The 108171-nt window shown below is 27.8% G+C and overlaps 9 protein-coding genes and 1 long non-coding RNA gene across 13 annotated transcripts; 4 read left to right on the plus strand and 6 right to left on the minus strand.

Annotated features, from left to right (window-relative positions):
- Window positions 1–6850: 6850 nt before the first annotated feature.
- Window positions 6851–7606, minus strand: LOC132928395 (uncharacterized). The gene is made up of 2 exons (XR_009662023.1): window positions 7422–7606; window positions 6851–7154 (listed from the first exon to the last, which is right to left on the minus strand). It is a non-coding gene; the product is annotated as an uncharacterized LOC132928395 (long non-coding RNA).
- Window positions 7607–11155: 3549 nt separating this feature from the next.
- On the minus strand, window positions 11156–62498 carry LOC132928315 (protein PALS1). Of its 3 annotated transcripts, XM_060992896.1 has the most exons (17): window positions 62021–62498; window positions 58264–58518; window positions 57502–57611; window positions 57367–57418; window positions 44085–44239; window positions 40243–40493; window positions 28686–28929; window positions 25108–25275; window positions 16466–16709; window positions 14742–14968; window positions 14391–14639; window positions 14065–14319; window positions 13251–13611; window positions 13003–13167; window positions 12740–12871; window positions 12489–12670; window positions 11156–12411 (listed from the first exon to the last, which is right to left on the minus strand). In XM_060992896.1, the coding sequence occupies exons 2-17, from the start codon at window positions 58325–58327 to the stop codon at window positions 12226–12228; spliced, it is 3045 nt and encodes a 1014-aa protein (XP_060848879.1). In that variant the 5' UTR covers window positions 58328–58518; window positions 62021–62498; the 3' UTR covers window positions 11156–12225. The 3 variants fall into 3 exon arrangements, with proteins under 3 accessions (XP_060848879.1, XP_060848880.1, XP_060848881.1); XM_060992897.1 differs by lacking the exons at window positions 57367–57418; window positions 57502–57611; window positions 58264–58518; window positions 62021–62498 and adding an exon at window positions 56283–56460; XM_060992898.1 differs by lacking the exons at window positions 40243–40493; window positions 44085–44239; window positions 57367–57418; ... (1 more) ...; window positions 58264–58518; window positions 62021–62498 and adding an exon at window positions 34403–34650.
- Window positions 62499–72683: 10185 nt separating this feature from the next.
- LOC132929208 (acid phosphatase type 7) lies at window positions 72684–76409 on the minus strand. The gene is made up of 10 exons (XM_060994389.1): window positions 76264–76409; window positions 75995–76113; window positions 75348–75542; window positions 75068–75276; window positions 74042–74139; window positions 73788–73965; window positions 73554–73696; window positions 73304–73475; window positions 73089–73226; window positions 72684–72954 (listed from the first exon to the last, which is right to left on the minus strand). Exons 2-10 carry the CDS (start codon window positions 76095–76097, stop codon window positions 72880–72882), a joined length of 1311 nt encoding a protein of 436 aa, XP_060850372.1. The 5' UTR covers window positions 76098–76113; window positions 76264–76409; the 3' UTR covers window positions 72684–72879.
- Window positions 76410–76540: 131 nt separating this feature from the next.
- On the plus strand, window positions 76541–78435 carry LOC132929206 (probable 26S proteasome non-ATPase regulatory subunit 3). The gene is made up of 2 exons (XM_060994386.1): window positions 76541–76688; window positions 76756–78435. Exon 2 carries the CDS (start codon window positions 76758–76760, stop codon window positions 78222–78224), a length of 1467 nt encoding a protein of 488 aa, XP_060850369.1. The 5' UTR covers window positions 76541–76688; window positions 76756–76757; the 3' UTR covers window positions 78225–78435.
- Window positions 78244–81077, minus strand: LOC132929207 (histone acetyltransferase Tip60). Its single transcript, XM_060994387.1, has 9 exons — window positions 80820–81077; window positions 80702–80759; window positions 80562–80630; window positions 80229–80500; window positions 80020–80169; window positions 79356–79439; window positions 78971–79295; window positions 78746–78908; window positions 78244–78661 (listed from the first exon to the last, which is right to left on the minus strand). Exons 1-9 carry the CDS (start codon window positions 80853–80855, stop codon window positions 78445–78447), a joined length of 1374 nt encoding a protein of 457 aa, XP_060850370.1. The 5' UTR covers window positions 80856–81077; the 3' UTR covers window positions 78244–78444.
- Window positions 81078–81230: 153 nt separating this feature from the next.
- On the plus strand, window positions 81231–83176 carry LOC132929205 (U3 small nucleolar RNA-associated protein 25 homolog). Its single transcript, XM_060994385.1, has one exon. It carries the CDS (start codon window positions 81406–81408, stop codon window positions 83095–83097), a length of 1692 nt encoding a protein of 563 aa, XP_060850368.1. The 5' UTR covers window positions 81231–81405; the 3' UTR covers window positions 83098–83176.
- A 73-nt stretch (window positions 83177–83249) lies between these two features.
- LOC132929211 (large ribosomal subunit protein bL17m) lies at window positions 83250–84637 on the minus strand. The gene is made up of 4 exons (XM_060994393.1): window positions 84218–84637; window positions 83902–84129; window positions 83551–83761; window positions 83250–83475 (listed from the first exon to the last, which is right to left on the minus strand). Exons 2-4 carry the CDS (start codon window positions 84097–84099, stop codon window positions 83330–83332), a joined length of 555 nt encoding a protein of 184 aa, XP_060850376.1. The 5' UTR covers window positions 84100–84129; window positions 84218–84637; the 3' UTR covers window positions 83250–83329.
- A 3445-nt stretch (window positions 84638–88082) lies between these two features.
- Window positions 88083–90495, plus strand: LOC132929210 (uncharacterized). The gene is made up of 2 exons (XM_060994392.1): window positions 88083–89106; window positions 90118–90495. Exons 1-2 carry the CDS (start codon window positions 88534–88536, stop codon window positions 90163–90165), a joined length of 621 nt encoding a protein of 206 aa, XP_060850375.1. The 5' UTR covers window positions 88083–88533; the 3' UTR covers window positions 90166–90495.
- Window positions 90496–91407: 912 nt separating this feature from the next.
- Window positions 91408–95859, plus strand: LOC132929203 (BRCA1-associated protein). Its single transcript, XM_060994384.1, has 10 exons — window positions 91408–91889; window positions 92171–92471; window positions 92610–92802; window positions 92862–93130; window positions 93202–93345; window positions 93406–93553; window positions 93622–93747; window positions 94918–95094; window positions 95242–95397; window positions 95515–95859. Exons 1-10 carry the CDS (start codon window positions 91796–91798, stop codon window positions 95683–95685), a joined length of 1779 nt encoding a protein of 592 aa, XP_060850367.1. The 5' UTR covers window positions 91408–91795; the 3' UTR covers window positions 95686–95859.
- Window positions 95860–99604: 3745 nt separating this feature from the next.
- Window positions 99605–107246, minus strand: LOC132929209 (acetylcholine receptor subunit alpha-like 1). 2 transcript variants are annotated; one of them, XM_060994390.1, is made up of 9 exons: window positions 107059–107246; window positions 105766–105920; window positions 105643–105687; window positions 104635–104744; window positions 104342–104555; window positions 103515–103686; window positions 101161–101316; window positions 100345–100499; window positions 99605–100227 (listed from the first exon to the last, which is right to left on the minus strand). In XM_060994390.1, exons 1-9 carry the CDS (start codon window positions 107132–107134, stop codon window positions 100066–100068), a joined length of 1245 nt encoding a protein of 414 aa, XP_060850373.1. In that variant the 5' UTR covers window positions 107135–107246; the 3' UTR covers window positions 99605–100065. The 2 variants fall into 2 exon arrangements, with proteins under 2 accessions (XP_060850373.1, XP_060850374.1); XM_060994391.1 differs by having other exon boundaries at window positions 105766–105915; window positions 107059–107205.
- Between the last annotated feature and the right edge of the window lie 925 nt (window positions 107247–108171).

The following is a 108171-nucleotide window of genomic DNA, read 5'->3' on the forward strand; positions in this document are numbered from 1 at the left end:
TTTAGTTGAGACTTTTTTATTTTTTTTATTATAATAAATGGTTACGAATTTAGTCATTTACCTTTAATATTATTGTTATTAATAATCTGGTATTATTACTACGTATAAACTGGAGCTATGAAATGTTTTTAAATTACAAGAGGTGCTACGCGTGAAATTATTAAAATATAAACGTAAAAATTGATAATTAATCAATGATTTATTTACTATACGTATATAACACAATATTATTATTGTACTGTTTTAATTGTATTAAATGTAAAATTAAGAACGTTTATCAAATAAAAATCATTCTAAAACCATACAGGAATAAATGACATGTAGATATGAAGTATCCCGCAATACGATATATTGCAGGTTGAATAATTTCAGAGAACACACATTCAGTAAATCCTAGTGTCCTAGCTATAGTCCTTTGATTTTTTTTTCAATTCGAACACAGTTTAAATGTGTGGTTATCAATTTCGAATATTTTTATTTCGTTGTTTATTATATCTTATAATTTTTATAAGCATTCGTAATAGTGGTGCAATATGCTTATTATCAAGGACTTGCGATTTTTAAAGCCTTCGCTATGGTAATAATTCGCGAATACCTACATTTAATAATTTTTACTGTCGTAGAAATAGTAAATAAATAGCATAATAAAGTCAATATTTATTCACCTAACATAACTTTCAATTTTCATTACTGGTTTATTGGTCGTAAAATTATTTCTCTTACTCACTAACTCACTTGGTTTATTTTTTTAAAAACATTTTATATTATATGATGTATGCGTGAATATATAGGATGTTTGGCCAAGCATGCTTAGGTACTTCTTTTTATTTATAATAATATATTCCTATTGAAATTTTGAGTGTTGAATTTCTTAAACACGCGTTTAAGAACATATTTACGAATATAACAATACTTAGATATTATTATGTAAGTTAAGTGTGTATGTAAAATCGCGAGAAGTAGGTACCAGCTAAATGTATTGCCATAGAACACCCCTTAAATGTATATGTATATAATAAAAGTATTCGAAAATGTGGTCTTTACTCTTTAAGTACAATTAAAAATTATAAAAATCTGACAATAGATAAATGAATTACATTTCTTGGACAAAAAACTGAAGTATATCATTAACACAGCGTTTCTTGCTGTTACACTATAACATCTTTTATGTTAGTCATTTTGGCTGTTCATGTATTATTGGGTGAGAGGAGGTACGTTTCCCTGGCACCACAAAGTTAAAAGATCCACTTTTTCTTCTTCTGGAGATTCTATATTTTGTAGGCTTAACTTTTAGTTTCACATAGTATATTGTGAATTTAATCGTCACTGTTTGTTATTTAATAATGGCCTAAGCCCCGAGGTCATCATAAACTAATCAGTGGGCTTTTTGTTTGGTTATGTAAAATTACGTTTATAATATTTTGGGCTATAAATCACTTTGGTCTATTTCCTATATTATGAAATTGACCGATGTTGTATAATGTATAGGATTTAAATTTCTGATGACAATTTGATGAGGTGTAGGATAAATTTACTCTTTATTTTTCTAAATTTGTGTTACTATATAAAAAAAAAAACAAGTAAAATGAATGTGTGTTCGAAATTATGACAGTAATTTGACAGTAAATTTAGACAGCTATATGTATATAGTCACTACTCACTATATACATATATCTACGTATAAAGTTATCAAAATTGCAAGTTTTTATCGCATCATTCGTTTTAGGTTTTAAATTTTTTAGTTACTGGAAATTATATGTATTGTAGTTGATTTCACGATTTCACCTCAGTCTATTTTCCTGTTTCGAACTATTATCGTTATTCGGCGGTATAAATTGTACGTTTATTAGAATTTAAGACTTTTCGGACCTTTGTTTATTAGTCTATAATTTTTAAGTAACGCCGTGTGTGCATTGCTTATTTAACCAGCTAACAGTCACTATGTCATGACAATATTTCGATGGACTACGGCAGCGGTAACAGTTGATACAATGTCTAGTATGAGATTTGACAGTTGTCATAGATATTACATTTTACATATTACGAGTATAAGTAATTATTAGTTAAGGCATTATTTGATCGTTCTTAAAAATTTAACGTACCTCTTAAAGGATGAGCGTGATTCATTATTTTAAATAGAGCAGAATTAGCTGAGCCTAACAATGTACAAAAGTACACATTTCGTGTGCAGGTTGAATGATTATTAAAGGTAAACATAACTATAGTCTGCAGTGAACATGTTTACAAGTGATTCATTTTGTATAAAAATCGAGTATGATAATATAGTGTACTATTCAATGATAACATAAATAAAATTCATGCAGAAATTCTCGGGCGAATGGCGAAAGCAGAGAATACTAATTTACTAAACAAACTTGCTATATGTGATATAATAATTGATCATTATTTATTGGAACTGATTCAAGTTTTTATTTCTAAAAAGAATAAATTTCTAAATGTATTAATATGTTAAGTAATTAAAAAATCATAATCACGCCACTGTATGATTGAATTAATACCTGATATCTCTGGTACAGAATCAATTAAATTTGTCATTTGTACTACTAGAGAATATGACTGCAGTAAGTTTTTAAGAAATTTTAGCTGGATTACATCAAAATATAATATATTAAATATATGAAACTATTTTTTATCACTACGCATGTTTGCATGACTATTTTCCAATTGAGTGTTACGAATACACAACAAGCAATGATTGACATAATAAGATTTTTTTTATTAATTTGAGAAAACGTGCATTATAAATGCTGATGGGGCAGAGCGATAATACGTCGCTTTTTTACAAAATAATTGTAAACACATGTTATTTCTGTGAATTTTATTTAAAATATATTTAAATTAAATTTGATGAACTATAGTATAGTATATCATAAAATAAATTGACATTATGATATATTTAATGCGAACAAATTATTTGTTTTAATCGTTCATAAGTACCTAGTTGTTACTATAAAACTAGCATATTATATTATTTTGTTTGAGGTTTAATTTGGATTTATATCTCCTTCCTAGTTAAATTAAGTTCAATCATTTCGAGGGACTCTATTTTTTTTAAGTTTAACAAACCTCTTCCTATTATTTTTCTAATTCGAGCATTGATAGCACTAGATATATTATGTACCTATTATAAATAGGTACCCAATACCGTACTTGTATCCAATACATATAATATATATGTGTGTGTGTGTGTGTGTGTGTGCGTGTGTATAAATAGATATAATATCCTTGAGGACCTGTTAATTGAAGTCGGATGTACAACTAAAATAAAATATGATATTTATATACATATAATTTCACAACAATAATTTTAAATTTAATATAAATACAAATTTTCGTCTACTATTATAACGACCTTATAATGTATTATTTGTGAGTACCTACTTCTTAACGTAGAATTGTTGCGTAATTAATTTGGATAATGTATTAATATTTAATGTATATATAATTACTAATTATTAATTACTACTATGTTGGCAAGGTAACCATAGTCAATGAAAAAATGTCTTTATATTTATTTACTAAAAAATAGATAATTTTAAGCAAAAAACGTACGAGTTAGCGAAAATAAAATTGTTTATATTATAATCATAAGTAAATCCCATATTTAGTCGATTCATCGACGACCTCCGTGAAGGCTACGCAAATAAAATATAATATTATGTTTCTTGTTCACATGGTAGGTATCATTTATTATATATATATATATATGTTTAAGTCTACACATTATTGTTGTATGCACAGATTATACATTCTGCTATTGAAGCAATATTTATGTAAAAAAAATTAAATTAATAAAGGTCGATACATAAATTATAATAATTTTTACTGGATATTGTACGAGTATTAATTAGTATAAATATTTCGTTTATATAAACATTTGTTCTCATAATAATTTAGCGGACATGGCTGTTCGACAATACAATTAAATTTAAGAGTATGCATAAATTAATATAGTAGATTTTTAATACCAAGATGGATCCAAGGGCGACATTGTAAACAATAACCTAATTCATAGCCTTTATATAATAAGCACTTGCAAACACATCGGTTTAGTACAAGAAAATTTAAGATCAAGTTTATAAATCATTGCTTTTTTCGATGATATAATTTATTTGATTTATTGAAAATAAAAGTTAAACAGCAATTTCAGTAATATGCAATATTACTAATATTAGTACCTACCTTCACTAACATACAATCATGAAATAAAATAGTATGCAAAGTATGATATTGAAATGTGATAAGAGACTCTATATCGAATACCTACGGATAAAAGTGATATATTTTAAAGTGCAGTTATTTCCTTTCTTAGAAAATCCAATATGTATCTTTCGTCAATAATATACAAGTGCATTAAATGTACACTGAATACAACGTATAATGTATATATACTAAATACAATAATGGTGGTACATATCGACAGAGAAAATTGTTGGTACAAATTCTAATTTCTAATACAGTACTATAACTGTACGGATAAGTTCGAACAACGGAAAAACAAATTTGAAATAATCAAATTGTGTGAATCCGCGGATGCTGAGAAACTGTTTTATTATAATGGACTAACGGTAAATTGGTTTATCTCTGGGAATTGTTTTGGTACAAATTGTAAAATTAATAATACAAATAATGGTAAGTACTAATAAACTTTTATATTACCTATTTATACTACCAATACTATAAAATTTCTAAATATCGGAAATTTTTAATGACTGAAATTGTACCTTTTACTCGGAGGTGTCCACTATTTAGACAGCTCATTTTATAGAAAGTTTGTGGTTTGTTCCCGATAAACTTTAATTATATGTAAGTGTCCGCTATGTAGAGGTGTCCATTAGGAGATATTTCACTGTATATATTAATGACGAATCGTAATATAGTGAAATTTGAATATACTGTGGTACCAGAGAAAATCAACTAATATAGTTGATTATATATTTATTAATTATAATATGGTAGTTTTAAACACGTAAAAATCTTGATTATATTTGAATGGTAGGTACCTAGAAGGAATAATTAAAGTTTATCAAAATTATTCGACGGGAAATAAGGATAATTATATTATTATGAAATAAATAAAATTAATTTTTACCAAAAAAAAATAATTTAACAATTGTAAGTACGGTTGTTCAAGACATGAAAAAATTAGGTTTCGAAAAACAATTTATAATTACACAACATTTGAGAAATTAAGAGCATCAAATGTAATTATAACGATGAAAATTGCGGACGAATGTCTTACACTGCAGATTATTAGAAGGTTGTTTTATGGTTAATTTTAATATGTAAATTTCATTATATTTCTACGCTATAATGATTTTATTTAATTAATGATAAAAATCTAATACATGCAGTAATTAGTAATTACCTTTAATGTCCTTGAATTATACTTACTTAAATCAGTAGATATATTATAATGATTCATGGACCTACAAATTTGAACAAAAAATCGTCAACAGATCAATAAAATATTTTCAAGTTTTTTTATAACCTAGTCTTGGACATCGTAGGTATCGTTGTTTGTAATTACAATTATTAAATTATTATTTACTATATAGGATCCTCGTATTACTAGATATGTAATGGCTATATAATTATATATTGTAAAATTTAAAGAATAACAAAATATAGTTAGTTATTAGAACACTGAAACTTACTTTGTGGTAATAGATTTTGTTAAATACAATAATAGATAAAACCCTAAAGAAGTGGTTACCTGTAAAAATGTCGTATCATTTGGTTCGATGGAATGATTTTTTTAAACTTATCCAATTTGATCGGTACTCAACTGCATTCGAATATTTAGCGTGCGATTCTCCAGTTGGTAATTTGAGTCTCAATAATTAGGTACGTATTATTAACTACCGGTGAAGTGAACTGAATCTGAAAAACATTAACGTGTTACAGTTGCGCAACAACGGGGGTGCTTGGGGGTGCTGAAGCACCTCCAGCTTTACTTTACGCGCCCTGAAGTTCCACGTCTTTGTAATTTCAAATATCTATAGTTTTAACAACACGACGTATTAAATAAACCGAGTCTGTTATAATATATAGGTAATTTAATTTTTTTTTAAATAATGATAATCTTGCTTTCTATATACAATTAATATACGTATATGTACGAGATGAGGCTTACTGTACACTTGGAAACTATTGAACTAATAGCACAAAAATTCGCACACGCATTTCTTGAGACTTGGGTAGTGTTTTTTGCTTCGTTTTTAACCCCATTTGATTGGTATAGTGTGGCTCACAGATAAATTTCAGTTTAGCTCGCGAATATTAAGTTTTTGTATTATTTAAGAGTATTCTCCTAATACCAACTTTTTTTTTTCAAATGAAAATAGCTCTTTTTCTGTAAATAGTTAATCAGATGACAATTATGTACTTAAATCTAAATTAAAACGAGTAGATTTTTAGTTAATTAAATTTGTATGTTAAGGATAATATAGGTATATGGCTAATAGGTTTAGAAGCTATAGACAATGATGATTAGAAAGTTAAAACAATCATAATATTTAAAATCTATTTGCTTTAAATTTGTAAACATTTCTTTTTGATTTATAATAAAACAAAATAATATTAATCTATTAACATTTTATAATTTGTAAAAATGTCCGAATATATAATTAATAGATACTAAATTAAATTTTGCATCTTTTTATATTATTGTAAAACCATTTTTAAGGACTAATGTTGTAATATCTATAGAAAATACATTTGAATAAAGCAAAACTACTCCTTCAAATTATGATTTAAAAATTCTTTAAGTTGTATAAAAATGCTAAAGATTTGAAAATATGGCCATTGCCTTGCTATTTGTACTTACTTAAGTATACTTAAAAACTCCAAAAATGCTTGATGGATCATTCTGTGTTATACAAGTAGCATTAATAAAAATACGAGAAACTTATTTTTGTATAAATAATGTACTTGTCACTCGTGTATATCAATTTAAAATGTCTATATCTACTTCTGCGCAGCCACGCGGGATCTAGTCCAGTTTTATGTGCCACACCATTCAATGGCCAAAGTTAGAATCACCATCTACATAGGATACATTCGTTGTCAGTAATTTTATATTGTGTACGCTTTTTGTAAATCAACTGACAGCTCTTTGAATGCCTTTTCACCTATTAACATGATACTTTGTTTTAATTTCAATTATTTTCTAATATACTCGTCAAAAGTTTGTTATATATCATTATTTCATGTAATTCTGTCAATAATTGCCGTTTGGAATAAAATACATAAATAAAATTATCACGTAAGTACCTAATATCAATAGATATTGTAACGTAATAATATCAGCATAATTAATTTAAGTAAACACTTATCGATATAACTGCTGACTAGTTAATGGCATAAGTATTTCATTATTTTTAAAACCTTGTACCTACCTATACAAGTATTGCATAATTTATTAGTCTAAAAACCTATTTCTGGACCACTGGATCGTCTGAACCGATTAAAATCAATACTATAAGGGCTGCCCGTGGTATTATTGGTATTAATATCTGGTTACACTAGTACTCTTCTAATAGCGTCACTTAAGTAATTATTGATAATTTTTTGCCGAGCCGTCATAATCTGAAAAATGTATAACATTTATAATCTATAACCAAAGAATGTAATGAAAACAATATCAAACGAAAAAATGAATTCACTGTAAAAAAATAAATAAAATAAAATAATAATATTCTTGTCTACCACACTTATTATTGGTAGTAAGTAGGTGACTCCTACACCAGTGTTGATGGATATTTTATTCATTGATATGACTAATTTATAATTACATTTAATGTTATCTTTTTATCCGATTCAGTATATGATTAGTGTGTACCTATGACTCGTGATGTCAATTGAAATAAAAATGATAGTAACAATTCGTTCACTTACAGTATAGAACGTGGCATTACGTAAAAATAAATAGTTGATTGTCATATATTATATTTTAATCATGATGGGCGAATTTTTGTTTATTTGGCGAGCGAAGCAAAGCAGCAATGTGGATAACTATTATCGTGTACCAATACGGTTAACGCCCATACACTATAATAATGTCTTTCCCTACCTTAGTATTTATCATAAAAAATATTATGAAGTCACTATCGGACTATGTAACATTAATGGTATATATCATGTATGTATATTATCATTATCGATAATTCGTTTATTTTTTCATTTATTTTATGTACAATAGTAATTAATAATAGTGTCACATTCGAAGTAATAGAGATTTTATAGGGCTCAGATTTAAATGCAAATTGAATTTTTTTTCTGAAAAAAACATTGCTGCTTTTTGTAAGCACTAAATTAAATTTATACATTAGATAAATAAAAAATAATCACTAAAAAAATTAAATCTGTAAGATTTATTTTGTTTTGTCGCTTTTATTACATATCATATATTTATGTAGTGTACTTACTATTTATGTCTTATAAATGTACCAAACAAGTAAATGACAAACTAAATGTTCCAGGCGAATATTATGCTAGATACGAGTATATACTATAGTTGGGCTGTATTTTGTACAACTTATATCAATCACGATAACAAATTAGAGCGTAAATTTAAATAAAATTAATCGATTATTATATATTATCATTTTTATTTATAATTGATGAGTTATCTTCAAGTAAAATAACCTTTGAGGGGTTTTAAATATCAATTTATATAAATATTGTTTCAAAACAATTCAATATTCATTTAAATATTTTAATTCAATGTATTAAACATTAAGTAGCTATATAATTTAAAATTTTACCAAAGACGAAAGGTATTATTTTTTTATTATTTAAAACCAAAAACATTTGGAATACTTTTATAATATTTTAAATATTCAAAATACTACTTGATATAATTAAGTATTTGATTTTTTTATTCCAAATACTTTCATAAAGTATTATACTCAAGTATGATCGTTAAACTAGGTAACGGCATTTGAACGGTTATAAATGTATAATTTTATTGGCCTAAAACGTATTTTGGTAAGTACATAAATCTTTGCTTAAGAGGACGTCGCACCCGCATTTGTTTGTCTTCGTCTTACACACGTACGACATAGTAAATTTTCATTTACCAATTTCAATAGCGTGCTTTTAGTTTTGATATTAGAGTGTATTGACCTATTATCAAACTTTTAGGTAAAAACATTATCTGTGTTCTCTCGTTGATTTTTTACGATATTTTAATTTTTAAGTGAATTATGAGCGCTTTCAAATATTTGTCGTACGTGTGTATAAGACGGAGAAAACACATGCGGGTGCGACGTCCTCTTAAGAACGATAAAAATGAATAATTATATTTATGGTTTTAATCCGCAAACAATTGAAACGTATAAGTGCATAACATTTTATCACTTTTTAAATAATATTACACATTATAACCTTTTTATACTTGATCTAAATGATATTTTCAATTTGAAATATTAAGGTGATTAAAACACAGTAGGCAAGTACTCCATAAAATAAAACGACTCGTTAAGACAAGTACTTAATTCAGTTATAATTGTCTATTCTCGCCATAGGCGCAACTAGGGGGGATCTTAGGTGGGCTAAGCCCTCCTAGTTTTATATGTTATCAATACTAGTAATGTAGGGGCAAAGCCCCCACGGGTTGCTGATATCAATTTAGCCTACCCAGAAATAGAGCTCTAGTTGCGCCTGATTCTCGCGAAACTATTACTTGATTATTCAATTAATAATATAATATATAAAAGAAATTAACAATAAAAATCGGGTTCTAGATATTATAATAATATTGAATTAAACGTTTAAACGTAATAATACAATAGAGGTATGGGGTATATCATGACATATTTTTTAGTAAAACTTAATCTCGTTTTTTCTTGAACAGCATAATAAAATAAACCATCGACAATATTTTATCATTGAATAACAACATTATTTTACGGTACTACCTATAAAATAAAATAAATTACATATGATTAACTGCAATATTGTAATTGTAATACTATAGTCTTATTATAATATTACATTGCAATGTTTATCAACCATGACCCACTAACACGCATAATTTAAGTTAGTATTTTTATAATTTCTTTTATTAATACAAATCACCATTTAAACGATTGTAGTAATACCGATTATATGAAATAATATAAATCAAAAATAATAATAATTGTGATTTGTGTAACTGATTCTGTATTGTTGACGGTAATAAATGGTACTTACCCATAAAATATCTGAAGCTATAGGATTTACAAAGTGTTTCACTGAACACACGAACTTATTCATCACTTATTTTTCTTTTTATCTTTAAACAACAAATTTATTCAAATCTTAAATTTTTGGAATCCTTAAATATACTTAATAAGAACTACATTTTCAAATAATCACAACTCCTTTTTATTTTGAGTTGTTGATCATATTTTTTGTTTTGCAAATTATGAATTTCTAATGATTGATTTCTGTGTTAAATGTTTATGGTACTAAGTACTAAGCAATAACTAGTACGGAAAATAGTCCTAATTATATTTAAAATATATAAATAATCGATATTATATTATAATAATATAGTTTTTTTTTTAATAATAGTATAATTATTAAAAATTATACAATGGTATAGATTAATTATTGATACATAAATCCTTATAATATAGTAACTATATTATCATGATTCATGGACAATAGCTAATTATCCTATACAAATTATAATATCTACTTGTTCAAATTTTGATTTAGACAGATTCTAAATTGTTGTTACATACGAGTTACAATAATATGTTCCGATATGTAGTCTATGTAGATGAATGGCTTTTGGCATATTAAGTCATCTTACTGCATTTTAATATTTATTACCTCGTCCTATTAGTCAATATCATTACGTAAATATATTGATAGTATAACTTTACGTTTAATTCCTTTGAATTTTTCACAACTGAGCTACATTATCAAATCGACTGTTAGGAGAGGTCGTTACGAAGAGGAATATCTTCCGAGTAAAATATTTCATCTAATATTGAGCTGAATTTATTAATAGATTCTAAAATAATAATGATAATAATAATTGTGTATACAAATAATAAATAACTTACATTAATTTATATATATATATAGGTACACCCCTATATGTATTTAGATCAATATTAAAAAAAAAAAAACAACAAAATAATAAATAAAAATATAATGCTTGGGCGAGTTAGATTTTATACAAATAAAAAAATAATAATAATAATACAATAAAGGTATTATCGAGTTTAACATTTGTGCACATACTGAAATACTGAATTTTCGACATAGTAAAATTGTAATGTTTTAAATAATAGTTTTAATAAAAAATAAAAAGAATCGTTTGATTGGTTAAAAAAAGTAAAGTATAATACCCGCCTGAGTAGTCTAGGCACGCATAAGGCGTGCAAATTCAGGATTTAAAAATGGTTATTTAATATCCTAACATACCCGTTGTCTACTCGATCACTAATTGGCTGCATATTACACCGTACGGTAATTTATTTAATAAATAAAATATTTTAAATAGTTATTTCATTTTATTTTGTATACACACGTGTGAGTGGGTGTATTTTCGAATGCGGTTCGTTGGTAGTAGTTATTGTAATGCAATAATAATTACAATAATAATATTATGATTTGTGTACACCTCGTGTACAGAGAAACAATAAAACAATATAATTCTAAACATTCACAATCACAAAAATAATTGAACAAGTATTGACAATACATTATTGTATACTTACATATTACATTAGGGGTTCGTACAAGAGTGGGGCTCAGTCATTTTATAAAAATTTACGAGAAGTTTCCGAATAGCTTGTGTGTTGTATTATATTATAATATATAGTCAACGTTTTGACGGGGAATCAACGGAAAACATTCATTTGAGAGGGCTATATTATAGTTATACATACTAAAATGGCAAAGTTGATGGCTTTTTATTGGTCATCGTTTACATATAACACTGTACTATACTATAGTTAAGGTAATATTATATCACATTACTTTTTTTTCCATTATTCAATCTGTACAAACATAACACATAATATTATTTTAACTTAAACGTACAGTTTTTTGTATGCCTATACCGAACGCATGACAACCATTCGACTTGTTCGGTAAGCACCGTTTTTTTTCTGTTCATCAGTCATCATGAACTTTTTACAATGTAACAATGATAATAATAATAATAATAATAATAATAATAATAATATCCATCGTCTAACGCTATGACGCGGTTTTTACCCAAGTAACTGGCACCCATTGAGGTTCTCTTTCTAGACTATTTATTTCATTTAATAGTTGGTGATACGCTCTCTCGGTGTCGTTATTGATGATGATCATATCGAAGTAATGGCCAAATTTATCTTCCATTTCTCTTGCCTTCTCTATGATTTCTTTCAGTTCTTCCTCCTACAAATTAATATTATTGATAAAATAACCGAGATACAAATTTAATATAGTTTGTTAAATACTACAACAATACATACTTTGTAAGGTTCACCGTTCTTTAACCTCTTTTGACGAAGTTTTTCTAAAGGAGGTGGCGCCACAAACACAACAAAGGGCTTCAAATCGGAACTCCGGAGAATTTTCAACGACTGAGGGTGTAGGTTTAAGACGCATATCTTACTGTAGTTAACCACCGACCGGATGGCATCGAGCGACGTACCTGTAAATTTATGATTTTTATTTATTAGTATATATCTTATAAGAATTAGTCTTTTTTTATAATTATTACCGTAATAAGCCTTCTCGTATTCACCGTGTTCAACAAACTTCCTCGACAAAATGTCTGATTCAAATTGAACCCTGGTGATAAAATGATAATCTTGACCATCAATTTCTCCATCTTTTTTCGCTCTGCTAGTATCTAAAAAACACGATATGACAAATTAAAAAACAATACTATTATGAAGGAAAATTCTATATAAAAACAATAAAAAAATTAATCAGACTAACACGTGTATTTAATAATAAAACTATGATTATATTAACACTTACGAGGAATAGCAGCTGCAAACCTATCACGGTCTTCCATTAATCTTTGTCTTAGTTCATGTCGACCAATGTTAGGTGGGCCAATCAACACAATTGGCCTTTTATGGTTTGCCCGTGGATAATATAATGCCACTTCTTCATAAGTCAGTATCTCTTCGGCTTCATATTCTATACGATTATAATTATGAAGTGTTACAAAAATTATTTTAATAAACTAGATAAATATTAAAAATATTTTTTTTTTATTTTACCATCGGAGTTTGAAGAATAAATAGGATAACCTCCATCTTGATACAGTGACTTCTTTTTTCTTTTTTTCAGGTTCTTTTTGCCACAAAGAAGCGTATTTTGTTTTTTGGGTTTATCTTTACCAGGCTTGTCGCCAGTTATGGTTTGTTTTAATGCTTCACGTTGGTGTTGAAAAGATTTGCTTGGTATAAGACCAGCCAATGTTTGATCTTCTTCACCTTCTCTGAACGCTTGCCACCAGTTCGCGTCTTCTTGAGATATAACATGTAAGATTTCGCCCTTTTGGAAACTGATACCCAGCTCTCTGCATGGGATGTAACCATCATCTTCGGGATCATAATCAAAGTGAGCTTTCATATGCATCTGTAATGGTACATAAGAAATATTAATGCATTAACACATTAAAAAATGCTAACATTATTCATACTTATAGAACATATTACAGACATATTGTATTTATTTTTTATTTATTCAATAATATGATTATTTCACTATATTAATAAATTACTTACATTTTTTATTATTTTAGAATATATTTTATTAAAACGTAATAATTTCTAATTTATGAATTATGGGTAGGTATTTAAAAGTAACAGTACAATATTTAATATTTTGTTGACTATACGATTAGCATACCTATAAAATAGGTACCTATGTAACAAGATTAGATAAATTATGTTTTAAATATTATTAGTATTTATAAGGTTAAAAATAGATAATTTTAAGAAGTAGAATTTTAATTTAAATTTAAAAAGAACTATCGAGTTCAAGTGCCAATGAAATACCAAACAATAAACAGATGAAAAAAAAACTTACAATGAAATTTTCTCTGTTCCCATTTGTGTTCTGATATGTAACCCGATTAGCACTCGGCACAATCATGAACGTTAAAGGTCCAGTCATCACGGACAGGATATCACAGACATCATTTATGGACTTGCCACGCATTTCTACACCATTCACCTCCAACACTTCATCGCCCTCGTGGAGTAGTCCACTTTTTTCTGCAGCGCCACCTCTGACTATTCGACCGATAATCACCGCATCGCCGTCATTTCGAACAGTGGCACCCTGTACACAAGACACGAGTTTTATAATTTATTGTTTGAATGGATAAAAAAAGAAATGTTAAAATAACGCACCAATGGTTCGTTAGTTTTTTCTATGTTGATAATTGTGATGTTGGGAGGATGTTGGTCCGTGTTGTACATCGATGAATCGTTTGCGGGCAGCGTGACTGTTACTTCAGTAGTAGCCTCGTCGTCTTGCGGCAACACGTCCTGAGCTATAGTGTCGTGGGCCCAGAGCACGCCTTCGATTTCATACTGGGACAATAATTTAGCGAGTTCCGATGCTTCAGGCAAATCACTGTTCTGAATGCTCTCGAGACACTGTTTTATCATTAACAGTAATAATAGTAAAAAATTAAAAATGGCATCTTGGTGGAAACACGAAATCGAAAAAAAAACAATAACATAACAGCATAGACTTACGTCTCGGACCAAATTTTGAGCTTCCGGAGTCACCGGCCTCTTCGTCGTGGTAGGAGGCCACAACTGCTGCACCTTGTTGTGCACAGACAGCACGCGGACGAATTCCGGGTTCAACAACAGGCATTGGATCACAGAAACGTCCGGATCTGACTTGTTACCTATATAGATCCCGTTCTTTTTCAGCTGCAAATGTATCCTCTGGAGCGCGGCTATCAGTTCGCCATACCCTGTAAAACAACAACGACGAGAATGATGAAAATGCGACGAAACGTCTAACGACCGACTAAGTGTGCGACACGACTGACGTAAAGTTTAAATCTATTATAATGTGTACGTACATCGTACACGTATGTGTATGGTACATACTACATATGCCACGCCACCGCACACACACTGTATAGTAATAATAATAATAATAATAATATTGTCGTCACGAGTGTTGGTGACAGGTTGTTATGCACAGGGCGTGCTCGTGGTGGCCGACTGCAAGTACCTATGTAGTGGAATACTATAGAACGACGTGACCTGAATGCCTGACGACATCATAACATCATATAGCATTCCATTACGGTGTTTCCGACCGGAACACAATGAGGATAACTCTCGTAGTTTTCCCCTTCCCACCAAGGCATAGAAACCTACCTCGTTTTTTTCCCCCGATGGTATACGACGTATACGAGAATAGCGTCTCGTGCTAAAATGGATATTATAAATTCGTCCAGTGACACATCTTGAGAAGATAAAAATAAATCTGTGCGAATCAGACTTTTTATAAATACCTAATCGACATGGTACTTAGCGCCAGAGCTGTATTAAGAAGAACGACAAAGGGGGCACTTTTCCGGGGTGGTTTATTAGTTTTTGTAATAATATTAAAAAAATGTCATGATAAATTACACATTACCTTTAATTTTAATCTTTACATTGTAATGGTTGAATATATACACATTATTCGTTATTAATATTTTTAATACAACGTTCATTTGTTTATTGGATTATGATGTTATAATCGTAATATTATTATTATTATTATTATTATATAAATATCTATTAAAATTGATAGATGTGCTTTAACATATAAATTGCTGTTGTAGTTGTCACTTGTCAATATTATACATAAACATTATACATTACATTTTAATTGGTATATTAATATTTAAGTATAATATTATGTTATATCAAAAACTGGTTTAAAATCGCACTAATAAATATTTATCACCTAATAATCGCAGGTGCATTTAATTCTAAAGCCGTATTTATTATTTATATTTAAAGTTTCTACCTTAAAAAGTCAGTAGCACCAATAGCAAGTGAGGAGAGTGGGAACGAACTAATGTGGCGCCAATACAATATACGTACACTCTGGTATTCACCATATCAATTCGTCTTATGTAAACGCTCTTACAACAGTTACAGCTCTATATTACCAGTTATGAGTTATTACTTAAATATTATATACTATCATTATACTTCATTATTATTGCAATTATTATCTTACATAAACTTGTATGTGTTATTTGTATTAATTATTTAAATTGTAAATTGTATTAACGTTTTAAATTGTTGTATTGATATATAATGTAGTCTGCGGCTTTGCTTATATATATAGTTAATTACTAATTATGCAAATACTTTTCATGAAAAACTTAATGGGACCCGAGTTTCTTTTCGGGTTATGAAGCAAAAACAAGAAAAAACTAAAAAACTGAAATCGTATCACTTACCCACAACCCTGTATATCGGTTCATACGGATCCTGCGATTCTTCTTCAGAATAGTCCACAGCACCGATGGTGGTACGATTGTTGTCCTCGTCTTGTTCCGACGAAAACCCGTCGTTGACGATTCCCGTTTCCGGTGGTTCGTGTTCGAGCTCCCGAAGTTTTTTCGACCCTCTCAACGACCGATTGAGAAATTCGTTTTGTTGAGCGACCCTGTCCTCTTCTTCTTTTCGCTTCCGCAACGCATCCTATGCACATGTAAAACAATCGCGTCGTTATTACAGTATAATATTATCATATATATAGTACTATATATACGTGACATATTATTATTAATTTCGGTGAAATAATATCGGGCATATTATGATATACGTGCAACTAGGTAGGTAGATTTAGGTACCGAATCCAAAATCATCGTCCGACGGTGGTGAAGTTCCATCACCGGAGTACGTGAAATCATAATATTGACCGTCATTCGAATTGCGGACGTATTATACAATACACAGCATCACATTAGATATAGCCACCCGCGTGTCACTCGGACGTGCGTACGAGGTAGTCTGAGTACGTTAAAAATGTATACATAAATCCCGGCATTATATTATTATTAGGTATTATTGTTATTATGTTTACGGTCCGGAGGACGACCGGATAAAGCTGCCGCGCGCGTATTCCTACTGCACATCCGATTGGGAGGAGTAATGCACGCGCGTCGCGGCATATACCTCGATAACGATATTTTATTATTGTGGGTACCTATATGGTTTTTTTTCGTTTGTTTTTGTTTCCTACAAATTACAATTATTATCGGATGACCACAAAATATATTGCAGTTGGTACGAAACAACGACAAAGTGATTATATTACACGATATCGGCTGTATAGTATAGAAACTTTAGGTCGTATACGACTCGAAAAATTATACATGAGGACGAGAGAGGTCATCGTTGTCGAGCAAAAGAAATCTGCACGAATTTTCTACGAAAAACAAAAATAGATACTTTTATATCATTATTTCATTCGGTTTGCTTATATGCGTTATGAGAATATAGTAATAATAATAATAATAATATAGTGGCCGTAAAAATTCGTAAGCATTGTATATGTTTGTATCGCGTTGCACGTATTTTTTACAATAATATTATACCTTGCATAGAGACACTCGTCGTGTTCTCGGCTTAGACGTTTATTGATAAATATTATCTTGGTGTATATATTACATTATTGTTATTCGTGTTTTATATATGTACAGGTGTCTTAGTGTTATGATACATTGATAATATATTCGAGATAAGACGAACTTTTTTTAACTAACTTATTTTATTATTATGGCATCAAATCGACACTTGCATGTACCGTAGGCTTTACCTACCAATATATTATAATTTCTGGGGTACTTAATGTTTGAGTAATTTAAATTGAAAAGTGTGTTAAACAGGAATTGCAAAATTTAATTATTTGAATAAAGCTGCAAATAACTATTTAACGCTAATAATATTATTATTATTATTGCACAATGTATACATTTTCTTGGTTTGTTACCTCACAAAATACGTCACTGCTGCAGATAAGATTAAAATTAATGAAGTATTCTCTTGTTCTGTCGACATTATTATAACTTATAAGCACGAAACAATATGATTCAATCAGGTCGACTCCGAATTGAATAGAAATCATTGTTCTACCGCACACCTACATGGCTATATGGCAATATGTATGAAAAGATTCTACCATTTCTTAAATAGGTATAAGAATACGCTTTATACTGTTTTAGTCTAATATTATGTATATTGTGATTATAATTTAATATATGCTAACAGTTTGTTTGATTGACTCATAAAATTTGAATTGAGTGTGTCGACATGAAAAGTAGATACAATTTACCAAATCGGGTTCGTTATTTTCGAGGAATATACCTATATGGAAAATTATAATTTTCTAAACATAAAACATAACATGGATAAACATAATATAGTATTTCCTATATAGGTACAGGTAAAATGTTGATACAAAATGTTGGTTATTCTTACACAATTTTAAAATCTAAAATGTTAGTTCCTATACACACAACTATACAGTTTTTCTAAGTTTCAGGACTAACAACTTGTGGTTTTTTTGTGAGATTAATATTTGTTTCTTTTTATATTTTACTAAATAGTTTATTATATCTATGTACAAAATTATAATCGAAACCATTATGATTATATTAATATAATCAAAAAATTTCAAAGTAGTCTTTTTTAATCACGTCAAAATTACTTTGAGTTTTCGATTCTAAATCTGCTCAGAGAAATAAATTTATTTAATTTTATGTAGGGGCAACTATAATTATTTTAACAATACTAGTAATAGCATTACGAAAATAAATTATATTTCGTACATTTTATAATAATAATTATTATCATATTTATTGTTCTACATTCAAATTGAATCACACAATACCATCTATATAATTAAATTCGTTACATTTTGCAACATTGTGTTATGAATTAAATATCATTGAAATATGAAATTGTTTTCTACTCTTAGTACAAAATATTTAAACCCTAATAAATAATATGTATTTATAATTTTAACGATTTTTGAGGTAAACTTAAATTCGAGATCGGAGCGAACACTTTTTATGAAATCGGAGATTAATTATTAAAACATGATTTTCTGAGTTGATAACAGTAGTATTATATACTAACAGCTAGTTCACAAAATCAATTTGTCAGCTTAGGTTTTATCTTTTATATAAAATATACACGATTCGTAAACATTAAATTAATATCAAATACGTTAATATGTGTATTAGGTATCCTACTTAACTGATTTGATAAAAAAGAAAATGATTAAGTAAAACGTTTTTAATGTTTAATGATATACATATATCTAGGAAATAATGTTGTAGGTATACCTACGTATCGCAACTGAAGAGTCAGCCAGATGCCTATTATGATATAGAAATATACGATTAATGAAAATTTGAGGCTATGAATTTGACCACGGAAATGTGAAACTATGTATTTGCTTAAAAACATTAATTTTAAATTTAAAACGGAAAATAAAACCATAATTACCAATCCAATACGAGCCATCGCATCTAAAGGTAGGCGTACGCGCTGCGGTGCACAATCGCTTAGACGTACGACAAAACCCGTAATGAGCGAAAGCCCATTAAAATACTAATTTTTTTTTTTATCTCTTCGACAACGCACGTAATCTCGAGTACTGGTGAAATGAAATGTGTACATATTGCACGAAAACTACAGTGCACGTAAACCACATATACGGGCCAATGTTTTGTACACACAATTACTATACACACATATCGTGTTTTTTGTTTTGTATATATAATATTTACTACTATCTAAGTACTACTGCAGAGATGGCCAATAACATTTAACACGACTCAGAGTTTTAAAAAACACACCACTGCTAACTGTTAAACAGTAATCATTGTAAAGTGGTTTATAACATTATAGAAGCTTCGCGACTATAATCACTACAACAATGCACATTATTCGATCGTCGCTGCAGATATATTTTGAAAATATAATATTATTTTGCATTTTATTAATGTTTTTTATCACTGGCCGGAGTTATGCAATAATGAAACAATATGCGAGACACCTGTTATGTAACTACCGTGATGGACACCTGTAAATGTATCAAAAATTCTCATGTGAAAAATATCGGTACGCTTACCTACATATAGGTACAATGCATAATAACTGCACCTGCTCCTCAGACACAAGACCCTGTATATAATAACATTTTTTCATTTTATAATAATAAATAATATTATACAGGATGATTCGTCAAACGTGCTCACCCTCCTTTATCCCTTATTCTATGGATTTTTCCTTTTTTACTATAAATTATTACACAGATAATATTTTGAAAATGTATATTGTACAAAAAGGATAATGGGTATCCTTTAATAATGGTTTGGTTAGGTTTTAAAATTTAAAATAAATCATATACTAAGTCTAGTACTTATTGTATTAGGTAAATTTTAAATAGTATATCAATGGTCTTCAACCAGTGGTTCGTAATCCATTTTTGGGTCGTGTAAGCTTTAAAATTGGTTTGCGATAAGTCTTCTTTTTAAAATAAAAATTAAGTTTAATAGATTAAGTAAATGTCAAATAAATGAAAATACCGTTTATATAATTTATATTCTATAATATAACGGATATCAAATCACAATATAAATTAGTACTGCAATAAAACATTAAGGAATTTTAGCTTTATTTTTGTTTTTCTACAAAACTTACATGGGTCGCGAAAAATATAGGACTAAAATAGAGAGTTGCGAGTCTATAAAAAGGTCGAAGACCACTGTACTATATGATATTTATAGATTAATATAAATTACTATAAATTTCATATCATTATACCACCATACCTTTCAACCCTATGATCATTAGTATCATCTTCAAAATCACTAATTAAAATATTGATTTAGATACATCGACATTTAAAGCTAACCCATTTTCTAATAATTTACAGTCGAAAGGATCTTATGAGGGGAGGGGAGAAAGAAGTTTATTATCACCACTATAAAAAACATTTTCCAAATGTTATGATAATTTAAAAATTTTAAAATATAGTTCTTAGGTAGATATTTACCTAAGAACACCATTAATCAAAATTTGAATGAATTCATTATAAAAAAAAAATTTTGGTGAAGATGCTTCGTGAATCACTCTGTATACATATTACCTCCCCTGTCCCTATAGCATTTTATTCAGCACTCTAAATCGTTTGTGTGATATTATCGCATAATATAATATTATATACCGACCTGAAGGGCGACGTGGACGCATATAGTGAAAAAAAATACATGTTATCATTTTCTAAATCGTATATTTTGCATCACACGCGCGCACACACGCGGCGATGAGAAAAATGTGCGTATGATGCAGTACCGCGAATCGACATTTTGAATGAGAGAAAAAATATATTTTTTTTCGTAATACTTCATTTGGAAAGCATCTTATGTTTCACCTGGAATGTTTATTTCTGCGTGAATCGTAAAATACGACGAGAAAAAAATTATTGAGAATACAGACGGCGAGAATGACAAATAATAAACTAAATATTAAGTAACGTAATATTTTTCCCCCAAAGAAATCTGATCAGTCAAATACTATTATATATAATACGATGTAAAATATTATATTATATGGAATGATCAATTTATATGGCTACACTCTCTAATTTTCAGTCAATATTTCAAAATTTAATAACAATTATTTAGCATATTACTTTGAAGTAATTATAACAAGAATTACATTTTTTATGGAATCAATAGTATAGCTTGCAATTAAAACTTCTATAAAAACCACTTCGGTGATAAAAATTAGTACATCTTGTAAAAATATTGTAGTGTTGTAAGAACGCAACAATCACGTGAGAAAATTAAATTATAATAATAGTCATCGTGTAAACGGATCACCCTGTACACATGTCTGCTTGCTATCATCGTTTAAGTTCGATGACGAAGGAGGGTTTCCCGAATAGTTTATGCCATACGAACATTGATACAGACCTGTAAGTAAGTATAGTTCGTTTGCCCGTAAAACGCCATCATCACAACGATTCAATGACTCTGTTGCGGCGGGTAAAGTATATTCTGGAACGCCGACCATTATTATTACCGGGGAGCGACCGACCAATATAATATTATATATACTAGTGCAGATCGCCATCTATTTCCCACGTTCGAGAAATTCGTGAGACCTGTTTGTCATTGATATGTATGTATTGTATATATTTAGTTGACCGCGTTGAACACTTTTTTCCGAACTTAAACGATAATTTTCATTGACTTCGTGCATCGCCGTTATTACGGGAAAACTGAATATTATAAGTCAGTATTATAAAATATCACCACCGCCGCATCATCATCGATGATTCGACATCAACGATCTACCGTGTTGTTAACTAAAATCGTTGAGTCAGAATGTTTATGAAATAAAAAATTGATCAGTCATATGATAAAACCAGTATTATTACTAAACATACTATAGAAATATCAACTGATATACTATCAAAGTATTGTATCATCATACTACTTGCATATAATAATATGGAAAATACAAACAAATATTTTTCATTATTTTTAAACAGTTGCAGCAACAATCGTGATATTTTCTTCTCCTCATCCGTATTATTTTAAGAGTATTGTCGAATCGCGTACACAATTTTTTTGTTCTAGACTCATAAATACGGCGCCTTATTCAAAACGTAATATATTGTTAAGTTTTTTGTTTTTTTTTTTTAAAAAAAAAATGAACGCGCGAACCTGTATACTAAAGTATATATTGTATTTCTCGTGCCTAATCCAGTATTCACGAAGGAACAAACGCCGTATAATATAATAAACAGCAGGTACAGGAAGGTACACGCGTTCTTGCCCTTGAATACAATATTTTTTGCGTGAAATATCGACAATTTTCAATGGTATAAAATTCGTCAACATGTAGAATACAGCTATTATTATAACGAACGGACAAAACATTATATTATAATGCGAATGTTTACATTGCAGCGAGGACAAAATATTATTCTAGTGTCATTAGATCTGCATTATTATTTGATGACAAAAAAATAATAAAAAATATGCATAAATCTTCGGGAAAATGAATAATTTTATATTATATGATAACTACTCTCGTAATTATATATATTTATAAATATATAAATATATAGGTGTTGAAGAATGTTCGCGTTGAATGTGTACAAATATAACGTATATGTATGCGATCATCAACTGCAGTAGGCATACACATATTTATATATATATATATATATATATGTATGTGTGTGTATTTGAGTATGTGCGTATAGGTATCGTTTATTATATAGCCCCTACCCACCCCCACCGGTAACGGTTTGGTGTAGATATACGGTGGAATGCGAAGGTCATACGAGAGATACCTGCAGTATACACCGTCGTGCAGGTACCTATATACATGCTGCACAATGCCAGTAGTTGTATATAGGTACTGTACCTACGGTGTTCCCGAAAAAAAAAACAGTATATTCTAATATTATAATCAATCTGTCCGTGTCATTCGTATCGTTCCGGAACAATTAACCGACGCGAATTTTACGGGATCGCGAAGCATCGCGAGGAGAGTATAATACACCGCGTACGTGAGCGATAATAATGCATAATAATATCATCGTCGTCGGGGTAACTCGGAAAACCGCATAAAAAACAACAAATAAAATGATGTACGAATTACAAATTGAATAATATTAACAACGGATGGCCGGAAGTAATAACGAAAAGCTACAAAACACGTACATGAAACTACGATCTACACGATGAAAAATGGAAATCTAAATTCTGATCAAAAATTAAATATTTAAATATACATATTAAAGAACTTACCAGTGTATGACACTCCATTAGATATACTTTAAAATTTAGGGAATATTTTTAAGTTGTAAACAGAAAATATGTATGTTAGGTTTATTTTTTTTATTTTTAAATTTCATCCTAGAATTCGGAAATTTAAAATTATACTCGCAGAATACGCTTTCTATTTTGTTTTACAAGTACCATAATTAATTTTTTTTTTGTGGGGAGGTTGCATTTTACACTATTTACCATTTTAATATCTGCGCTCAGTAGTTTGAAAAAATTCATGATGGGCCGTCATACGGTGGTTAATTATTTAATGTTTTTCAGTTCATATAATATCGATTGATTTAATGGTGTTAAAATATACCCTCTTCGTTTCTCTTGATAATAACTATCGATTAACGTATTATATACATTATTTTAAACTATGGTTTCATTATTTACTTAACGTTAATACTTTGTTAGTCATCGCATATTTATGCTTTATTATAGGCAGTATTGATTTTTCTACATTTTATTTTCGCATACATTCAAGTTTATTGGTAGTTGTTAATTTTTAGCTGCTTGTTCGGCCTAAATATAAAATGTATTTAAATGTGATCGAGAATTTAGTATGAAAATATAAAGACATTTTTTTTTGTTTTTGAACTATTAGTTGAATACAACAGAATATATGTACAGCAGATCCAGAGGCCATAATAATATTAATAATATAAAATAAAATATTATGAACAAAATACTACTATATGACTTATATAGTGTGAAAAATGTGATGTTGAACATGGAAATATGAAATAATCGGAAAGAAAACAATTTCTAGGGCAAGTCGAAACTTCGCCTTCGTCGAGCAGAACTTGAAATAACGACACTGAGTTATGAAAATTGATGCAATATTTAAATAACTGGCGCAGTTAAGTTTAATTAGATTTTCTCATATAATTAATAACTACTGCCAAAATCAGGACTTAGTGCTAATATTTTAGTGCAATTTTTTTAGTATATTATACAACTAGTTTTTAATGTAATAAGATTATGTCATGTACGTGTATTGTAATTTCAAAATAATTTGTCCGAAATCGAATCAGGATCGCTTCGCGTCGAACTTTTATCGAATCGGTAATAATAGCAGTGTGATCGGGAGAGAGAGTCGTGGGAGAGGGTGTCGTTCATAGACATAGGGTGTCTCCGTTAATATATATCATCGCCTCATACATCATATATTGTATATTCAAGTGGGTCATATTAAAACCCAAGTGGTTATCTTATAAAGTCATAACATTTACCTGGTATTTCTTGATGCTCTCCAACTGTTCCTTAGTAGGCTCCGTGGACGATATGGTAACAATCGTGTTATTGTTGATGCTGGCGTGTTGAAGCTGCTGTTTGATTACGTCGGACCGGGGCGGCGGAGGTGGCGGAGCCGAGTGTCTCTCCGGTACCACAGAACCGTTCTAAAAAAATATTAATTCAATATTATAATATGTTTTGCGAGAATAAAATTTGTTTAAAACGTGTATGGTGTATAGATCATGTTAATATAATATAAAGGGAAAAATATTACCCATCAAACAGAAATTCCAGAAAATAAAATGAAAACATAAAGTCGAGAAAGTGAATTCAGTTGAATACTATGAACATTATATATTATATTATGAATTAATGGTCATTGTAACCTATGGGGTTTGACCTGTAGGAATCGATCTGGAGAAAGGCACGACTTATGAGATACTTTATAGCGTCGTTGGTACAACGAACCATAATACAACGTCTTGCATCAAACCCATTACACAGTTACATAATTAATTATAATAATTATTATTATAAGCAAATGAAATGAACAATTGAAAATTCGAAAAATATTTACTTGGCGACATTATTGACAACGAACTTAACCCTACAAGAACTAACGTATGAGATTATTACAATATTTATATATATCGTTGTATTATTATATAATGTTATTGAATTAATTTGTTGTAACTTTATAATAATAAAATCATTACGTGATACTCAAGTAAAATAAAATTAACGACAATTTTATTATACCGAATTTTTGGTTCTTTTACAAATAAAAACAATTTATAATAAAAATCGAATGTATACTAATTTTATTTAAGAATATAACATTAAATCATTTATGAAATGTTTTCAAATACTTCGAATACTGTAACAAGTAAAAACACAGACACAATTTAAACAGATAGGTACAAACTGAACACCAAAATAAAAATACCATCAAGATGGTAATGTTTTATGTTTATGACCGTAACTTAAGTAACTTAAGTATCTAATGATATATTGTTTTACAGTTCCCAAATACTTGTCTCAAATTTGAAAAAATAATAATATGTATAGAAGTAAAATCGTCAGTGTTGATGTATTATGTATACTGCCTGCATAAGGCATAACTGTGTATTTTCATATAAAATGACAGAAAATAATCTCAATTTAGTGCATTTAAGATTTATTTGCTTTAGTTATGTACAAGATATATAATATTGTATACACATTGTATTACACTATTACTGACATAGATATACAAATCTAAAATCTAAAATCATTTAATACTGCGATTTATATTAATTATTCATGAATAATAACAAATAATAATAATAATAATAAAAATATGTGTGTGTACCAACTTATATAATGTACAAATATTAATATAATATTATGTATTCAAACTTATAGAATTTGTTAAATATTTAAAACTTTCAGTAGCTCTGTCTAGAAAAAGTATTGTTCCGGAACATGATCAAAATACTATAATGAAGTATAACAACTTGAAATCTCATACTTCGCATTTTTTTAATTACAAAAATGTGACGAAAAACGAATGAAAAAAATGCAATTTACACAAAGCTCACTTAAAAAAACATTACATAATGTAGGTACCTACACTCGAATTTAATATGAACATTAATTTTTATATTAGGCGAATAATTGAAATAGGTATTCAACGTGTATGCTGCATATTAGTTAACTAAAAGTCTAAAAAGTATTAAGAATTTTAAAATAATTTATACTTAATGTTTACATAATAATAACATAATTCTAAGATTTAAGACATAAGTGAATATGTATTCAAATGTACTAGATAAATTTATCTGTGTTATCTTACAATTATATATTACTAATAAAAATATGAAATCATATAATTTGAAAAAAAAGAATAATAGTATAATATTATAGAAGAACGTCGTTTAAAAATTAGTGTAAACATAATAAATTTAGATATTATTACATTAATCTACTACCACCTACTAAGATTATAGGATGTAAAGTAAAACACTAAAAATTAAGAGCTAAATTTGCTCCATATAGTTTGGATGTCTAAAATAAAAAAAATAAATTGTGAAGTAAAGACAATAACTAATAAGTATATTTTTTCATAATAATAAAATATTCATATCGATATAATTATATAGTAAATACTAAACAGTGCATGTTTCGTTAATGCTATTGGCTTGTGTTGTTTAGATATTAAAATTATTTAAAAAAATATAAGGCTCGATAATAAGGTATGATATAAGGTAATCATTTAATATTTAAAATACAAATAAGAATTACATGTGTGAAATTTAAACTCATCTTATATAAAAGGTACTCATCATTTCATCGAATGAAAAAGATGGTTTTTATATTTACATTAATTTCGATGAAAAATACGTCTTACCTACATAATATATATTTACTGTCTGCGTGCATACTGCATACGTTAAATAGAATATTATACCTTAGTCCTTAATGCGTTTATTATTAAAAATACTGCAAACTGACAAAAAAAAGACGTGTCTGGGGAAAATACAATTGTATTATTCGGATGAAAACTAAATGAACTAAATTTCCTTCATTGACATCATATTTTTAAATAACAATAATTACAATAACGATTTAGCAAATATGTTTGAGAACGATTATTTATCATTTCAATATTATATGGCATTAAATAATAATACTCGTCAAACGTGAAACTTTTTTTTTTTTGGGAACTATTTGAGCGATTAAATTCTCCTCCTCGCCAATCACTGTTTGTGGGGCTGATGAATTTCGTATTAGTCCGAAACGTATGAACAGCTGTAACGACAGTGTAAGAATGTGATGTTTCGTTCGGACGCCTTAAACCATTAAATATCAATTTACTGTGACTGCGGCGAACGGATAATAAAAATAACTACGAATAATGATAATCATTATACATTGAAAGAAATATGGTCGTGAGTATGCTATGTACCTAGTATCTATGTAATTAACAATGTCTGGTACATTATTCATATTTTGCATATTTTGTTCGGAAGGTAGGAGAAATCTGATTGCAAATTGGTTTCGGATTTCAAATTTGAAAATGTTTAACATATTTCAATGTATTTTACTAGAAATGTGCATTTCTATTAAATTGTAAATATAATTGTAGGTTTTTATTGGATATTTTAAAACATTTATTTTTTAATATCTATTATAGTTCACAAGAAAGATCAAATTTTTATATACAATATGAACAAATAACATTTTTATTTATACTTGACACTATATAAATAAACATAAAAAAACATTCAATATTATGAACATTTTGTTTAAAAATTATCTATTCAAGTAACGATACACGCGTTATTTTCTTTAAATTTAAAACTATACTTTTCTGTTTGTCAAAAAAAAAGCCACATTAAAATGCCTTTTTCCACCCATATTATTGCACGTTTCACATTTTTGTTCCTATATTACCTATATTAGCTATATTAGACTCTTGAACGCATTAAGCCCCGAGCCCAGAATTTATAGCAAATTACAATAAGACGATAATCTAATGTGGTCAGAGTGACGGATAGGTGGGTCGTAGTTGTCTATAATATATATATTATACCTGTGTTCCAGTGGTACGATTCGTCCTGGACGGCGGCGGGTACCTCGGCGGCGTCTTGTTGCGGCCGATAAACGAATCCGGAACATCAACGGCCCTCTCGCGATGAGGCCCATTGTCCAGCGTACTCATTATGACCGTCATACCATCAGTATCGCCTGTCACGTCTTCAACGGCTCTCTTTTTTTCCAGCGTACCAACTTCGCTACCCACGCGAACCAATCCTCCGCCACTTCTACGACGAGACCTGCGAATCAAACACGTACGATTTAGCTTATAGTAGTATACAAAGGCGGGTAAGCTATAATGAGAACAATTATTAATTTGAGTCCAAAACTAAGCAACAACAATACATTTAACTCTAAAAGTTTTAGGTTAATAACGAGAAAAATAAAAACTGAATTTAGCGGAGTTGAGATTTGTTTACGAAATTAAGTTAATTAATTGTTTTTAATCATTTCATAGGATAAACTTTTAACACACTGGGTAGTTCAACTTTTGATTTTTTATAATCATAACAAAATATTTCCTAGAAAAAGTATTTTATTCTTTTTTTCTTATTGCACATGGGGTTTAATGGTTTAGGAAATTGCACGTTTGTGTCAACTATAAATTATTTTAAAATAAAGAACTAAAGGAGTGATGTGAAATAAATCTAAATTAAGAACATTTATATTATTTAAAGTCATTGCGGATATACAATGAGTCAATAAAAAAATATCAATTATATAGATTAATTATATTCATAATTACACCTAATTTATAATTTATAATCATATATACGTATAAACATTATTTAACTTGACATATTATTTTTTCAAATTAACTGGTAAAAACAAAGTTAGTTGTTACAATAAATTCGTAAATTAGTTACGTTATTAAGTTATTTAGACTATTTATTAACTAGTTACTATTAAATTAAATTGTTTAAAAAATTAGATTTTTTAAATTAGAACTTTTAACTAAAAGTTGGTAATGTATATTATTGATATTATGCATAACATAATATATCATATACCACCATCAACGCAAATTCAGTGCATTCCCCTACAAAAGATGATTAAATGACATAACGTTATATTATTAATATATATGCATGGTACACATCATAATTCATAATACATGATTTTAATATATTATAATCAATAAAAAATAATATAATATGTATTGTAATAATGAAATAACTATTATTATTATTATTGTTATTATATAGAGCTATATCGTCATATAGAGTTTAATAATATATTTTATTAAAATCGATGTACGAGTACTATTGGTATTAAGGCATAAGAGATGCATTGCATGATAATCATAAAATTAAATATGTTAGATTAGTAAAGTTATGTTAAGTAATGTTAAAAATAAATCTGGTTTTATAAAAGCTTTCTCTTAGACATTGTTCTCTACGAGTGAGTACGTTTATTGACATATTTTTGATTAAGGGCAACAGGGACATTCATTTTCCCCTTACAAGACAATTTTTGTTATTAGTTTACATTACATTATTATATTTTAATAATCATATAGCTAATTACAACTAATAATTATTTAAAGTACCAACCTGCACACGTAGTACGATAACATTTTACAATTGAGAAGTGTTTGATTAATAGGATACATTTTTAAAGTAATTTTTTTCTTTTGATTGATATCATTATGCTAAAATTGTACTTAGATAGGCCACTGTGGCATTGCGTGAAGACCATTAAAATGTCAACGCGGTTATAACGATAACTGCAATCAAACTACGTCAATATACGAACTACATTATAGAAAACCAATGAGAAAATGTTGTTGGAATTCGAATGGATTCGATAAAAAAGAAATACGTTGTCGAGAAAATAATAAAACCCTAATTACGAGTACGATGACAAGGTTGGAGATAATTCGCCGTCTGCTGACAACTGCCACAGTGAAGTGCTTACCGATAGGGGCCTCGAACGTTTGCGGTTGTGGACTTCTAAAATATTATTTTCTCTTAATATTATAGATATCTACAATATAATAATATTATTATAGTTTGAGAAATTTTCGGTTTGGTTGGTGTTGTTCATTGTTTTTTTAGAATAAATTTATAAAATACAGTAAAATAACAACTGCATGTTAAGTTTGTAGTTACGATTCCTCTTTTAACATTAGAAGATATCATAGTTGATCATGTACAGAAGAATTGTGAGTAAAAATTTAACCTTCGTGAACAAATTTTTTTTTAATATGTTCAATGCGAATACACGATGCGGAATTTTCATACGTTCTTATATATTATAAAACTGTAGTGTTATATGAAGTCGCACTAATAATTAGTAAAATGAAACGTTATTAAAACTTAATTATTGTTCTACGGTGTTACACAGTTACTAACGGAAACATTGTATTATGATATTATAAGACTTCCAAATTGTGAGAAAAACAAAAATAAAGTAAATAGTCTCGGGATTAAAACGGTATGCGGTAAGAATTTTTGTTTAAAATAAATTAAAACATTAAAAATACAATGTATAATTTACAACATATTTGGTCATGATTATGCTTAGATGTGTTACTGTAAAATGCACGTCATTGACAGGACATGTAATATCTCTGTAAGTCAATTGTAATTTTGGTTGCCTACACACTCGGTGTTCTGGGCGCATGACAAACCAATTATTATTTTAGACAAGGTAGGTAATTGTGAAAAAAAAATAATACATTTTTCCTTGAACTCGGTAAAAAAATAATTAGGCGTGTCGGTAAATTTGAAAAAAAAAATAATAATAAACAACAACAGCCACAACATGACCAGTACTATAGATCGACTACGTTATATTTAAATACGATAATTCGAGATTTTATCGTTTAGTTACGCTTATGCATGTGCTTATAATATGCAACGGCAATATATAATAATAATAATAACGATGATATATAGGTGGTTTGGCAACGGAGCAAAATGGTTAATACGCCGCTTAAATCCCTTGTGCAGAAACCATACATGAAATCGAACGTAACATATCAATCAATCACTGTATAAGCCAATAACAGGTTACCCAGCTATATAGTAAGCTATACCCCGAATGTGCAATACCGTTTGGATATAATAAAGTATCGTATTAACGGTATAATAATAATAATACTAATACTAAAATGTTTTCAATAAGTATGTTATATAAAGATGAGTTTAATAGTGTAATGCGGCAATATATAATAATGTTATTCATTATCGTTATTATATGTGTATTGTAAATTAGTCGTATAGACAATACGAGTACACGATTTAACTACATCTATATCTAGCTTTGGGGAAGTAACAAAATATTCAAATGGCAGAAAGCTCGTATTTCAAAATTCTATGATAATTATGTGTTTGTAAAATATTTCTGAGTTCAGTTATTTCTCGATCTTAAATACAATAATAATAATAACTATTGTAAATAATATAATAGTCGCTGCTATAATTTAGCATTAATTAAATAGGTTGGCTATCGTTCATATTGAAAAAAATCGATACTGAAAAGTGATTAAAAATAGCTTAGTAAAAGCTAAATGGATAATTAAATCAGTAAGGTAGAACATTCATTGAATTCTAACCCGAGTTTAGTTTACTTTGTTTACAAACACATAATAGTACCTATATTATATTTTTACTACGGTTATATGGAAAACAAATTCGGCCAGAATAATAAATAAATTTAAATAAAAATGTATTAGTTGTTTACATATGGGATATCACTGATATCAGTAAATGATTAAATTTGTTGTTTTAGTTGCAAACACTATACATGCAATGTTTCCAGCGATGAACACGATTTGCACAGAAATTTATGCAATTTCTCAATAATTTAACATATGTATAATCAATAATGTATACTAAATATCTTAATCTAACTATAAAAATAATCACACTATAAAATATAGATATTGTTTCATATTTGTCGGTGATGTGTTTTGACTTAATATTTATTACATCGACATCGAAATTAAAATGTAACCATATAAATGTATAATAAATTATATTTGTAATATCTAATTTTCTGTTACTTTGTGAATAAATACATATCGATACGTAGTAACATAGTAAGTTATAGTACAACCAGTTATTACGTGACCAGACCATTACGATTTACGAGTAGGTACTACGAACACAATATTGTTCCTCAACATATTGAAACTAAAAGTCATAATTAGGAAGCCCCATAGCCTCGAGTATTATTTAGTCCAATCGTGATCAAACGTAAAGGACTTCACTTCTTAACATTGAAATTTTACGTAAAAAACGGAACAAAAAGTATTAACGATGACTCTACAACAATACGCATATATGACTAGTGACAAATTAGATTATTTTCATAAGTTATTACTTATTAAACTCGATAACCTTATAGGTGCTGTTTAGTCACATACAATAGTTACGTAATATACTATTATACATATAAACATATAATGTAAGATTAAGAATCAAAACGAAAAATTATCAGTACTTGACTCATACTTAGGGAGGAAATTTAGAGCTATCTAATATTCATAATTTGTTTGAGTAAAATATGATATGTTTTCCGACAAATAGATATAATATTTGTATTTCAAAAATAATAAACCTATTTATTATTTATATATATTGTTGGATTTGAAAAAAAATTCAAAAATGAAATTCCTATATATAACGTCGAATGTGTTGCTTTAAATATACATTTTCCGGTACTTTGACCCCTTCTTTGTAATTTAAAAGACAATATATGACCGATTTTTGTTGTTGAAGAAGCGAAACAAATTACAGCTTCTACATGCAAAAATGTTCTTTTGTCTGTTTGCGCATGTGATTAGATTAGATATACCTACACGGCTATACCCATTGAGGAGGCTTATAATAAAACTGCGAACATGTTAGACTACGTTAACGTTGTATTCATGTGATGCTGTGGTATCGGGAAATAATCGTCAAAACCGTATAGGTAGGTAATATACAACAATAAAATACCGTATTGAGTATTCCTAATAATTGTTTAGGTATATCGGCCAACTTTTTTTTATTTAAACGTTATTTCGTGTTTGAACAGAAACGAATTCTTCTACATACATGCAGTATAGGTACCTATAATATAATAGTGCAGAATTATTTTGAAATAATTTGACTGCCTACACCTTAATACCTATAATGACAATGATAATAATATTATAAATAAAAACGGTCATGGTTGTGTATCGTATTTATATATCGATTAATAGTGAACAAATTATTATTTTATTTAGACTATTTAGAGTAATAATAACGTTCAAAACGTTCCATTTAGCACTGTACACAGTTATTAGCAAATGCAGAAGGTAGACTGGTTGTAGTATAGTATGCAGTAAAGGTATACCTATTATACTAACTAGGTACCGATATTAAAATACCAACAGCATGACGATACAGTCGGAAACGTTTTTAATAATAATAATATTATTTTTCCGCAAATGTCGCTCGTCCATAAAAACATAATACCGTGCGAGAACCAATTTTCCTCCGAATACACTATGCCGAAGACGTAACGACCGGCGCGCGAAGGTATAACAATATAACAGTAACCAATGGCAGATATTATAATATAATTAAAACAATATTGTTTTGTTGCGAAGATAGACTCGGAATCGACAGCCGGCGTTATTTGTACGACGATAATATAATAAGATAATAATCATTATTGTTTTTATATCGCATAATCATTGTTATAAAATGTAATAATATTATAATATAGATCACTCACCACGTGTGCCAGTAGTACGGTAATAGCTTCATCGCGGACGAATATTGTTAATTAATTATAATTATTATTGGACCGCGTTTAAAATGATACGATATTATTGCAGAGCGGGAATCCGACAGGTGGGTGCCGTGCGACGGCGGCAAGCGGTAACTCGCGAACGGCAGCACTCACTTTTACGACTGGAGACGGACGAACGAACTGCAACGAGCATAGCGCGGACCGTACGCAAACGACGCGAACACCGAACTGCCGCGCGCGTCAATTGTTCGTAGGTAATAATAATAATAATAATAGTGTATACATATATATATATACGTGTGCGTGCGTCGGGGAACGCGCACCGCACCGGGAGAGAACCGGACCGACGGTGGTGGGGCGGCAGAGGGGTGGCGGGGGATCGGTACGTCCATTATAATATTACTATTATTCTTAATTCTACTTCTTCTTATATTATTATTATTACTATTATATACCTGTGCGGCGCGTTTTCTTCCACCGAACCGCGCCGCCGGGGGATAGCGTACAGTCCGTGTCTCCGTCCGGTGTGCGAGCGGTCCGGGTGCGTTTGTTTGTGTTTGTGGGTGGGTGTGTGTGTGTGTGTGTGTGTGTGTGTGTGTACGCGCGCGTTTTGTTGTACCCAACCCTCGGCACACAATGGGACGCTGGCTTACAGTGGTGGGGCCGAGGACGTACCTGCACCGGCTGTACCTGCTGGCTGCAGCACATATACGACGTAGTTACCTGCCGTGGAATTTTTGACCCTTGGTATAGTGACAAGTCACACGCACGAATATAATATTGTGTATAGCGTACACGTTATATTATATACCATTATACAGCACGTCGTCTGCACGCCCGAATAAAATCCTATATTTTATTATTATTGCTCTTGTAAGTTGTAGATAGTGTGTGTGTGTGTGTGTGTATCTGTGTCTGTGGACATGGGTTTAGAGTTGCTATGCGCCCCTACCACAACGTTTTAGTAATGGCAGTGGTTACATCGCCTGTCAGAGAGACTATACACATCGCTTTTCCACCCTTACGTAGTTGTTCGTTATATTATACGACCATATAGGTACTTTCACTTTCGTACGACGACAATAATATTCTTTCCTTTTTGGATTTCATTTATATGCGTAGTAGTAATTGTCGAACCCGAAACGTATACAAATAGTGTCAATAGTAAACAGTGCATTTAATTCCCCACGTTTACATTTCACTGTTAAAACGGTGCGAGATCTTTATGGATTCCCTCTTCTTGTTTATTCCGGGTAACAATAATGGATGTATACGAAAAACGATTCTGGTCAGCCTCTGTTACATTTATAATGTGTTGATATTACGTAATATTATTTTATTTTTCTATTAGTAATAGGTACTATAAGTTGAAATATTTTTTTCCGACGACATCACAACACCGAATTTAGTAATTCATTACATATCTTAGAATGATGTGAATAGATATGTGGTATAAAAATAGTCAAGAATTAGTCAAAATATTTTTCAAATTTCATTAGGTATGTATAGAACATTTTGATATGGGTACTACGTAATGATGAACATTTTCAAGACTGGTGGAAATCCAAAAAGATGAACTTAACCTAACCATATATTCCAAATGTTTATTATACATTATACCTGTTAATCTCGTACATTTTTGATTATCAAAGTTTTACCAAAACTTTTTTTTTAATATTTATGTTAATAGTTTAGTATTGCAATGATGTTACTGTCAGTCACATATTATTAAATTTATCTTTGTCTTTTTTATACATATAATAATATAATAACTAGCTTAATAAAAAAATCATGGATATGTTCAATTATTGTTGAATCAAAAAACAGGGAAGTATATTTTTTATACGTCTGTACTCCTCCGCAGCATCCCTGGCCAATGTCCTCCCACTGGATCCGTCCCTGGGGCCATATATGTATTTTACTGAGTTACTATTTAATTTATAGTAGGTTTTAAACTCCATAAAGCAAATTGAAAAAATAGTAATTAGAGGATATTACATTTATGGTTTTTTTTTAATTATATAGCAAGCATGATGTCCAAATCATTTTAGAGGCTTCTTAAACCCAATCATATAAAAAATCATACGTTTTGTAAAGAACAGCATATATGATTATTTAATTTATATTTAAAAGCATCGAGTAATGAATAATGGAATATTGATGATTGGACGGGTTTTGTGATACAAAATATTGAATTGTACTCACATAATATATCTAATAGATTTATAACGATTTACTTATACTCTTTATTATACTATATTTTAAGAATAAGTACATATTTCCAAAGACAAGATAAATTTTAGATAATTCATAATTATGTGACCAATTAGATTTCTAGTATTATATTATACCAAAGTTACATTTATATTATGTAAAATTATATAATGCAAATAAAATTAAATTCTAAACTGTTTATAATGCAGTAAAATAAACTCGATCTTTATCATAGCCACAGATAGACAGCTGAAATCTGTTCGAGGAAAAACTAAAAAAAAAAATTATGCGCATAGTATATTATTCATTACGTTGTGAAAAAAAATTTAAATACTACTCAATGATCATTTTTATACCTCATGAATTATCTACAAAATAATGTTTATCATAAAATTATTTAATTTTGATGTGCACTTTAACTATCTTAATTCTTAATATATACATTATTGTAATAAATTTATATATAATATACATATACATTAAATAAATAATATATCTCGTTTAAAATGTATCTTTAAGGTACAAATATTAAAATATTTTTTTATAATATTATAATATGTTCTTAAAACTTTTTATCAAACGTATATTATTATTATTAAATCCATCTTCCACTTTATTTTTAGCCACTTCGATCATTAATATGTATACGCAATAAGTTTGTTTTATTCAATGATTTGGAGAGACATAACATAATACAAGCAAGTATGAAAATATGTAGTCGTTTATATTTTAGTTGTCCGTGTATACAAACATAAACGTGTACATATAATAATAATATGTATATGATATAGTTCTGGTTTTATAATCAATAACTGGTTATGTCACGTGTGAGTATGTGCGCGCAGGACAATGGAAGGGATAAGGGAAGAGGTGGGTTTATTAATAATTTTCCTCTCCGTTTAGTATGACCAACTAAAAATTTTCACTAAAAAACTGTCACGGTGTTCATATGATTTATCAACCATGGCGTTTGACTGTACACGAAATATATATATAGTATTGCAGAACAGATCACTGTCCGGTTTTTGTAGTTAAGAAATCTGTCAAAATATAAAAACCAAAATGTAATACGACGGTTGATATTCATAAAAAAAAAGAAATCAAATAAATGATTTACCTCTGCTACAAACAAATCGTGCAGACGTACAATATACATAAAGAAAAGATTTTAAAACGATTATAATGCGATATGCGAATAATATGTGTAATTGTAGCAATTGTTATATAACTTTTTAACAATACGACATTGAAATTTGAAACCAACAGAAGAACATAATTATTACATTACATAAAAACAAATTTAACATCTTACTAAACGTAAATTTTGGATAATCGAAGATCCGTAAATTATGAGAATGAGAATAGGTTATGTATAATACGACTTTGATTAGGTATACCTACTGATAACTTACAAAGCATACCGACAATTTATTTTAATTAACCACAGGACATTAGATATTATACGGTGTCGACGCAGTGGTACAAGGTATATACTATAAAATCAAAACGTAGTTGGTTAAAAAAAACTCCCTTTGTATTGTGCCCGTTACCGTGGTAAATTTAAGACAGGTGGACCGTAAAAAAAATATAAACAGCCCCCTTCGAAATCCCGTCGATTTGGAAGGGGAAAACCTTAAAACGCTCATGGTCTCGCATAACTCTTCATTATAATCATTGTCTACGTTGCCAGTAAATAGTTGTTTTTCAAACTATAGTGGGCGGAATCATGCACTGCAGTTCTTTATGTTTATACGAGCTCTATAATATTTTACGCGTGTATGATAATTGTATACATACAAATGAAGAAAATATAATATATTAACTAACTGCTTGCTGCAGCAAATAATACCCATTAATTGTAATATGTTTTAAAATAATTACAATTATTCGTCAATCATTTAAACATCACAATATTTTGAAACATTGGCAATAACAATTATTAATTCGCTCATAAAAATTAAATAATTTCAGGATGTTCGATAAAACATGTGACTAAAGTAAGATCTAACAAACATTTTTTTCAAAAACAAAAATAAGTACTGTTCGAAAACAAAGTATTACACTTAACTTAACAACGTTTTTCTTTTTGACATGATTTCGATTCATTTCATATAACCCTAGCTATTAATAAATGACATTACATCAACCCTATATAGGATGCAATAAAAATATTGTCGAGTAGGTAGCATATTATATACCACGTTCAAATTGCGATAAAAAATTATAAGTGGTTTTTTTTTTTAAGAGATTGTCACGTTTTACATTTTTTTTAAACGTTTATAGATTAAATGTATTGATATATTTGAAACTAATATACTACGTTTGTAATTTATTATTTTAAAAGTACTGACGGCAAAATTAATGTCGATGGTTTTAGATGATTTACACAATAAAATCAATTGTAAGAACGAAAAACTATGTAAAGAAACGATAAAAATGAAATACATTTATTTACCTTCACTGGAGTCTAGTGTTTTTTTTAATTTTTATCAAAGCCAGACAAACGCTTAAAATGTAGATATTATTGTAGTTAGCATAAACAGTTTCAGTAAAATAATCTACTCGTAATAATTCTACAATAACACTTGTTTTCGTTTAATGTACCTATGTCCTATACTCCTACATCATTAGCTCAAATTAGAAATTTAATGTTTTTTAATACAAATTTGTAATAATTGAATTATATCGTTTACAGTAATATGCTTATATCATTTATCTCAAAACGATTTTAATTTTAACATCTATATAATATAAAGTATATTTATTATAAATTTCTTATTACTATACTATACAAATTTTAGAAAGCAATTATTTATTATGCCCAACACTACAAACACACTTTAACACATAATTATTAAAAATACTAACCAGCATAACAATATATAGCTTTCTAAAGTATTCTTAATAAATATTATATGCCATGGATAACAGTATATACTATTTAAATTCATGTTTTTTTTTCATAACAGATTTTTATATTTTAAAACTGGATATATGACGGATTTAAAGGAATGACGACCTATCTATATAGGATGTTAAATGTTAGGGAATAATATCGTTGGGACCTAACTTTATAAACTTTTTTAAACCTTATACAATAGAATAGATGATATATTCAAAATAAAATAATTTCACCAATTGAATATTATATTAAATTTAAATGCAAATTATTTATTGTTGAAATCCTCTATACAAAATTAGCAAACGACTGTAAAAAAAATATGACCGATAAATACTAAATCATCTACACAATACACTGTTAATTCAAAATTAAATATTTAAATGCATGTTAAAAACGTGTATAATAAACACGCTGTGAACAATAAATTATGTAATAATTAAATAAATATATAATATCCGTGAAATAATTATAAATGAAAATTAATTTTTCTTGTTAAAATTAATGCCGTGTATGATACTCATAATTTTGTTATCGGCTTTGATAAATATATTACATGGCCTACAATCCACAACTAAAATACCTACGTAGTGCATACTAGTACCGAGTACTTATGTAATATTTTAAAAACACTGATTTGCGATACTAGTATTTTAAAAAATATTTCAATCAATAAGATTTTAAATTGTTATCGTGTATCATAGCTCACCTGTTTTCAGTTTCGTTGGCCTCGTCGACGGCTTTCAGTCTATTATTACTATCGGTAACATCTTTGCAGATAAGGACCTCAGTAAGACCATTATTGAATGGTGAACTAGGTCTCCTAGATAGTTTGGGATCGGACTGTTCGGTTAATTTATTTCCGTTATCCGGTGGGCATGAAGAACCGACACGGCTACTGTGTACTTTATTGTCTAAAAAATCGTTGAGTTCGGCTGTTGGATGCAATTGACGCATCAACTAAATAAGAATAAATTATATAAGTTATTTTCAAATTAATAATAAATTCAAATAAGTATATAAAATAAACAATGACAATTTTAATAGATATATATAATACTACCTAGCTATGTTTTTACAACTATTTTAAAAATGAACCTACATACAGTGCTATAAAATATAAATTATTAAATAGTTACGCCAAAATATCTTTGTTCATTTTAATATATTTATAAAGTTATAACTAATTGTACATAGTTATGTTATTCATTAAGAATATTTTTTTTTAGATAATAATGAATATCACATTGTATCATTGTACTATTTATACTTGCATAGTTATAATCCAACGATGAGTAAAGGATATTATTGAAAATTAAGAAAAAAAATCTCACTTAAATTCATATAACTTATAGCCTATAAGTAGGTAATACTGTCTACAACCAATTTAAAGTATCAATTAATGTATATTAAATATACGCTATACGGTACCAAAACTATTCATGGTGATTAAACACATATTAAAAACGTTTTAAAGACAAGTTATAGAATACCGTATACTAGACATAGTCATAAGATTTTCAAATAGTTAAAGGGAGCATTTCGGCGCCATATAGTTGAACCTTTTGTCCTTTTTACAGGTCGGAAATAGAAACATGTCTAATTAACTGGCTCATAAATCTTGACGGCATAAAATGGCCCAAATTTGTTTTCATGCGGACCGCATGGCGTGGTGTCCGATTTCAAATTGAAGTTTTTGACCAACGCTCATATTTCAATGTCGGAAATTATTTCACATTAAAATAAACCACCCGAATGGCCGAATAGTACAAATTGAAATAGTGCATATTCACTTATTCTAAAAATTTAGTTTTGTATATCTGCTTTACGTAGTAGTCCTACTTAAAATATGTTCAAAAAGTAAAACATATTATGCACTTGATTCTATACAATTCTGCAGCAGTTATTATTTACCATGTGATTTATTACTGTTTATTATTATATATAATAATATATAAAAATTATATTTAGTAAACGATTTTGAACAAAAATATGCTTTGTGTATACTGTATAACTAATTCTTATTATTTATATTCATAATATATATTATAATATGTTATCTTTGATTAATATTGTTTAGTTAATTGTTAAAAAAAATAGACATATTAGATATCATTTATTTAAAAAAATGATTAGATATATATTTTATGTTAACCTAACATAGGTACCTGTTTTATATTAATATAAAAAACAATAATCTATTAGTTGATTATATGGGAAATCATACATAAATGTCATATTTAAGAATAACATTTGCCACCCTTAAATTTAAATTTCACAAAAATAAAAAATGTAATGTAACTATTATATTATATTATTAATTTATGAATAAGTTACATATTTTTAACATTGGCAGGGATGTACATTGGCAGTTTGTTAAAACGTTGTTGTATGAACAATAAACATGTACTTACTGAAATAAAATTATTAAATTGGTAGGTATTTTTAGTAAATTGAGTAGAGTGTACAATATTATATTAAATACGTTTATAGTAAGTATTTATAAGTTTTAATAATTAATTTAACAAATAACAGAATTCTTATAATTTCCTACTTATTTTCCAATTATTATTATAACAAATAAAATAAAATAACAAGTTTAGTTTTAATAAATATTTTAAAACATTTAGATCTAAACTAATTCTTAAATATGTTAATTGTATTAATCCATATACTGGAAACTGGAGTTACAGTACTAAAAACGTATACCTAATTATTCATAACAATTTTATAATACAAACTATTTAAATCACTCAAAATTAATATGTACGAAAAATTAGTCAAAAATCCAAATATATTAATAAATTAAATTTTTACAACAGATTGCAATGAATAATGCATATTATTAAATATTACTATAAAAAACATTATCATAAAAAAATAAAACATGATTTACAGGATCATATTTACTATTGTTTTGTAAAACTTCAGTTATTACAACTTACAATATATATTATATTATTATTCAATATTATATTAGTTTTAGAAATATATGTGTAAATATATAAAATAAAATATTTAAACAATTTCAAAAACATGCATGTTATACTTCATGAATATACAATATCAATATTTATGTTTTAATTGTTGTATATTATGTGAAGAAACAACTTTTTATCTTATTATTGGAAGGTTATGAAATATCTCAAAAATATAATACATACTATATGATTACCCACATATTAAACATATTATGATAAAATAATAATTTCTGTTGTCTGGTTATTTTTTAAGTTTTTTAATATTTAGAAAATCTATTTTTAATAATATTTTATATATAATTTGAATACATTCATATTTATTACAACAACGTCTTATTTTAAAATCTATATGAGACTGTATAATAATCGATTTTTTTCCATAGCTAGATAACTATAAAAATGTACTCAAATAGTTATGATATGTTTTTTGCAGGTCATTAGTTCTAATATATAAATATGAATAAAATAAGGTATAATTTATATTATATTAAATAATAATATTTTTTTTCTTTTTTCTTTATTAAACATTAGAAATTACTTTTAGTATAGCACCACATAACATTCATTTGTGTATTAGAAATTGCATATACGATCGGGCGTTTAATATTCTAAAACAAAATAAATAAATAAGCCCCCGATAGAGACAAACAAGTCAGAAATCATTTTATTATATTATTTAATATAGTAGTTAAATAGTACATAAAATATCGAGTACCTTTTAAAAAATTATATTTTATTTTATTTTTTAATATAAAAGTGAAAAACGCGTAATTATACACATTAAATCAATATTCTTATTTTGTGTATTATACGTCAATGTAAAAGCCAACAAATAAAAAACGAGCAGAAATGTATATTTTAAATAAAATCATTTCATCAATGTGCTAGTAAAATATTTTAAAATATTATACTTTTACTTAAAATAATTTTATATTGTACTGTATAATTTTATTTAGAACGTACTGTTATAAAATACATATAAATGTATGTAATATACACGATTTAAAGTTATAAATAATATGAATTGTATAATTATAAATGTTGAATTAAGTTTGTAAATAATAAACATAATAAAATACACCCACAGGCTACAATAAATAGATATTGAAATGTATCTATGGAATCATCAACCAAAAATTAAAAAATCTAAAATTGCTGTATATTATTATTGTACACGTGCAGCACTAGTTTTAATTCACAAAAAATAGTAAGTAACTACCTAAACAAATTTATATTCATATTTAAACAGAAGTAATTCTATTTATTTTTGTCGATTTAAATAGAATACATTATAAATGATTATATTTTCAAAATTCCTGACTCATCGTAAACACTGGTAAAACATTTTACGTAATAAAAATAAAGTGACTCATAATTATGCAGGAATTCAACTGAATTTAATGAAAACAATTTCAATCTTTAAATTTTGAAATTATGTGTTTATGTGTTGATATAGCTAATTGGTACCCAGGTACTCATAAAATTATTGAATCAATTAATTTTTGAACAAAGGTTATTAATAATTAACCATTACTTCGATTTATAATGATTAAAATAAAAAAAAACATACCTGATGAGCCAATTTAGTAATGTCAACTGGTGTGATACGTTTACTAGCCGCCAGCCGTTCCAACCGTTCTTTGGCTTCATCTTCAATTCCGATGAAGAAGGCATCATGAACTTGACCTATATCGGAACCTGCTGAGTCTATGCTGGTGGTAACGACTAAATGATAACAAACAAATAAAAATGATAAAATTTACATTTGTCGTGCTCAGCTGTATATCCATTTAATTAGACTTGATATTATTAATTTAAACTTGACTGCCAAACCCCTCTTATTTTGTAACTTTACAAGTAAACCGGTTTCTGATATCAATATCATCGAGAAGAAATTGATACCGGTCATCGTCCCGGAGAAACTTGAGGTTTCCTTGTGACCTACTCTCTAACACATCCGATTTCTTTATGATGATTGTTATTAATAAACAAAAACAAGCATTGCAATATATACCGCTTAATTTCTGGTCAAAGATCGTGATGGGAATTTCCGAATTGGTTCTACTTTCAGCGTTTGAGCTGGGTGCCTAGGTCTATAATAATCTTAACACAATAACACTTAGACTTAATAAATCTAAAAAATATAATTATCATTATAACATTTAATAAGATTCCATTGCCTATTTCACAACCCCTAAGTAGTAGATACTACATCACTAATAACACAGAATAAAACAATAATAAGTTGTAAGATAATAATTGCAATTATTAGTTAAAATTCATAACTATAATAATAATTAATTTCTGAATTTAAAAAAAATGATAATATAATATTCCAATTTTAAACCAAATATTGAAATATGTGTGCAATTTTTATCGCATAATACCTAAAAAAATGTTGATACGTATTACTTTTTACTTTTCATGCATAACTGTGGATTTTAAGTTTAAAGTTAGCACCAATTTTAAAATCTTAATTAGATTCAAAAATATTGTATAAATTGTGTAATTATAAATTTATAAAAAAAAAATTATAAATTGTATTAGACATTAAAAATTGAACAGTAATATACATATGAAACAGGCCTGTTAAAATACTTCCGGTGTTTTTTCAATGTTAATTATATTGCACAATTTAGGTGTGTGTTAATTTCACAATAGTTAACCATCATATTAAATTGAAATAAGCGAGTAATAATATTACAAAAATCATGAAATATCTACAAAAAGACTCTCAAGGACATGATAAACTTGGTTTGTTAAATACAGTTCAAATTATAAATTTGTTTCTAATTGTTATATTCCAAAATAAATGTGTTAAATTATGACGTCTACAGCACCAGATCATTCCAGTTTAAAACATAATATTATATTCTGATCATTTATCAATGACGAAGGAAGAATATTTATAGTTATTACGAAATACGAACGAATCATTTAATTATTTTAACACTTCTCATCGTGAATCGTTCACACAAATTATACAGAATACAGATAATAATACGTTAAGTAGATATCTACAAATTTAATAGTAACGTGTTATTTTGTTCACGATTTACAGATAAACAAATTAAAAATAATTATTGTATTCGAGATAAAATTGTATTTACATTATTTTGAAATCATATAAATTTTTGCATACATTCAAAAAACTTAAGAATAGCGTGCTTTTGTCTAAATTAAAGCTCAGTTTAGATTTGAATAAAAACAGAAATATAATTCAAATTAAAATCTATAATACTACAATAGTTTCAAATTTAAACGATGAAACTGTGTGTGTAAAAAAGATATAGATGTATAAAAGTAATATGATTTATTAAAGCTTATGATTAACAATTTATAATCATTATATTTAATATAACAATTAACAATGGTAAAAAAATTCCGACTGTGAGCATTATATTTAACAATCGTAACAAAATATGCTAAACGTTTATAATACAATTATCTACATGTGATGATATTGTATTATTATATATTTTAGCAAAGTCACGTAAACTACGCAATTTCATTCACTTTCCAATAATAAAACACATTAATGGAGTAAAAATTAAGGTTAATCGATTTAATAATGCAACTTTTAATTTTTAATTGCAATTATAAAGATGAATAGTATTTTTTAGGTAGTGATTAATTTTAAGCAGTTAAGATGTCATGACATAAATATAAAATATGTTTATATTATACATAATATCACATAACGATATTCATGGTGAAATATGTGCACGTATAAAATAAAATATGACATCTGGTGCAAATTATAATATATTTTAACTGCAAATAAAAACATACAAAAGAACATGATGTATAATAATAGTTCATTATAGTACCTAAAGGCAATAACCCACCTACGCAATATAGTTAAGTTACCTAAACTTATGCTATGATTTTAAAATGCTAATGCTGAGTTGCATAAAAATCATTTAATGACACATAATCGATTCATTAAATTGTATTGAATCATTTTAAATTAGCAATTTTTTTTTATCAGATATAATATTATTATTATAGGTGCCATTTAATTTATTTTTAAACATTAATACATTAAACACAAAGTACTTTGTATGCTCACATTGGTTTTCCTGTATGAGAATATGACTACGTATAAAATAATAGATTATAATACATTATTTTATGGTTTCTATTATGTTTAATTATGGTATATACAATTTATCTTTCAAAGAATCATAGTTTATAAAATTAAGTATTTGAAGTATGATGTAAATTTATTTAATTTCAACAAAATATGAATTACTTTCCATTAACGATTTCTTTTTACGAAAACGTTTTGCCACATAATCAGAATATTGGCAAGTGGATATGTATATTATTGGGTTTACTATAAATGTAATATAAGAATTAAGAAATATGAATTAGTATAACGAGTTAAGGAAATCACCAGATATAATAGACAATTTAAACTTAATTATACAATAAATCAAATCTTTAAATTATATGCAATAATTTACTATTTATAAATGTATAATATATATTATTATATAATTATTCGTTGGTACTTATTTGAATTGTTCAGTTAAAATAGCCTTGAAACAGAAAATAAACCTTTTAAAAGCCATGTAGGTGTAATTCCTAAAGCTTATAATAGGTCAATTGTAATTTTTCAATGCACGGTTAGTATATTGATCTAACCCGAGAATAATTAAATTCATTCCAAATAATTTTTTGTTCTAAAACTAATAAATTACATAAAATGTATAATATATTATATAACTTAAAAACATTCTAATAGTGAGTATGTGTAATAAATAATAAGTATTAGATATATCTAATGAATAATGATGGACTTACAGAAGTATTTTGTAAAAATGACACGTGTGTGACTTTGAAAATAGAACCATACAATTTAAAAAAAAATCAAATACACATACACTACACTAATCTATTTTATACTACGTGTATGATCATTAAAGTTCTTTGCACATATCTACCCACGTTTCAAACCATGTTCGTCGTACAGGTATGATTTTACACTAATCTAAACATTAATACTGCGATCTCACAGAATATTTCTCTCGTACGCATTCACAATCGTCTCTCACATCGACCACGAGAATTATTGTTTTCGACGACATAAACACACGTCATATTCAACATTTTCAAGCTACTCCGGAATCTGTGTATAGAAATGTTTTCTTTTTATATTTTTAATATGATAAAAAAGAACGTATTTACAGTTTTCTATTTATAATTTGATTAATATATGTATAATTCAAAACCGAAAATAAATTATTGGTATACATGAACTACGCACCAAGTAAAAACCGATTCATAAACATTGTTTCTGTCAAATGTAGTATGTTAAGAAAAAATATAATCCACACCTAAGAATATCATAATATTCGAGTATGAGTATGACATACGTAACATAAGAGAGTTCGTTACACCCACGTTATGAGTACATAATAGTAATGCTCCATAATAATAATACACACCTTAATCGGTATATTAAAGGTATACATATAGATGTAAACCACGGGTTGGAGTGCGGTAACCGCCCTCCCTGTAAACATTGGAATGAACTTTCCCCTAGAAATGTTATAAAGTTATTCGAAACAATATGAATACTATATATGTATAAATCATTATTAGTAGTTCAATTTTATTTAGAAAAATGTAACGTTAAAACGACTTTGTAGATAATACGTAATATTAAGCTAAACTGTTTTACCTATAAAAATACCAAAAAATGATTTGATTAGATCTACTATAACACGTTTAGTAAATGTATAAATTAAATACTTATATTAAAGTCTGAAACCTACATAAAATAAATGATTATTAATTAGCTAAGAGATAGAACCGTATAATTCTCGTGCGACCACTAATCCATAAGCATCAAGATGTGCCTATGCCGTGTGTATATTGTGTACCTATAATTGTAATTTTTAAGTCGTCTATATGTATTATTAGTTATTAATTAACTTTGTATGATTTTTTTAATTTCATAATACTATAATAGTATGTTACAAAGTGGATACGAGCATTTAGGAACGCGTTATTTATAATAAATTGTGTGTGTATTGTTATCCCAAATCAATAAAATTATTATTCGATTACAAAAATATTTGATTCCGCTTTTTTGTATATATTTATAAGAAATATTCAAAAACTTTTCAGAGTATCTCGATCTACTAATTTTTCAAATATCAAGTGTCTCGCATGCATCTATTGCATCTAGATGCCTATAAAACAATATATGTAGTAGGTAACTATCTCGTATCGTATTGTATATATACCAAGATACTTTTTATAGTCGGTATCTCGTCCAACCGTGGTATCTACCTATATTGCTGGTACTGGCTACACAACGAGGACATATAATATCACAGCTACGGCAGCCGTACCTATAGTAGTTGTATAATGTACAACTCGTACAGATAGTCTTAGTCGGATAACGCGCGGGCTGTGTACCTATCGTCGCGACTCGGCCGGAGTAGGAAGACGCGGCATGATGGACCGAAAAAACGCGCTTTGCTCGATGTCAAGGGCAACCGGTCGCGCGCGCATACATAATAATATAATATGGCAACATCGCATTACGTGAGCTCTGCCGCCGTGCAGGACTCTAACAATAATAATATATTATATTGTTCCTTGATTCATAATACACACACACACACACGCATACATGCACACGATCGTATATTATTGTTCTTTCGTGATTTGGATTTCCATCGCGCAGCATCATCAACTACTAGTATATATATATAATATATATATATATATAGCTACTACATAGGATTCGTGAATTTTCAAGGTCTCAAAGGGAGGTTTGTCCGAAGAAAATGTGAATGGCGTTGATGAGGGGGGTTGGAGGGAGGGGAACCGCTGCTGGCCGACGTCCAAAATAATGGCCGTCTTAGCAGTATACGTCGAGTTTTTATGCGCACGCCGACGGTGCTTCTATAAAGCACCGATGCCAATGCCCACTAAAGCTATAGGTAGTATAATACGACATCATCACCGTTTGTTACAACTATAAGTACCAGCTACGACCAGAACTTTTTTTTATCAAAATTTGCTGGTATAGCTGTATAGGTAATAGGAGGTAATAGGTAAAGCATATATATATATCATGAACCCGTTGATCTGTTCTATGATTATATCTATGTTTTATGTTTTTAAAAATCTTATACAGATACGAATGTAGTATGGTGTTAAAAATACATTAAAATGCGCCAAAATGACTGTTTGGTATAAACGTACACCAGTATAATGTATAAAACACACTTATAATATGTATATATTATATTATACAGTATACACCTATAAAGGAACGCCGGAAATATTAAGTCACAGCAGGGTATGCCTAATCGTAAAAACACCTATATCGTTACTAGCATAATATATGATTTTATAATAACATTAGGTGTACGTATAACCATAACAATAATTTCCGCAATATAATATAATACCTACCTATATATAGGTACATAAACCGTATACGCAATATTTTATATATATAAAAAAAATCGTTATTTTTAAGAATATTACTTTTGGCATATATATTACAATTTTTTTATACAACAAATATTATAATAACGTTTGCGTAATAACTATTTGATTGGTTTACACTGCCTGTGTTTCTAAAAATGTATATAGCAATAATGACAATTCGGAAAACTGCGTAATACATAACTACGCATTACTTCACAGCACAATTGGTAATATTTTAAAAATTAAAATTAAAAACGTGATTCCAAGAAAAGCTAAATGTGTATTGTACTCAATATTAGATCAATAATTATTTATGAAAGAACAATTTAAGGAATACAATAATTTTACTTTAACTGTATAAATAAAAAGTATTGTAAAATGTAATAATTTATATTATAAAAATTATCCTGAAATAAGTATTTTTTAAAACTACATTTATTCAAAAACAATATTATATTAAAAGTTTTCGATTAGATTTTTCTGTAAAAATTTAGCTCGTCAGTATATGGAAATATAATTTAAGTAGTGATGGATCCAATTAATAAGAATGTTCTAGTTTAGAAGTTTATCGACTATTAAATTCATAGTTTTAAAGTACTGATTCATAATATTTATCATAGAATAAATTATATTTTTATACACGTAATTTATACGATATGTTAATATAAATAAGTTATCTGATCGTTTTTGATTTGAATAAATACAAACTATTAACATTTTTATTTTATGAAACTAAATTTGTTGAGTTTATATAAAATAAACATTTAAAATATTTGTGTAGTTTAAGTTAAAACCACAATACGTATAATATATATTATTATAATATTAGATACGTAATACATACGTATTATTATGTAAGTGATATGGTTGATCTACCTTAAAAATGTCCCGTGGTAACTCATAGTTGATCGAACATGACTTGATTTTAAGTCTTTAAAACAAAATAGTATATGCTCTAGTGGATTTTAATAATCATTTTCATTTAAAAATATATAAATAAAAAACAAAGATATAATTATAACTTATTATAATTAAATTAATATTATAATAAAAATAATTAATTTATAGAATAAAAACACTTTAAATTCTGAATCAACATTTTTTAATTCAGATAACCGCAATAATAACAATAAAATAATCGAATTCTTCCCAAAGGAGAAAAATACGACAAAAAAATAATACTCTAACGGATAATTGAGCCTACGATTTGCTTCGGTCGAGGCCATCGAATTGTATCCTACCTCTATGTGCAGTTACTGACAACAGTTTGCGGTAGTCTAACGTTTTTTTCGAGATGAACGAAGTATTGGTCGACAACATGCGAATTCACACAATTTTAAAATTTATCACTCGCATTATGCGTTTAATGTTATACTAGGCAGATATCGTTACTATAGGCGTCTGGTTAGTCGCCTTCTAGTTATTTAAATAACGCGAGTTCATACATAATAATTTATTTTTTAATCATATGTTTGCTGAATTAATATGAAAATAATTAAATTTTCTAATAAAATGTACACAAAATATCTATAGTTAAATGTGTACAATACAATTTATTATATTCAACTATTTATCACTGAAAAAAATAAACGCGTTTCATATTTACTAAGAAAACGATATCTATCATTAATAAATACATATCTATAGTTACATTATTGCTGATATTGTATCATGAATATAAATTTATAATAGTGCAATAGACAATGGAACCCACTATAAATGTATAGAAATTCTATAAGTCGTATTGAAACTTTGAAAGGTCAAATAAGGACACCAAGCGAATTGTCAATCTTAATATTTTTACTTACATTTTCAAATTATGTTTAGTTAAAATTTTTAATACATATTGATAAAAAATAAATACATTTTACAATACCTAACTAAATCCCACCTACTTATGGAAAAAAAATTCGCGTGCAAGTTAAACGTATAAAAAATAATGTTTTTTTTCCATCTTTCAAAAATATTCTTGAGCACGGCAAGTTCAGAAACTTAATTATATTATAACATGTAGATTGTAGATAAACATGAAAATAACAAACTAATCGATAAAAAATGAAAAGGTTAGATTTAATCTTCTTCGAGAACATATTCACACTATAAATACAAAAAATGTGTGCAAGAAAATGGTACTACTCATTTTTTGTAATCATAAATAATAGAAGTTTAAAATAATAAATTAAAACAAATTTCTAGCATGAATTGTCTATCTGGTGGAAATAACTTTTTAGCTTTAATACAATTTAATCATTATAACAATATATTGAATTTAAAATTTAAATAGCATTCGGTAATTATTCATAAATACTAAATAGTAGTAATTTGTAAATTACAAATTATAACTTAACTATCCAAGATTATTCATAGTTAACAAACTTAAGTAGCTAGGAAAACAAATTTTTTTTAACATAAAAGTTAGAATTTTATTTAGTTAGCTGTTTAAACTTTTAAAATAATAACACTGTTATAAAACTTTATTTTTCTAAAAATATTAAAATTTAATTTTGTTTTTAAAAATTATATACTTCAGAAATAATATATTTTTATTTATCGCCAACTATAAATGTGTAAAAATTTAATATTTAAAATTATTATAAATGTTAACGAAAAATGTAAATGTAATATTGTACTTTTAACTATTACTTAAAATTTAAGTAGATTTAAGATTAAAAATTTTAATTTTTCAAATTTCGTTAAAATTGCCTACTTCAAACCCCTTAAAATCTGGTTTATGAAGTCCACTTCGTATGAATAAAGAAAACAGAATTTACACATTTAAGTTTAAATAATAATATTTTGATTTAAAATAAAACTGATTAGATTATTTAATTTACGTATCACTTATATTATAAAATGAATGATAGTAATATGATTTATGAGATTTCCTTCTCAATAACTATAATAATATGTAATTTGGAAATTAATTAGAGCTTTAGGGTTTGTTGTCTAAAGTCTTAGCTCAATTTTAATCTGTTTATTTTGCCTTTTTTTAATACATCTGTGCTGTTAGTCGTTATTTCTATAACATCAGGACAGATTTGGGATTTGTTAAGTAGCAAGTGAAACTATATTTATGTATGTAATATATATACAAATAGTAAATACTCTTATATACGGACATCCATCGAGTATTTTTTCCCGGGGCAAACTCGTTTTATTCACCACTGTTGACTGTTCGTTTAAGATTCGAGGTTAACAACAGCACCAAAGGCAAACTCGAATGACCGGTTTCACGTATTCATTTCTCTCTCTCTCTCTCTCTCTCTCTCTCATTTTGTACATTTATCTGTCAGTACGTATCATATGTATATATATATACACCATATAGTGATATATGTATATATATTATAAACACATATATACTATATAGTAAAATACATATTACATATACCATTTTAAAATATGAAAAAACTACTACTAAACTACTGTAGAACGCTTTAACACCAGCCATTGCTATGAGACCGGAACAATTTTAACGTTTTCATCGTTGAATGTGTACTATATACGTTTATTGTATCATAAAAAACTATACAAGTAGGTACACACACATACAAAGCGATTAATATAGTTTGTTAAAACGGCATTTTATCATTTTATTCGAGCTATAAACCTTCATTTATGTAAAATAATTTAAAACTTTAAAACTTAAATAGGGTGAATTATTTATTGTGTTTTTGTTTTAGAAATAAAAATAATAAAATATACAACTTTGTACAAATAATAAATATTATAAGGCTGTGATAATTAAATATTTAAATTCATAATAATGATGAAAATTTAAGTATAAAATTACCTTCCTTTTGTCATACCATTTTAATTTTAGTGTACATTAATTTATGTATACTAAAATTAATTCTTTATTTCAGTTTTCTTTTATCAATTACTTAATATTAAATTCTAAGAATTACATGTGAAAAAGCATAATATTAAATACAGCTTTATACTAATTAGTAATTATAATAGGTACATCATTAAATATAATATTTTTTATGTACAATAAATGGAAAGTTGTATAACAGTGTAATTATTTTTTCTTATATTTCAACTTAAAGTAGCATGGGGAAGCTAATATTATGTACGTCAATTTAAGTGTCCTACTTCTGCAAAATATCATATGTTTGACTGACAATATTATTAAAATATTGTATACACCATATAGTATACCTATACTACTAGCATATAGTTGTGCACCAGCCGGAAGCCGGATATCCGTATGAACACTCATAATATATAAGTGTTGGGAGAATCGATGGCATTTCCTTGGCAACCAGGTATAATCAAAACATCCGAAATCCACTCCCTCCAAATAACGTTATTAAAAACTGGATATGGACGACGTCTAAATACATATAAGATTCTCAGTCACGTGTCGGTAAATTTCCTATCCTATTATTGCGGTCAGTGGTTTACTGACCATTAAATGTTACATATGTATGTCGAAGATTATTGAACTTGAATAACGAACTGTTTAGTTGATTATCATATGAAAAAATATATTATTATATTTGGAAATACATAATTTGTCTATTAACCATTTTATAAGAAGACGTATTTAAAAAAAAAACTTATTTAAAATTAGAACTATTTCTAATACGTCGTCATAATAATTAGTGATGAATTGTGACATAACCTTTATTGTGAATAATTAGAAAAGATTATTACAAAGTTATATTATAATATTTATATTTCTTACAATAAATTTCAATATTTTTTTTGTTTTAAGTAATATTTATATCATACTTCAGAATTAAGATTTATACTTAGTATGCACATATTGATAGTATTTTATTGAACAATTTAATTTTAAGTTTAATCAAACTTTAGTTTCAGTAATTACATATAAGTATATAACTATCATTATGAATCTTTTCGAAGTATTGACGTCATCGAGGCCAAGGTAACATTATTTAACCTTAGTAGGTACCTATCTTACCAAAGTAAATCTAAATAAATTAACCCGGTGTATACAAATATATGTTTTGAGCACTAAACTTAGAAAGAATATAAAACCCAATAACATAATAGAACCCAAGGTTTGACACAATGTCTATATCAATATAAGTGTAAGTTTTGTGGTACCATTGTACTCTTTGTACATATTATTTAATTTAACCTAACCGACAAGTCAAATTTGAATTATTTTAATAACATTTTTAAAATTTTATAATAATTAATTAATTTTCTGTAGATAATATTATATTTCAAGGCTCCTCTTTGCTAATTAAGAGGGCGCATCATAAAAAAATTGTTCTCTATGTATGCACGTAATGCATAATAAAGACCACCTTAGTATTTTATTCATTGTAATTACATTAATAATTATTAAAAAAAACATAGACTATTATAATAGTTACAGTAAATAATATTATCTATATTTTATCAGAAGTTTTTTTATGTTTTGATTTTTAAGAATATATTTAGGATTTATTTATTTTTATTTTTAGTTATTTATAATTAGTAATAACTTTCTTAAAAATAACAGTATTGAAAAAAATTTCCTGGTGAAACACATATTTATTGTTAATTTTTTATAATTATTATAATTCATTAAATTCAACAATGTAATCACAATATGGGTATGGTTAATTAGAGAGGTTTTAGCAATATTATTACGCGTGTGAGACGGAGAAAAAATATTATACTGAAATGAGCTCATAGGAAATATTTGTAATATTGTTTAAATATATTAAAATAAGACATTTTACACAAATAATAATTGTATCTATTAAATCAAACGCTAAGTTAACTGGTATCTATGTAAATCTATGTGATATATTATTAAAAATTCCAGTTTATTTTGCATCAAATTGCATTATAAGTATTATAGAAACAGAATTTTTTAAGTACCAAAATACATAAAATAAAATAATTTATTTACCAATAAATATACTTATAAGAAATTTTTTATTTGTTTATTGTAAAAAAAGTTAAGTAAATCTCTGCAATTACGAAATTATTCTTTTTCAGTAATGCTTTTATTATTCATTTTTTTAAATTGAATAATTTAAAACATGTTTGTCTATATTTTTATGTAAAAAAAAGTGTTTTCATGATTAGCCTTTTACATTAAAAAAAAACCCAGTGGTATTTTATTAAAGCAGGTTAAACCTTTTTTATACTATCCCTAAGCCAAATTGGTTTTCAAGTGCAGCTCTTTTATTTATATGTACATATTTAATTATTACTTGTGATAACGAAACTTGGGAGTTTTTTAATTACTATGGGTCACATAAGTGAAGTACTCTTACGTTTAACATTACACTCAAAATAATATAAATTATGTATCCATGTATCCACTTATGGTACTTACTTTATATATTTATATTAGAAAAGGTAAAGTATAAAATCCTATCCACACAGCCCTAAATAATTTGAATAAAAATTGTACACAGTCATTGAATAATACGAAACTCCGACAAAAAACGCGCACTCCGAAACGTTAGCGGTACGAGTAAAAAACACTGGGTGTAACTAGGTAGACTAACAACACAGACCTGTTATTGGTGTTACCTGACGTACCTGTTGTGATCACTCGAGGTCGCTAACCGACTAGAAACGACAGTCGTCGACCACAGACGATGTAGACATTCCCATAAAAATACCATCATGATGATGAGTAGAGGCGAGAGAGTTATTTAATTTTTTACACTTACTCTTGGAGACTTTTACGGAAATTAGAGAATTTACAACACAAGAGTGAAAGTAAATTCGATTGAAGAAGAACTGGACATTCTAGAATGTCAATATCTTCAACGAATATCAGTATTTTTTTTTTTTTTTTTTGGTACAGTTGTGAAGAGGGAAAATGTAAAAGAGTTCTTAACGATGCCATATTGTCGTTTATTGGAAAAGCCGATAGGTATCTAAAGAATTCTTTGATAAAGTTTAGAATTTTTATTATAAAGCGGGTGTCTTACGAGAATTCTCTTTTTTAAAATAACTAGCACTGGAACAAACTACATAATACATACATATTCCACGATTTTAAATTATTATATTTCCCTTTGCTCGGAAAATTATACAAACACATTTACACTGTCAACTGTGTTGATAAATACATAATAATACATAACATACTATAGCGGCATACATCACAACAAAAATAACAAAGACATTAAATGTAAACATATTATAAGCTTATACAGAATGGGTATCGTGTTTTTGGTTTTTTTTTTATATATTAACCAGCGTAAACTCTACAAGGAAATGGTATAACATATAATGCTTTCTGCTAGGCTAACCCATCTTGTACAATATGTTTGGGTAATTAAATACTTTGGTAAACAAACTAAAGTATTCAAATTCTTAGGGTATAAATACTATACATTTAATACGTAGTAAGAACAATATATAAGTACATCCTATATTATTATAAAAATTAAAAATGTACATACCTTTTTTAACTCGAGGTTTTAAATTCATACATATGGTTCTTGTAACAATACACTGTAACAACGTTTTTATATTTAGTACAATTTTAATAATTATTTAAATGTTATGCGACGCTTTTAATTTGTTTAATAACTTGCCTGATAGAGATAAGATAATAAATCGTCGCGAGTCATTTCTGCAATTTGCTGTCCATTAATTGCGAATATTTCATCACCGGTTTCAAAATCCGCACGGTCGACTTTTGAGCCTTAATCAACCAATTAGTTTTAATTAATATAAATAAATACAACCCGACTATTATAATATAATATTAATGAAAAAAATCATTTTAATTTTTGACCAAGGTAAAATATTTTTTGAAGTTATATCAAGGCTTGTATTTTAGATTCTAAGCTAATAAAATAATTATAATTTAATTTAAATATATTTATTTTAGGACATAATAATGAACATTCATATTTATTTTGATAATATTTGCTCTAGATATTTTAATTTTAAAAACTATAAAAAAGTAGGATTTATTAAAATTATATAATTATTATGGGTTATTCAAATTTAACATATTAGATAAAATAAAAAAAAAAAAATATTAGGATTCAAAAATTGGAAAAAAACAAACCACTCTAATAGTAAGAGCACTAATTGTTTTTTAAATTTTATAAATGATGAATTATCGATATCTTCAAACAGTAAATAATGTTTTAAAATTATTCTAATTTGCAATTTTGAGATGGCTAACTAAAATAATATTGTCTATATTTATAATATGTTAAATGTATCTTTTCATATTTTTTATTATTATTATTATTATTAATTATTGAATCACAGAAAGACTATGTGGACAGTCCGTCCATAGAAATATATATATATTTTTAAGTAAAACAGTGTTGCTTAGTTACCTAGAAGCTTGGCTTTATTATCTTCGGTTTCTTTGAGTATTAGTACGTATCCACTGAGATCCATGATGTGAATTATAATAATATCAGGTCAATATGTGTTAAACACAACCCTGATACTAAAAATGTTCTAATAAATTGGAGTTTTTCCTCCTTTTCTTTGTCGCTGTCGCTGTCGCTCTCACAATCTGAATCAGAATTTTCAGCCATATTGTTCGTAACTTGAAGCTATTTGGGGCATAGCCTACTAAATTATTCCTGAAACAAAAATATTAATTGTTCATTTAAGGTATAGTTGTTAATTAATTCAAGTTCACAGTTTAAAGACGAATCTTTAAACAAATAACGTTTAATGTAATTCAAGAAGTTAAGTCTTAAGCTCCCACTATTGTTTTATTGCTGTAAATATTAAATGCTGAAATTGTGTAGGTATACAATTGATGATAATTTGGTAACTATTCTTTCAAATGTTGGTACAAATACAATTAAAACACTTAATACATCACGTTTCATGATTTTTGCAGTTTATGTGTATAGGCGTATAGCTATAAATCATTATCCTTTATTTAATTATTTTAATTCATTACCTATCCTGTGTGTATTATTTTATTTGTAATTTGAAATCTTTAAAAATTTACCTAAACAAAAATGATTATTTAATAATAATGAACCTACATAAATTACAATAAGGCATATGAATACGTATAATATAGTGATGGGTCGAACTCTGATTTTTTAAATCGAACCGAACTTGAACCGAACTTTAAATTATTTTTTCGAACTCGAACCGAACCGAACCTTCATATTTTCTACCGAACCGAACCGAAACGAACCTAGAATCATTTTAAGTCGAACTCGAACTCGAACTCAATATTTTTTATCGTTATTATTATAAATGATACATAAGGTGCCTGTTACAGTTTATAACTTTCTATCGCCAATAGTCTAATTATTTCTAAAAAAGATTATCAATTTTTATTTTTTTTAAATAAATTTAGAAGAATTGTACAAATATTTGGTCTCTGAACTATCGTGGTCAGTAAGTCAGGTTCGACAAATATTTTCAAGTTCGATTTTCGAGCAGTAAAAGATGTTTGATAGTTCGGTTCGAATTTTTTTCGTGCCGAGTTCGAATTTCGAATCGAACCGAACATCAAGGGTTCGGTTCGGTTCGGTTCGAGATTCGAACAGTTCGACCCATCACTAGTATAATACGATTTATCTTATAAAAATAGTAAAAGAGTTTCGTTTAAACACGAATTCAGAATTTAAATATTTATCTGTGTAATTATTAGGATTTTTTTTTAACCATAAACACTATTATTGATTAAAATTTACGTTTAAAATAATTTAGATAGGTAATTCAATAGTTTATATTTTTTTTCCGTGCATTATTATAACTATAAATATACTAATAATAAATTAATATAAAATATATTATGAGGATAATTTAAATTATTTATTTATAATTATTATACTTGACTTCTGAAATATTTATATTTCATGTATAGTATACCTAAACTTAAATACGGTACTTATTAATGTTATTATACTTATTAGTTAATACTTATAGCCTACAGGTTACTATTTTAAATCAGTTAAGGTCTATCCTACATTTAATATACCTATATTAATATTCAATTTAAATTCCTAATATCCCTTAACATTTTTAAACAATCAGCATTTTATAGGATTTGTTCAAATTTCTAAATATTCTCAAACTACTTAAAAATATATTTCATTAAGAACTTTTACGTATTAGGTTTTTAATTTTTATAAATTGTTGACGTTTTGAAAAATTACATTTATAAAGAATATAATTTAACATAACTGTATAGGAATATTAAACTACACGTCTACACCACTATATTATTTATAATATTATAAATTAAAAGTATTAAAACATACATTCATTAAAGTAAGATACATTTTAAACATTTTTCTTTACTCAATTAAAACCAATTATAAAATAAAATGTAATTACTTAAATAATCTTTTTTAATGATAATTGATAATTAAATTATGTAAACACTGTTATAGTTGATAAAGAAATCAGCAATGGCCTGACACATAAAAACTTTTAAAATTATTGCAAAGTATTAAGAACAATACGAGTTTTTGTAGAGAACATAGATTATATTATTTTGATTAATGTTCCTGAAAGGAGCAATTTGCTTAATATACAATAATTACAACTATAATTAAGAGGTATGTGGGAAGTAGTCCCACTAAAAGATGCTATTGAAGCCCATTCAAATTTTCAAATGAGGACCTATTACAGTTATTTCCATTCAACAATTTAGATTACTTTTTAAAAATTAAAGTAAGTAATAGGTACCTTTTTATAAAATAATTTATATAAATAGTATTTCTTTAAAAACCCTATTATTTTATATTAACTATCGTCTATCGTAGAATAAATTAATGTTAATATTAAAATACAGAATAGTTCACCATAAACACTATACATTTCAATTATTTGTTCATTTATTTTTATTTTTTGTTATATTCATTAATGAAATAATTTAAGTAAATAGTTATTTTAACAACTTTAATTAGGCATTTACATAAGCTTGTGATAAAATTACATTTTAATATATATATAGTTTATGTTTTAACAATTATGTATTTATGTATTCGTAATTAACACTCGTATAGCTTACTGATGTTCAATATCTTTATAGTGTGAGTGTATGACCTACCTTAACATACAAATAATAAACTTTATTTTTTTCGTGTTTATGCAAATCAAAAATACCTATAGATTATTCAAGAATAGAATCAGTGCGTGCGTCGATGTTTGAAAATAGAAATGTATTTACCTATTCTAACTACCCTAGTAAGTTAAGGGTAACAAACCGGCTCTACATAAATCTAAAGTAACGAGATTGCGCGTCGTCCTTTTACGCATATCAATTAGCAGTTAAAGCTCACTATAATATCTATTACTTTATTTGAATCATAAAAATTTAACAAATGTAAATTTAATAGCTGAAAGGTACTATTTTTTGAATTAGACGTATATATAATAAATATAAATATATATTTATATATATAGAATGATTGCAAAAAGAATATAAGATACGTAAAATATATACTTATTTAGGTATATTATACACTTATAAAATATATTTTAATAAATATAATCAAAAAAGTATTTTTTTTAGTATGTTTTCTCTTTGTTTTTTGTAATTAAATAATATTATTTATGAAAATAATTCATCACTCAATAGTCAAAATTATGTTTTAGTATAAATTATAGTAAAATTAAAAAAAAATTATTTATTATTCGCATTCTACCAGTGACGTATTTATGGGGGAGGCGAGCGACCCCCCCCCCCCCCGAAATTAAAAACACAACTATTCAAATAGTGTGTCTCTTCCCTCCTTTCCCCCCAAAAAATCCAAATATATATATAATCGGCCCCCTCCGAAATAAAAACTTATATACGCCACTGCATTCTACATATTATATGATTATATTTATCTATAAATTAGAAGTATAGATAACTAAAAAAATTTCTTCATTTTATAACACACCCCATAGGTATAAAGAACATATTTTGTTTGTATAAATTAAGTTTATAGAAATTGGATGATTCGCGAAGGAGATGATTAAGTAAATTGAAATCAATGAAATATTGAACACGAAGTGTATAAATAGTACTTGATTACGTATTCTGAATTAAAAAATAATGTATACTTTAAAAGATTTCCGGCATACATGCACGATGTGTACGTATAATATAATATTACTTACTTGACCCGGAGAATCCCAGAGCGGCGGTCGACAGTGTATTATATTTTGTTATAATACAATGACGTTACGTATATTATTATTGTATATCAATAATAATAATAATAATAATATGTATTGCTCTGATCTCCGAACGCAATCTCATAAAACCGCAACGCTTCGACGAACTACCCTACGACCGTTTTGGTGGTGTATTATTATTATCGTGTACTTATTATAGGAATCGATGTGCCGCGAACGAAAAACAAAAAAAAAAAAGCCGCGTTATTATCACTTATTATATAAAACAGTAGTGTGTGCGTGTTATTAATATTATTATTATTATTATTATTATTATTATTATTATTATCTTCGTCGACGACGTCCGTGTCCGTCCGTCCGTACGCTACGGCCCGCGCACTCACCGAAACACACACACGCGAGCGCGCGCACGAACGCACACACACACACACACACGCGCGAGCGCACACGTACCTCTAAAATATTATCTCCGGAGAGAGGTATTGCCGGGAGAACGACGACGGCGGCGGCGGCGGCGGCGACGACGACTACGAGGCGGCAGCGGCGGCGGCTAGCGCCCATATAATAAAACGGGGCGGCGAGACAGGGTCGGGGCGGCGGTGGAGGAGGTCTCGCGAGGCATTCTCGTTCGGCGGAGTAACGGGCGGCGCGCTGTGCGCGTGCACTGCGCCTCCGAGCCTCTCCGCGTGGCCGGCGGTCCGAGCAGCTCTCGGGGGCGCGCTGCTGCCGTTTATTGATCAGCGGCGGCGGCGGCGGCGGCTGGGCGATCCGCACGCAGCATCCGCGTCGGGGCCGACGCGACGTATATTACGCATTCCCGATGTACGGTGGGGCCCCCTCAACCCCCGCGCCGAGGGTAGTTGCGCGGGCGACCGCGTTCCGGTAACCGCGAAAAGCGCGCACGTGGACCGGGCGCTGCACGTTACCATGATACGCGTATTACATATACAAGCGCGCAAGCGCGTATGCGTCCACGTCGTCGCCGATACCGGTGCGCATTTCGAATTCTGTCGTCGATGACCAACGTAGACGTTTATAGGCGTTGGTCGAGGCTAGGGGGGCTACAGTGGCTACAGTAGGCTAGGGCTTACAGTGCTCAGCCCCCCTCAAAAAAAAAAAATTATATTTTTAAGTTTTTTATTTTTAATTTTAATTTTTAGATTGTTTAGTTTTTTAATAATATTTTATGTCCAACTTTAATCTCAGAACTAAGTATATATATATATAACTTATTAGAACCCATACTATGTACTATTGTTGTTTATGCTATTCAATAAACGATAGGGCAACTATGGGGTAATATAATGTTAACACAGATCCTCAATTACCAATCATTGTTGGTTCAAAATTAGAAAAAATAAAAGCATTTACTAATAAAACCAGACATAAAATTACTAGCAGACTGACGTAACAAATCGGAAAAGCTATAGTCTATTAACTATACTTGTCTACTGAAAAATTAAATATAATTTTAAAATAATAATGGTTTATTATTATATTTAAATGAGTTATGAGATAGATAAATGAGGGGAATATTAAACGATATCGGCTATCTATGTACGTTTGTAGTGATTGAATTGTATACGTATATAACTATATAAGAATAACTTAAATTCTAAAACATAACAACTAGCAAGGTGCAGGTTACCTTATAATATGTATTATAAATTATAATAAAATGTATAGTGGTTATACTATTAACAATTATGTCCTATCCGACCTAACCTAATCTTTGTTATACATGTCAACGAGTCCTAGCTGCATGAATAAGAATAAGGGTAGGGGCTATCTTTAGATATATTTCTAGTTATTTATTTAAGTTAATTTTTTGAGAAGTTTAATTGTATATTTTTATAATAATATGTAGTTTTTAGCCATATTTTAGGACTTCAATACCCAGCCTTAACCCTTAAGTATAAATATGTAAAATGTTATGTAGTATAGGTGTACACGTATTGTATTAATTATTTATAGATGAGTTAAAAAGTTTTGACTAGCGTCAACTATTTTAGAGTTAGAAAATCATAAATGTTTTTCATTCATGGCTAACATTAAAAATTTGGATAGAAGATTCCCCACACATTTTTTTAAATTTAAAACTATTACAATATTGTATTTTTATCAATCAATTAGAATATCGTAAAACACCAACGAGAAATATTCTTTACGGACAGCCGTATGTAAGACAATTGTTAATTTTTATTTAATTTTTTAGCACTTTACGACATGGTTGTGAGGCATCAATTTATTTAAGACTTGATGAGATAAATATACGAAACTAGAAGTATAGCGGTTCAAAGAAAATCACAATCATTAACTATCTCAAGTTCTATTCGCCTATCTACCAAGCCAAAGAAAACTTACTCCTGTAACTTATCATGCCGTGTTAGAGTTAATGGAACTAAAAGCAAACAAAAAGTTATTAGAACATAAAATTCTTCAAGAAACTGGGAAAATTATTATTTTATAAGATTTAACTAATATTACTAGATCAGGTAAACATTTTACCTATTAAAGTGATTATTTTAGATAATTTTTTTTACAATTTCGATATTTCTTGACGTTTTAGTATAAATAATAATAGTATAATAATAATTTTAGAATTACTTCATTATTTTCAAATAAAAATATCAGTATCAACAATTTACTAAATGTTGTAAAACAGCTTCAAAAAATAAAAATAAAAATACAATTGTCATATTGAAATATCAAGTGACCCTGACAATAACTTACCTGGAGTTTTTGTTCAAGATACAATTATGCAAAGCACATTCAAAGATTTTGAATTAGTTTTTTACATTGTTATAAAATGAAAATCATTCAATAGGTACAAACATAGGAAGCCACTAAAAAAGGGTATTTAATTATTACTGGTGAGTGGTGCTGCATAATGCACCTACGCGAAAAACCAAAACTTTTAGTTCTCGTATCGTATTGTAAGTTGTAACGCTGCCAACTACAATAAGATATAAAATATATAACTATGAGTATTTTAAACAGATTACATGAAACAATTGGCTTGCTGTTAACATTCAAGTACTTATTAAACGGTTTACTAGTGTATAATTGTGGGAAAAAAAATTGTAATATACGCACCATTGCACCACCAATATGAGTTTGAAGCTAACAGTAGCAGCAGCAGCAAAATCAGGAAGTGGAAACTAATTAGAATTTAGCAATACAACCAATGTTTGAAAGTAAAAAAAAAAATATATCGTTCAGAACACTGCAGTGACCGGGTGTTGTCCAACGTGTCTCGCTTCGGCTCACCTCGGCGCTCGATATAGTGACGCGTGACGGGATATAAAATCTAAAAGCATATAATTTAGTCAGTAAAAATTTTATAATAAATCTATTATCAAAAATTGTTTAACTATTTTACCTACATGGCTACATAGTACATACGGGCACGAATTTAAATCAAACACGACGCGTTGACCATCGTGAGCATTTAAATTTAAATTTTTATATAACTTTAAGACTTTGATATATATCATAAAAAATTCCCTAAACATATAGTAAGAACTATAAGATATTTAGATTAAAATCCCTGATCAATTTATATACATGAAAAATAAAAAATATATAAATATAATAGTAAGTACCTTGTACCTATATGGGCTATAATGGCTATATTACATTATATAGTTACCTAATATACGAGTAATTATTAAAAAAATACAAATTGTTACTGCTTTCGAGACAAATTGGTGTACACTGTACTTTATAATCTTGGTCTTATAATTTCATATAATATAAATATTAACGAAATTAGTTATGTATTATATGCATAATAGGTACAGAAGAACGTCGATTATCCAGGATAATAGTGGGAAGGGGGGGGGGGGTCGCGTGGATAAAATGAAAATCACGATTAATCGAGACTTTAATAGTTTTATATTAATGAATTTCATTATTGCACAATGATATAATATCTTATATGCATACGTGTGTAAAATGTCATATTTTAAAATTAGAACTTGAAGTATCAGTCTTTGTGGTTTGTGATTTGAAATGATTTCTCCAAAATAAAATGTTCGTCTGACGCTAACAAAACTATTTAGGTATAATACAGTCCACACATTATTTATTTAATTATTATAATTTATCGTTCTTAACCTACATACATAATATATTTCTTATGCGCCTATGGCTTTACATTTGTTATATAAACATTTTTGGAAGAGTGAGCACGGTTAATTGCGAGCACGGATAATCGAGACACGCTTAATTGAGGTTCTGCTGTGCATCCTTAGTCGTCAGTTTTTCGAGTATGAATGACCTATAACGTTAAATTTGCTATGTTTATCGATGTATTTACTTCTTAAATTAAATTAATCATAATAATAAAATATACAAAAATTAAATTTATTTAACTCTAATTTTTGGTTGGTTAATTTTTATACACAAAGATTGATAAGTAAAATGACTCACATATAAATGATCACCTACATTATGTATAAGTACCTTTTTACTCGATTCCTGCAACAAAAGAGTGCTACTATACCTACTATATACTATATAGTAGGTACATACACACATTATACAGCAAGTATAATCGCTTGCCCCAAATATGAATATAAATTGAACTTAATGTTTGAACTTTAAAGCACGTTTCATATACCATAACGTTATAATAATGAAAAATAGTAAATTCGTGAAAATTGTATAATATTACATAATAGCATAATATACATATGGCGTAATCATCGATTTAACGCTTCATGTATTAAATACGTTTCTTCTTGGATTTGAGTTTCCGGACATCTGGCATCTAATTATTGTTTCACGGATCAGTAATAAATAATCATATCCTCATCAAATGGCTCAAATAATTTTTAATTTTGAGATAGTTTAATTTTTATAAAAACATAAATTAAATTATTATAGTAAATAATTATTTATAATATTAAAAGTGTATCAATCTACACGCAAACATTTGATTAAAATGCTTGCAATTTTTAGAAATGTATTAATCGTAACATAGTAAAAGTACAAAAGTAACATATATGAATAAATTATTATAATGTTATCTATTACAAACGACTTACATTTATTTAAAAGTTATATATAACTCATAGTTATAGAGATATATTAATAAAATATGAATAGGTTTTTAATAATCAAACCACAATAGTCAATAGTTCCGTAACTTGTAGATATAACTACATAATAACATAATATATAATATAAATAAATATTATATTAAGCACTAGTAGTTTGTATCTATAATAATGCTACAAGCTATACGTATATAATATGTCTAGTACCTAATGTATTTCAGTTAAAGAACTTTAATATGTAAAATTGAAATACCTATATTTGTATACCTATATTTTAATACATATGTAAAAATAATACTTATTATTCATTATAACTTTATAAGCTAACATTTTACAGTATAGGAAAACGATTTTTCAATGTCACTTATCGAAAATTAGATTTCTATTATAACTTATAAGTAATTAATGTTTTATTAGGTACTCGTACTCCTGACCAATATAATACCTAATTAAATATTATATGGTAATCTAAAATAATATAAAATTAGCAGGTATTAAGAGTTAAGACTGAATTAAGTGCACAAACCACAACACAAATCCGTTTAACATTTAATGAGGATTATTATCTGTAGATATAGACCATTAAAATATGTTAAAAATATTCTATTACAATATATTACCATTTTATTACCTTTATGGTCGACACGGTATAATTTATTTACTTACTAAGGGTGATAGAACCGATGCGTTTTTAGTACGAAAATTTATCTCACAGAAAAAAACACATTAAACCTCGTTAAATAATCAGAATTCGATATTTTTTTTTTTTTTTTTGTGAAAGATGAAGATTGAAGACTTGACGATTTAAACTCCGATTCAAAAAATTTTATTTTTAAAAACTAAATTAAACGTTTAAAAAAAGCATACTAAAATTTCTGGGTATTTTTTAATTATATTGAAAATTAATTAAAAAATGTAAGTACAATGTGACCTGAATAAAGATTTTTTCAAATAATAATAAAAAAAAATTATCAAAATACCATACGACTATTCTATGAGGCGTGTTCATTTTTCTTGTAAACTCGTTTGAAAAATCGTTGAAATGGTTTGATTTTATTTTTCCGTACAGAGTATAATATATTATATCATTGTAAGACCATCGTGTCACTATGTAACTAGATATTGCCTAAATATTTTTTCCACGATAAGTATCCGGCTATGACTGTTGATAATGATCAGTACAAGAATAAATTAAAATTCCATAGATAACTAATAATTAGGTTCTATATAAATAATACATTTATATTTTTATAAATATTTGCGTAATCACCAATTATATTGTACTTAATATATCAACTATCAACAATTTATAATAATTGTATGATATTAATATTTTTTTAATGAAGATTCTATTCTATATAACAGTTCAAACCATATTTTATTTATTTGAGATACAACTTGTTTGTACTCAGTAACATTGTATTCAATTATATAATATTTTATGACGTCATTATTAAAATATTAACGTTGATTTAGCATAATGTCACGAATCACGATGTAATAGATACCTATGTTTAAAATATAAATACTAACAAGTAACAATAAGCACCATCATGTACGCAAACCCGCGCTAACCTGTATAACTACGTATATAAATATTATTTTTTTTTTTTTCTAAAAAAATTGGTAATCCGGAGATAATTGGTAAAAATAATATAATTTTATTATCATAACTCTTAGTAATCAGTAGTATAATTTATATGATTATATAATTTATAAATAATAAATAAATAATAAACAAATACAACTTCTTACTTGTAGCATGTATTATTAATTAATAATTATTATATTTTATATAAGTATTATTGCGTTAACGATATTGTCACTGACTATTCTCATTCACTAATTACACAAACTATAAGTAATAATAAAGTTACACTAATTTATAAATATAACCCAGTCGGACAGTAGTTGTGTGATTATTTTATAGAAGAAAATGTAACATTTAGTTTAAGTATGGTAATTTTCTAATTTTATATTATTATTAATTATAATTAAACTATATCGGCTCCAGGTTTTGTTTAAAATATTCACTAACACATGGGGAATATATCAATTTATAATTTAAAAGCGTTATTGTGTCTAAATTATTCGTAATATTGTAATAAGAATAACCTTTTTCTCAGTACTTTTTGAATAATAAACCATTTATAAACCTCGTAGATTGTCAGCCGTTCCGTAATTTTTTATAAACAAATTGTACTATTTAAACCTTGGTTTTAGATTTGAAATAATAAGACTTGATAGTATTATAAGTATACAGGCTAGCGGTTGCTACTAAGTACTGACTAAGTATGGAAAAGGATATTTGACTATATAAGATTTCCTTTTAATTAATGATGATGGTAACCAATGTTACCACTTTAAGTTTATACACAATCATTATTATTATCCATCGATGCACGACAGTTAGGCTTACAAAAAATTGTACAATACTAATATGTAGGACAAAATAAAAAAAAAATCAATATTTTAAAATGTTATTAAAAAAATATTATTTTAAAATCATTGAAAAATATTGATGATTTAATCCTCTAAATTTTAAAATAATAGTTGAGTTTAATACCTGGTTAAAATTCAAACGTAGTACGTAGAAAGAGTTTTTTCACATAATATTATTATGAATAATTTATAGACCTGAAGAGAAAAATAAATTGAAAATGAAAATAGTTAAAGCAATGTTAATAGTGAAAACACTTTGTTCACAAACACGTACAATAAATATTGTAAAGTGTTCTATAATAATTCCATATAGTTGTTGATTATTATTTATTAGTAATAGACAATAATATGAATTTTAATACCTACAATATTTATCGTATAGTTTTACCAATTAGAAGTTAATACAAAGAAACTAGTTTATTTTAATAAGTTTAATAATAACATATTAACTAATAAGTTTTATTAAAATTTAGGTGATTTTAACATATTATATTTTAGGAAACTAATGTTAAAATTTACTCACCTCTCAATTCTTATCACCTATAACGAAAGGTTATTTTTAGAGTTCTCGCGTTTAACATAGACTAAATATTATAATTTATTTTTTTGTCTTGATTTTTGATGTTCAAAATCTGGCAATTGTACATTATAATAATAATATTACCTATAGTCTGTAAAAAACGTAAAATAATAATATAATCATAATAAGAGGACGCTATACCCGCATGTGTTGTCTCTGTCTTACTAACGTACATCATAACAAATTTTCGTTCAGTAGAATACATTTTGACATTTTGTGACGTTAGCTTTAATATTAGAGTAAATTGACCTATTATCAAATTTAAAGGTAAGAATATTATCTAGACAGTGACATATGCTTTTAATGATATTATTATTTTAAAGTGAGTTACAGCTATGTAAAATATAACAACTTTAAAATGTTCATAACTCACTTTAAAATGATAATATCAATATAATCATATGTCATCGTCTAGATAATATTCTTACCTTAAAAATTTGAAAATAGGTAAATTTACTCTAATATTAAAGTTAACGTCACAAAATGTATTCCGCTGAACGAAAATTTGTTATGATGTTATACGTTAGTAAGACAGAAACAACATATGCGGTTATGGGCGGTATGACGTCCTCTTATTATTATTCTTATTTCATGGTGTTATGATTGTTTAAGGCGATTGGGTATAGGCAATGTATAGCCGTGTAAGCATACAGAATTAACAACATTTTGACTAAACACGGTAGTAATATTGAATTTACACAAAATTGAAAATAGGTAACATCGCTTTACAATAAAACGATTAAACGTACCTACAACTTATTCGAAATTGATTTTTTTATCTACAATTTATAATATTGAAACAATGTATGTAATTACCGCCTATGCCGGCCAATACTACCCACTTTTTCACAGCCCGTAGGTAGCAAGGTAACTACGCGTTTCTGGCTTACGCCTTCTTCATTTGATTTACTAACATCGCTCATCGTCGTCAACGATCTTGGAACGACTTCATGGCTTTATTGTGTACAATTGATTTTTCACAAAGATCACGATTAGTAAAAGCTTAAATTAAATGGACACTTGATTATACTTTACTGTAATCTTATCGTCTTGACGTCTTGTCATTCATAGAGCAATACTTACTCTAATATTACTGTATGGTATCATTGTATTAATGGTATTATCACAGAATATATGAAATAATAATTAAAAATTAAATATACATATTTATTTAATAATTTCATCTATTCTGTGGTATTATAAACATAAAAATATTTTACGCGTGTAATTGTTATGCATTTTTGACATAGGTCTTTTACTCTAAGTATTAAGTAATAAGTATACTGAATAATAACCGTTAATGATACAGGTACCCACTTTATAGTATGGTAACTGGTTACTACTTAGTATTTACCTACTTATAATTTATATTGACAACAATTTATATATTAATCCATGAACCATAAAATTAATACACAAATTTGTTATTGATTATTCATCTATTAGATATTCCCAATAGATATTATCTATGTATAGTATACTTAGAAAAGAAATAGTAGTTATTCTGACAAAAAAATGTACACCCCTATTTAATATGCAATATAAATATAAAATTGAGAAGCCTTTGCCTTCTTCCACACATACTACAGCATCTTGAAACATAATAAACATTCTATTAATTATTTTACTTAGATACTCAAACAGTCATACTTCACAAGTTTCAGCTTTAGTTTTAGCATAAATTGTAGACTCTTGCGTGCAATTTTTCGAGATAATAGTTTAATACTGATATAATTTTTTTAATGTATCAACAATAAAATATAGCTTTAAACATTTCAGTTAAGTTAATTATGTATGATATATATTTATATTTTATACACATTAATATATTATAGTCTATAATTTATAGATTACAAGATATGTAGGTATTTTTTGTCAATAACGTCCAAAAATAATTACAAATTTCAATTTTTAAAAGTGTTTCTAAAGACTAAACATACACTGCAGGAGATGATTCACAGTATTCAACAGAATACAAATACATTTCATTTAAAAAAAATATTTATCAAACTAAACGCCATAAATTATAATTATTTTGTTACTTTCCAACTTAAAACAATCATGCATTATACAAAATAGATTAAACTGGGATAAGCAGCTACAACCCAAGTTTGATGTTCTTAAAAACTATTGGTATACTTAATAAACCAATAGTTTGTTATATTTTTATGTAGATAATTATAATATGTAATAAAATCCTTAATTAACTGTTGGTGTTCAAAAATGATAAATAATAAGTAATATTTGATTAAATTTATTTTAATAAAATAAGAATAATGACTTTATATTTAATTAACTAATGAAATTAGTTAATTAGCAATCTTAAAATATTCAGTCTGTATTCTAGCATGGTGAAACAGTTAAAAATAAATTACAAATTGAAAATAAAATACTACATATATATACATAATATATTAGCCACGGCTTATTGGTTTTACAGTAAATTGACTCAAATATTTTAATTCCAAAGTGAGTCCAATAAGTGGCTACTACTATATCATAATTTAATAATATTGTTATTATTGCTTGAATTAATTAATAGCAATTGATTAATACAATATAATAGTTATATTCAAATTTATTAATTTTTATGAAAATTATTATTAAATAATAGTTATTTGCGTAACATAAAAGTATACTATAATCATGAATAATTAATATTTAATCTCTATGGCACTAACAAGATAATAACATTTTATGAACTTATATAATATAATTTTGATAAAATTTTGCAAACAATTTGATTTAGTTAATAATTATTTTGAAGTTGATTTTCCATAAGGTTTATGATGATCCTTGATGAGCCAAATATGATCAATAACCTCACCATCCTAAACAAAAATTATTTCAATAAATAATTATTACATTTCATATAAATTACATATTATTACATTAATATATACATAAATTATAAATACAATATTTATGCATAAAAAGTTTGATAAATATAGTATAACATTCATACCCTGTCATCAGAAACTTGTTCAGCATATAAATGAGTATTATTATAAATCTTTAAACGACCATAACCATAATCACTATTTCTAATTGCTGACCAATCTGGAGGGTTTGGAATAAAATTATCAGTTCTTTCTTGGCAACCCTGAAACAATAAATACAATTTATAAAATATTATTGGATTATTATTGTAACAATAGGATAAAAAAATTAATCACTGACAGCAGAACCAGATGTAATGTGAACTGGTGCACCTGGATTAGTATATGGTTCTAAATAAGACCCATTATAAACAGTATGGTCATACACGGGCCACATTCTTTCATACGTATGTTCATGGCCCCAAAGACACAAGTCAACTCCATTGTCATAAAATAGTTTTTCTAACCCAAACCTAAGCAAAAAATAATGTTTTATTATTTTATAAATAAATTGAAATTTTCTTTATCTAACATAGTAGTGATAAAATTACCAATGGAGTAATGGGAGACCAACTCTAGTAATTGTTTCATGATATGTACAATCATCTTTATCGTCATCTGAACAATACATTGGTCTATGACCGTAGACAATTATCCATGGTCTCTCTTTTCGGTTTTCAGGTTTATTTGCTTCCTAAAAATTAAAATACATGATAAAATTTTGAATTTTTGAATAAATATAATAATAAAGAGTATATTAATAATATAATATAATGTATATATACTTTTAGATCATTAACAAGCCACTCATATTGTAAAACAACTGGTTTAATTCCATAGTAAAGGAAATAGTAAAACTCTGTAGAAATACTAATGAAATGAGCTGGCCCTAAATTAAAACTATACATCATATTCTCATAGCCACCAGGCATACTGAAACGAGCTTTGTAGTTGCTGAAATTACTACAAAATAATAAATTAATATTTAGTATTTATTAAACAATTTAAAAAATTTTTTTTTATTTTGTTTTAAACTAACTATTTTTGCTCGTGATTTCCAGGACAAGTCATGTATGGTACATATGAAGCTACAGGTTCCAATTGGCGCATGAATTCATCTCCAACTTTGGCATTTTCCTGTTAATGATAGGAATAATAGGATAAATAATAATTATAAATTATTAATACTAATGATAGAAATAGATTAAATAAAAAATTTTAAATTATTATTACAAGATTTTACAGTAATTCATTAACTTTTTATTAACCAAATAATAAAAATAATTATAGAATAAAAATGAACATTTTAAATAATCTAAATTAGAATATTTTATTGATTAATTGAAAAAAAAATTGATACAAAGTACTCTATTTAGCCATAGAATAATTAAATTAAATATATTATTTTGTTTAATATTTTAGAACTTTAATTACAAAGTTTGTTAGTAAAATCCACGCAAAAATAAAATATTCAAGTATTAAGTGAAAAAAGATGACAATACCTCGTTAAATAGCAATTAGTTTGAAGTATAAATGTGAGTTATTTTTAAATGTATAAATATGCAATTATAATAACAAGTTTTGGTAACATAACCAACATTAAAAAAATTAGATAAAATACCATGTAAATTAACATTTTTTTGAAAAATGTATGATTCATATACTCTAAATTGTAATACCATTTGTGCATAATTAAGAATATAATTATCATATCAATGTAAATGTAATTGTTGGATAATAATACTGCTGTTGGCCTTTATTCTTAATAAAAAAAAAAAAATAGATAAATAGTTTTTAGAAAAAATGAATTATTGATATACCTACTTAAAATATATATTGTAATATAACTATAAAAATTAAAGTTGATTAATTAATAAAAGATTGGATTTAGATATTTTAAATTATGTACAGATTTAAAAAAAAAAACCATGAGAAATATGACACGAGTCAACATAATAGTTATATAGTTAAACAATAACCAATCTTAAAATATATTTATTCTTTATTTGGAATAATAAAATACTTTAGAATAGCATTTTCAACTATTTTTAATAGTTATACTTACACTATCCATATCATATGCAAAATCACCGATATGAAGTATCATATCATAAAGTCCTCGTTCAGTTTCCTCTTGTAATCTAGGAAGAGATTGCGCATTTACATTACCCAAATCACCAAAGAAAGCTAAGCTGGGTGACCAATTAGTATCACTAGGAACAGTTTTAAACCAAAACTGGGCAGACCAGCCTTGATTACTTCCACAGTGATACACTATATTAATATAAAAATGTGTTAACAGTTACTACAAGAAACTACTATTTTTTAAAAAATTTAGTAATTACCATATTTATTAGATGGTTGTAATCCTGTAAGCTTAACGCGATGTATATACTGAGTACGGTGAAGTTCACCACCATCTACAAATAATGTAGAAGAACCCGTAGCTTTAAGAATTGGTCCATTTATACCATATTTTACAACTGATTCGTCTGTATTGTTCCATGTTGTCCATGTAACCACTAACTCAGTTTCAGATTCTAATAAACAAAGTTGAATTATGTAAATAATAGCTTGAAATACTCAATGACTGAAATCATTTTGTTTTTATTAACAATTATTAGGTATTATTTATCAGTTTAAATAAAAATGTTTAAATGTTAAACAGCAAGGTTGTATACAAAAAATAATATAAATTTGTAATTGAATAACTGTAGGCAAAAATGATTAATTATTTTTCATTGTAATACAGTTGATAAAATTATACATGTACTACAAATGTAAAATTTTGAAAATGGTTCAATTATTTTAAAATCCAATACATTTATATTATACATATTTAAATATCTAATTACATACATTTGCATTTTATGTATTACTTTTAATTTTTCAATATTACTTTAATGATGATTTTAGTAAATCCTTATACAATTTTACAATGTATTGAACTTGTCTAATTATTTATTAATAGTAAAATCAACATTCAACTCACCACCCAATGATAAATGGATTTGTTCTGGTTGATATCTCACAAGAGGATCTGCTGCGCACAATCCAAAGATTGTTAGAATAACTAAACGTTGACAAGTCTTCATTTCGGTTTAGAAGTTACTTTTCGAATAAAATAATACGAAAATCAAGATGTAATAAGTTTATTGAACAAATTTAAATCCATTGTAGAGTTACTAATAACTAATAAGTAATAATTATAACTGATAAATTATATTTTAATTTGTTTCTTATACAAAACTACCCACTTACAGTTAGTTGTGTAATAATGAAACTACTGACTGACAGAAGTACCGAGTGAATATCAATTACGATTTGACTGATTTGAGCGCTAGTCTTCCCATAATGGGTTATTGTTATTCAATAATATTTATTATATTTTATTATTTATTAAATAAGTAAATAATTGATAATAAACCTTTTGTTTGATAAGTGATAAGAAAAAAACTAGGAAAATTTCAAGGCCACGTGTATGAAGTTAGAACCAATAAAATTATCAGATTAATAAACGTAAACTTGAACATACCTTCATACAATTATTTTTGATTTCTTACAAATCATGATTATTATTTATTTGGAATTGGAAATCTCAACACAATAAAAGTTTTTCGTTAACCGTTCAGATCTAGTCTTAAAAGTTTACTCTGTTCTCTTTCGAAATCGTTAATTTTTCACAGGTATATATTCAAGTATTTTATGGAATAAAAGTAGACGTTTCTTTTATATTTGTTTATTGTGTTTTAGCCATGGCCGCCACAGTTGAACCTATTCCTGATGTCGAGATGACAGACGTGTCAGATTCCCAAGAAAAAAAAGACGCCGCGGTGATCCAAGAAATAAGGGACAACATTCGACAGATTGAGAAGGCCGTTCAAACAAAAGAAGCGCGTTTTATGTTGCGCGTCTTACGATCATGGTCTGTAACGCGGCGCAAGCTCAATGCTGTGGTCTTATGGTCGGTGATCAATGGTTTCTACACACACTCGGCTTCTGACAAAGAATTGTTATTATCATATGTTACTACACCAGCGGACATTCCAGAAGCAATCAAGATGCGCACAGGTAAAAACGCAACAGGGGCTCTACTACCTGAAATTGATGGTTATATCCGCTTGTTAGTATTAGTACAACTCATCGATAAAGAAGATTACAAAAAGGCAGTGGAATTTTCTGATTTACTGATGGTGAAATTAACTGATAAAAATAGGCGTACACTGGATTTGATTACTGCTAAAGCATATTTCTATCATATGAGATGTTATGAATTAACAGATCAATTACACAAAATTAAAGGATTCCTTTACAGTCGCCTGAGAACAGCCACGCTTAAAAAAGATTATGAAGGGCAAGCCGTGCTTATTAATTGCCTGTTGCGTAATTATTTGCACTACAATCTGTACGATCAAGCTGATAAGTTGGTTCAAAAATCAGTATTTCCAGAACAAGCAAGTAATAATGAATGTGCTCGTTTCTTATACTACCAAGGTCGTATTAAGGCTGCCCGTCTTGAATACTCTGTAGCACACAAAAATTTAATTCAAGCGTTGCGTAAAGCACCACAAAATTCAGCAGTTGGCTTCAGACAGACAGTACAGAAGTTAGCTGTCACAGTGGAATTACTGTTGGGAGATATCCCCGAAAGGCATATATTCCGTCAAGCAAGTTTACGTAAAGCATTGGTACCATACTTCAGACTAACCCAGTCAGTCCGTTTAGGAGACTTGACAATGTTTAGTGAAACATTAGAGAACTTTAAGAAAAATTTCCTAAGTGACCACACTTATATGTTGATTCAACGTTTACGTCATAATGTCATTAAAACCGCCATTAGAGCTATTGGTGCATCATATTCACGCATTTCAGTTGACTATATTGCTGAAAAGCTTGGATTAGATTCTCCTAAAGATGCTGAATTCATTATTTCTAAAGCTATTAGAGATGGTGTTATACAAGCAACCATTGATCCTGAACACGGTTATGTGCAGAGCAAAGAACCTGTTGACATATACTGTACACTCGAACCACAGATGGCTTTCCATCAACGTATATCCTTCTGTTTGAACTTGCACAACGAAAGTGTTAAGGCTATGCGTTATCCTCCTAAATCATATGGTAAGGATTTGGAATCTGCTGAGGAACGTCGTGAGCGTGAACAACAAGATTTGGAACTAGCCAAAGAAATGGCAGAAGAAGACGACGATGGATTCCCTTGAATATAAAGTTAGAACAATGTTTTCTTCAATGATTGATTTTATAATTTTTTTTTTTTTATAATCTATATATATACATATTAAAATATATGAAATAATTCTTACATTAAGGTTTCTTATAAATCATAATTTATATACAATTTAAGAGTATATTTATTTCAATATGTACCAAATTAAAATATATGATTCAATAAAAAGTTACACTAAACATAAATGTGTCTGTTCACCATTTGGCGCGTTTAGACCAGTCTTTAGGATTCCAATGTAAACATTTTGGATCAATTCGAATCTTTCTCTTTTGAAACGATTCAATGTGTGTAGTAATTATATCCTTATTTATAGATATGATGTATTGTCCTTTGTAATAATTGATTAAATTGAGTATCTGTAAGGTAGAAACAACATCTTCTTTTTTAATACTAGTCAGCTCACAAATTTCACTAAAAAAGTAAAAATAAGATAAAAGGTTAGAATGGTTAAATAATTAATAGAGTATTGTTGAAATATATTAAAATATTATTAACTTGATTGTGATTTGTGGTTTTTCATTATCTGGCATTGGCTTCACAGTCAACAGAATGTCTAAAATAGTTTGACTCCAATAACTACGATAAGACAACAAACCTAAATCTGACAAAGGCTTTTCAGGTGTACCAGTTTTACCTTCAAATTTTGATAATTCATAACCTAAGCAAAAACAAATTAATTATATGCTGTTTAATTAAACTTATTAAAAACAATTAACATACTAAATTCAATTAATAATTTTCCATAACCCTTTCTCTGATAAGGTGGTAATGTAAGAATACAAGCAACATTATAGTCTTCTGTAGACTCTTTTTCTTTAGAAAAGTAACCCACAATATGAAATCCTTTCAAGTCATACTCAGTCATCACATAAAACAAGAATGGGTCGGTGTCATAGTATAAAGTTTTATGATCCAAAAATAGTTTTGCTAACAAACACAGGTTTTGAGAATATGATTTATTCTTCCGGCCATCAATCTCAAAAAACGATATCGATTCTTTTCTGTATATTTCTGTACCGGGTGGATGTCTCAGGTTACATTTTATCTGTTATACATACAATTAAATAGTTAACAGAAATTAAAAGAAAAAAAAATTAATACTTACACTGTGTCGATAAAGTGAAGTTCTACTTTTTTTGAATTTTAAACAAAATTCACAAATAAATATGCATCCCAAGTTCACCATTTCCTGACAGTATAAAATAAATGTTAATATTATTAAATGTATTGATATGTTTGTCATAAATTCTGAGTAAAGATATGAATATATTGGTTTTTAAATGTTTTTGTTTGTGATTGCTAAAACTTTGTGAAACAATAAAAATGCAAAGCAATCAAATGAAAATTGAACTCTTGATATTTACAAGACTAAAGTAGGAAACCTAAGTGTATTTTAAAAATTGATTTTGAGTTGGTTTTCACTAAGAATATATATTATAAATTGTAATAATAATACAACTATTATACCGTTTTTGGTTTAAAATAATTTATTAAATTTCATACGCCTATCAGTACTCGTTACAGTGACTAACTCAATTACAAGGTACGCTCAAAATAGAAAAAAGTGACCTCATCTATAGTCTATTCAAAATATGAAACACAGTCGGCGGCCGATTACTGCACACGGGCGTGGCTTAACAACACAGCAGGCATACCGATAGGTTAGGACAAACGGATACCCGCAGATGTTGTCTGACCGCCACTCGACGTAAACTGGCCACCACCGACTGTGTTTCTTATTTTGAATAGACTAGTTTTTTTTTTTTTACCTGAGGATATGGAGAAAAATACCATGGACTTATTTTATTTAAACCAAGTTCTATCATTTCTACATTTTTCATTCGGGTGACAACATCATCGTGTTGCATAACCATTGAACCTGTCTGTCGTGGTGTTGGTGTTGGTAAATCTTGAGAGTCCTGTTCAATTCATAAATCATATAACATTCAAACTACATTAGACACAAATTTCAACACACTTCATTATCAACAATTTTTCTTTTTCTAGAAATTTTCTTTTGTAAAGCAGCAGATAGAACTGTAGCGTCATTGTTTTGTTGTGTCACAGGTGGTAAGCTCAAAGGAGAAGCTGGTCGGCTTTGGGACAGTATAGAAACATTTTCAACTTTTATTTTCGGAGTGCTAGCACCAGTACCAGATGTTCCAGTAGTCATACCATCTTTTCTGGGATATTGAACTTTACGTGTATCTAATCGTTCTTCTGTTACCCATTCATCTAATCTCTTATTATCTATAACATTAAATTTGCAATTTTAATATTACCTAATTATTTTGAATCAAATTTAACTTACAGTCGATATAATGGACATAATAATAACGTGTCATTCCCACGTCTTTGATACTTATTACTTCTGCTAGTGCTAAATACATAAAAAAAATTATGATTATAGTATTTTATATGAATACATTTCACCAATACTGATGTACGTACGCCAGTCGTCACTGCTATGCATTCTCACGGACAGTCGACATCCTTCAGTTAACAAATTCTAAAATAAATTATTACATGAGTAAGGATTATGTTTTTGTGAAATTGATTATATACTCACTACTGAATCGCATAGAAAGTCAGGGTCTTCCTTCATGATGATATATATTTTTCAAACGATTTCCGTTGAGTAAAATTATCGGAACAAGTATGAGTTTATTGTCGGATGAGAATATAGTTATGCTGTGTCTTGTACTCTTGTGATTATAGTATAATGAGTTGACTTCAGAACAAAAAAATTTGCGAAACGATAACGGTTATGATTGCAAATTACTGAAAAGCCGCAAAAAGTTGGAGCGTAAACAATATTATCAAAACATTAGTAAACATTAATGTATTATACTGTGATAACGAATGATACCCTGTGTTGACGAAAATGTAAAACCATGGAACACTAAACAAAATTATGATTATACCCGCGAAATGTGAATTATCGATTAAAATATTATCTCAGTCGAGTACTGATAAGTGATAACTAAAGTAAACAGTAAACACACGTGTTTTACTGAAAATTCGGTTTGAATGATTTGGTAGAGTTCTTTCTGTAATTGTGTTTGAGTGTGTGACTGTGAATAGTAATTTTTTATGTTTTTTATAATTATTACTGTTATTAAATACAATATTGCATTTTGGAGGTAAAATAGAACATGGAAGACGATCCGTTTATAACCCGTTACACTTACGATTTATCCCCAGAATTAATTACCTGTTTAAACGATAAACCTCCACTCGAAGAGGAGTTCGTTTTAGAATGGTCCGAATTGGGCAAACTAATATTCAAAAAACCAAAATTAACTTTAGTCGAAGACCGTTGTGTGAAGCCGTTAGAAGAAACTCGACCATTTGCCAAGTTGCCCGATGTACCTTCAGCTGTTGACAGTGTTAAAAAATTGGTTTTGCACAAACAACTTGCATCAAATATTAAAAATGTCAATAAATTCCAATTAGAACTGTTGTCGATAATTACCAGGTACCATGATTTCAGTTATACTGAAAGAAATTTTGATAACGCAGAAGAATTGCGGTATTGTTACTGTATACATGCCATTAATCATGTACTTAAGAGTCGAGACATTGTTGTTGAAAATAACGAAAAACAAGATGGTGATGATGACGAGTTGCGAGATCAGGGTCTTACTAGACCTAAAGTATTAATTTTAGTCCCATTTAAAGATGCCGCATATCGAATTATAAACGTGATGATATCCCTTATGTCTTCCAAAGAAAATTTCAATGTAGTGCACAAAAACAGATTTGTAGAAGAATTCACTGGTGGAGAATTGACTTTGCCAAGAAAAAATCCTAAGCCAGAAGACTTTGAAAAAACATTTGTTGGAAACATTGATGATGCTTTTAGAATTGGCATGGCAGTCACTAAAAGTAGTTTGAAACTGTATGAAAATTTTTATAATTCTGACATAATAATAGCATCACCACTTGGCTTGCGTATGATTATTGGTGCTGAAGGAGAGTCGTCTAGAGATTACGATTTTTTGTCATCTATAGAAGTTTTGATATTTGATCAGTCTGAAATATTTTTGATGCAAAATTGGGATCATGTGTTGCACATCATGAATCATTTTCACCTACAGCCAAAGGAAGCACATGGTACAGATTTACAGCGAGTAAGAAACTGGTCAATCAACGGCTTGTCTAAACATTATCGACAAACAATATTATTTTCGTCTTGTAAATTATCTAACTTGATGGCCATATTAAAGAATAGATGTATAAATTATGGTGGCTCAGTCAGTGTAGTGAATCCAATCACAACTGGTACTATTAGCCATGTCGTTTGCAGTTTAAAACAATTTTACCATAAACTCAGTTCAAAAACACCAACTGAATCCATTAAAGAGAGATTTGACTATTTCATAAATAAAATTCTAACACAACTTCAAGCTTCAAATGAAAAACACGTGTTAATCTATGTTCCGTCTTATTTTGATTATGTGTGCATTAGAAATTATTTGAAAACGGAAGATTATAGTTTTGTACAAATTAGTGAGTATACCAAACAAGGCAAAGTAGCTAGAGCCAGGGATTTGTTTTATCATGGCGAATGTCAAATTTTGTTGTATTCTGAGCGTTTTCATTTTTATAACAGAACTAAAATTCGTGGTATTGAAAATATTATTTTTTATCAACTACCCACAATTGCCGGATTTTACAGTGAACTTTGTAATTCAATCATAGACAACGATGGCAGTACACGGAATATTACAGCACTCTACTCTCCTTATGATGCATGTGTATTGACGTCAATAGTTGGAACTCAAAGAGCAAAATACATGTTGACTTCAGAGCAAAAAATACATATGTTTCATTCAGGAACATAATATTGTAATTAAATCTATTTGTTTAAAATTATTATTTTTAATCATTATTTAATAAAGAAAGAACTTGTTTTATTTTAAATGATTAGTTATTCACCTCACATTTCTGAAATATAATATAATATAATATATAAGTTTAAAAATAACTCAATGTGTATAATGAAAATGCATCAATTTTAATTGAATATTTCTAACTAACAACTGTATTTACACAAAACAAAATATGATTATAGATTTATTCTTCCCGTTGTTCTTCGAGAGATTTGGTTATTTCTTCATATTTCTCAGCCCTATATGCCTTTTTCGCTTCATCCAATAACACATTGTGTATAAAATTTCTTTGATCGGACCGCTGAGGCAGAATTGCTGGAAACGGGTTACCTAAAAGTGACATATTTAATCATTATTAGACCATCATTCATGTAAGCGCATAGTCATTTAGACGGTAAGCCAAACCTCTAAGTTCTAGGACTGAACGGGGATACACAATTTCTGGGTATGCTTTTGGCGCCCGGTATAACATTGTGTATGAAGTCTGATAATCATTAAACCGGGGAACCAATACTTTGAACAATTTGTGTATTAACTGTTTTTCTTCTATCCAATAGTCGGCCATCTCCATGGTTGGTTTGTGTGTGTCCCCATGTCTGATGGCTTCAGATATTAACTACATGAAATTATAAACAAAAACGTAAGTAAGCAATAATCTCATGCAAGTCAATCAGATTGAATGTTGGTTTAATGATCTATTGATTGGACTCTTAGTCGTATTGTTACGACGGCGAACAGTAGACAACAATTACTCACTCTTTCTGCATACCCTCTGGTCTCGTCAGCCAACGTATAATTCAATTCTAAACGTTCGTATTTGAATAGAGCGTTAACTGTTTTACGTAATTTATTTAACCGACCCTGTGGTCCTTCGGGACACTTTAGATTCTTATGGCGAGGACTGACGCGTATCCTGAGTTTGGACATTAACTGCGAAACCTCCGCTTGATTCATCGTGAAATGAGTCGATTATCTTCAGTTTCTCTAAAATAATCCGACGAAATCGACTAATTTAGAATATAAATTTAATTATTATATGTAATACGGATTTAACCCGAAAAAAATGCCGTACCGCTATCATTCGACGATAATATAATCACACTGTGGTATCAGTAATAAGACGCAGGCATACCAAACATAATACCACTACACCGCATTCGACCGACGACCAACCAATGACCAGTCTTAAGAGGACGTGTCACCCCAGAAAAATATGCCGTAAAAACATGTTTTCGTACTTCCAATAATACGGCTTACTGAAGGGTTTTACGTGAAAAACACCTATTATGAAATTTGTAGAGGAGAATTTTATCTAGAATCGTATAGAGCCTGATTTTCGATATTTTTATTAATTATTGAAATAATTAAAACAATAAATAGTAAAAAAAACCATAAAATTCATTGTGAAATATTGGACGATTGAAAAAAGATATCAAAAATTGGGCTCTATACGATTCTAGATAAAATTCTCCTCTACATTTTTTATTATAGGTGTTTTTGCTTTATAACCGTTCAGTAAGCCGTATTATTGGAAGTACGAAACCATGTTTTACGGTAAAAAAAAGTATAATTACGCTCGGACATGTGCTGCGCTCATCGTCAGCGACAGCCTTCGATACTCGGTCTTCATTCCTCCACCCCGCGTACAGTACCGTACCATAGACCAAAACGAGTTTTCTTATCGTGACCGCGCATGGTTTATAAATACTCAAATAATTATCGATACGTGAAATAATAATACTGAGTATGAACTATGAATGTATGATTGGTATGAATATTATTGTTCGTATTTATATTCGTTATTCATATTATTTGCGCTACTGCTACTGTATAAAATCATCTATCGTAATGTTGAAGTTTTTCAACATATGATTAAAATATTTTTTTTTTCAATTGAAGTAGAATATTTTTTGTATAATAATTTATTGTTGATAAATTTTTTTTTATTTTTAATAAAAAAATTAAATCAGTAAAAATTTCACCTATTATTAATAATTGAAAAAATGTAAAAGGAAAAACAGGAATATCAATGATGAATATTGTTTTATATTTTCCTATAATTTAATTATTGTTCTCGTAAGTCTTAATAGGTATAAGTACAGGTAATATATAGGTAAATTTGTTAAAAAAAAATAATTTTAAATACATACGATTCAATTAAAATCTGAAATATTATAAAATATTTGACTCTCAAGCACTAGCACAATATGTACAAACATATTTTGTTACATATACAATAAGCAAACATAATTAAACACAAAAGAACCAGATAAACTTAAAATCATAACGTAATATTAGTTGGTAGATATAGATATAGATAGATATACCTATATATTATAGATATTATATATGAACGGCCCTTAATAGTGTCACAGAACAAGTAGAAAATAGAACAGTAGAACTGTAGATACAGTTGCGGCGTCAGGATTTTTTTCTAAAGGCCAATGGGAGGCAAACAATTATAAGGTGGGTCCACAAAAAATTAAAAATGAGTATATTATAATGTCTAAGGTTAGGCCTTAGGCCACTGGTAGGGCCAGGCATTTTCAAGTTCATGGCCCTACCTTGCGGCTTGCCCGTCCCTGGCGCTGCCACTGAACAACGGTCAACAATTATGTTTTTAAGTAGATTTTAGATGTAGGTACTGATTTTAACTGGTTTACCTACAACATAATTGAATCATATTTTTAAAGCATAATATTATTGTTTTGTCTGTCATAATATGATACTATACATTAAAAGTATAAATTAAATTAACATAATAATTACGATTATGATTGCGGATCTTTGTTCTGAAAAGTCAGTCATAATTATTGAAAAAAGAATAAATAATATGTATGCTGTATGTTTAAAAAGAAATTTTGGTTTCTTGTTAAAACGTCTTTTTGATAATCCGTAAAAAAAGCTCTGGCCCTGATTTACTGACGATTAATCGAGGTTCTATTGTATTAGAATTAAAATGTATTTCGGATACAAAAACTATATATTTGTAACTAAAACTCTTGAAATGAATATTTATTAACCGATTTATCATTATTTTGGTTAACATGACAACGAGTTTACCCGTGGTCCTCGAGGATAGTCGGACGGTCCGAAAGAAAGTACAACAGACATATATTATAAGAATTTAATTTGAAATTTTAAAATTAGCGGTATAAATGAGAAAAGTTTGTGGTGAGTCGTGAGATAATACCTATATAACAATCAAATGTATTCCATTATAATTGTACAAATGTGCAATGTTATACAAAGCATGCAGTTTGGAACTATCACTTTAATTGTTTCGTTAATGTAGAACGATTATTAATATAGTTATTTAAAATTAATAAATTAATATGAACACTTCAAAGTTCAAAGTCATAGAGGTTTTATTATTTGTGTGAAGAGCTAGTATATATTAAATTAATTTTTCTACATTCTCAAATCTAGATACAATATGATTGATTAAATATAGATCAGTCACTGCTTAACGTGACAAAATAATATGTTGAAAATAATACAAATTACAAATATTCAATCGTTTTAAGAATAACATATATATTAAATTATGATTTAATTTATTTGATGAAATACTTTGTGCAAATATTGTATACAAACTAATCAATAGGTGATTTTAGCACTATTTATATAACTACAAAACAATTCAATTTATAATTACTGTTTTATTTAAATATTGCATACACAGTATACACTGTACATGATGACTTTGGTGACGGATGGGGTACAATGGGCTACCACCACTAGGCACTAATCTAATCATTCTAATCACTTCAATAGTTCAATCAACCAGAGATTTATTAACTCCATTTTAAACACTAATTATAAGCAAATTGTCTAGTTTCTCTTGATATGTGGTAGTTTGAAGCCTGGTATTTATGCAATGATCATTATATAGGTACCACTTTTATTTGCATTACTTCTAGACAAAAAATTTCAACCTGCGTTAATTTATTTCAAAATATTATAAAACTGCAGTGTAATGCAAGTGAATTCTATCTAAAACCAAATTTATTTATATGCAGTGGCGTTCAAACATTCCCTCCCTAAAATGTATGGTTAGTACTTGGTACTGGCATTGATTTTTTAATTTTGATTGTATAATTAATTGGAATTTAAGAATGGAAAATTTTTTTTTTAACCCTTCCTGAAATTAATTTCTTTATACACCACTGTTTATACGTAATTTCAAACATGTAATTCATGTAACATTGAGACAAGTGTGGGAAGTCACAAAATATTTGGTTGTACTGGTTATAGTCTTGTAGTCGTCATATTGGGTGTAAAACAGTGAATTAGGTACAAACGGAAAATGACAATCCTTCCCTCGTAAAATTAGGTAAAATAGAAAATACACGGAAATGGTCATAAATAGATCTCCCCAGCATATTTTAATGTAAAAAAAAAAATTATTTCGATGCTTTTACCAGTATTACCAAAAATGTTTAATCGTGAATAGATACGACAGTCCCTTTATAATTAATAAAATAAATACTTTTTCCTTTATTAGAAAAATAGAAGTAATTACAATCTATCATTAATCAATATGATACAATAATCAAGTTTGATAATTTTATATACAAGCCACAAGGCGTGATGAGTGATGACATGATAGAAGGAGGCCTCCATTGATACTACTTCAAAATAAATAATGTTATACTTGTGTCTTGTGTAAGGTGCAGTGACTTTAATATTAATCAATAATTCTGTCATACCTATCATGTTATTTATTTGTGTATATATTTTTAATAGTAACTTGAATAGATAGATAGATAGAGCGCTAAACATACCTGCTATAATGCTATTTCCCCCCTTACATATTACTCAAAAACCTCATGATATGGCACTATATTATATCTACAGAGTAATTCTAGCATATAATTATTGAGTGATTGAAATTCATATTATAATATTTTTTTGTTATCTTGTTATAAAAATGATAATGTCTGTGAATACTGAATAGTAATAACTAATAGTGTGAAATGTGAATTGTGAAAAAATTAATTATTACGATTTTTTTCAAGTTTTTGTATAGGTACTAATATTGTTCAATTGTTGTGGTTATTATTATTTTATTTGTTAACATATGATTTCTAAAGTCAATACTTAAATTACAAAGTATAACTTTCCAACTATAACACTGTTAACTGATTATCCAAAGTTTTTATATATTTACTGTAATATTGCATACATTAGAACACTAGACATATTATGATTATTATGAGTATATGAGTACGTTCTATTTATTATGATTGTTTAAAACAAAATACAATACAAGAATGTTGTTGTGAATTAAACCCCTTAGGTTTGAATGATAAGTTATTAAAATTGCAAATTGAATTATTTTAAAAATTACATATCAACAATAGCCAATAGGTATAATACATCAATATGGACACAATGCACTCAAATATTGACTTGGCTTTATTTTCGATTAAGCAAAATAAAAGTATTGAGAACCGAGTAAATAAATACTCCACAAAAATTATTCTATCAAATTTTACTGAAGAAACAATTACTAGTTATAATAAACATACATTAAAAAAAAATACAAATATACAATTTCAGAACACTAATAACAATTTTTGTAACGTTATTAGTGCTCCTTCAATATGTAAGAACAACACAATTCAAAGTAAAAGTTATTTAAATAATGACGATTATAGCACAAATAATAAAGCTGATCCTTGTAAAAACATTGTGATGAAAACAAATGATGAAATTCATATTAAAACAGACAATAAAAATGTTCATCTAAAAACAGCAAATAAAAAGCAAAAAAATATATCATTTTCAAATGAAAAGCTATGGGAAATTAATAGGGTTAATCAAATCTTACATAATAAAATTACTAATGCAGTGAAACCTACTTATACGAGGGTTAACCCTTCTATATCATTAGTTAAAGCCACATCAACAATAAATAGAGAGAGAAAAAATAAAGACATTGTTAAGGAGAATGAAGTAAGTTTTAAACAATTAAAAATTATTGTTGAAAAAAGAAATAATTTAGTTTTAAATCTCAGAAATAACTTTTATATTAGAATTTTTTGAGTTGATCACAGTTTTTTGTCAATAGATACACAATGCCAACCATTTTATTATTATTTTTTTTAAATTTCTAATATTAGATCAGTATTTTGCTTAAGCCTTAAACTATTTTAGAATTTCCAGTAGATTGCTTATAATCACCAAACAACACATCCAAGCTAAGAAGTTAGATTTGTTGTTAAAATATGTATTATACGGAAATCAATAAAAAAGAACAAACTAAAAAGACCAAAGAAACAATATAAAAGAAAAAAATTATATTTTTTGAAAACATTTTGATAAAATACTGAAATATTTGATATCTTTTTATTTATTTACACTTTTTATAATGCTTTTATTTTATTTTAATAAAATATGTAAAGTAGTTAAAATAAGTTTATAACTAAACATTTTTATGTAAATCTCTAAATTTTTCTAACTTTGTTTCATTCTATACCTTTATTTATGTTGTTATTTAAGTGAATAAAATGTATTCTATTGATTCTATTCTATTCACAAATTTATGAAAATGTCTTAGTGTTAATTTTTAATAAGTGGGACATCTTTTAAAAAATAGACCGAAGAATATAACGTATTATACAAGAAATGTGTATTGTATTGTATACATGTATATAATTAATTAGTAGAAAAAAATATTTTACTTGTAAATGTCACACAAAAACTTTTACTAATTGTCCTAAATCTACATCTATACTAATCTAAATAAAAATCTATAGAAATTTAGTATATTTTTGTTCCTTTTTCCTTGTTTTTTTCTGCAATTTGTATTATAAATATGTGATTTATTGATTGGTGAAATATCTACTTCCTATATAGTATATTGTATTAGTTTAAATGATTAATGATATAATTAACTCGATTTCTGGTTAATTTATTCGAACAAAATTATTTATCTTAAAAATATAAAAATACATATTTTTTCAGATTCTTGCCAAGAAGTTGAGGAATGTAAGATCAACCATCTTTAAGTGAATTGAAGTTTTTAATTCAATACCTATTCTTGATTTTGTGAAGAAGATTAAATTTTTATTTTGCTTGCACAAGTTATATTATGTGTGTATTAACAAGTGTAGATTGATATTTTTGTTTTTCTAATTTCTAGTTCAAAATACTATTGATAATTACAAATTTTGTTCAAAATATAAAAAAAAAAAATAGTTTATTAATAGTTTTAATAAGATCCAAATATATAATTATGATATACGGTTCACGATATAATGTAGCTATATGATTTAAATTTATTAAATTCAGTTTTATACAATTTTTATTTTTATTTAGTTCCAATAAAAATTATTGTTTTTACACATTGTAATTGTAAATAATACTTTTTTTGAAATATTAAACATTATCAAACTATTTTAGTTCCTATGAAGCATTAGTGAGACGTTGAATCAACATTTCCCTTATTCATCCTTAGTCATTTTCAAAGGAATAAGTTTAAAAATCTAAGAAAATTATGATAAAATACGAGAGTAACTTGAAAAATTGCACATTGCTCATTCATATTTGAATATTTTCACCATCATTTATACTAAAACCTGTTACATAACCCACTGTTTAATATATTTTCATAGTCAGTGAAACAAAAACAAATGTTAAAGCAGACATGTAGTCGATGTAGCTCTACATGTGTGTAACATTTTAATGCATGGTAGGATGGCCCTTTAAATCTATAAAATAAAATATGCCAAATCTCCTAACCAAAACCATATAATATTTCAAACGTTAGTATTTGGTCAAATGGTTTTTGTCCATACAACACCTTAGATCATTTTAATATATTGCATTGTATATGATCTAATTTAACGGGGAATAGTAATATTTAAGACAGTGTTATATTTAAAATAACTATTAATGAATAATAACTTAAAAACGATAATAATAAATATAATAAAACAATAATTTTGTGGCTGCGATACGTACGTCACATTTATCAAGCCAGTGAAACAACGTCCACCAGTTAATACTACTGATACATAGTTTAATATAATAAACGAATAAATATAAAATATGTTAAAATATTTAAAATTAAAGATTGTTTATTTTAATATATAAACATAAATACGACCCGGCTGATCAGCAGGCCGCGGTGTTCTAACTTCTATGATAACGGTACGGTCGATAAGGATATTGGAATTCATCAGCTGTTCTGTCGTTTTATGATAAGCACGTCTATAAATTATTGTTATATTTTGTGATACTATCTATAGGTGCTATAGGCTATATTATTATATTAGCCCATGACAAATATGACAAAGACAGACAAAAAGGCAAAATACTTGCATTGTATACACGATTAAAGATATATATTTAATCGTGATTGTATATTATAAATTATAATCTATGATTGGTAAATTCTGTGACAACAATATTAACAATTCACAAATCACATACGTCAAACATCCTTGTCTTTAAGTCAACTCGTCAATCGTCACAGACTGCAATACTGTACTGATGCAATACCGCGGTTGTTGCTGAACGAAGGACATCTGGAATTCTGGACCTATTACCTCAGCAATAGTGCTGAATCAAGTACTGAGTTTTTAAAGTGAAAATTTCGTCTGAAAGAGTGCATGAGCGTGATAAACTGTTTTGTTATGCAATGTCTGTGTCTCTTTGTGTGCTGAGATTCGAACTGACCGAAAACGATACTCGACCAGCCGAAGCGCAGCAGCAGCAAACATTTACCAATTGGGGTAGGTACATCAGCTAGTGATGAGTAATTGGCAGTGAAATTGATGTTAAATGGCAATAATAATTATTGCATCGTTCGTTTTACACGCCACAGGTTTTGTCATTAACATAATATTTATTTTATTTGTCATTAAATAACGAAGATACATTTACTATGGTCAAATAACCAACACAATTATGTTGTTGGGGATTGAGTTAATAATGTTGAGATCTCTGAATAGCAATACGATTAAGCGTTTAATGTTTTATGTATATTTAAGATATTAATCGTGTTCTATTGTAGATAAACGAAAAATCATGTCTTGCCGTGGTCAACGTAAATCCAGAGAACTAACAGTTGAGACATATGGTCGTGTTGACGGTACAGCACCCATTGAGCCATTAATTGAAGAAAATTCTAAAAAAATAGAATTTCTTAAAAAGCCCAGTGTCAAAGTGATAAATTCTAAAGGATCAAAGAAAAAAAGGAAAAATAAACAAAATAATGGCGAAAACCCATCAAATGCTGCAGAACAGATAAATTTTATTTCAGGAAATCCATTTGTTGAAGTTACCAAAGGTGTCCTACATGTTTATAAAGAAAAGTAAGAACTGAGTTACACAAGTAATAAGTATATACATTTTTTAAATTTAAAACCAAAAATTTCAAGTCGATTGAATAGAATTAAGCACTGCTTTATAATTCACACTAATATATAAATCAAATTTATTGTTTTTCATAGCAAATTAACACCAGTTGACAATGCAAGTAATCGTAGTCAAATGATATGTATTTTGTCTATTCCTTCAAACATGAACTGCCATGACTTACTTACATTCATAGCTGCCTGTCAAGAGAACATTCATCACATACGGATAATCCGAGACGCTGCATCTCTTAATCAATACATGACCCTTATTTCATTCAGAACACAAGTAAACCCAAAATATTATCTATCTAGTTATAAATAACAATTTAAACCATGTTTTTATAGGAAGCGACAATGGATTTCTTTCATTCGTTCAATGGTATGCCTTTCAATTCGCTGGAGCCAGATTGCTGTTGTAATTTGGTTTTCGTATCCAAAGTTGAAGTGATTAAAGAAGATGAACCTGGTTGTAGTGCTCCTCCATCTCAGCATACTGAACTTCCTGTGTGTGCTGTTTGTTTAGAGCGCATGGATGAATCAGTGGATGGTATTCTAACAATACTCTGTAATCATTCTTTCCATGGAAATTGCTTGACTAAATGGGGCGATACCAGGTAACAAAACAATAATTTATTTTTGTATTTTAAAATCCAAATCAATTGTACTTATTATTTTCTCATTCCAGTTGTCCAGTGTGTCGATATGTTCAAACACCCGAAACAATTCCAGACAACCAATGTCAGGAATGTCATTCTTCAGAGTCATTGTGGATATGTTTAATCTGTGGTTATGTTGGATGTGGTCGTTATGTACAAGGTCATGCTTACAAGTAATTGTTAACAATTTTTAAGTAACTGTTAACTGATGTATTAATAAAATATATTTATAGTCATTATTTAGAAACGTCACACTGTTATTCTATGAATTTGGGAAATAATCGTGTGTGGGATTATGTTGGTGATAATTTTGTTCATCGTTTGGTCCAAAACAAAGGAGATGGAAAATTAGTAGAAGGAAGATCACCAGGAAAACTTGATGTAAATTTTATATATAATTAATCAAGACAACATAATGTTTAAAATATTGTATTTAATTATTGTTGTAGGACACAGATCAAAAAATTGAATCTGTTCAACTTGAATTTACATACCTCTTGACTACTCAATTAGAGTCGCAAAGGAAATATTTTGAAAACCAAATGAAACTATTTGAAGAAAATACATTTGTTGAAGTAAATATATATGTATAATTAAAATTAAAATTTAAGATTACTACAATTATAGGTATAAATAATTGAGTGTCTTGAATGACTATCATAATTTAAAAGCTTTTTCATAAATTGTTGATAAATATTGAAAAATAAATTTTTTATTTATTAAATTGAAAGCTGTTAGCTTTTACATGTATTAATGTTAATAAAATAAAATAAATTACTTTTATTCTCGTATTATAAAACTTTTAATTTCTAGATAACATATTTAGTGTATTATTTTTACATGAATTTAAACTTATTTTATTTTGTATTATCAAGGAAAATTAATGTTTATTTGAACACTCCAAGAGTACCTTTATTAATTTGATTAATTTTTTGTTTTGACATCTTTCTAATTATTTCATGTATATTTATTACCAATTCCACATAAAAATGATTAAATATTATGATATAATATTAGGCTGATTGTCAGAATTGGATTGGCAGCTTTAGAAATTTCTAAAACTGGATAAAATGTTTCTAATTATTTTTTTGTTACCATCCAACTCTTTTAAAAAGACTAAAATAGCAACTATGAAATAAAGCAACTTAGTAATAATATTTGTTAGGTACATAATATAAATGAATATATGATTCATTTTTCACAAATTATTAAAATATTTATTACTTATATCTATCTACCAATCTACTATATCTACTAATCTTACTATATCTTAACGCCCGCAAAGTATGCCAATTTCAGGTACATCGTAAATCTTAACTACCAACTAATATTTTAAATTGACAGGTATGTGTCTGTTTCTCAAAACTACACAACATACTACTGATTTGAATTAAATAATTTCTAATTTTGAGTGAATTTTTTTCAATAATTGTTGAAATAATGTAATTCTCAGAAACCTGAATATTTGGCGTTCAGCAGAAAGACATAATAATTAGACATTGGGCAGGTACCCCTGTATCAGAAACATAAAAGGACAATACAATTTGACAAAAACTAGTTAAATCAAATTGACTGAGTTGGATTAAAATAAGTTGCAAGATACTTTTATATGCAACAGACTATAAAATAGAAAATTAAAACTATTTTCTACATGTTGTGGTTTAAATGTTTAATTTTTTATTGATAAATTTAAATATTTTTAATATCTTATTTTAATTAAATATGTTATTTTATAATTTATTCAGATAAATAATGTAAAAGCTAAGGCCAAAGCTGCACTAGAAGAAAATGAAAAATTACAGAAATTTGTCAGCAGTACTTCTAAAGATGGTAATATGTTAGAACAGAAAATTGAAGAAAATAAAAAGCTCTTAGAACGTGTAAACACAATCACAAAAGAAAAAAATCTTTTGGAGAAAAAGGTATTTAGATATTTTAATAAAGAAAAATATATTTCTTACACACAATTTATCGAGTTGATAAATATTATATTAAACATAAGAAAACAAATAAAAATCATAAATATTTTGATTTAATAATAATTATTATTGTTATTTGTTGTTATTTAGGTTCATAATTTAACAGTCAAACTAGACCAAACAAAAACCAAGTTAGATGAAGAATGTCAAATAAATTCAGCATTACAAAAAAATCAAAATGAATGGCATTTGAAGTTTTCAAATTTGGAAAAAGATTTTAGTAATTATAAAACTACTAAAGACCAAGTAAATATTTTGTGTTTAATTTACTATTTTTATGTAACTATTTTTGTAATTTAAAAGCTAGTGTTGAGTCTAAGTATAAGAATTAATAATAAATATATGTTTAACTCGATTTTTTAGGAAATTGGTGAATTGAAAGAGCAAGTCCGTGATCTCATGTTTTTCTTAGAAGCTCAGAATACAATTGACAAAAGTGTAGATCGAGAAGACATTGTAAACGGTTCAGTGATAGTAGAACAGCAAAATTCAGCAAGTCAAAACAAGACTCCAAAAAACAAAAAACACAGATAATAAAAATAATCTTAATTTTTATATTTCATTTATCTATAATATACAACATTATATTGTAATAGTGTAATATTATTTTTTTGTTGTTTAAGGAAAATACTAAATTCTATTATTCATATGGAATAATTGATGACTATTGTAAATTGTAATTTGTACAGATAAAATATTATTATATTCTTTGTTTTTATTTTTGAATACAGCAGCTAAAATAATATGAGCATGTGCATGTTGTGTGCTGTAACACAGGACTTGACCGATAACCCCTTTAATGATAAAATGTATACAATAAATTATAATTAAGTAGGTATAATATTATTCAAGTGCACCTATGTAATATATATATATATATATATTATAGTTTGTGATATTATTTTTTATTACACTATACAGTTAATGCCACTGCACATGCATAATTGAGTACCTAACCGTGTACAGTAGGCCTAATAGAGACTCGTTAATTCAAACGGAATTTGGAAAAAAAGAGTGGTTTCGATTACCTATGGTTATTAAAACAATTTTTTTGAAATTTAACCACTTCTACCTAATGATGTAATTTTAATGCTTAACTTGGGCCATTTTTATAATTTCGATTATATGAAACGCGCAGTGTGAGACTATATTAATACTGTACCAATCATTATATTATGTAGAATGAGTGTATGACACACTCAACTGACAATAACGATTAACATAGGTAATCGACCGGACGACGTTCACGTGCGATGAATTATCGTGAATTAATAATCGCCGTCCACTGATTATTGTGATATTGTACAGGTCTACGTGAAAATGCGTTATTAAATGTGTATCGCGTGCGTCATTTCTTAAAAGAAAAATTCTAAAAAAACTGCGGTGACGTACGTTCAAGCCGGTTCGGATTACCGCGTTTTTTGGGTTAGATTTAGACTGTCCTTACCGGTTACCCGAGTCCCTCGTACAGTCGTATTGCACAATATTAGTAAATAGTAATTACTATAGCAGTATAGCACGTGCCATGTGTATTGGCATAATAATTTGTGACTCGGACACAGACGATCGTTGAAAACCGTTTTCTGTGTAAACTTATGTGACAGAGTACGGTTTTAATTAATGAGGTAGGTAGGTAGATACCTAACGTAAATAATAAAAATAAATTATCTATGTGACTGAACCATATCAGTAAGTAAGTAAAAACGATAATATTCGCAGTATCGCAGTGATCTGGCGCGATCGGTTCTATTACCTATAATAGTTATTAGTTTGTCTAGCCATCCGCGTATAAGGTTAGGATAGAGCGGAGGCGCGGTTACCTGTTTCCTATCTATTATATTAAATATTATAATCGCCAACGCGAGTTGAAAGATTAACCTGTGCAATGTGTTTTTTCGATTGTGACGTTTACTGAAGCTGAATAATAACTGGTAATAGTTCATTAATTATAAAATATTGTCAGTTTATTTTATTGTATAATATACTTGCTGATGCAACACACTACATACCCGCACAAATAATATATTATAATAAAACATTTAAACGTGTAGGTAATAGGTATCTATCTTATCTAAATATAAAAATAAATGTACGTTTGTACGGGACGTATATAGACTTATATAGCTATTGAACCAATTGGCATCGAGTTTTGCACATATATTTCTTGAGATACGGGGGGGGGGTGTATTATATAATATTTATGATTTCAATGATATTTAAAATATTATTAAGTTCGATTATGAGATATAAACAATTAAAAATGTTTACATTTCAATAATCAAATAAAAATGTGTATAAATAAATCATGATAAATAATATATAATTAAAACCATCTTAGTACAAGTTTTGGTCTCAATTTAGTTGAAATTGTAAAAAGCTTTATCACATTTATTTTTCTATATTATACTTATTTTGTCATGACTGCCGATGTTCTTATAATATATTAATAATATGTTATATACCTATATAGGTATTATAGTTTTGTAGTGCAGTGGTGTACTTAGGATATTGTCTTGGGGGGAGGGGATATGTACTTATATTTTATTCTGAAGTCTCTTCTTCCAATATTAACTTAAAATATGATAACTTAATAATTGCATAATAAATACAAAGTCAATTGCAAAAAACATAAAATCTAATCCGTTAACCTGAGGTTACATTTTTTTGTTGAAACAAAATGACCTATTAGATACAACTGATACAAGCATAAGCGCAACTATAGAGCTCTATTTCTGGGTAGGCTAAATTTTAATGATATCAGCTTTGCCCCTACACCATTATTATTGATTATTAAAACTAACATTTATATTTATATTGCTTCTGCTTAGAAGTCCTTACCTGTAGTCGTTAATAGTTGTTTTCAAAGTAAAATATTGTCACTTAAAGACTACCTACCTACCTAAATAAATTTAAATAAGAAGAATTTAAATACACAGTTCATAGTTATTAATATAATATTGTTATTAATTTATTACAAAGCTTTTAAGACTAGTTAAATTAATATTATTCTTCTGTCCTTTGCATCAGCAAATTTATTTAGAATATAATTTATCTTTATTTTATTAGTTATTTAGTTATGTCTCTTTCGATATTTAAAATGGATAAAAATGAAAACCGATTTCGTGCCATCGATGATCTAAGCCAATTTTTTTACGCCTCATTGAAGAAAGTGATCTTTCACATGTGGCTGAACTTACCATTGTGGCTAACTATGACTAGGAGCCAGGGTCGTAGCCAGGGTGAGACGACTGAGGCATTTGCGTCGGGCGCCAATGAAATGGGGGCGCTTAACTTTGATACATTTTTTAAATTAAAATATTATTCTACCAATATATAGTATTTAAGGAGTATTTAAAAATGTTTTACGTAAAAAAAAATATTTAACTATTCAATTACACTACTTGTAACTGTCACGGGGAGCGCTAAGGCGCTAACTACCCGATGAGGGCTCAAATAACATACTAAAGTTTGTATGGCACATAATGCATTTTAGCATTTATTCTTACTTTAAGCTCACGTCTTCTGCAGCTTTATTCCCTGCTGTTTATTTATTTTATTTTGTTTGGGTAACCCAGCGTTACATCCAGCCATCCAGGCACAAACACTTAAGAGCAGTCTTGTGAAGTATTCAAATACAGGTATTTGGAAACTAGTATTTAAATACATTTTGAAGTATTTTTATGGTATTCCAAATAAAATTTTTTAAAGTATTTTTAATTATTCTGAATAAATAATTTAAGAAATATTTTTATACTTAATATTTGTATTTAAATATTATAAAGAAATAAGTTTTATCATTTTCTTATAAAAATAAATAGTAAAATGTTAAATATTAAAAAACAAAGTTCAGATAAAAATTTCGAAAAAAATTGACTTTATAAAAGAACATATTTTAACTGTTTTGAGCCAACATGCTATTAACTTTAAAAATCTTCAGACATTTGATTGTAAAACGTTTAAAATGTACAGTATTACTGTATTAGGTAGGTATGGTTTAGGTAGATTTGTAAAAATGAAAAAAAAATACTTTGTGAGTATTCGTAAAATACATTATTTTATAAGTATTTAAAAAGTATTTTTAATACTTTTTCATGCGAATACACTAGTATTACAGCAGTATTTTAATACTTTTTTACAAGACTGCTGAAGAGGCATACTAGATAAGTAAAAAAATAAATTTCAAACGACGTTTGCACAAAAAGAGTATAAATTATTTTGAGATTTATTTTTTATGTGTCAATTAAAATTAATTTTAAAATAAATACTTCTCTAATAAACAAATATATAATAGCTTAACATTTTTAAAATGAGATTTTTTTTTGACGGAAGGAGGCCGCATATACTCAAACTTGCCTCAGGCGTCAAATGAGTTTGTTACGGCTCTTCTGGGAGGCAATCATATAGGATTCATTTTATCAACGTCTTATAAATTAAAAAAAAAAAAACTATTAAATACAACAATACATAACTAATTATTTATTGGATTCGAGAATTACATTACTTTAAAAACCGGGTGGGCTAAGCCTACCCAAGTTCCCCTCTAGTTGCGCCTATGATTACAAGTACCTATATACATTATACATGGAACTTGAACAATATTAATTTATTATATTATTTATATACATATGTAGTCACAGTCATAAAGTCATTAGGTAGTATCTATAACTAAAATCCAACTTTTTGGTTGTTTTAGACTACTCGCATCAATGACTTCATCTGGCATAATTTGGATATTCCGGTTAGTGAAAAGTATAACCGTCCAACGATACTGTCCATCTATAGTGTAGGTATAGGTAGGTAAATATATAGTTTTAAAATAACTCGTTAATAAGTATATAATTGATAGGTGCGGCGTTGGTGCAGCCTTAAATGAACAGTGTGCGTACATAGAATATAACTGAGAAAAGTGTCTGTCTACGGCATGAACCGCAACAAAAGAACCAAATAGACGAATGCGAACACCACGAAACATATCCTGTCGATTACCTTGGCAAGTTTATGTCTCTCGTTCAAATCGGCGGTCTGCGCGATCATCTCTTCGGATTCGCAGAGCATGTGACAATCGGCCGGCGAATCCTGCAACGACAAACACATAGTTAATAATTACTATTTCGTTTGTCCGGCCATCATTTCAGGCGATATAAAACATCAAAAATCGACGGGATCGTGCATCGTGTCGTTGCTGGTACGTACATTTATCTCGATACCCAAGTACACTAGGTAACCGGAATGAAGAAACCAAGTAACCCCGTGCGGCAGTGGTTTGCTCACTTTGGACATGCTTTTTACAGCCATGGATAGCACTGCGGTCACAGCGATAAGTGCCAAACTATAAGTGTAGTAAACGACTGAGAAAAAACGAAATATTGCTGTTTTTAAACGTTTTAATGACACATCGGTAAATGTGGAGAGCGCGCGCGCAGTGTTCAAAATTTATTTCAGGAAAAATACTTTTAGGATTTATAGGTAGGTACACACACCAATTTCTCATTTTTTGATAATGAGCAGTGATGAACTGATGAATGTATCGGTTAGGTATACAATGATGTTTATCGTTTATTACTTTGTTGTGTCTGCAGAAAACGAAACTTTTTATACAGGAAAAAAAGTTTAAATCTTAAATATCGAAGGTGGTTTCTGGTATAGTAAGTTGGATATAGTTGGATTTTTTGCAGTAAAAAATAAAAGATTTCCAGTAGGTACTTATCAAAATAGTGAGTTATAATTTTATAATATAATAATATTATATTATACGATGTTTTAAGGTTTTTGGAAAAAAAAAGTTCAACTTATCGTACTACTAGTACCTACTAGTAATAGAATAAGTTTTAAAATATCTATAAAAATTGAGTTACCTATTTGAATTGTTTTTTATATGGGATAATTTATCATATTTAACACATCTATTTTAGAGATTAAGAAAATGATTCAATGACTCGAAATTGACGAAATCTGCTATAAAATTTTTAAATTTTTTTTAATAAAACTGATTACAGTATATATACGTACCAATCAATGGAACAGTGGAAGTAACGATTGGCACTTTTGAGTATACGACCATAACGGCCAGAGTGACAAACAGCGCGTTGAATAGGTTCACAAACAATCTACAATAATTGTCAGTGTACGGGAGCCAAAATGTTAGTAAATTAAACGAAATACTGCCTGTAGAAAAAAATAAATATTAGCAACAAAATGTTAATATCTACAGTCTACCCAAAAATGAATTTATAAAATCACCCGAGTACGAGTTAAATACGATTGCATTTGATAGTTAGCTTCTTGACTATACCTTTGCATATTTTCGTGAATTTTATGCTTATAATATGTTATGTATTGTTTACTTAGCCGTGCCGCGTTTGTAATATTTTTAATAGGTTTTGCTCATTACGTTACTTAAGAATAATATAAATCGTGTATCTGTTCAATTATATTATATTATACAGGTAGGTCTATGTTAAAAACGGTAATTTAACTAATTTTAATGTGTTACTGTGTTTGGCAGGCACTCAAAAATAATATACTATAATAGTATAATATATTAATAAATAAATAATAATAGTACATACTATAATATAGGGTCCAATGTAAATTCCTATTCGAATAACATTTTTAATTGAAAATAAAAGATAGCGTAATCTCTTGCAATGACTTTTTTACTCTACAAATAAAAATTGATGGTGTAATATTCAAATTTCTTATAATGACCTCTTTTCTTGACGAGATAATCTTGGAATGTCTCGAAAAACACGACCTTTAGTGGAAAAAATATATCGCTGTATTTAAAGCCGTGTAAGTTAGTTTTTACTGGGTAAAGGGGTTAGTGGTATACTAATTTAGCTTGAATTGGTTTCATGTTTACACTTTAATGTTTAATAACTGGCATATTCGCAACATTAAAATAAATTCCTATTAAATAATAATAAACATAAACTGCAGTATGATGTTAAATTACTCAAATAAAGAATCAATAATATAATCATTAATCAATGACCTTAAACATTTATCGTGAACAAAATATCATATAATATATTATATTTCAAACGCATAAGTAGAATTTTACATCGTCCAATAAACATACAGGTAGGTATCTAACCTATAGATAAAATGCACTCATTTCCACCTAATTGACTATATTATTATGCTGTTTAGTAACATAATTAGTATTTCAAATGTTTAATGTTAATAAGATACGATACTTTATACAATTCTAAAAAATAATATGCATGCAATAATAACACTAGAATCAGTAAAACCTTTAACCTAGATGCACCTGCAGTAGTACGTGACAAGTACTTTTGAGGGAGACGGGAGGTCTAAGTTGTACAATACATATCGTTAATGATTAGGTAGTTTAATATTCACGTGATTTATAAGTTGTCCACATTCCACAAAATAAATGATCTTATGTCATGCAATATTTTTGGTAAATAAGCACAGGCCATACACAACAATTTTTTTTCTGTGCTTATTTTTAATCAAATCTACGTCTATATATTATAGATGTACATATATTATATATTACATACCTACTGAAATTGTACAAATTTATTTTTCAATGAGAGCTCAATATTGTTTTTGCGAATGCAAAGTAAAAAAAAATAATAAAGATTCAGCAAACAAGCGTACGAAACATTGTGTACGGATTAGATTTGTTTCGCGTGAAGTCTAGTTCAAGGCCGCATTAACCTAGGTACAAAAAGAGCATTTACTTCGGATGGAAAATTTTGAGTGGTAAGTAAAAACCTGTAAGTGCCTACCCCCTCTAGAAAATAAAATAAAATAAATAATATTACAATAATTATTTATAAATAATTTATAAATGGAAACCAGGAAGTTAAATTATTTTGATAATAACTTTTTTATGTTTTTAATGAAGTTACATTACTATATTTAATTGCTTGATCTATAATGACATTTGCTTTAAACTTGACTCTGGTCCTGTTTATATAAATTATCACTTATTTTACGAAAAATCAAGTTAAAGTACAAAGAGTGATTTTTGTCCTTTTTATTTATTGAAGATTGAATAGGTCCTATAGAACGCGTAACTATTACAATATCGTTGTGAATAGGTACTTATTTGATTATATTATGTTTATTTCTATAAATATTATATAACGCTCCTCAGAGTGAGTTTTATACTCTTAGAAATTTGGTTCATCTACGTAATAAAAATCACGTAACTTTCCCCTCCCTCTTCTAAAAATAAATAAAATCACGTATTAACAATTTATGATGGGCCACATATTTTATCACACCATGTCTATAGACTGATCGCAGTAATAAGAAATATTAATAATATTAAATCAATTTATTGTCTATGAATGACAATCGAAATTAAGAATTGGGGATAAACTCACATAGGGCGGGGAAATAGATGACTGACTTATAGGGATGGACTTTCCGCCTAACAGTGATGTTGTATTCAACGTCGATGTACTGTTCGTCCGGACAGCAAGGATAGTACCTGGCGTGTCTCTCCTTAGAAACGTTAAGGATGTCCCATTCTGTGTGTGCGCTGGCTAATTCTACCTGTAACATATTGCATGATACCGTGACCGTGATTAAGTTTCATTTAGAGCCTACATAATACATATATGTTTTTATAAATATTATATAATTTATATATTACGTGCTATTAATGCAAAATGCAATACAGGGACGCCCAGATAATTTTTGAAAGCGCGCTATATGCAACTTACTAAAATTGCACCTTTCAATCTATTATTTTGATTTAATTCGAATATAAAAATTATTTATTATATTCTAATCAATTAACTATTTATGTACGACTTGCTTTATAATATTAGAATAATTATATTTGGCCGAAACTGATATATTTATAATTCTTGTACTACGAGCATGTGATTTGACACTTACTTCGTACGAGATCGTATATTACATTTGAGCTTTGTCCTAATTCTATAAAAAAGAATCGAGGCCTTTATATTTTTCCTACGGTTGGAGTGTCGACTTTTCATCATGCCGGAAATGCAGCTGAAAGGAGCAGTTTAAAGTCTGTAGTAATGAGAATAAGAAAAATACTGATTTTTAGAATTAGGAACCATCTTTCTCCCCTCTTCCCATCATCCCTTATTGGTATAGACGATACACATGCATTCTGGGCGCCACTGTAGATGTGCGATGTACGTTGGACTGAATATAGTTAAATATGGAGATCACCGACTCCTTCATCGTCGTCGATGGTCAGGTTCAGGTCTCTGCCCAAGTACAACCACGACCCGAGTTTCAAGACTCCAGTCTGCGTGTCGTGAGGCCAGTTCGTCGTGTCTGTCTTGCAATGTATGATGTACTGTACCGGTTCAACCCAGATCACTCCACCGTTTTTATTCACCACGCTGTTGACGTGCGTCCGATCGTCTTCCATGTTTGCGTCGACGCTGAAAGTTTAGTGATATTCGTTTGTTTTTTTTTAATTTTATGTTTTGAACAACAAAAGTAGTTTTCTAATATACCTACTTGTTGAATGCCATGACGTCCGGGTGCCAGATTTCACGGTGGTCGACTATTATGGAATTCAAGTATTCATATTCACTCGGATTCCAAGCCAACCGATTATCGATCCAGTTCTAGAAAAATAATTAAACATTATTCTTTGTCAAACCTACAAGGCTACAAATATCTGGGAGACCTTTTTCCCATTTACAACTCGATTGAAAAAGTCTCATATTATTAATATATCGACTAAGCTGGGTTATACAAAGTGTAATGTATACAAAATTGAAAATACCAATATATATCATATAAAGTGTATAAATAGTGTACATTTAAATATGAAGTTAGACAGTGGCGTGGCGAGCATATTTCAAACCCTAAACAAAGTATTTAAAAAATGACCCACCCACTATACCCCCTACAATATAATATATAATCTAAAACTGTATAGTAATCTAGAATTTGCATTATAGAACACAGGCCACCAACAATTTAATATAAAAAAAATACTATATTAATTAACTAAACATTCATCCACACAAATTTTAAAATTTTTGAACTCAACATAAATTTCTGGGGCTAAGCAATTTTATAAGACAAACATCGCTCACCGCGCCATTGAAGTTAGATTTAAAATTATAAACATTTAATAAAAACAAATTGTGAGTTAAGATTATTATAACGAGTAAGTAAAATTAGAAAATAAAATCATATTTATCAATAAAATATGTATAGCAAAAAAATATAATAATTTATTTATTTAATAAATCATACAGGTATAGTCATTACATGTTTACCTACAGGTTTTTTTATCTTTTGCAAGTTAGAATTATCTCTTTGACATATAATATGCATATAGGTACAAATGTACAATATTAAATAAGTACTAATTAATTTTTAACAAATACGATAACAACATACTCGTAATACGACTTACTTAAATATAACTTTTCTCGTTAAAAGAAATAGTATAATCTTATATTGGATTATATTATGATTTAGATATTCTTTAATAAAAAAAAAAACACTTACCGCTATGAACCATGTGCTGAGTATCATTTGAGATTTTTCATAATTCTATAAGACATTAAATATACATGATTAATAATTATAACCACTTAATTTGAAACGCAAAAATAAAAATATAATATTTACCAACTCTGCACTTTTTATCAATATTCTCATGTTCACTTCTAAAGCGATATTATCATCAGAGGTAGGTTTCACTACTTTGTCATAGTTTTGAAAAATATGTTTTCTTAAGACATATTCTACTGTTGAATTGTGACTAGATGGCTGGTCTGACTGGACTTGAAATTACAAATATAATTTTAATAAACTTTTTAATGTATTTTTGGATTTACAAAATTATGTATGATATAAAACAATCAAATTAAAACTACATATTTTGAGATAATAATAAAAAATTCTAGACACGCCACTGAATGAGAATAATAATAAGTATTATACGTATATCTTTTTTTTGATTTAAATATTATAGAATAATTATTATAATATATGTATCATCACAGCCCACAGGTAAAATACGAATTTTAAATTACTTTTTCATATCTAGCCATTTCGAATTGAATTGTTTTTATTTACATTTTTAGAGCGATATTATTTTGTTTGTGATATATGGTATAAGTTAATTAATAGATAGGTAAAAATAATTTTTAAACTTTAATATTTTATTATTTAGGTAATTGTGGAAGTAGGGAGACTATATCAAATTTAAACCGATGAAAATATAAAAATGTTATTATCTTATCTTATTTTTTTAATTACAAACAGTAAAGAAAAAAATGAATACTTTTTTTAATTAATTCAACAATTTGTTTTTAAATTCCGCAATCTATAAAATCTATAAATTATAGTATTGAACTATTGCATCAGTAAAATATTATACCTACTACCTACATATTATTATTACATTATAGGAGCTGTAGGCACCGTCTTCAGTTTCTATGAAATTAATATATTATTAACTTCAAGTTATTGACAGCATTTATTTACATTGATAACATATTCGTAATTTTAAGTTTTTAAATTGTATACAATTGAAAATTATGAATATAGTTATTATTTTTACAGGTTAGTCTATAAAATCAATGACAAATATAGAAAATTAGGAAATATTTTAACTTGCTGTTTATCATTATTATCATTATATGTTTGTATTAATATAATTTTAGATATAATATACAGTCTATACAAGAACGCACATTGAGTAAATTTAAATTGTAAACATTTATTTTTCGTAATATTTCTATTGGCTACGTGAAATAATTGTGCTGAATAATATAATAATGTGTTCAAACTTCAAAGTTTTGTTGCCATAGAGTATAGACACTATATCTATTTAAGATTACAATAAGGATCGTAAAACAAATATAATTTGCAATATTAAATTATTTTTTTGATTTTAATTTTATGGACATTGCTTACTTGAGCCAAACGTCCACGAGTGTGTAACAGCTTGTATAGCTATAAATAAGAACAATCCACTATGAGAGCCTAACATTGTGCTTAAAATTCAAAAGTCATAAGCAACAACAATCCACCGAAGTAAAAACAGTTTGAACGGTTCTGAATGTTGACACGTTGTGTGCCCGCGGAATACTGGACAATTTAGTTACAAACGTCCGTGATTATATTTTGTCCACTTGAGTACAGGATACAACATATTATTCAATTTAATGTGATCAGTTTAACTAAAAATATTGTCCTTGGGGTCATATAATATGTTTTACTGTACGTCACTGACTGCTCGCGAAAAGCAATCATATCTAACTCGATACTTGTACTGGATAATTTTGGAAGTTTGTCTGTTGGTGTGATATTCAAGTACATTATAATAGGTTTTCAAAGTCATTTCCATTGTAGTACGAGATACGGGCATATTATAATTTAAACTAATCGCAGTCGCATTAAAAGAAGTATTTTATTGTAGTATACATGTATTGGTATATTATTACTGTTTTGATTCCGGGTCATGTTGAAAAATTGAAATAATTAAATTAAATTAAATCTGTTTGATTTATCGAAAAGATTATACTGGTATTTTTGGAATTTTTTTATAGTAAAAGTATTTATTTAAAATTTAACCTTCATCTGTATTCGTTTATTTGTTATGCCACTTATGATGAAAATTTCAAAATTATAAGTAGGTATTTATTAATAATAATAGTAATAATAAAAATGAAAATGTGACTATTCAAATATAGTAGAATGAAACATTTAATCAAAGAGTTAGAAAGAATTTACTATTTTATATAGTGGCTGTGTTATGTTTCATAATCTGATTCATGTCTTCACCAGGTAAGTTGATCTCATCATTAAATAGAGCAGCGGTTCCCAACCTTTTTGAGACTATTACCCATAAGTCGGTTAGATATCAACAAGTACCCCTTTCTACAAAAAAAAAGTTGAGTAAAAAAAAAAACGAAAACAAAATATATAATGATTATAGTTATAATTCATTAAAATTTTTCAAACAGAGTTATTACAATTACATTTACAGTCATAGTACACATGACTAAATAGATAATAAGTACTTAA

This window comes from Rhopalosiphum padi, chromosome 4 (genome assembly GCF_020882245.1).
Source record: "Rhopalosiphum padi isolate XX-2018 chromosome 4, ASM2088224v1, whole genome shotgun sequence".
Taxonomy (NCBI): domain Eukaryota; kingdom Metazoa; phylum Arthropoda; class Insecta; order Hemiptera; family Aphididae; genus Rhopalosiphum; species Rhopalosiphum padi.

Excerpts from the sequence above, each read along its gene's own strand:
- LOC132928315 (XM_060992896.1), bottom strand. The coding sequence starts at position 58,327 with ATGGATCTCAGTGGATACGTACTAATACTCAAAGAAACCGAAGATAAT. Across the intron at positions 14,969-16,465 it reads ACCGATATACAGGGTTGTGG|GGTATGGCGAACTGATAGCC; the intron begins GTAAGTGATACG and ends GTTGTTTTACAG. Across the intron at positions 13,168-13,250 it reads TTATTCTTCAAACTCCGATG|AATATGAAGCCGAAGAGATA; the intron begins GTAAAATAAAAA and ends ATAATCGTATAG.
- LOC132929208 (XM_060994389.1), bottom strand. The coding sequence starts at position 76,097 with ATGAAGACTTGTCAACGTTTAGTTATTCTAACAATCTTTGGATTGTGC. Across the intron at positions 75,543-75,994 it reads AATCCATTTATCATTGGGTG|AATCTGAAACTGAGTTAGTG; the intron begins GTGAGTTGAATG and ends TTTGTTTATTAG. Across the intron at positions 73,697-73,787 it reads GGCTTGTTAATGATCTAAAA|GAAGCAAATAAACCTGAAAA; the intron begins GTATATATACAT and ends TTTAATTTTTAG.
- LOC132929206 (XM_060994386.1), top strand. The coding sequence starts at position 76,758 with ATGGCCGCCACAGTTGAACCTATTCCTGATGTCGAGATGACAGACGTG.
- LOC132929207 (XM_060994387.1), bottom strand. The coding sequence starts at position 80,855 with ATGAAGGAAGACCCTGACTTTCTATGCGATTCAGTA. Across the intron at positions 80,170-80,228 it reads GAAAAATTGTTGATAATGAA|GACTCTCAAGATTTACCAAC; the intron begins GTGTGTTGAAAT and ends TGAATTGAACAG. Across the intron at positions 79,296-79,355 it reads CTTCACTTTATCGACACAGT|ATAAAATGTAACCTGAGACA; the intron begins GTAAGTATTAAT and ends TATGTATAACAG.
- LOC132929205 (XM_060994385.1), top strand. The coding sequence starts at position 81,406 with ATGGAAGACGATCCGTTTATAACCCGTTACACTTACGATTTATCCCCA.
- LOC132929211 (XM_060994393.1), bottom strand. The coding sequence starts at position 84,099 with ATGAATCAAGCGGAGGTTTCGCAGTTAATGTCCAAACTCAGGATACGC. Across the intron at positions 83,762-83,901 it reads CCAGAGGGTATGCAGAAAGA|TTAATATCTGAAGCCATCAG; the intron begins GTGAGTAATTGT and ends AATTTCATGTAG. Across the intron at positions 83,476-83,550 it reads TTCAGTCCTAGAACTTAGAG|GTAACCCGTTTCCAGCAATT; the intron begins GTTTGGCTTACC and ends TGTCACTTTTAG.
- LOC132929210 (XM_060994392.1), top strand. The coding sequence starts at position 88,534 with ATGGACACAATGCACTCAAATATTGACTTGGCTTTATTTTCGATTAAG. Across the intron at positions 89,107-90,117 it reads ACATTGTTAAGGAGAATGAA|ATTCTTGCCAAGAAGTTGAG; the intron begins GTAAGTTTTAAA and ends ATATTTTTTCAG.
- LOC132929203 (XM_060994384.1), top strand. The coding sequence starts at position 91,796 with ATGTCTGTGTCTCTTTGTGTGCTGAGATTCGAACTGACCGAAAACGAT. Across the intron at positions 91,890-92,170 it reads GCAAACATTTACCAATTGGG|ATAAACGAAAAATCATGTCT; the intron begins GTAGGTACATCA and ends GTTCTATTGTAG. Across the intron at positions 93,748-94,917 it reads AAGAAAATACATTTGTTGAA|ATAAATAATGTAAAAGCTAA; the intron begins GTAAATATATAT and ends TAATTTATTCAG.
- LOC132929209 (XM_060994390.1), bottom strand. The coding sequence starts at position 107,134 with ATGTTAGGCTCTCATAGTGGATTGTTCTTATTTATAGCTATACAAGCT. Across the intron at positions 105,921-107,058 it reads CTCGTGGACGTTTGGCTCAA|TCCAGTCAGACCAGCCATCT; the intron begins GTAAGCAATGTC and ends TGTAATTTCAAG. Across the intron at positions 100,228-100,344 it reads ACTTGGGTATCGAGATAAAT|GATTCGCCGGCCGATTGTCA; the intron begins GTACGTACCAGC and ends TTGTCGTTGCAG.